General features: G+C 41.5%; 1 protein-coding gene across 1 annotated transcript; it reads right to left on the bottom strand.

Moving 5' to 3' along the window:
* Positions 1-62,241: 62,241 nt before the first annotated feature.
* On the bottom strand, positions 62,242-136,402 carry LOC120058675 (neural cell adhesion molecule L1-like protein). The gene is made up of 25 exons (XM_039007423.1): positions 136,381-136,402; positions 136,128-136,283; positions 135,110-135,218; positions 134,759-134,946; positions 134,518-134,640; positions 131,685-131,855; positions 128,830-128,941; positions 128,484-128,665; positions 123,139-123,273; positions 122,576-122,716; positions 111,769-111,880; positions 109,186-109,352; positions 108,576-108,732; positions 108,252-108,376; positions 107,699-107,800; positions 105,046-105,243; positions 104,777-104,847; positions 104,412-104,634; positions 101,622-101,737; positions 88,744-88,948; positions 88,245-88,367; positions 86,430-86,607; positions 76,600-76,721; positions 73,670-73,742; positions 62,242-62,431 (listed from the first exon to the last, which is right to left on the bottom strand). Exons 1-25 carry the CDS (start codon positions 136,400-136,402, stop codon positions 62,242-62,244), a joined length of 3,501 nt encoding a protein of 1,166 aa, XP_038863351.1.
* Positions 136,403-144,179: the final 7,777 nt, after the last annotated feature.

Genomic DNA, 144,179 nt, shown 5'->3' with positions numbered 1-144,179 from the left:
ACAAGTAATTAAAGAGCAGCAGTAAAATAACAATGACGAGACTACAGTATATTCAGGGGGGTACCAGTACAGAGTAAATGTGTGGGGGCACCGGATAGTTGAGGTAATATGTATGTGTGGGTGGAGTTATTAAGGTGACTATGCATAGATGTTAACAACAGAGAGTAGCAGCGGTGTAAAATAGGGGGGCTAGCCATTTGATTAGGTGTTCAGGAGTCTTATGGCTTGGGGGTAGAATCTGATGATTAGAAGCCTCATGGACATAGACTTGGCGCTCAGTTACCGCTTGCAGTGTGGTAGCAGAGAGAACAGTCCATGACTAGGGTGGCTGGAGTCTTTGACAATTTTTAGGGCCTTCCTCTGACACCGCCTGGTATAGAGGTCCTGGATGGCAGGGAGCTTGGCCCCAGTGATGTACTGGGACGTACACACTACCCTCTGTAGTGCCTTGCGGTCGGGGGCCAAGCAGTTGCCATACCAGGCAGTGATGCAACCAGTCAGGATGCTCTCGATGTTGTAGCTGTAGAACCTTTTGAGGATCTGAGGACCCATGCCAAATCTTTTCAGTCTCCTGAGGGGGAATAGGTTTTGTCGTGCGGTCTTCACAACTGTCTTGGTGTGTTTGGACCATGTTAGTTTGTTGGTGATATGGACACCAAGGAACTTGAAGCTCTCAACCTGCTCCACTGCAGCCCGGTCCATGAGAATGGAGGTGTGCTGGGTCCTCTTTTTCCTATAGTCCACAATCATCTCCTTTGTCTTGATCACGTTGAGAGAGAGGTTGTTGTCCTGGCACCACACTGCCAGGTCTCTGACCTCCTCCCTATAGGCTGTCTCGTTGTTGTTGGTGATCAGGCCTACCACTGTTGTGTGATCAGCAAACTTAATGATGGTGTTGGAGTTGTGCCAGCGTATGCTTGCAGTTCACGTCCTGGTAATCCGTCTGGCCCTGCGGCCTTGTGAATGTTGACCTGTTTAAAGGTCTTACTCACGTCGGCTGCGGAGAGCGTGATCACACAGTCTTACTGAACAGCTGGTGCTCTCATGCATGTTTCAGTGCCATTTGCCTCGAAGCGAGCATAGAAGTAGTTGAGCTCGTCTGGTAGGCATGTGTCACTGGGCAGCTCTCGGCTGTGCTTCTCTTTGTAGTCTGTAATGGTTTGCAAGCCCTGCCACATCCAACGGGCGTCAGAGCCGGTGTATTACGATTCAATTTTAGTCCTGTATTGATGCTTTGCCTGTTTGATGGTATGTCGGAGGGCATAGCGGGACTTCTTATAAGCTTCCGGGTTAGAGTCCCGCTCCTTGAAAGCGGCAGCTCTAGCCTTTAGCTTAGTGCGGATGTTTCCTGTAATCCATGGCTTCTGGTTGGTGTATGAACGTACAGTCACTGTGGGGACGACGTCATCGATGCACTTATTGATGAAGCCAATGACTGATGTGGTGTACTCCTCAATGCCATCAGGGGAATCCCAGAACATATTCCAGTCTGTGCTAGCAAAACAGTCCTGTAGCTTAGCATCTCCTTCATCTGACACTTTTTTATAGACCGAGTCACTGGTGCTTCCTGCTTTAATTTTTGCTTGTAAGCAGGAATCAGGAGGATAGAATTATGGTCAGATTTGCCAAATGGAGGGCGAGGGAGAGCTTTGTATGCATCTCTGTGTGTGGAGTAAAGGTGTATAGACAGTTTTGACAGTATGTGAATAGAAAAGGTGTGCATTGCAGTAGTTGTATAGGATGAGCCATGACTAGAATACAGTATATACTGTACATATAAAGTGGGTAAGACAGTATGTAAACATTATTAAAATGACCAGTGTTCAATGACAATGTACCTAGGGCAGCGGTCTCTAAGGTGCAAGGTACAGGGTGGTAGCCGGCTCGTGAGAATGTCTGAGTTTCAGGGCAGGGTACTAGGCGGAGGCCGGCTAGTAGTGACTGTTTAACAGTGTGATGGCCTGGAGATTCGATGCACCTGTACTGTCTCCACCTTCCAGATGGTAGCGGGGTGAACAGGCCGTGGCTCGGTTATTTGCTGGTGTGTGCCCCGATGATGTGTTGGGCTGACTGCACCACCCTCTGGAGAGCCCTGCGGCTGCGGACGGTGCAATTACCGTACCAGGCGGTGATAAAGCCCAACATGATTCTCTCAATGGTGCATCTGTGAAAGTTTGCGAGGGTCCAAGAATAATTTATTTAGCCTCCTGTGGTTGAAGAGGCGCTGTTGTGCCTTCTTCACCACACTGTCTGTGTGAAGGGATCATTTCAGATCGTCAGTGATGTGCATGCTGATGAACTTTTGACCCTATCCACTGTGGCCCTGTCGATGTGAATGGCGGTGTGCTCTCTCTGCTGTCTCCTGTAGTCCACGATCAGCTCCTTCATTTTGTTGACGTTGAGGGAGAGGTTATTTTCCTGGTACCACTCCACCAAGAACTCACCTCCTCCCTGTAGGCCACATGCGTAAAACTCCCTCCACGGCATGCCGAGTGTCTGCAGGTTTTCACTCCTCCCTTGATTGATGAATTAAGGTCACTAATTAGTAAAGAACTCCCCTCACCTGTTTTTTTAATTGAAAGAAAAAAACAAAAACCTGCAGACACTAGGCCCTCCATGGAATGGGTTTGACACCCATGCAGTAGGCTGTCTCGTCATTGTTGATAATCAGACCTACCACTGTTGTGTCGTCGGCAAACTTTATGATGGAATTGGAGACGTGAGTAGCCATGCGGTCATGGGTGAACAGGGAGCCCAATGATGTGAAGACTGGGATCTGATCAGACTATGTGTAGAAGTATATAGATGCCCTGGGCCAAATGGCCTCACATCAGTAAATTAATGTTCAGTCTAGTCAACTGTCCCCTCTCACTCCAAGCAAAATAAATTCCTTTCACTTGACCATGGCCAGAAAGACAGTGTTTGAAAGACAATGCCAAACAACATCTACATTTGTGCATGGCTGAATTATTGTTGTTTTTACAAGTCAGAAGTCACGGATGACTGCGCCGGTTTGGTTGAGTGGTAACACCACCAACACAAAGCAGATATAAGAGCCCCGAGGGTTGTGGGTTCAATTCTCTATATCCACCACTTTTTCTGTGTACCAATATACATCATGATTCTTAGCCAAATAATGCTCTTTCAATGCAAAACAGGCCCGATTTGAAGATGGACCAGCCCATCTGGTATTTGCTAGAATTACCCTATGGCCAGTCCCCACAAATTGGGCTTGTTTTGTGTCGAAATAGAGGCCTCAAGGAAGAAAATGGGCCAGTGTGTTATAAAGGCTAAACATAATGTAATGGTAAATCTTACCGCTGGTAGTAGCTCTATAGGTCCGGGGGTGTCCATTTATTAGTCAGTTTATTCATTAAATAGCATAGGCTACAGTAACGAATAATAGCAACAGTAAAATACATCCAGTTTTTGCTAAATGTTTGTAAGGCTGGCAGTCAACATTGTTGTAATTGCTTCAACAAGTATAATGTCTTTACGCATCACACTTCTCCTGAAAAAATAATCATATTAAGCTCCTTTTAAAATGTTATGTAGCCTATTGCATGTGTGAGGCACGTTGGCAATAAGCAAGATATAAGCCTATCCACTGTTGATATGGCATTATAGGACTGAATCATTTGAATAAGTCTGGAGGACTGGGTCTTTGGTAACCGGATAAGAAAATCCATTTGGAAATGGATGGATACAAGCGAAACGGAGTATGCAGGTAGGTCTATGTGAATTGTGAATAATGAAAAAGCCTGACGAGAATACTTTTTAGAAGTATTTTTTGGATAGGCTACTTGGCTAATGCATGGCCAGGATAAGAAAGATACCCGACGCATTGCTGTTAAACCAGCTTCCGTTATAGTAGGGTAAGGGTAGCCTACTAAGCGCTTGGTTTTTAATTTAATGAAACGGAAAACAAGCAATTGTTACAGGAATAAAATATATATAAATATGAGGGTCACTGCCATCAACTCATCTCTTGTTCCATGATGGGCCGACATAGAGGGGGTTATATTCACATCCAAAATAATAACTAGAGTTGGCAAAAATAATGTACACTGAACAAAAATCATGGATAAACGCAACATGTAAAGTGTTGGTCCCATGTTTCATGAGCTGAATTAAAAGATCCCAGAAGTATGCCTCAGAATTTTTTTGCACAAATTTGTTTACATTCCTGTTAGCAAGCTTTTTTCCTTTGTTAAGATAATCCATCCACCTGACAGGTATGGCATATCAAGAAGCTGATTAAACAGCATGATCATTACACTGATGCACCTTGTGTTGGGGACAATAGTCTGTCCAAGATGGCGTAGCAGTGCAGACGTGTTTTGTTCGTCATCTCGTGTACTTTTGTATTTTTTCATCTTTTTTGTATATATTTAAATTTTATTTTCAATCTCTTCTCCATTTTAGTTCCATTATACCTTCCGGTAACCTGCCTCACCAAATGTGATATGGAACCGCTATTCTTTTTTATTTTTAGACCTTATAGCAAGAACCACCTAGCCATCAGAAGCTAACCAGCTAAAAGCTATTTAGTCATTGTTAGCCACTGCTAGCGGCCTTTACCTTCTGCACAGGTACCAGCCCTTTTAAAAAATATTTTGTATTTTTTTAGCCTGGATAATACTCGCCAGCCTACCAGTAACGGACTGTCTCTCCACTACAACGCCGGATTCCTGCCGTAATCCCTGGACCATTACTCCTGATCTTCACTGCTAACTAGCACCCACCGAGTTACCCAGTACCGAAGCTATCCCTGAGGCCCACCTCCCGGCCTACTCAGTTGTTCACCCGGACTCCACCCAAACACGGCTAGAACACACTACTCAACCGGATCCTTGCCATAAGCTCTGGACCTTGGCACCGGATCACCACTGCTACCGAGTGGTTATAGTGGCTAACGCCCCTGCCCCGAAGCTAGCACAAGTTAGCCGTGAGCCAGGCGCATCTCCTGGCTAGAAAACTAAATTACTACAACTACAATACCTCTTTCGCCATCTGGCTTGTATCCTTAGTCGACACGGCGCCCCGCCGTACCACCACGACTGGTCTGCCGACGAATACTCCATCCGCTGTGCCTTCAACCGGCCTCCGTCGGACGTCGGAGCAGACGCTTCTACTAGCCCGAGCTCCTAACTTTACTACTAACTTTAAACACCGTGTCGCCCGCTTGCTAGCGTAGTAGCGACTACTTCGCGTCTTCCCTGTTCCATCTATTACTGCCCCCTGGACCCTATGATCACTTGGCTACATAGCTGATGCCTGCTGGACTGTCCATTAATCACGGTACTCCATTCTGTTTATTTATTTATTTATTTTTATTATTATTTTATAACTACTCAGGCCCTGTATGTAGTTAACCGACCCTCTCTGCCCATTCATCGCCATTTTACCTGTTGTTGTTTTAGCTGATTAGCTGTTGTCTCACCCGTTGTTGTCTTAGCTAGCTCTCCAAATCAACACCTGTGATTACTTTATGCCTCGCTGTATGACTCTCTCATATGTCAATATGCCTTGTATACTGTTGTTTAGGTTAGTTATCATTGTTTTAGTTTACAATGGAGCCCCTAGTTCCACTCATTATACCTCTGATACCTCCTTTGTCCCACCCCCCACACATGCAGTGACCTCACCCATTATAACCAGCTTATCCAGAGATACAACCTCTCTTATCATCACTCAGTGCCTGGGCTTACCTCCGCTGTACCCGCACCCCACATACCTCTGTCTGCACATTATGCCCTGAATCTATTCTACCACGCCCAGAAATCTGCTCCTTTTATTCTTTGTCCCCAACGCTCTAGGCGACCAGTTTTGATAGCCTTTAGCCGTACCCTCATCCTACTCCTCCTCTGTTCCTCGGGTGATGTGGAGGTAAACCCAGGGCCTGCATGTCCCCAGGCACCCTCATTTGTTGACCTCTGTGATCGAAAAAGCCTTGGTTTCATGCATGTCAACATCAGAAGCCTCCTCCCTAAGTTTGTTTTACTCACTGCTTTAGCACATTCTGCCAACCCTGATGTCCTTGCCGTGTCTGAATCCTGGCTTAGGAAGGCCACCAACAATTCTGAGATTTCCATACCAAACTACAACATTTTCCGTCAAGATAGAACTGCCAAAGGGGGAGAAGTTGCAATCTACTGCAGAGATAGCCTGCAAAGTTCTATCATACTTTCCAGGTCTATACCCAAACAGTTTGAACTTCTAATTTAAAAAATGTACCTCTCCAGAAATAAGTCTCTCACTGTTGCCGCCTGCTATCGACCCCCCTCCGCTCCCAGCTGTGCCCTGGACACCATTTGTGAATTGATCGCCCCGCATCTAGCTTCAGAGTTCGTTCTGTTAGGTGACCTAAACTGGGATATGCTTAACACCCTGGTAGTCCTACAATCGAAGCTAGATGCCCTCAATCTCACACAAATCATTAAGGAACCCACCAGGTACAACCCTAAATCCGTAAACATGGGCACCCTCATAGACGTTATCCTGACCGACTTGCCCTCCAAATACACCTCCGCTGTTTTCAATCAGGATCTCAGCGATCACTGCCTCATTGCCTGTATCCGCTATGGGTCCGCGGTCATGACCCCTCATCACTGTCAAACGCTCCCTAAAACACTTCTGCGAGCGGCCTTTCTAATCGACCTGGCCCGTGTATCCTGGAAGGATATTGACCTCATCCCGTCAGTCGAGGATGCCTGGTCATTCTTTAAAAGTAATTTCCTCACCATCTTAGATAAGCATGCCCCGTTCAAAAAAATGCAGAACTAAGAACAGATATAGCCCTTGGTTCACTCCAGACCTGACTGCCCTTGACCAGCACAAAAATATCCTGTGGCGGACTGCAATAGCATCGAATAGTCCCCGCGATATGCAACTGTTCAGGGAAGTCAGGAAAGCAAAGGATAGCTTTTTCAATCAGAAATTCGCATCGTGTAGCTCTAACTCCAAAAAGTTTTGGGACACTGTAAAGTCCATGGAGAACAAGAGCACCTCCTCCCAGCTGCCCACTGCACTGAGGCTAGGTAACACGGTCACCACTGATAAATCCATGAAATCGAAAATTTCAATAAGCATTTCTCAACGGCTGGCCATGCCTTCCTCCTGGCTACTCCAACCCCGGCCAACAGCTCCGCCCCCCCGCAGCTACTCGCCCAAGCCTTCCCAGCTTCTCCTTCACCCAAATCCAGACAGCAGATGTTCTGAAAGAGCTGCAAAACCTGGACCCGTACAAATCAGCTGGGCTAGACAATCTGGACCCTCTCTTTCTAAAAATATCCGCCGCCATTGTTGCAACCCCTATTACCAGCCTGTTCAACCTCTCTTTCGTATCGTCCGAGATCCCTAAAGATTGGAAAGCTGCCACGGTCATCCCCCTCTTCAAAGGGGGTGACACCCTAGACCCAAACTGTTACAGACCTATATCCATCCTGCCCTGCCTATCTAAAGTCTTCGAAAGCCAAGTTAATAAACAGATCACTGACCATTTTGAATCCCATCGTACCTTCTCCGCTGTGCAATCAGGCTTCCGAGCCGGTCACGGGTGCACCTCAGCCACGCTCAAGGTACTGAACGATATCATAACCGCCATCGATTAAAGACAGTACTGTGCAGCCGTCTTCATCGACCTGGCCAAGGCTTTCGACTCTGTCAATCGCCGTATTCTTATCGGCAGACTCAATAGCCTTGGTTTTTCTAATGACTGCCTCGCCTGGTTCACCAAGTACTTTGCAGACAGAGTTCAGTGCGTCAAATCGGAGGGCATATTGTCCGGACCTCTGGCAGTCTCTATGGGGTACCACAGGGTTCAATTCTCGGGCCGACTCTTTTCTCTGTATATATCAAGGATGTCGCTGTTGCTGCGGGCGATTCCCTGATCCACCTCTACGCAGACGACACCATTCTGTATACTTCTGGCCCTTCCTTGGACACTGTGCTAACGAACCTCCAAATGAGCTCCAATGCCATACAACACTCCTTCCGTGGCCTCCAACTGCTCTTAAATGCTAGTAAAACCAAATGCATGCTTTTCAACCGTTCGCTGCCCGCACCCGCCCACCGGACTAGCATCACCACCCTGGACGGTTCCGACCTAGAATATGTCAACAACTATAAATACCTAGGTGTCTGGATAGACTGTAAACTCTCCTTCCAGACTCATATTAAACATCTCCAATACAATCCAAAATCAAATCTAGAATCGGCTTTCTATTAAAAAATTGCTTCCAACACTCTACTCAGCAAACTGGATGCAGTCTATCACAGTGCCATCCGTTTTGTTACCAAATCACCTTATACCACCCACCACTGCGACCTGTATGCTCTAGTCGGCTGGCCCTCGCTACATATTCGTCGCCAGACCCACTGGCTCCAGGTCATCTATAAGTCTATGCTAGGTAAAGCTCCGCCTTATCTCAGTTCACTGGTCACGATAACAACACCCACCCGTAGCACACGTTCCAGCAGGTATATCTCACTGATCATCCCCAAAGCCAACACCTCATTTGGTCGCCTTTCCTTCCAGTTCTCTGCTGCCAGTGACTGGAACGAATTGCAAAAATCGCTGAAGTTGGAGACTTTTATTTCCCTCACCAACTTTAAACATCAACTATCTGAGCAGCTAACCGATCGCTGCAGCTGTACATAGTCCATCTGTAAATAGCAGACCCAATCTACCTACCTCACCCTGTTAAGATATTTTATCAAGGTTTAAGATAAATGATGAAATAATTCTACCCAGAAACTTAACCATTAGGATTAGAGGTTATGTAGCATGGACAAGGGGTAATTATAAATTATAACCATTTGGGAGGAAAGGAATGTATGTGTGTGCCGAAAGAAAGCAAAGAGACTCCTTAACCGATGTTTGAACCCAGCTATAACTCTGTGGAGATAAAATAAGACAGCGAGAGCCCCTCCAGGTTTTCCGTATCTGGGGGGGACTGGAACTGTCAGCTGAGTGGTCAGGAACTGTGGCAGACAACTTGTGACCACTGTGAAACTGATAACAGGGATGGAAGTCTCCCCACCCAGGGAGGGGAGAGACCTTGGGCTGGTAGTAGATTGTATAACAGGTGGCAGACAATGTATGAGAAAGAGAATTGTGAACTATATTGCCATTGTATCTGAGAGGAGGAGGGACGTTTATGACAAAATGTGAGGTATATAAACCACGTTCCCGTAAATCAATATTTGACTATTGTAGACTGGGCCTCTGTCTGTTTTTATTTCTATCAGTATCTTACAAATCCTGATATAGCAGACTGAGTAATTTAATTTAATTGGTTAAAGAACATGAGAACTTAATTCTCCTAACACACCCCCATACTGTTTTTATTTTATTTACTAGATGTATATCTGTATTCCCAGTCATGTGAAATCCATAGGGCTAGAATAGGGCCTAATGAGTTTATTTCAATTGATTGATTTCCTTATATGAACTGTAATTCAATCAAATCTGTGAAATTGTTGCATGTTGCGTTTATATGTTTCTTCAGTGTACAATACTTAGATTAAAAGGGGATGTCCGCTCACTGTTTTGCTGCTCCCAAACTTGATCTTTAAATAAAGCTTTGGTGATTAATATTTATTTCCAATCGGTCTAACGAGCCAAACCCTTTATTGATAGTCTTGGCTACTTGGCGAATGCATTGGGAAACGATAGAAAAAAGCTTTTATTGAGGGGAGGCTATGCTTGGTTTTTAATCAAATGAAAATAAATGGGAAAAACATAAATGTTTTATGTTTCTAAATACGAGGATCATGGGCACAAAAAGCACATCTCTCTTGTTCAAATCAAATCAAATTTTATTTGTCACATACACATGGTTAGCAGATGTTAATGCGAGTGTAGCGAAATGCTTGTGCTTCTAGTTCCGACAGTGCAGTAATATCTACAAAGTAATCTAACAATTTCACAACAACTACCTTATACACACAAGTGTAAAGGAATGAATAAGAATATGTGCATAAAATATATGGATGAGGGATGGCCGAACGGCATAGGCAAGATTCGGTAGATGGTATAGAGTACAGTATATACATATGAGATGAGTAATGTAGGGTATGTAAACATTATATAAGGTGGCATTGTTTAAAGTTGCTAGCGATACATTTATTATATACATTTTTTATTATTAAAGTGGCTAGAGATTTGAGTCAGTATGTTGGCAGCAGCCACTCAATGTTAGCGATGGCTGTTTAACAGTCTGATGGCCTTGAGATAGAAGCTGTTTTTCAGTCTCTCGGTCCCCGCTTTGATGCACCTGTACTGACCTCGCCTTCTGGATGATAGCGGGGTGAATAGGCAGTGGCTCGTGTGGTTGTTGTCCTTGATGATTTTTTGGGCCTTCCTGTGACATCGGGTGGTGTAGGTGTCCTGGAGGGCAGATAGTTTGTCCCCGGTGATGCGTTGTGCAGACCTCACTACCCTCTGGAGAGCCTTGCGGTTGTGGGCGGAGCAGTTGGCGTACCAGGTGGTAATACTGCCCAACAGGATGCTCTCGATTGTGCATCTGTAAAAGTCTGAGTGTTTTCGGTGACAAGCCGAATTTCTTCTGCCTCCTGAGGTTGAAGCGGCGCTGCTGCGCCTTCTTCACCACACTGTCTGTGTGGGTGAACCATTTCAGTTTGTTCGTGATGTGTACGCCGAGGAACTTAACTTTCCACCTTCTCTACTACTGTCCCGTCGATGTGGATAGGGGGCTGCTTCCTCTGCTGTTTCCTGAAGACCACGATCATCTCCTTTGTTTTGTTCACATTGAGTGTGAGGTTATTTTCCTGACACCACATTCCAAGGGCCCTCACCTCCTCCCTGTAGGCCGTCTCGTCGTTGTTGGTAATCAAGCCTACCACTGTAGTGTCGTCTGCAAACTTGATGATTGAGTTGGAGGCGTGCATGGCCACGCAGTCATGGGTGAACAGGGAGTACAGGAGAGGGCTGAGAATGCACCCTTGTGGGGCCCCAGTGTTGAGGATCAGCGGGGTGGAGATGTTGTTTCCTACCCTCACCGCCTGGGGGCGGCCAGTCAGGAAGTCCAGGACCCAGTTCCACAGGGCGGGGTCGAGACCCAGGGTCTCGAGCTTAATGACGAGTTTGGAGGGTACTATGGTGTTAAATGCTGAGCTGTAGTCGATGAACAGCATTCTTACATAGGTATTCCCCTTGTCCAGATGGGTTAGGGCAGTGTCATGACGTTGGCCTGTGGGTAAGGTTTATGACCCGCCTATAAATACCTTTCTCCCCTCTCTCTCTTGACTCTACTGAAGGACTCTGTCAAACATAGAGAGTCTGGGAACATCAAACGGTGGGGGGAAAGGAACCATATTTTGGTAATAGAACCAGTTGAAAATATGCATTGGTACTTAATGAATATGATGTCAGTTCGGTTGTCATCTGAGACATTATGACTGATGACAGGACGACATAAACTGTATCTGGGAAAGTCTACACATTCTAGTTATCAGATTCACATGGAATTGTTGTGTAATTTAAATATTTGAAATTGAAACTATTTGTGAAAAGATTAAATGTAATTTTAGCTTCCAAATGAGAGAATTGGGTTTTCATAAGGTTAGAGCTCTGCTAAATCAGTGGCCCGCCCCTGTGAAGAGACATGGGTTATAAACTATGAAACACACCCTTCTCTCCCTCCACTATATAAGGCCTTGACGAAAATGTAACCTTCTGTTCCGGGTACGAGAGGCCTTGCGGTCTCCGCGTTCACCACCAGACACTTTTCAAAGGACAAAGGACTCTGTTGGGCAACACGGCCAGAGTAAATATTTATTGCATTTTCCTTTTCCAAATGGGCGATAATTTAGAATGCATAAGATTCTGTATTTACGATAGAGTAGCTGCCTATGGCCCGACAGAGACATAGCTTCTCCCTTTGTTCCTCAAGTCTTCCTGCTCTTTCACTCAAACCCAACCCCTTTTCTTTGTGTAACCAGCTGTCATATCTGTTCCGTCCGCTAGGGACGTTTTCCTTTATGACATAATTTGTAATCAATGTATGATTCATTCTGTGTATATGTAATTCTGTGTGATTAGTTAGGTATTTAGTAAATAAATAATTAAACCCAATTTTGTATTGCTGATTCAACTTGTTAGCCAGGGTTCGTGAAGATAACCTCTTGGCAATAGGGGGTGCTATTTGCACTTTGTAATAATTACGTTCCCAAATTAAACTGCCTCGTACTCAATTCTTGCTCGTACAATATGCATATTATTATTACTATTGGATAGAAAACACTCTCTAGTTTCTAAAACCGTTTGAATTATTTCTCTGAGTGAAACAGAACTCATTCTGCAGCACATTTCCTGTCAGGGAGTGAGATTTCAGAAATCGAGGTCCCTGTTCTGAGGTCAGTTTATAAGTCCCCATGTAAGCCATCGGGCTACATGCACTGCATACGTCTTCCTCTAGATGTCAGTAAGCGGGGAGAATTTGAATGGAGTGGATTGCGCAATCTGGGACCCTATATAAGACCGTGGAACGGAAGTACCGTATTTTTCAACTGGGCGCCTGGCGCATCAGGGACATCACAATGGCCTCCTGCAAAGCTTTCGTTTTAGCAGTTCTGTATCTCCGGTCATGTTTTTATTCGTTATAGTTGTTAAAGACATCATAAGGTAGTTAATTTAAACCGACTTATAGCAGTTTATAGCAGTTTATTGCGATTTTCCTGGATTTCTTTGTGATGCGCTTTCACGAGTTGGACACCTCTCCAGTGGGTGGCTAACGTTAGCGGCTATTTCGACAGGACAAGAGGACATCTTTCAACCCAAAGACGATTGTTCTGGAGAAAGGACACCTTGCCCAAGATTCTGATGGAAGCTCAGCTAATAGTAAGCAGTCTTTATGCTGTTAATTCGTACTTATGTTGACAAATGTCAAATAATAATTCCGCCATGAATTATGGTGCGGTCTCGCTTTAGCGCACGCTGTATTGCGCAGTAACGTTAATTTTAAAAATCTAACACAGCGATTGCATTAAGAACTAATTTATCTTTCATTTGCTGTCCAACTTGTATTTTTTAGTCAAGTTTATGAATAGTTTTCGATTAGAATAGGTGCCTCTCCAAAATGGCGCCGGACAGATTGCTTGAAGTTTTGGCCACTAATCACATTGTATAACCACGATTTGCCGCTAAATATGCACATTTTCGAACAAACTCTATATGCATTGTGTAATATGATGTTATAGGACTGTCATCTGAAGAATTCTGAGAAGGTTAGTGAAAAAATTAATATCTTTTGGTGGTTTATACGTTATCGCTATGTTTGGCTTGAATCAATGCTGTTGTGATGTTTGCTATTGTGGTAAGCTAATATAACGCTATATTGTGTTTTCGCTGTAAAACACTTAGAAAATCTGAAATATTGTCTGGATTCACAAGATCTGTGTCTTTCAATTGCTGTACGCTGTGTATTTTTAAGAAATGTTTTATGATGAGTAATTAGGTAATACACGTTGCTCTCTGTAGTTATTCTAGTCGCTTTGGTGAGAGTTGTGATGGTGGCTGCAATGGTAAACTATGATTTATACCTGAAATATGCACATTTTTCTAACAAAACATATGCTATACAATAAATATGTTATCAGACTGTCATCTGATGAAGTTGTTTCTTGGTTAGTGGCTATTTATATCTTTATTTGGTCGAATTTGTGATAGCTACTGATGGAGTAAAAAACTGGTGGAGTAAAAAAAGTGGTGTCTTTTGCTAACGTGGTTAGCTAATAGATTTACATATTGTGTCTTCCCTGTAAAACATTTTAAAAATCAGAAATGATGGCTGGATTCACAAGATGTGTATCTTTCATCTGGTGTCTTGGACTTGTGATTTAATGATATTTAGATGCTAGTATTTACTTGTGAAGCTATGCTAGGCTATGCTAGTCAGCTTTTTTTACTGATGGGGGTGCTCCCGGATCCGGGTTTGGGAGGAATTAGAGGATAACCAAGAATTTACAACTTTACAACTAATGAGACTGAAATAAGGTGACGATTAATATCGACTGCTATTGATGTAAAATATTACTAGGTCTTTAAGAGTTTATTCAGAAGATAACAGCTCTATAAAATCCTCTTTCGTGGTGCCCCAACTTTCTAGTTAATTACATTTACATGATTAGCTCAATCAGGTAATATTAATTACAGAGAAAGGATTTTATAGAATAGAATGTCATATCACTTAATCCGGCATAGCCAAAGACACGACAGCAGTGTGCAGTGTGATTGGGTCGTCTGTGGACCTATTGGGGCGGTAAGCAAATTGGAGTGGGTCTAGGGTGTCAGGTAGGGTGTTGGTGATATGGTCCTTGACTAGTCTCTCAAAGCACTTCATGATGACGGAATTGAGTGCTACGGGCCCATAGTCATTTAGCTCAGTTACCTTAGCTTTCTTGGGAACAGGAACAATGGTGGCCCTCTTGAAGCATGTGGGAACAGCAGACTGGGATAAGGATTGATTGAATATGTCCGTAAACACACCAGCCAGCTGGTCTGCGCATGCTCTGAGGACGCTGCTGGGGATGCCGTCTGGGCCGGCAGTCTTGCGAGGGTTAACACGTTTAAATGTTTTACTCACATTGGCTGCAGTGAAGCAGGTTTTGGTAGCGGGCCGTGTCAGTGGCACTGTATTGCCCTCAAAGCGAGCAAAGAAGTTGTTTAGTTTGTCTGGGAGCAAGACATCGTGGTCCGCGATGGGACTGGTTTTCCTTTTGTAGTCCATGATTGACTGTAGCATATTAGCATATGGGCACTGTGTGTCACGGCTGGATAGGCTACGGTTCCGCTGTCAAAATCCATGCCATAACCAACAACGTTACCGCTAAGACCTGATTTTTGTGAGTCTTGAATCCCCCCATTTGCGTTGAATGAAATAGCCACTTTTGCACTAGTTTAAGGACACACCTCAAATATTGCCGCCCCTCCCATCTCAGAGCAAGCGAATTGAAGTTAGACAGTTAGTTGCCAAACCTGGCGAAAGGGGTGGAAAATGCCAGAGCGTTTTTACATCCTGAAATTGCCAACTAAATTGCCCATTACCTAAAACAGGATTCAGGGATGAGTGTAAGGATGAGCAACTTTAAATGTTGCATAGGTCTTTTTTTGCGCCATGCGATGAAGTGTGAAGCAGATGGCCTACTACATTTATAGGCTGCCATACACCCATGACTCATGTTTCACACTGAAACAAAACAAAGGGCTAAATGTGCCTATATCTGTACAACCCAGTGGAATTAGTATTAGTCAACTCATAATAATTCCACTAATTAAGTGACTCACTCTCAAACTGGGCTCTTATATTGCCCAGTAAGTATAGCTTGGGCTGGTGGCCAATCAGTACGCACTTCACGTGTAGGCTCCATATCAGTGTAGGCCAAGAGAGGCACAATGATTAGTATATTAAATTGCCATAATGAAGGCTATCATAGCATGTACAGGACATTACAGGTATAGATGCAAAAAAAACATTGAAACAGTCACTGATTAAATTTGTGCAACTTCCCTGCTATGAAACCACAAGCCTTCATTTGTTTTTCAAAATGGAAATACAACTACAAAAAGGTGCCGAATTATGGGAATTTACTCTCCATTTATGCATATTTCCCCAAACAATTTCATACACATCAAATCAAATAGTATTACTGATCAAAAAGAAAACAGAAAATAAGCACATTGTGTGCAGGATTCATTCATCGCTATCATCAAAATCCAATTCCATGTATTCAACACATAGGTTGGTCTCCTTATAGGTTTGTAGCCTTTCTATCGGCAAGCAGAAACACAATTCCCAATAGAAATAAGGAAAGGTGACTACAGTGGAGGAACACAACTCATAATGTAAAGGCCTCAAGCCACACCAAAGGACAGTTTTGTAATGGAAGGTCAAAGTTGGAGACTTAGTAACTCAACTGAATTTTCTGCATCCCTGCATGTTCGCAATGTTGTAAAAAAAAAAAATCTAAACAACTAGATAGCCTCCATTGCTTTGCCCGTTGAGACATTTTTTTTGCTCCCAAACAGAAGTCACGTTCAAGTGATTCATGCGCATCCCAGCACCAAAAATCTCTGTAGCAGGATAGCTAACGCTAAAGTCAGGACCTTGACATACTAAACAATGAGTGAATAATGACCATGAAAACACACAAGACTGATGGCTATAGCTACAGGTAACTCTCAAAATAATGGAAACGCTTGAGTAAATGAGGGATACAAAGTATATTGACAGCAGATGCTTCCACACAGGTGTGGATCCTGAGTTAATTGAGCAATTAACATCCCATCATGCTTAGGTTCATGTATAAAAATTGCTTGGCAGGCCATTATTTTGGCTACCATGGCAATGCCCCCATCCAGCGCACGAGTGGTCACTGACTAGTTTGATGACTATTAAAAAAATGGCTCAGTGACCAGATCTCAACCCAATTGAACACTTATGGGAGATTCTAGAGCGGCGCATGAGACAGCGTTTTCCACCACCATCAACAAAACACCAAATTATGGAATTTTTGTGGAGGAATGAGTTTTACACATTTGTAGAATCTATGCAAAGGTGCATTGAAGCTGTTGTGGCTCGTGTTGGCCCAACGCCCTAATAAGACACTTTATGTTGGTGTTTCCTTTATTTTGGCAGTTACCTGTATGTTCAACAAGTGTATTATTCTTCTGGCTTTATCTAGCTCTATTTGTGATACTTTACCTTGCCTCTTTCAATTTGGATACATATTCGATCGGAGTATCTGCTTTTCAAAATGAAATATTCACATTACTTTTGATAGGATTTTCTTGTCATTTGTTAACCTCTACTCAATAGGGGGAGCTGTTAGCACTTTTTTTTTCTGGACGTTGCCAAATTAAACTGCCCAGTACTCAATTCTTGCTCGTACAATATGCATATTATTATTATTATTGGATAGAAAACACTCTCTAGTTTCTATAACCGTTGGAATTATGTCTCTGAGTGAAACAGAACTCATTCTACAGCACTTTTCCTGACAGGGAGTGAGATTTCAGAAATCTTGGCCTCTGTTCCCAGGTCAGTTTTTAGGTCCCTGTGAATGCTATGGGGATACAAACACTGCCTACGCCTTCCTCTAGATGTCAGTAAGTGGTGACAATTTGAATGGAGTCGATTGCGCAATCTGGGACTTTATAAAAGACCAAAGGGCGGAAGTACATTTATTTTCTTCCCTGCGCTTGACGCACGATGGACGTCGGACTGGCCTCCTTCCAAGCTTTGGTTTAGCCAGTAATATATCTCCGGTCATGTTTTTACTCGTTATAGGTGTTAAAAACATCATAAGGTAGTTAATTTAAACCGTTTTATAGCAATTTATATCCGTTTAGTGCGATTTTCTGGCATTTCTTTGTGACGCACTTCCAAGAGTTGGGCACTTTTCCAGTACATGCCGAACGTTAGTGGCCATTTCGACAGGACAAGAGGACATCTTTCGACCAAAAGACGATTAGACCGGAGAAAGGATACATTGCCCAAGATTCTGATGGAAGTTCAGCTAATAGTAAGAACTATTTATGATGATAAATCGTTGTTCTGTTGAAAAATGTTAAACGCATATTCCGCCATTTTCTTTGGGGTAGCTTCGCTTTGGCGCACCCTGTATTGCACAGTAAGGATAATTAAAAAAATGTAATTCAGCGATTGCATTAAGAACTAATTTGTCTTTCAATTGCTGTCCACCCTGTATTTTTTAGTCAAGTTTATGATTATTTATTCATTAGACTAGATCACTGTCCAAGATGGCGCCCGACATTTTCGGGCCAGTTTGGCTACTATTCTCATTGTATAACCACGGTTTTTTGTGGCTAAATATGCACATTTTCGAACAAACTCTATATGTATGTTGTAATATGATGTTACAGGAGTGTCATCGGAAGAATTCTGAGAAGGTTAGTGAAAAAATTAATATATTTTGGTGGTGATAATGCTATCGCTCTTTTTGCCTTGAATCAATGCTGGGGTAATGTTTGCACATGTGGTATACTAATATAACGATTTATTGTGTTTTCGCTGTAAGACACTTAGAAAATCTGAAATATTGTCTGGATTCACAGGATCTGTGTCTTTCAATTACTGTACGCTGTGTATTTTTCAGAAATGTTTTATGATTAGTAATTAGGTAATACACGTTGCTCTCTGTATTTATTCTAGTCGAGTTGTGATGGTGGGTGCAATTGTAAACTATGATTTCTACCTGAAATATGCACATTTTTCTAACAAAACCTATCCTATACAATAAATATGTTATCAGACTGTCATCTGATGAGGTTTTTTCTTGGTTAGTGGCTATCAATATCTTTATTTGGCCGAATTGGTGATAGCTACTGGTGGAGAGAAAAAATGGTGGACAAAGAAAAATGGTGTCTTTTGCTAACGTGGTTAGCTAATAGATTTACATAGTGTCTTCCCTGTAAAACATTTTACAAATCAGAAATGATTGCTGGATTCACAAGAAGTGGATCTTTCATCTGGTGTCTTGGACTTGTGATTGAATGATATTTAGATGCTAGTATTTACTTGTGACGCTATGCTAGCTATGCTATTCAGCTTTTTTACTGGTGGGGGTGGTGGGGGGTGCTCCCGGATCCGGGTTTCTGAGGCGGTAGAAGTTAACAATACATTTAACTAAAACTTAACTTCTTGTCAATAGGGGGGCGCCATTTCGACTTTGTAAAAATTCGTTCCCAAATTAAACTGCCTCGTACTCAATTCTTGCTCGTACAATATGCATATTATTATTACTATTGGATAGAAAACACTCTCTAGTTTCTAAAACCGTTTGAATTATTTCTCTGAGTGAAACAGAACTCATTCTGCAGCACACTTCCTGTCAAGGAGTGAGATTTCTGAAATCGAGGTCTCTGTTCTAGGGTCAGTTTATAAATTCCCATGTAAGCTATGGGGCTACATGCACTGCATACGCCTTCCTCTAGATGTCAGTAAGCGGTGAGAATTTGAATGGAGTGGATTGCACCATCTGGGGCACTATAAAAGCCCGTGGAACGGAAGGTCCGACCTTTTCAACGGGGCGCCTGGCGCAGGAGGGACATCACAATGGCGTCCTGAAAAGCTTTCGTTTTAGCAGTTCTATATCTCCGGCTCTGATTTAATTTGATTTTTGTCTTAAAAACTTCATAAGGTAATTAATTTAAACCGACTTATAGCAGTTTATATCAGTTTATTGCGATTTTCTGGAATTTATTTGTGACGCGCTATCACGAGTTGGACACCTCTCCTGCACATAGCTAGCGTTAGCTGCTAATTCTACAGGAGAAGAGGACATCTTTCAACCAAAAGACGATTGTTCTGGAGAAAGGACACCTTGCCCAAGATTCTGATGGAAGCTCGTCAAATAGTAAGAAGTCTTTATGCTGTTAATTCGTATTTATGTTGACAAATGTTAAACAATAATTCCGCCATGAATTTCGGTGCGGTCTCGCTTTAGCGCACGCTGTATGCGCAGTAACGTTAATTTTAAAAATCTAACACAGCGGTTGCATTAAGAACTAATGTATCTTTCATTTGCTGTCCAACCTGTATTTTTTAGTCAAGTTTATGAATAGTTATCGATTAGATTAGGTGCCTCTCCAAGATGGCACCGGACAGATTGCTTGAAGTTTGGCCACTACTCACATTGTATAACCACGATTTGTGCCGCTACATATGCACATTTTCGAACAAACCCTATATGCATTGTGTAATATGATGTTACAGGACTGTCATCTGAAGAAGTTTATGAAGGTTAGTCAAAAATTATATATCTTTTGCTTGCTTGTTACGATCGCTAACCTTTGCTGCTGGTAAATGGTGTTGTGTTTCTGGCTATTGTGGTAAGCTAATATAATGCTATATTGTGTTTTCGCTGTAAAACACTTAAAAAATCTGAAATATTGGCTGGATTCACAAGATGTTTGTCTTTCATTTGCTGTACGCTGTGTATTTTTCAGAAATGTTTTATGATGAGTATTTAGGTAATTCACGTTGCTCTCTGTAGTTATTCTAGTCGCTTTGGTGAGAGTTGTGATGGTGGCTGCAATGGTAAACTATGATTTATACCTGAAATATGCACATTTTTCTAACAAAACATATGCTATACAATAAATATGTTATCAGACTGTCATCTGATGAAGTTGTTTCTTGGTTAGTGGCTATTTATATCTTTATTTGGTCGAATTTGTGATAGCTACTGATGGAGTAAAAAACTGGTGGAGTAAAAAAAGTGGTGTCTTTTGCTAACGTGGTTAGCTAATAGATTTACATATTGTGTCTTCCCTGTAAAACATTTTAAAAATCAGAAATGATGGCTGGATTCACAAGATGTGTATCTTTCATCTGGTGTCTTGGACTTGTGATTTAATGATATTTAGATGCTAGTATTTACTTGTGACGCTATGCTAGGCTATGCTAGTCAGCTTTTTTACTGATGGGGGTGCTCCCGGATCCGGGTTTGGGAGGAATTAGAGGTTAATCAAACTGCTCAAAACTGATAACTACTGAACCAAAATGATGTACTGCCTAGTTAACATATAGTTCAATAACTGCTGAACACTGTAAAGTTAAATCTTTTTTACAAGCTAAAACCAAATCATTTATGGACTTGGCTGTAATCATCTTCCTCCATCAGCCAGTAGGCTTCAATAGGACAAAGTGTACAATGCACTGCTGAAATACCTGGATTGTATATAACAACATATTCCACTCATTATCTGAACTTCATTTATACACTGTAAGCTAATACATTTTATCAAGCAAAGAGAATGCTCTTTTGTATTTTTCTTTGCAATTTGATTAAATGTTAGTGTCATTATCAGATGTATTGGTGACTAAAGAAATGTTCTCATGGTATTTCACCAAAAACAATGTCTTTGCATGAATGACTCAAGGGTGAAAGATATGTTCAAATCCAATTAATATACAATCAAAGGTTCTGAACATGAGACAGGGAGTTTTACAAGCGTTATCAGTTGAGAGTTTTGTACTTGTAGTTTTTTAAGCATAACGCTTAGATTTGAAAAACGCTCCAAAGCCATATAATAAAACCAAAAATTATATTTACATTTTTGAAAAAGTAGGTCCAAGATATGCAATCCAGGTACAAATGCAAGTAAATTATCAGACATTATGCAAATGCATTTAAGCATTACAATCATTATTATTCTGCTATTGGTACGCTTAACCACAGTTCCAAAACATGCTTGTACACGATTTAGAAAAACTGTAAATGTTAGTTAAAATTACTAACGAATGAGCCTATCATTATCTGATGTATTGGTGATCTGATCTATTTGCATGAATGACTCAGGGATGAAGGATTTGTTCAAATCCAAGTAATGCACAATCAAAGTTTCTGATCATAAAACAGGGGGGAATAAAAGTGTCATCAGTTTGGATTTTTGTAATGAGAGTTTAGAAAATATACCACTTACATCTGGAAAAAGATACCAAAGTGATTGAAAAAAACTAAGCATTTAATAGGTTTTCTGCTATAGGTATGTTTAAACACAGTTCCAAAAAATGCTTGAAAAAAATCTGTCAGTCATTCAGTGGCCCCATTGCAACAGATCTTTCCCTATATTGTACATTAATTTACACTGACAGAGCCATTTACTATTTTGTGCACTAGTATTTACTGATTGCTGGAAACAGTGAACATAATTGCACACATTTATTTTCTGATCAAATAAAATGTTATTGGTCACATATACATATTTAGCAGATGTTGTTGCTGTGTGTAGCGAAATGCTTGTGTTCCAACAGTGAGTGCAGTAATATCTAACAATATATAGGAATCAATGACAATTGTATTTAATGTTTTGCAAAAGGGGGTCTAAGATATGCAATTCAGGTACAAAGGCGAGAAAATAATGAGACGTTCTGCAAATGTATTTGACCATGTGATCATTGTTGTTCTTGTTTACACGGTTTAAAAAAACAAATATATGTTGGCTTATGATACGGAGAATCACAAGAATCAATGGATATAGATCACTCTTTGAAATGCCATTGAACAGCAGTAAATATGACCAATTCGATTGTACCTTTCAAACAACAACACGGTCCCCACGCCACTGATTTGGTAAACAGCTGAGGAATAGGGCTGGTGAAATGTAACCACTCTCAAATACATAGACATAGCATAATAATAGTTTTAATCATGTTTTGAGTCTGTACAGTGTTTGTTTACAATCACATTGTTTACAAACAAAGCAATAAAACAAGCTTATATTTGGGTTTCTGATGCGGGGAACAACAGTTGAACTAAGCTCATGAGGCATTTAAAATGTCTGTTCTTCAAGAATCAATGGTTGTATGTATGCACCAATTGCAGATTGCCCCTTTAAAAAGCAGAGGATATATATTTTGCCAGCTGTTTGAAAGTATTTTTACAGAAGCAACTTTGGATTCTCAGGAGAATATTGGAGTTGAGTTGGAGTTGGCTGATAATTCCTCGTTCTCACTCTCAAGTGGGGATGTAGAGATGTTGATGCTTATAGCTACAGAGAATACCACAACACCCAGTAACAAGTCACAGCAGAGAGACAAATCTCAGTTTATGTATTCAGGCAGAGTCTGTGGTGTAGCAGAATTGTACACACATTGTTGTGCCTGTTATGCAGTCCACAGTTGGTGAACCATGTGCCTCTTTGACGCTAGCTTCGTGGACACAGCATTCTGGAGTCATCGCTGCTGCCACTGATAATCACCATAATGAATGTAAAAGCCCGGACGCAAAGACACTCCCCCACAAAAATATCCCACAAACAGAACATTGCCTTCTGTCCTCTTCTAATAAACATGGGATGTCCACAGCTTTACAGCTTTAGTTACTGTGTTGTGCATTTTCGATTCCACTCCAACAGTTTTTCTATGCTGTGTCTCGATAGGTCAACTATGATGGTCCACCATTAGAAATAATAATCTGTTTACTTACAGTATCAACTATAAGTGAAAAACATTTTAGGATTCTAGGAGAGCTACAACGTAAAGGGTTTTGTTCTCTTTTCAAATGCTGAGGTATTACCTTTGGGTTTTCTAGGACAGGCTGGCAGTTGCACTACCATGTTTCAAGTACAAATAATCTTGAACCCTCACATACCGTATCTTAAAGCAGCAATGAATAATGCATTAACGGAATGACTGTTTCTGTGATATCCAGCTCTGTTGTATCAGGACTTTCTTCCCCCATTGATCACTTCCCATAATTCTTTCTGTCTTGAAAGTGGGACACCTCAACTGAAATGATAAGAGATGTTGCTTGGTCACCTAAAATGCTGGGGAGGAACACTCCTCAGAAAATATCCCTGTGTGATCATACAAACACATTATATGCTCCAATATTTATATATATATTGTGTGTGCGTGCTTACGTGTGTGTGTGAGAGAGAGAGAGAGAGAGATAGATGGTAGAGAGATATTCAATAACTATTCTAAAACACCCAACCATTAGCCATCTAATTGTTTAAAGCTAGCCAGCTTCAGTTAGCAGCACATTCCAGCTCAGGCTTCATCCATGTTCCGAAGGTGGATATTGATACCGCGGCTGCCGCTAATTCAAGCCAAGCTTGTAACTGCACATGCAAATCGAACTCCAAACTATCATTGAAACAATGCTGAAACAGCAATCAGTGGCCGGGTCAGTGCCATATTTTTGTTTTTGCAGAAATCAACATGAAAGAAATGTTCATTTGCAAATTTAGCAGGTTATGGTGGGCAAAGGTTATTAGAAGTGCCGTCTTTTATTACACGTATCGTTAGTCATCTTTGGTGTACTTTTTTGTGCTTATCAATGCACAAGCAACTTTTTTCCACTCCTATCGATAAAATAATTGTATTAAGTCATACAAAAGTTTTACTGTGTGTGAGGTTTTACATTTAAAATAAGTAAAGTAGACATGTACCTGGCTAAAAGGTGAGCCACCTTCGTGTCAACAGTGTACTGAGTTGATCTTAGAATTCACAAAATTCTCTCACCAACTCCACTATCCAGCTTCGTAGAAAACACCCAAGTCTATGCTGTGGGCCATTTCTGCTGTAATTTGCCAACCTCTGCTTTGTTTACACATTGATCCTCAGCTTAATGACACTCAAACACACAGATCATCAAGACTCATGGTACTCAAAAGTCAAACCGCCTGTCACGTTCCTGACCTGTTTTCTGTTAATTTTGTATGTGTTTAGTTGGTCAGGGCGTGAGTTGGGGTGGGCATTCTATGTTTTGTGTTTCTATGTTTAGGTCAGGTGTAATTAGCCTTATATGGTTCTCAATCAGGGACAGGTGTTTGACGTTTCCTCTGATTGAGAACCATATAAAGGTAGGCTGTTCACACTGTTTGTTTGTGGGTGATTGTCTTCCGTGTCTGTGTATGTTGCACCATACGGGACTGTTTCGGTTTGTTCGTTCGTTTGTTGTAGTCTGTACCTGTTCGTGCGTTCTTCGTGTTATATGTAAGTTCTCATGTTTTAGGTCAGTCTACGTTCGTTTGTTATTTTGTAGTTTGTTGAAGTGTTTTCGGTTTTCGTCTTTTCTTTAATAAACTTCATTATGTCAAATTATCACGCTGCGCTTTGGTCCAATCCCTACTCCTCCTCTTCTTCCGAAGAGGAGGAGGACACCCGTTACACCGCCACTCCAATTGAAGAGATGTTCCACTAAAAAATCTGTACAGTATTGTTTAAAACAATGTCTAAATATGAGCACAATATTCTAGATATTTAACATATTCATATTTATATTTTGAAGTACCCATAAGTTAATTTAAGAAGGATATTTTCTTCTTATTTTAAACACCATTCAAATTTCAGAACACACAGAGTAAGGATTCAAATGACACCAAGACTGGCTTTGTAGCATCTAGATTAATCATTCTAGTGTACGAGGCCTGGGTAAGGCCAAAATGTCAGAAATGTCCAAACTTTAATTCATTTGGATACAGATTTCAAATGTATGCCAAACATCCTTCCCCTGAAGGACCGTTATATGCATTTAATTTGAGGAAGCAACCATTCTTGGACCAGATTCATTTGGAATCCCCCATTAATTATAATTTGTTGAATAGAGCTCTTTCTGAATATGTCTAAAATACCTTACAAACACTCCATTCCAACTCATATTACAACAGTATCGCTTTCTGAAGACCGCGTCAGTATTAGATTCTTTCAAATCAAGCGATTGGTTTTTATTGCAGTGACTTAATGCCCTCATTATAACCCCGTGAGAAGGGCGGGATGGATATGGGCTCCCGAGTGGCGCAGCATTCTAAGGCACTGCATCTCAGTGCAAGAGACACCACTACAGTCCCTGGTTCAAATCCAGGCTGTATCACATCTAGCCGTGATTTGGAGTCCCATAGGGCGGCACACAATTGGTCCAGGTTTGTCCGGGGTAGGCCATCATTGTAAATAAGAATTTGTTCTTAAATGACTTGCCTAGTTAAATAAAAAAAAGATGTTGACGACGACATGGCTGACTTCAAAACCATTATGACAAAATACTCACCATGAAGGCATGCATGCGGTTTAGCTGCATTTGATCTGTTTGTGTCATGCTAGCTCCCTCTCTGGCCCTTCATTACGCACACCTGTCACCATCATTACGCGCAGCTGCGCAATATTGGACTCACCTGGACTCCATTACATTGTTGATTACCCCCTCTATAACTGTCTGCTCCCCCTGTTTGTTCCGTGTCAGCATTGATGTCGTTATTTTTCCCCTGTCCAGACGCTGTTCCGTTTCATGTCTGTTGTTTATTAATGTTCTCCCTGTACCTGCTTCTCGTCTACAAGCGTCGATCCCTACAGTTTGAGTGGCAGCTACATGGATGAAATCCAAAAAGAAAGGTGCAAAAAAAAAAAAAAAAAAAGTCTTAGTCTATTAATGAAAAGAGTAATTAGTATTACAAGAGAGGAACCTTCCACCAACACGTGGTTAAACTATAAACCCTTTACAGTGTACCTGCAACTTTTCGTGTGAGACTACAGAATGGACAATGGAAGAAATTGCCCTCTGTAGCGCTTGTCGTCTGGAGGAGAAGAAGAGGACCAAGGTGCAGCGTGGTAAGTGTTCATATTCTTTAATCCAATACGCAACACTAAACAAAACAACAAACACGACAAACGAACAGTCCTGAAAGGTGAAACAAACACTAAACAGGAAACAACCACCCACAAACACAGGTGGGAACAGGCTACCTAAATATGATTCTTAATCAGAGACAATGAAAGACAGCTGCCTCTGATTGAGAACCATACCAGGCCAAACACACAGAAATACAACACAAGGACAACATAGAACACCAGACATAGAATGCCCACCCAAACTCACGCCCTGACCAACCAAAACAGAGACATAAAAAGGATCTCTAAGGTCAGGACGTGACACCCTCTGTCTGCTCCCACATAAAAAAATGAAGTTTTTTACTATAGAATACTATAGTACTTACTATAGAATTCTGTAGTATTTTGTAGTAAACTGTAGTACAGTGTAGAATGTACTCCACAATGTAGTACTCCTTGAATGTGTAGTGCTTACTATAGAATTTTGTAGCATACTATACTGTACTTACTAAAGAATGTTGTAGTACATGTATACTGTAGAATACACTACACACTGTAGTACCTTTCAGTCATTACAGTTTCTCAATCCCGAACAAGCAATTCTTGGATTTGTGTTGAAATGTACCTATAGCAGAACAGCAATGATCAAATGTGTTAATACATTTAGAGAACTTCTGATTATTTTCTTGCCTTGCATCTCTTAGAACACCTTTTGCAAAACATTAAATACTAATGTAATCAATGAATACAGAATTCCCTGTTAAGTGTTTTGTTCACAGAATATTAACACCTTGTTATCATCAGAAGAGAAATGTGTGCAATTGTGTTAGATGTTTCCGGCAAATCAATAAACACTACTGCAAGACATTCTAAATCATCCCATTAGTGTCACACCATGTACAATATATGGAAAGATCTAGGCAGTGGGGACTGTCTAATTATTTTTATTTTTTTACAATATTGCATACATGCCGAAATGCAGAAAAATAAGTTGGGCTACTTCTACGTAATTTTGGGTTACTCCTAAATCAACATTTCCAACATTGTGACCATCCATTATAGAGCTTGGCTTTTGTGTGGATTTAGGACTATACATTCATATCAGTTGTGTTCTTCTTGTCATGCCTGCTCCTGCTATCGCTCGAGGGCGCCAGACGGCCCATCATTACGCACACCTGTCACCATCATTACGCTCATCTGCACAATATTGGACTCACCTGGACTCCATTACTTTGTTGATTGCCCCTCTGTCTGCTCCTCAGTTTGTTCATGGTCAGCATTGATGTCGTTAACGTTTTCCTCTGTCCAGACGCTGTCCTTGTGTGTTTCTTGTCTATTATCCATTAAATGTTCACTCCCTGTACCTGCTTCTCTTCTCCCAGTGTCGGTCTTTACAGAATGCTGACACCAAGATTTGAAGCATCAGGGAGTTTTCTGTTTTTCGTTGGTGACATCAGGTCTGGGTGCCGCTGCCGGAAGAACCGGGGGTGCCTCAGCTGTCTCATCGGGCTTCCATGCCTTAGCTGGCTCAAGAGGTTTCCTTGCCTCGGCAGGCTCCCATCCCAAGTCATGCCTCAGCCGGCTCGTTAGGGCTCCCATGCGTCAGCCGGCTCGTCGGGCTCCCACCCCACGTCATGCCTCAGGCCGGCTCCGAGGGCTCCGAAGGGGGGGGGGGGGGGGGGATCACGCCTGCTCCTCCTCTCTGGCCCTCGAGGGCGCCAGGCTCCCCATCATTACGCACACCTGTCACCATCATTATGTGCATCTGCTCAATATTGGACTCACCTGGACTTACTTATTGGACTTACTTTGTTGATTGCCCGTCTATATCTGTCTGCTCATCAGTTTGTTCCCCATGTCAGCATTGATGTCATTACGTCATTACGTTACGTTTCCCCTGTCCAGCCACTGTCCCTGTTTGTTTCTTGTCTATTATCCATTAAATGTTCACTCCCTGTACTTGCTTCTCGTCTCCCAGCATTGGTCTTTACACCTCTATTATATTCACCTTTCCTTGTTTCTATTGTGGATTGTGTTTCTGTGCACTAATTGAAATTCTACAAAACTATGAGCAAACCAACCTTTGTATTGAATACATGGAATTGGATTGAGATGATAATGATGAATAAATCCTGTGCTTTTAAAAAAAAATCTGAATTAATATTGATGTGTACGCAATTGTTTGGTGAAATATGCATAAAATGAGAGTAGTTGCCCATAATTCTGCACCTTTGGATAGTACTTCCAATTTTGATCATCGTGATTTAGTGACTGCAAAGAAAATGTATTGATCTACTGGGATTTTTCAAACATAGACTAACTTTCTGTTTTGTCTGCTTGGACTCAAGAGATAAGTATAAGGGCACAAGGTGAGACCCAGATGCAGACACAGGAGGCAGATGGTTAGAGTCCAAGATGTTTATTAACAATCCAAAAGGGGTAGGCAAGAGAATGGTCGTGGACAGAAAAAAAGTCAAAACCAGTTCAGAGATCCAGAGATACAGAATGGCAGGCAGACTCGAGGTTAGGGCAGGCAGAAAGGGCAGGCAGAATGGTCAGGCAGGCGGGAATGGAGTCCAGAAAACAGGCAAATGTCAAAACCGGGAGGACTAGTAGAAAAGAATCGAAAAGTAGGAGCACGGGGAAAAACACGCTGGTTGACTTGAACATACAAGACGAATTGGTGTGACATTACAACCCCCTCTAGAGGCGCAACCTGGCGTCCTACCTGGGCGCATACCTGGTTGACCGGGGTGTCGGCGGTGGAAGTCGGCAATGAGGGAACCCAGCACCTCTCCTCCAGGCCGTAACCCTCCCAGTCAACCAGGTATTGGAAACCCCTGCTCCGTGGTCGAACACTCAGGAGGCGTTTTACTGTGTATGCCGGATGGCCGTCAATGACACAGGAGGGGGGGGGCGGGGGGGTCTGGGAACAGAAGACAAAGAACAGTGAGACACGGGGAAAGTAGGGTGAATACGGAGGGTACGGGGTAACAAGAGACGGACAGCAGTGGAACTAAGGACTCTAGAGATGGGAAACAGACAAATGAAATGGGGTTTGCGAGACTCTACCCGAAAGGACAGGTCCCATGTAGACAGCCATACCCTCTGCCCAATGCGGTAGCGGGGAGCTGGATTCTGTCGGCGTTCCGCTTGTTGACGATACCTGGAGTTGGTCTTGAGAAGTGCTACCCGAGCTATTCTACAGGTACATCGACAGCGGCGGAGGAACATCTGGGCCGAGGGTACGTTGACTTCCGGTTCTTGTTCTGGGAAGAGAGGAGGCTGATACCCCATGGAGCACTCAAAAGGGGAGAGTCCCATGGCAGAACAGGGAAGGGTGTTCCGGGCATACTCCACCCAGACCAGTTGTCGGCTCCAGGTAGTGGGATTGGTTGAGACCAGGCATCTTAGGGTGGTCTCCAGGTCCTGGTTAGCTCGCTCCGACTGGCCGGTCGATTGGGGATGGAATCCGGAGGATAGGCTGGCCGACGCCCCAATAAGGGTGCAGAACGCCTTCCAAAACTGAGATGAGAATTGAGGACCCCGGTCGGGAAAACCATTTCCCCCGGGAGTCCATGGATCCGGAAGACATGCTGCACCATGAGCTGGGCCGTTTCCTTGGCAGAGGGAAGTTTGGGGAGAGGGATGAAATGAGCGGCCTTAGAGAACCGATCCACTACTGTCAGAATGACGGTGTTGCCATCAGACAGGGGAATTCCAGTGACAAAGTCCAGAGAGATATGGGACCAGGGACGATGAGGGACCGGTAGTGGCTGAAGAAGGCCAGAAGGAGCATGCCGTGGATTCTTGTTCTGGGCGCACACCGTGCATGTGGCGACGAAGGCAGAGACGTCAGGAACCATTGTGGGCCAACAGAAACGTTGTCGGAGGAATGCTAGGGTACGGCGGGAACCTGGTTGACCGGTTAGCTTGGAGGAATGAGCCCATTCCAGGATCGGACAGAGTTAGGTTAGCCGGGCCCCCTTCAGGTCCAGGCTGGGAGCGTTGTGCCTTGCGAACCAGGGTCTCAATACCCCAACCCACTGTGGCTGCAAGGCATGAGGTAGGGAGAATGGTTTTGGAGACCAAGGGTGTGGCAGAGGAACTGTATAGGCGGGAGAGAGCATCAGGCTTCACATTTTCTTCTCCACTAAGAAAACCCCAACGCTGGCAGGATATGCAGACGGACGGACGACCCCAGTAGCCAGAGAATACCAAGCTCAGAAGCAATAGTAGCATCCATAAAACAGCCCCAGAGTCAATGAGCACTCGGAGAGACTTTAGATTGATCTCCCCACAGAAAAAGCACAAAAAAGGTTTGCGGGTGATGGTAATTAGGGAACTCCCAGTATGGCTCACCAGAGTACTTGTACCCACCAGAGACAAGGGTTTCTTAACAGGGCAGGTAGCTATATAATGTCCTGCCCCTCCACAGTACAGACACCAGTTTAGAACTCAGCCTACGTGAGAGTTTCATAACCGATAACCTAGCTCTTTCCAATTGCATAGGATCAGGAGTATACAACTCACCTGTCGTTGATGATTCACGAGGGAACTCGGGTGGCTTCGGACCCTCTCGGAAAAACTGCCTTCGGGAACTTCCGGATTCCTTTGAAGGTGAGCGAGCCATAGTGGATGAACGAGGCCAGACCTCTCACTCCTGCGTTCCCTTAAGCGCACATCAATTCTAATGGTTAGGGCGATGAGGGAGTCGAGGTCCACCAGCAATTCCCGAGCAGCTAGCTCATCTTTTACCACCTCAGATAATCCGCGAAGAAAGGTATCGAAAAGAGACTCCAGATTCAAGGCACTCTCGGCGGCCAACGTGCAAAAATCAACTGCGTAGTCTGCGACACTACGGGAATGTTGCCGTAATTCAAGAAGTTTACTGGCCGCCCCCCTCTCGGATACCGGAGACTCGAATACCTTCCTCACCTCTGCCATGAAATCCTCCAGATGACAACAAATGGATGGATTGTTGCTCCCAAACTACCGTAGCCCAGGAGAGCGCCCTTCCCGACATTAGCGTAATAATATACGCTATCTTAGATCGGTCTGAAGGAAACGAAGGTGGCAATAGCTCAAAAATAAGAGAGCACTGAGAAAGAAAACTCTGGCAGGTACCAGGATCCCCAGAATATTGCTCCGGAGGAGGTAAGCGGGGTTCTCGGGGAGCCAAGGTAGGCTGTACAAACTCACCACAAATACGGAAAAAAGTTACTGGGTGGTTGGGGTTTCTCAGAGGTGGCAGGCTGCCTCTGAGCTAACTCCCTGATTTACTCCATTATAGCCTTAAACCCTTGGTCGTGGTGTTCCATCAAGGAACGGAGCCCTTCCAGAAGGTCCTGTAACAGCTCCTCATGTCTCCCAATGGTGGCTCCCTGAAGGGAGACAGCGTGGCGGAGCTGGTCCAAGTCTGCTGGGTCTGCCATGGCCAGTTCGTACTATAAGGGTACAAGGTGAGACCCAGATGCAGACACAGGAGGCAGATGGTTAGAGTCCAAGATGTTTATTAACAATCCAAAAGGGGTAGGCAAGAGAATGGTTGTGGACAGGCAAAAGGTCAAAACCAGTTCAGAGATCCAGAGGTACAGACTGGCAGGAAGGCTCGAGGTTAGGGCAGGCAAAATGGTCAGGCAGGCGGGAATGGAGTCCAGAAAACAGGCAAAGGTCAAAACCGGGAGGACTAGTAGAAGAGAATAGAAAAGTAGGAGCACGGGGGAAAAAACGCTGGTTGACTTGAACATACAAGACGAACTGGCACAGAGAGACAGGAAACACAGGGATAAATACCCCAGGGGAAAAAAGCGACATCTGGCGGGGGTGGAGACAATCACAAGGACAGGTGAAACAGATCAGGGTGTGACAGATAAGTATGGTTGCGTAATTCTTTTTGCAGGCAGTGTTATTTTGATGAATGTATTAGCAATTTTGACAGTTTAATATCATTTTGATAAATGTATTCATGTTTTGCAAATGGCTACAGAGTTTGAAAATTGACAACATTGTTCCCCAAAAAATGCTTTTACGCAATGGAAAAAAACTGTAAAAGCACTTACTATAGAATGTTGTACTAAATGGCAATAGACTGCCCATATATTTTACCATAGTGTACTATAGGATGTACTACAAATAAATGTATGTGTACCATGATAACTTTGTAAATACTGGCATTTATTTATCAATATTACTCTACTGTGCAATGACAATCATGTACACAATAATGTGGTGATATGCAGCCACTGAAAAAATGGTGGAAAGCTGGGAATCATTCCATGAATCAAATTTTATTAATGGAATTAAATCATGGTTAACACCCTAATACCCACAAATACCCATGAATGTTTTTTACATTAATGTCCGCAAAAGCACTACAGTATACTACAGTAATGTCCGGAAAAACACTAGAGTAAATAATACATTATACTACAGTTATGTCCGCAAAAACACTACAGTGAATATTACAGTATGTAAATATAGTAATACTACAGTATTTATACCATAGTAAACAACAGTAGTTTTTCATGTTGGATGTTTATGGCCCATTGTGTTGTTTTCTGATTATACCCTACTCAGTACATGGAAGGTGTCCAGAAACAGTATATCATTGAGCTACCTGGCATCGGAGGAGTGCAAAACCCATGTACCCTCAATAAAAGATAATAGAAGTGACAATAAGATTTACCATGTTCATTGTAAGAGACTGGGGATGATGCCAGCAAACATGCCTATCTCTTTGGATCCAACTGACTACCTATGCAGGTAATGTATTGTGTTGTGTTGTATGGTACTACACAAGATGATATGTGCTATTGTCAGCTAGAGAGACTATGAAGTAGACAGAATATGAAATATTGAAATATGAGGAAATGGTAAAGCTCCATTGATGGTCCTCATCCAAAGTCCTTGAAGAGAATAATACTCTTTCCTTGCATAATACACTTCCCAACACCAGCAGTGTATTCACTAGGAACCAAACATAAGCAAACTGAAAAAAACCGGGAGGGACCTACTTGAATTTGTCTAATGGAAATTCTCATTTTCGTTGCAAAACGTTTTCCATTTGGAGTTAACGGTTTCCGTTGCAAAGTTTTAGACTAATGATTACACCCCAGTTCACTCCTTTTAAAACCTCAAGAATATAATGTTTATCTATTCTAAACAACTAGCTCTTCTTACATGACTCTAGGTTTTTTAAATATAATTTCTTTCTCTTGGTTGTCTGCAAGATAACAGTGGGATGGTTTTTCCCTTGCACACATCAACTGACAGACAGAAAAAAATGCTCTCTCAAAAATACATTAGAATAATTAGATGTAACTGTCTTTGTAAATTGCATATTAGAGTTCTTTTCAAATACTTGACCCCATAGAGGTGCTACCAACTGCTAAATGTTTTAAAGAATGCATTTTCCCAGAGGTTTAAGTGATGGCACTCAGCCTCTACATGCTACCTCCACCCAGGAATCATAATAAATTAATGATGACTTAAAATGGATGAGAGAAATAAAGATATTTGCTGTGGCAAAAAGTTGAAAAGCATTCAAATCTGTTTTCTTTTGCACTTGCTGTCTAGTTTTAGTGTGCTCTTTGTTGAAAATCTTTTACATAACACAAACTAAACTACTGTTCAATATGGTATAAATGATATACTAATCACTACTAACAATATGTTATTTTTGTTCAACCTCATAATTAACAGGCTTATACAATTTGGCAACAGGACAATAGAAGTGGATTTTTGACGAAGGTGCACATAATAGCATCATGACCCAAAAAAATCCCTAGCATACATTAAGTAGAAAAAAGAGGGCATCTTTTTAACACTCAGAATTCTTTGGCATATAATTTGGTCTATCACAGCTCAGTAAGTATAATGGGAAAGGACAGTAAGAGGCTTTCGAGTAATCATGCTTGTTAGGAGAGTTTTCTCACAGGCAGAAATGTGTAGAAGATGGCTGCAAAGAACAGAAGTGAATGAGGCAGACTTGATGGATTCCACAGTGGGATGACTGACCACTAATTGAGAGAGTTGCACCTATGTTGTGTATCAATGTCTAGAGACAATGGGAGGACAAATTCAGCCTCAAAGTCATACGGAGCGAATTATATTACTTAAGCTAAAAGATGCAGACTAACATTATGGAGAGCCCGTAACCAAATAAGAGTAACATAACTATATAACTAACTTAGCCTGCATAAAAATATAACTTACTTAATTATGACACTATATCTTAGGCCAGGATTCAATCAGATCAGCATTAACCTGCGGTAGCCACCAAACGCATAGTTTATCATTGCTTTTGTTTACGCGGCGTCGGTTGTTTAGGTTAAATCAATAAGGTTGGCCTGAATGCTCCCTTTAACTTTATCCAGTAAGCATAACATGATTCACATTTCCTATTCTACGGGCATAGTGGGAATGTATACAAACGTACCATCAGCATAGCGTTTTGTTTCTTCTTCTCTTCTATTTAGCCACATGCGGAATGTAATTCACCTATTTACCTTTTAGCCTATGAGCATGGCACAATAACGCACATTCCTCATGCTTGCTGTTTAACCTATGGGTGCACACTTGAAATAATCGCCTTTCTCTCGCTCAACCAATGGGTGTATATCTTGTGGTGTATTTATATGTCAAACTTACCCATGTTCGCTCACTTGTGTGTAACAGCAAAAGTTACCGACAGCCCTACACCTTCCCACCACCACCAGCTTTAATAACCTTAAGGTCCTTCATTGGAACTCCTTTCTCCCAGCAGGGGGTTTCGATGCCAGCAGCCCAGCAAAGGGCTACCTGTCATCAGCATCTGGCTCCAAGGATCAATCCTCGGAGATGAGGCCATTCCCCAAACTATTTAATAAAATGTCATATTGTATTCTGTCTTTGTTGTTCATTCAGTTAAGACTGAACTAGATTGAAACTGAGTTGGAGCTGTCAAATCAGTGAGCGGCTGCTCTTGTGGTTATTGTCATGAAATGACCCCCTCCTTATATCCCACCCGTGTTAGAAGTTCAGAACGAGAAAGTGTAGGCTATAGACTATAGAAATAATTACACTCTAATAAAAATAAGGTAACAAATCTCCAGCCCCATCCCTCAGCTTTATAATAGAAAAGTGGTGGGACTGACATTTTGCTGAACAACAAATAACTTATCATGCCTTTAATTGAACAGGGACAAGATAGAAAGCTAGGTCAGATGTGTCAGCCATAACCGTTAAAATGTACACAACCAAAGAGAAAACACATTGCTGTAAAGTGTAATGTGATGCGATTGGATTGTTAGTCTTGGTATGTGTGAACTCTGCCTGATTGAGGTGAAATGTTTTATTGCTGTTCCGAAAGAGGCCTTAATTAAAAGTCCTCAACTCAGCTACTATATTTATTCATCCACTTCTCTAATGAAGTAGGCTATTGCACCAAAGGAGTCCCTCTTTCATCTCCACATGATATTATTTTCTTTTTACTTTAAAGGCCTAGTGCAGTAAACATTTTGTTTTTCTGATCAAACTAACACTGTAAAAGTGTGAAAAAATTTGATCAGTGTTATTTCCTGATAGTTGCTGGTTGCGAATACAATCTACACAGAACCTTCTAATCAGCAGGTTTGCATGGGAGTTTCGGCTTTCCATGGTGACATCACCATGCAGTAAATTGGTTAATAGACCAATAACAAAGAAAGCTCTAAACAGAGAGCTCCAAACCACTCCCATACAATCCCAGCAAAATTCTTGCTTGAGAAATAGTTTTTTCCTGGGAAGTCCAATTCCCCATTCAATCACCGGCAAAATCCCCTCACAATGATCTCAAACTGTGTTTCTAACACAGAATGAAATTAAACACAGACTACACCTTGCTAATCAGGAAACTATTGGGTATGTTGTGGTGAACTGTCATTACAATTGCTTCACGGGAACCTGGTAAAATGTTTGTAGTGTACAGTTGCAAGCCACTGAATGGCTCTGAATTCAATGTTAGCATGCAGTCAAAGCTATAACTTTTGGAGCTAACTAGTGCTCTCAAATCATATCATGATGTTGACATCAGATGGGAGTTGTATTCATGACATTGCTAACTTAGCTAGCTAACATACATTTTGATAAAACAAGTTATATTAAGTGGCTAGCTAGCGAGCTAGCACTAGCAACGCTTGGTGTTCAATGAGACTGAGAGCTAACTAACCAGCTAAGCTAGCAAATAATGTAACACAATTATAATTTCGGATTTGAAAAATACTCCATCAACAGGCTCTACATTTCAGAAATCACAATAGCAAGTACTCTTGGTTCACCGTTCAATTATTTAACCATTTATTTTCTCCGTTTTTGCAATAGCCCTCACTGGCTTTCATGCGATTTAAACGTGAGGTTGTATGAGGTGTCGGACTCCACGACAGTTGCAATCCATTGGAGCGCTGCGATTGGTTGCCCAAAATTCTGTGACGGGGCTTAGTGAAAGGTCAATTGTTACCCAGAAATGATTTGATATTGATACAAAAACAGTTGCATTGGGCCTTTAAACTTTACTTTTCTGGCTTGGGTCTATTTTCAATTGGTTTTTTACACTTTTGGGTAGTTTTTTTTCTAACTGTGGTTTGTTGGCTATCTGGTTCTGTATTAAATAATTTCACATGGACAACAGGATCAAAAAGAGTAATGCGCCCTATACAGTTCTGCATCGTATGCAAATAGAGGTGTTTAATGAAGGCATCATGAATATTTCATGAATAGGTTGCACTGCAGCAACAAATTAATAGAAAAGAAATTACTCGAAAAAAACCTTTGACGACTGAATATCCCCCTCTGTTTGATATCGCCCCGCTCATCAGTTGCTTATTAATAAAACTTCAACACTTTGAAGTAAAACTGCATCACACACAAGTAAAACTGCCTCACACATAATTACATAGAGGAATATCAGAGCTCTGTTACCAACTGTCCACTTTTATCTTGCCACCATGAGCCCCTCCAACACAGTTCTCTGAGAGATCCTCAGGTTGGGTTTTCATTGCACTGTGGACTGGCCTTTTGTGGCTAGAGGTTATGGTTCCAGAAATGAGCCGTATGCAAGATTGCAAGGTCTGGAAATTGTTATTCTCACATATGTATATGGTTGGACACTCAAAACAGGTGCAATTGCGTAACAATACAATATTCCCATTGATTTTAATATACCGTGACATACTCGCAAATAAATAAAAATGTTCAGCAAAAAAAACAATGCAGAATGATGACGAATAATGATATTGGCAAAAGCAGTTCCAACTGAAGCAGTCTAGATACCAGTTGGATATTCTATTGAGGCTTTGATAATCTTTCTAACAAGTATGGCGTAAAGTGTATGTGCCAGTTCCTTGCTTTGTCAGCCCAAGGCTCAACAGACAAGGTGATAATTATTCACATCCTACGCAGCACTTTAAAATCGCTTATCTAATCCTCACAATGTAGCCTAGTCAAGTTGGAGTGAAATCAAACTACTTTGGCCTAAGGATGCGGGCATAATATTAAAAGGGGAACTCTTTTCATAAACAACAAAGCTACATATTGTTTGTACTTTATTTCAGCTAACTTTGTATCACAGAATATACTGTACTACGCAGAGGTGGAATATACAGGCTTTCCTGGCTTCTTTCCTCGCAAGACAGTTACATCAGACCATGGTTTGATCCCATACATTGTTGCCCATTAAGAGTGTAAACACATTGTTGAAAGGACTAAGGTCAAGATTCATTCCAATCCGATCGCGGGTTACAGGCATTGCAACCCAGCTTCACGAAAAAAGGATGCAGCTCTGCACTGACTTTGCTGTCAGCCTCAACTTTCCTTTCAGACACTGGCTAAGGCCTTGTTGTGTAGTAGGCTCAGTAACATAAGGGACACAATGGATATAATTAAGGGTAAATTTACTCAGCACACTTATCACTCCATCACAGCCTCATCATCAGCACATGCAAACTATTTTCTCCCTATCTGAAATCCTGTTCTCATTGTACTTACAGTGGGGCAAAAAAGTATTTAGTCAGCCACCAATTGTGCAAGTTCTCCCACTTAAAAAGATGAGAGAGGCCTGTAATTTTCATCATAGGTACACTTCAACTATGACAGACAAAAAGAGAAAGAAAAATCCAGAAAATCACATTGTAGGATTTTTAATGAATTTATTTGCAAATTATGGTGGAAAATAAGTATTTGGTCAATAACAACAGTTTATCTCAATACTTTGTTATATACCCTTTGTTGGCAATGACAGAGGTCAAACGTTTTCTGTAAGTCTTCACAAGGTTTTCACACACTGTTGCTGGTATTTTGGCCCATTCCTCCATGCAGATCTCCTCTAGAGCAGTGATGTTTTGGGGCTGTTGCTGGGCAACACGGACTTTCAACTCCCTCCAAAGATTTTCTATGGGGTTGAGATCTGGAGACTGGCTAGGCCACTCCAGGACCTTGAAATGCTTCTTACGAAGCCACTCCTTCGTTGCCCGGGCGGTGTGTTTGGGATCATTGTCATGCTGAAAGACCCAGCCACGTTTCATCTTCAATGCCCTTGCTGATGGAAGGAGGTTTTCACTCAAAATCTCACGATACATGGCCCCATTCATTCTGTCCTTTACATGGATCAGTCGTCCTGGTCCCTTTGCAGAAAAACAGCCCCAAAGCATGATGTTTCCACCCCCATGCTTCACAGTAGGTATGGTGTTCTTTGGATGCAACTCAGCATTCTTTGTCCTCCAAACACGACGAGTTGAGTTTTTACCAAAAAGTTATATTTTGGTTTCATCTGACCATATGACATTCTCCCAATCTTCTTCTGGATCATCCAAATGCTCTCTAGCAAACTTCAGACGGGCCTGGACATGTACTGGCTTAAGCAGGGGGACACGTCTGGCACTGCAGGATTTGAGTCCCTGGCGGCGTAGTGTGTTACTGATGGTAGGCTTTGTTACTTTGGTCCCAGCTCTCTGCAGGTCATTCACTAGGTCCCCCCGTGTGGTTCTGGGATTTTTGCTCACCGTTCTTGTGATCATTTTGACCCCACGGGGTGAGATCTTGCGTGTAGCCCCAGATCGAGGGAGATTATCAGTGGTCTTGTATGTCTTCCATTTCCTAATAATTGCTCCCACAGTTGATTTCTTCAAACCAAGCTGCTTACCTATTGCAGATTCAGTCTTCCCAGCCTGGTGCAGGTCTACAATTTTGTTTCTGGTGTCCTTTGACAGCTCTTTGGTCTTGGCCATAGTGGAGTTTAGAGTGTGACTGTTTGAGGTTGTGGACAGGTGTCTTTTATACTGATAACAAGTTCAAACAGGTGCCATTAATACAGGTAATGAGTGGAGGACAGAGGAGCCTTTTAAAGACGAAGTTACAGGTCTGTGAGAGCCAGAAATCTTGCTTGTTTGTAGGTGACCAAATACTTATTTTCCACCATAATCTGCAAATAAATTCATAAAAAATCCTACAATGTGATTTCCTGGATTTTTTTCCCTCATTTTGTCTGTCATAGTTGAAGTGTACCTATGATGAAAATTGCAGGCATCTCTCATCTTTTTAAGTGGGAGAACTTGCACAATTGGTGGCTGACTAAATACTTTTTTGCCCCACTGTACATTGTCAGAATTGGTAGAATAAAATAGCTGTATGTCTCTCGTGGTAAACTTGGGTAGTGAAGCAGAACAACATATTTCCCTCTCCTGAAAGTATTTAATTTGATTTATTTATCCTTTATTTAACTAGGCAAGTCAGCGAAGAACAAATTCTTATTTTACAATGTCGGCTAACCCGGCCAAAACCTCCCCTAACCCGGACGACGCTGGGCCAATTGTGTGCCGCCCTATGGGACTCCCGATCACGGCTGGTTGTGATACAGCGCGGAATCGAACAAGGGTCTGTAGTGACACCTCTAGCAGTGCCTTAGACCGCTGTGCCACTCGGGAGCATAAGTAAAGCTCTCTCTAAGCAGTGGTGATTATAGCATGTAAATCTTGGTGGGGAAAAAAATGTGGGATGCATGCCAGCAAAACCACTACACAACACCAAACAATACATTAATTGCACTATAACGATGACAAACGGTGCCCACAAACTGTTAGGACCTACATAAAGCTGTCGCAACAGCAGTCCCAACATCTTACCAGTGCTACACCTGGCTATCAGCGAGCCTTGTCTGGCAGCAAAACAGTTCATTCAGCCTCATTTACTGCCTTTTAAAAAAAACATATCTGCTATGGCTGACTTGCTTCAACAAATGTGGTTTCTAATGACAATTGTACAAACTATGGCATAAGGGGATGACAAGCAGATAAGAGGCAATCCATAAGACATTAATGAGCGAGCTAGGACGGACGTAGTCAATATAACTACTTGTTTAGCACTTTTGAAATGTACAGCAACAGAATTCAGAAAATGGGCCGTTCTTACAGTGTTCTCCCTGGACACCAAGTCAGAACCATAGGATAAATAAAGGGGGCATATAAGCAGACAATGAAAGCTCTTACAATATTCAATGATTGCATTTCTCTAAAACAGGTTATAGGATACATGTGCACCAGAACAGAACAGTAGGCAAAATGAAGAGAGGTAAATAGCATATTACTTAACTTATGCAGCATACAATACATTTTTGGACTCACCCTGTTGTGCTGTGCTCACTTTAGCAGGAAGCTGGAGGGTGGTCTTTCACGCCCTGACCTTAGAGAGCCTTTTTATTTCTCTATTTGGTTAGGTCAGGGTGTGATTTGGGTGGGCATTCTAGTTTGTCTATTTCTTTGTTGGCCGGGTATGGTTCCCAATCAGAGGCAGCTGCCTATCGTTGTCTCTGATTGGGGATCATACTTAGGCAGCCCTTTTTCCCACCTTCAGTTGTGGGATCTTGTTTGTGTGTAGTTGCTTTCTGCACTGCATATAGCTTTACGTTCGTTTTTATATTTTGTTGTTTTTCGGTGTCATTTTTAATAAAGAAAAATGTACGCCTACCACGCTGCACCTTGGTCTCCTTCTAACGACGGACTTAACATGGTCCTTCGCGGGCAAATTTTGTCATCAAAGTCTGACATTCTCTGGATTTATGGTGCTTTCAAAACAACTGGGAACTCGGGAAAAAAACAAGGTCGAATCATGATGACATCATTGATCTTCATGTCGTAGGTCAATGAAGAGGCCGGATTTTCAATTCCGAGTTGGATGACCGTTCAAAACATATTTTCCCCATTGGAGCTTTTTTATTCCCGATTTCCCAGTTGTCTTGAACTCACTGAAGTCAAGTTTTCGCAGTTCCGAGTTAACAGTTGTTTTGAGCGCGGCACAAATCATGCTTCATTGACAGCATGGCCAATGTTGAATGTTTATAATTTTAAACTTGGAAAAGAGCCCCTTAATCCCAGATTTGTGACCACACAGCCACTGTCACTGATTCCTTCCAAACAATCATTGTTGAATTTGCGATTTCCAACTTGTTGTGTAATGTTTATGTCCAATGGCCGATGAGCACCGACACGTTTTATCTATAATTTCTCTTCATTATTTCTCTTCATATGACAAGGATTAAAAAGGATTTGCCAGTAGATTGCCGACTTGATTCATGATGATGACTGCTAGCTAAGATTTTGAAACATATCTGTTTGGGCTTCTTGCGGTCAATTTGCGGTCTACAAATTATTTCTAATTAAGTTCCGGCCCTCGACCATCCGCTCAAGAAAAGAAATTGGACGTGGCTGAATCTAGTTGATGGTCCCTGGTGTAGAATTCCACTTTTTCTTGTGTGGCACACACTCTGGTACGCAGCACACAACGCCAGTAGCAGACATATGATTTCCAAGGCTTTCCCTCTCGCATCGCCATTTGGAGACAGTCTTTTAGAAAGTGGTTCCAATGTTCCACTGCGCCATTTGCTCGTAGGTAGTACACATACACTTTGGAGTTTTTAAATGTCTCTGTCATGGAGGAACAGTCCATTCCTTTGAAGTTAATTGGGCACCATTATCACTTACGATAATTTCCGTTGGGCTTAACACAGTTAAGAATTTAATGACAGTCTGGGTAGTTACATTAGTGGTAAATGCAACCTCAGACCATTTACTATAGTAATCCACAAGGGGGATCGCGTAGCAACAATCTGCTGGGGCAGTTTCAAACAGACCAACAATGTCAATTCAAAGATTTTGCCATGGGCCTTCAAGAAGGGTAACGGGCTAGAGAGGCCCGGCGTGCATCTTTTCAGTTTTGTCATTTGTCTGACAGAGTTGACATGTTGATATTGTAGTTTGTACGGACGTGTCCATTCCAGGCCACCAGTAGAGCTCACAGAGCCATTGTTCTGTTTGGATGACTCCCTGGCGGCTGTCATGAGCGAGAGAAACCAGTCTGTGATGCAGCATAATGGGCACTAGCAGGCGGTTTGGACCACGGAACATTAGACAGTCTTGTACAGAGAGATCATCCCAAATGGGAAAGTAAGGTACCAGTTCTTTGGGGGGGGGGGGGGGGGGTTCTCGTTTTGGGCCAGCCAAGCACTTCCTTTTCTACTATAGAGTATTTTGTGCTTGGCTGCAGAGAGAAAACGGGACGCAAACGACCCTGTGTGTTCTGTTCCATATTGATTTATTTGCCTAAGCACACCACCCAATCTGTGGACACCAGGGTAGGAAGAGCAGGGTCGAATATAACCAGGGTAGAGCTATTGACAATCAGCTGCTTGACTTTCTCAAAGCTCTCCTGCGCAACATCCATCCAATGTGAAAGGGTCATCTGTCCTGAAGCAGGCATATGCTCAACCTCTGTAAGGTAGTTGCAGACGAATTTGAAGTACCACCTAGTTAAGCCAAGGAAGGAGCGCAGGGTGGTAGCATCGAAAGGAGCAGGGGCCTTGAGAATGGCACGGACATGTCCATCATCAGGTAGTAGTCCTTGTGCAGTAATGGTATGACCAAGGAAGGTCAGGCTTGTTTTGAAGTGACTATTTTCTTTGTTTAGCAGCAGACCAGAGCTATCAAAAGGTACTGAGAACAGCTTGCGAGTTGCGGTCATGTTCCTCTTTCGTTTTTCCATATATTATGATGTCGTCCAGGTAGGCTTGTGCACCTTGTATGTTCTGCAGTAGGGAGGACATCATATTTTGAAAAGCAGAAAGGTGAAATCTGAAAAGGCCATTGTGCATAATGAACGCTGTCAAGTCCCGGCTCTCATCATGAAGGAGTACCTGACGGTAGGCACTATCCAAGTCAATGGTTGAGAACACAGTAGTGCCTTGTTTCTCAGCAAAGAGATCTTCCATGTGAGGAAGTGGATTACTGTCAATAATCACTGCTTTGTTTGGAATGCGCAAATCCACACACATGCGGGTATCCACATTTTTCTTTTTGGTAACCACTATGGCTGAAACCCACAGGGAGGCATCAATTTTCTCAATGACATCAGAGTTTAGTAAATGAACCAGGTCAGCAGTGACTGCTTTTTTAACAGACTTTCACGCGGTGAATGAACCCTTTGGCACACCCTAGTTTCGGCACGCTGGTTGATGCTAGGTGCTGTACCTTAACAGGCATAGGAGAGGACAGCACTGTATTACCAGCAAAATGCTGACTCCAAGGCCGTAACAAAGTCCATGCCTAGCAAAGGCGTTCCATTTTCCACAATGAAGGAGGAGGCTGCTGATGCTGCCGCTAGGTTTTCAATAAAATATTCAGCAGTATAACCTCAAATTCTGCCCTCTTTAACCCCCCCCTCTCTACAGAAGTGGTTTCAGCCAGCCCTTCAGAGTGTTTGTGTGCTCTTCTATGAAAAAAATGTATTCTGTATGGATGTGTGCCATTAAAAAGCAGGAGTGTTATGCTATTCTCTGTTGTGAATGCTTCTCGGCTTGCATAGAAGCGCGCTTCCTCGAAGATCTAAGTGCATCACGAGAAACACCTGTCAAATTTCCCCTCGCTGTGAACCTAAGACAGGGTGTCTATTATTTATTAGGATTTCACAGTAAACATGCCACTTTCTCCTCCATTGGCTCCTATCCAACAGGCTCCTTGAACTAAACAGTCAATTGCATGATAGAATTTTGTCTTCTTACCTTCCAACTCACGTACAAGTAAATTCTGCGCCTTGATTGCCTTACTATGCTGGTCCTTACATTCCCAAACGTTGAGCTGTTTCAGCCAATGGTCCATATCATGTCTTCTTATTATGTAACCGTAATTTGACAGCAAGCCAAACTCCATTCAAAAACTGAACCTATCCAGAGGATAGGATTCCATAAACCTCAAGTGTTTCATAGATGAAACGGAGTGAAATTGAAACCAATGGTAACTTCATTCAGGGCATGTTGTTTTTGGGCTTGCCTGTTTTGCATGTTATTCTGGCATTAATAAGTGTCACATATCAGTTTGCAAACAATGAAAAAAATGTATATATCATTGAGTTAATAAAGCTGCATACAAACATGGTCTCTTTTTTGTTTTCTTAAGTAAGGCATCTCCAAAATGCAGGTGTTTCAGCCTAGCTCAGTGCTTTCTGTGCTGGTTGGGCAAGCCAGCAGAAAATACGGAGCGTTGATCTGTGATTGGCTCAGTGTTCTGTCACTCATGGGGACACTACGTCACCGCCAAGTCTAAGGATAGAGCTCGAAAAATCAAGCCCTTGGGTGCTGCCATAGAGTTACATTACAAGTGCCCATCCCAGAAGGCTCAAGGTCATTGGCCACAGATAAAATTGTGTCAAATCATGTTATATCTACAGTGGCTTTGATTGGACTGATCATATCAACATCATTCTTTCAAAATCTTAGCTAGCAGTCATCAACAAGAATCAAGTCGACAATCTACTGGCAAATCCTTTCTAACCCTGGTCATATGAGAAATTATAGATAAAACATATCGGTGCTCATCGGCCATTGTACATAAACATTACACAACGAGTTGTAAATCGCAAATTCAACAATGAGTGGTTTGGAAGGAATCAGTGGCTAACTGCAAGCATTACAAAGCAATCATTAGCCTGCTATTTAGTGGAGTGGCTGTGTAGTTCCAAGTCTAATATTAAGGGTCTCTTTTCCTGGTTTAAAATTATAAACATTCAACATTGGCTATGCTGTCAATGAAACATGATTTCAGCCGCACTCAAAACAACTATTAACTCTGCAAAATCTGACTTTAGTGAGTTCAAGACAACTGGGAACTTGGGGGAAAAAACGAGCTATGACTGGGAAAATACTTTTGAACTTTCATCCAACTTGGAATTGTAAATCTGGAACTCGGGCCACTTTCTAGAGCTACGACCTGAAGATCACTGATGTCATCATGATCCAACTTTTTTTTTGTTGAGTTCCCAGTTCCCAGTCTTGAAAGCACCATAAATCCAGAGAATGCCAGACATTGATGACAAAATTTGCCCACGAAGGACTGCCGCGCCACCTTCCTGTTCAAGTGAACACAGCACAACAAGGTGTCCAAAAATGTATTGTATGCTGCTGCATAAAATATGTAAATAGCCAGGGAGATTTGTATACTGTAGCTAAGAAAGTTATACTAAGTGTATGTTGTGTAGTAAGCTGTTAGTAGCCCATGTGCCTCACCCTAATAATTTGGTCTATTTTCACCTCTTAATTTCGCCTACTGTTCTGACTTGGTGGTGCACATGTATCCTATAACATGTTTTTGAGAAATGTAATCATTGAATATCGTAAGAGCTTTCATTGTCTGCATATATGCCCCATTTATTTAAGGTTCTGACTTGGTGTCCAGGGAGAACACTATAAGAACGGCCCCATGTTCTGAATTCTGTCGCTGTACATTTCAAAAGTGCTGAACAAATAATTATATTGACTACGTCCGTCCTAACTCGCTCATTAATGTCCTAATCGAAACCACACTTATTTTTAAAAAAAGGCAGTAAATCAGGCTGAATGAACTGTTTCGCTGCCAGACAAGGCTCCGCTGATAGCCAGGTGTTGCAGTGGTAAGGTGTTGGGACTGCTGTTGGGACAACTTTATGTAGGTCCAAACAGTTTGTGGGCACCGTTTGTCACCTTTATAGTGTAATTAATGTATTGTTTAGTGTTGTGTTGTGGCTTTGCTGGCATTCCCCATTTTTTGGGGGCCCCACCAAGATTTACATGCTAAAATCGACACTGACTGAAACATACAAAATAATTAAATTACTGATACAGCTCAGCCTACACAGTGCCTTCAGAAATTATTCACACGCCTTGACTTTTTCAAAATGTTGTTGTATTACAGCCTGCATTTAGAATGCATGCAATTTTGATTTTGTGTCACTGGCATACACACCTATAATGTCAAACTGCTCATGTGACACTCAAGGCCTTCCTTTGCGAGGCTTTGAGTAGAATAATCTTTTATTGTTGTTCAGTGGTTTTAGCGTTCCACCGAGAAAGCAATTTTAAAACGGATGAAGGGGTAATCCCCTACAATGCAGGATTATCTCTTAAAATGACCTTTATCTTGCCATGAGGCACCCAAGTGCTTTTCAACTGCACTGCCCCTAGTCTTGTTTGATTACTGCTAGAGTGCCTATTTAAACTTGCGGGGCTATGGGTATACAAATGGCAGAATATTGTATGCAAACCACAAGATAATGGGCGGCAGGGTATCGTGAAGACTCAGAGAAAGTCCATTAAAGGAAGAGTAAGGATTTGTGAAAGATTTTGCTGTCAGTTTTCAGAAATACTTATATTTTTTTTAACCAGTTAAAACTCACCAATATGTTGTTTAGGAGTGTTGACTTTGGATACATAAAGACACAGAATTGGACATTGCGTATTTAATCAGAAACGGCTGTCCTCTTGAAATCAAAACCATGATCACAGTAGCAATTTACTTGGATGCAGTGTCAGGATTCAATCACAACATTCTTGGATGCAATTTTTATTAAAGAAGCATGTCAAAAGTTTCAGTGGCTAATAGAGAGCTTTCATCTGAAAGGTTTTCAATTGGGAATATGAAATTAAAGCAATATTTCATGCTAATATTTACTGTATGTTATGTTTGCCTTCAATTTCTCAATTTGTCGCTTGTCACTTGCCTAGACCTCTGTCACATTGTGTCACAGTGTGTCTCTATTTGTATCACTCGACCCCTTGTGGGATAATTGTCAAGTAGATTAGGGACATAAGTGCTGGCCTCTTCCTTTTGAGCTTTGTTTGATCAAGTGACATAATTTGGTCAAACTTTAAGTTACAATTATGGTAGATCATTGGTATACTCTCTTTTATAGCTATCCAAAGTCATTGCCATAGTATACCCTGCCAGACATACTGTAAGCACACTATAGCCTATTGGAAGCAGGGGATGGATAACGTGCTTGTCTCAAAAGTGAAATATGCTAAATTCGCAACAATACGAATAACACCATTCATAGAGTTGTGTAAAAAGAGAAACAACTCATATAAATGTGGCTGAATTCAGTAGAATAACAAACATATCCTCCAAATATTTAGCCGTTATCTCTGAAATACATACAGTGAATTAGGCATACATACATTAGGCATACAGTAATACGGAAATATTGATTAAGGATAGAAATGCAAATAAAATCCAGATTTGACCTCTTCCACAATCGTACTTAAACTGTGGTAATAAAATGGGATGTAAGGGTGAACAGCATTTCATTTTTAAGTTTATTTCTAAGTGTTACAGTACATTCAACAGAATGTGTCTAGTTCAGCACCGGAGAAGAGAAGACTCCACACTTTGGCTTCTACTAGCAGTTACAACTACAAGAAAATAGCTTCAAGTGTTGTGTCCAAATACTTGTGGAGTCAACTAATAAAAGAATGGATGACCAGACCAGAGATGTCCAGGTCCTGAAGAAAGAGTTTGCAGTTCTCCCAAGGTTAGCTCAATGAGTTTAAACAGGAGAACGGCAGGATGACAGCAATCTATAGGTCATTGAGAGAGGACATCAGTTCTGTATGTGAATCCATGGAAACAATGACGGAGAAATCAGATTATGTCGAGGGACAATCCAGGAGGAAGAACATGGTTGTGGATGGAATTGCAGAATCTCCACATGAGACCTGGATGGAGTCTGAGGACAAAGTGAGGTATATTATCTCTGAGAAACTGAAGATGCACAACAGGAAGATTGAGGTGGAGCGCGCCCACAAGACTGGAAAACCCACCACCGGCCCAGGTGACAGGCACAGGTACACTACCATTCAAAAGTGTGGGGTCACTTAGAAATATCCTTGTTTTTGAAAGAAAAGAAAAAAAAATTGTCCATTTAAAATAATATCAAATTGATCATAAATATAGTGTAGACATTGTTAATGTTGTAAATGAAACGGCAGATTTTTTAAATGGAATATCTACATAGGTGTACAGAGGCCCATTATCAGCAACCATCACTCCTGTGTTCCAATGGCACGTTGTGTTAGCTAATCCAAGTTTATCATTTTAAAATGCTAATTTATCATTAGAAAACCCTTTTGCAATTATGTTAGCACAGCTGAAAACTGTTGTTCTGATTAAAGAAGCAATAAAACTGGCCTTCTTTAGACTAGTTGAGTATCTGGAGCATCAGCATGTGTGGGTTCGATTACAGGCTCAAAATGGCCAGAAGAAAAAGACTTTCTTCTGAAACTTGTCAGTCTATTTTTGTTCTGAGAAATGAAGGCTATTCCATGCGAGAAATTGCCAAGAAACTGAAGATCTCGTACAACGCTGTGTACTACTCCCATCACAGAACAGCGCAAACTGGTTGTTCTGTGAAGGGAGAATAGAAAGACCAGAATAGAAAGAGGAGTGGGAGGTCCTGGTGCACAACTGAGCAAGAGGACAAGTACATTAGAGTGCCTAGTTTGAGAAACAGACACCTCACAAGTCCTCAACTGGCAGCTTCATTAAATAGTACCCCAAAACACCAGTCTCAACGTCAACAGTAAAGAGGCGACTCCGGGATGCTGGCCTTCTAGGCAGAGTTGCAAAGGAAAAGCCGTATCTCAGACTGGCCAATGAAAGATTAAGATGGGCAAAAGAACACAGACACTCTGCCTAGAAGGCCAGCATCCCGGAGTCACTGTTGACGTTGAGACTGGTGTTTTGAAGGGGTATTATTGATTATATTTTTGTTTAACCATAATATTTGTTGTCTTTTCTGGTGGATTAACCTGAAATTGCAACCAGCTTTCTATTTCAACAGTAAAATAATATGGGAGCTCTGCTTCTCGCTCCTAAGCAACTTTGCAGTATTTTGTTTTTGTGTGTTATTTCTTACATTATTGGCCCATAACATGTTTTGTGTTATTACATACAGTCGGAAATAACTTATGGATATCAGAGCGACGGTAACTCACCAGCAGTAAGACCAGGAATACGACTTTTACGAATTGGATCCTTTCTTCATACCCACCCCAGAGCAATTTAACTTATTTCAGAGGCTGGTCCAAAACACAGCCGGTGGAGAAGAGGTACTGTATGTTGTACCCACTGTGACAAAACATGTTTTATTACAATCCCTACCATTAATAGTGTTGGATGTTACATTTTATTTAAAATAGCAATGGAGTGGTCTTGGTGTCTCGGAACAGTTGGTTATCAATGTCTAGCTTGTCGACTACGAGAGCTACACGTCTCCATTTTAGTCTATTGTCGTTCTGCGATTTCCTTTGGGAACTGATTGTTCATGCCTATTTTAAAGCCGGCGAGTCTTTTGACCAGGCTTTTAACCATTATTTTTTCTTTAAAGGACGCACATTTGGAAATGATGGCTCACTGAGCCTAGAGGAAAGTCTTTGTCCTCAGGCCTGGAGGGAAGGCTAAGTCATTCCTCTACCCAAGAGTAGTAAAGCTGCCTTTACTGGTTCTAACAGCAGACTTACAGTATCAGCTTGCTGCCAGCCCTTAGCAAACTGTTGGAAAAAATGCTGTTTGACCAACTACATTTCAATTTCTCTATGAACAAATTAACAACAGACTTTCAGCATGCTTAAAGGGAAGGGCACTCAACAGGTACTACTGCACTGACACAAATTACTGATGATTGGTTGAAAGAAATATATAATAAGAAGATTTCAGTGCAGCCTTTGATATTATTGACCATAACGTGTTGTTGAGAAAACGTATGTGTTATGGCTTTTGAACCTCTGCCATCACATGGATTCAGAGCTATCTATCTAATAGAAAAGAGGGGTTTCTTTAATGGAAGCTTCTCTAATGTCAAGTGTGGTGTACCGCAGGGCAGCTCTCTAGGCCTTCTACTTTTTTCTATTTTTACCAACGACCTGCCACTGGCATTAAACAAAGCATGTGTGTCCATGTATGCTGATGATTCAACCATATACGCATCAGCAACCACAGCTAATGAAGTCACTGAAACCCTTAAAAAGGAGTTTCAGTTTGTTTTGGAATGGGTGGCCAGTAGCAAACTGGTCCTGAACATCTCTAAAACTAAGTGCATTGTATTTGGTAGAAATCATTCCCTAAATTCTAGACTTCAGCTGAATCTGGTAATGAATGCTGTGGCTGTTGAACAAGTTGATGATGTTACCTTAGACTGTAAACAGTTTTGGTCAAAACATATAGATTGAATGGTTGTAAAGATGGTGAGAGTTCCATCTGTAATAAAGAGATGCTTTGCTTTTTTGATACCACACTCCACAAAGCAAGTCCTGCAAGGTCTAGTTTTATCTTATCTTGATTATTGTCCAGTCAAGTGCGGCAAAGAAAGACTTAGTTGAGCTGCAGCTGGCCCAGAACAGAAAAGAGCCGCACGTCTTGCTCTTCATTGTAATCAAAGGGCTAATATTAATACTATGCATGCCAGTCTCTCTTGGCTAAGAGTTGAAGAAAGACTGACTGTGTCACTTCTTGTTTTTATAAGAAACAGTAATGTGTTGGAAATTCCAAATTGTTTGCATAGTCAACTTACACACAGCACTGACACTCACACTTACCCCACCAGACATGCCACCAGGGGTCTTTTCACTTTTCACAGAACAAATTCAAGTACATATACAGTATTATACAGAGCCATGAGATTATAAGATGATTGAAATTTAACTATTAAGTATTGCTTGAATTAGAGCTATCATGGGACTAAATCCGGTGTGAGAGAGGCAATATGGGAGATTATTGAGTATGTGTAATGAATACACCAACCAGTTCTGTGAGCTGAGTTTTTTTTAAATCTATAACTTTATCTAGGGGTTCTGTCCACAACCGCCCATTGATCTACAGGTAGTGAGCACTGACAGGAGAAGCCATTGAAAAGTTTGATAGGGTAACAGTATGGGCTGTAACAGCTGAGATGGGTTAGAGCTGTAACAATGAAGTTCATTAACTTCTTATGGCTGCAAGGGGCAGTATTGAGTAGCCAGTTAAATGGTGCTCATTTCAAACGGCCTCGTACTCAATTCTTGCTCGTACAATATGCATATTATTATTACTATTGGATAGAAAACACTCTCTAGTTTCTAAAACCGTTTGAAGTATTTCTCTGAGTGAAACAGAACTCATTCTGCAGCACATTTCCTGACCAGGAAGTGGAATGTCAGAAATCGATGCTCTGTTCAACTTCCTGCCTATACATGGGCATGATACGTAAGAGTCTACGTACACTTCATACACCTTCCCCTGGTTGTCAAGAGGCGGTGAGAGAAGACATTTCGTGTTTATCTTGGTCTGAGGTGGAATTAAAGCTCTTTGTATGACGTGACCGTCCATTTCCTGTTTCTGGAGCGCGCGAAAGGGGACATGGATTTGCCTTCTGTTTAGCTGTCGTTATGGACGACTAACATCTCCGGTTTAGATTTTATTTGATACATGTGACCATATCATCGTAAAGTATGTTTTTTCAATATAGTTTAATCAGATTATTGAAATTTTTTCGGGAGTTTTGCCGTGTTCCGTTCTCTGACTTTGTTGACGTTGGAGAGATCCGTGCCACTTGGCAAGTGCCCATGCTAAATGATGAGGGAAATTTGCCGTTCCAGATCCAAACAACGACTGTTCTGGACAAAGGACACCTTGTCCAACATTCTGACGGAAGATCACCAAAAGTAAGAAACATTTTATGATGCTATTTCTAATATCTGTCGTGCATGTGAACTGGTCGTCGGCGCCCAAGTGTTTCTGGCTATTGTGGCTACGCTAATATAACGCTACATTTTGTTTTCGCTGTAAAACATTTAATAAATCGGCAATATTGTCTGGAATCACAAGATGCCTGTCTTTCAATTGCTGTACACTGTATTTTTCAGAAATGTTTTATGATGAGTAATTAGGTATTTGACGTTGGTGTCTGTAAATATTATGGCTGCTTTCGGTGCAATTTCTGATTGTAGCTGAAATGTAAACTATGATTTATACCTGAAATATGCTAATTTTTCGAACAAAACATATGCTATACAATAAATATGTTATCAGACTGTCATCTGATGAAGTTGTTTCTTGGTTAGTGGCTATTTATATCTTTATTTGGTCGAATTTGTGATAGCTACTGATGGAGTAAAAAACTGATGGAGTAAGAAAAGTGGTGTCTTTTGCTAACGTGGTTAGCTAATAGATTTACATAGTGTCTTCCCTGTAAAACATTTTAAAAATCGGACATGTTGGCTTGATTCACAAGATGTGTACCTTTCATATGCTGTATTGGACTTGTTAATGTGTGAAAGTTAAATATTTAAAAAAAATATATTTTGAATTTCGCGCCCTGCACTTTGAGCTGGCTGTTGTCATAAGTGTACCGACGTCGGGCTTGCACGCCAAACAGGTTAATGCCCCCAGACACTAAGATTTCCTCGAACATGATATGTGTACCTCTCGGGCTGCTGCGCTGTGATTGTTGCTGGTGGTGTGGATATAAATACCTAAGTTGATTTATAACGTTATACAGGGATTCTGTATGGAGATATGAAAGGAGCACTATTTCCGAATATGCTGTTACTAGAGATAAACATATGAAGAGTATAATGGGTTACTAAAGATTTAATAAAGTAACAATGGAAAAACATATATACAGTTGAAGTCAGGAGTTTACATACACCTTAGCCAAATACATTTAAACTCAGTTTTTCACAATTCCTGACATTTAATCCTAGCAAAAATCACCTGCTTAGGTCAGTTAGGATCACCACTTTATTTTAAGAATGTGAAATGTCAGAATAATAGTAGAGAGAATGAATCATTTCATCTTTTATTTCTTTCATCACATTCCCAGTGGGTCAGAAGTTTACATATACTCAATTAGTATTTGGTAGCATTGCCTTGAAATTATTTAACTTGGATTAAATGTTTCAGGTAGCCTTCCACAAGCGTCCCACAATAAGTTGGGTGAATTTTGGACCATTCCTCCTGACAGAGCTGGTGTAACTGAGTCAGGTTTGTAGGCCTCCTTGCTCGCAAACTTGACTTTGTTGTCCTTAAGCCATTTTAACACAAATTTGGAAGTATGCTTGGGGTCATTGTCCATTTGGAAGACCCATTTGCGACCAAGCTTTAACTTCCTGACTGATGTCTTGAGATGTTGCTTCAATATATCCACATAATTGTCCTTATGATGCCATCTATTTTGTGAAGTGCACCAGTCCCTCCTGCAGCACCCCCACAACATGATGAAAGTTGAATTTTTATAGTAATTTATTTGAGTTTGGCGCTCTGCATTTTGACTGGATGTTGGCCAGGTGGGACACTACCGTCCCACATATCCCAGAGAGGTTAAGCATAGTTCCCAAAATAAGTAATGCCTGGCAATTTTGTTTGTTTTTAACACCCACACACAACCCACCTGTTAATTAATATTTGTTAGTGCTGTTAATACTGATTTATTGTGAGGGGTCTTTTTATTTGAGGTTTTAGTGGGTTTTTCACGGGTTAGAATGTATGCATCTTAAAGGGCACACAGTTTTGGTTGCACACATGTACATTATCTTGATAAGAAATGTACTGAACAACCCAATGCAAACCTGGTACACAAAATGTTTTAAATGTTGTAATATCTTTATATAATGAGTCTGAGGTATAGGGAAATAAAAGGGAAAGAAACACTCACTTAATGGGGTTGAATGACCACTGACCTATGTTCTGACTTTCTGGTGAGTCCTGATCACCCTTACTAGAAAGACTAGAGATATTGGTTGATATTTAAATGGGTGGTAAACACTGATAATTAGGTTTATAATTTATCAAAAGTCCTATGTGTGATTCGGACCACGAGAAGGACAGAGAGAGAGCGCTGCCCCTGAATGAGGGACACCTATCTCTAGTCTATTTTACCATTACCTTATGGGATACAATTATTTCCTTATGGAGTTATCAAGACATGTAGTTCTAATTTAATTTGTTATTCTAATTGGTTGATTTTTTACTTAACAGGCAGTGTTGTTTTTTTGGGACGCATGAATCACGATGTGAGTCATGTGTCCAAAAGGGGGAATTGCCAGTCCCCTGGGGCCCATTGGTAAATATGCAAATACATTTTGTTCACATGCCTGAATATAAAAGGAAGTATATTGCTGTTGTTGTTTTGTTTTTGTCTTGCTTCAATACAAATCTCACTAGATTGGGTCTGCTGGATGGTCTGGATTTCTCCCTAAGGATTAGCCCCATGAACCCCTAAACCTGTTACTCTGCGGTGAGATCGCCAAGATGTTATGGGAGTATAAGCCAACTTGAAAAAAAATAATAGTTTCAAATGTGTGTTGTTATTCTCTTTGACATTTGTCTTAGACATAATTATATTAAGAAGTAATAATTTGTCACAGTGAATAATTTGTAATTTGTGTCTTGTTTCAGGAAACTAGGCGTATGTCACTCGTCACTACTTCACAGGAGAGCCATTTGAACGTAAACTTTTTTTTTTAAATCAAAATGTGTTTTTTGGTAGAAATGCCTTCTGGAATGTGAACTTTCATGTGCCTTAATAAACAAACTTGTATGCCATCTGTAAATACGAATAAAATTGTTAAATTACGAGACTAGTTGGTTTAGCCACAGAAGAAGTCAGCAATGGATTATCTTGGCAAATGAGAAATGCTCACTAACAGGGATGTAAACAAATTTGTGGCAAAAAAAAATATTTATTAGCTTTTCGTGCGTATGGAACATTTCTGGGATCTTTTATTTTGGCTCATGAAACATGGGACCCACACTTTCCATGTTGCGTTTATATTTTTGTTCAGTGTAATTCCTCCCCCAATTTTCATTTTCTGGGAAATAGCACCTTTGATGAAGCAAAATCCCAAACTAACAGAGATGGGAAGAATCGACTCATCTCCTGTTTAGTGGGAACCACTCACAGTTAGAATTTGTCCCAAATGGCACCCTGTTCCCCATGTAGGCCTAGTGCACTGATCTGTTCAAAATTAGTGCACTATATAGGGAATAGGGTGCCATTTGGGACACAGCCTTACATTCAGGCACGATAGAATGTTCTTGGAATGGCCAACTAGCAGTTGTTTAAATGTTGACAAGCGATAAAGTGAAAAATAGCATTATCTTGAATTCTATAACAACGGCAGCAACCTTATGCATTTATTAGGAATGCCAACCTTCTGTTGAATGAAATTGGTTCATGCCATGATTTTGACAGGTATTTCAAATTAAAACTGACCTAAATTTGACCAATGCCCTAACATGATTTTACAGCATACACAGCTTGTACACCTTCTACTGTACTATAGATGTGCATAGGGTGATTTCATTATAATTTGTGTTTAAAAAAAATTGAATTTCACCAGCATATAATAATTTCAATTATTAAATTCGTCTTTTACATTTAATTTACTAGTAGACAATTTTCCAAAGCAGGGATGGAAACACCTTTAATATGTTTGATCTTATCATTTACAAAAACACACTAGACATCAGTATTAACATTATAAAATGTAATCAACAACAGTAACATTCACACATTGCATACAAAGCCAACTTTTGTGTTCTACAATATATACAGTGTTGTGAAGTATTAAAGGGGCAGTGCCATCAAAAACTTGATTTCCTGTTATTCTGATGATATTTCCACACTGTGAGGTCAAATAACACTATAAGGTTGTGAAAATGATGTAACAGATTTTTTAAAAGAATGTCTGGAATTTCAGCCTGTTCCGGTGGGATGGAGTTTTTGACCAAGATCATGGCATCACAATCGGATCTTATTATTCTGACCAATGACCAGTCATCTTTTATTTGCATGCGTAATCCTCCTACTTTGAAGGGGTAAGCTGAGTAGGCTCTAGAGCAGTGGTACTCAACTCATACCCTACGAGGTCCAGAGCCTGCTGGTTTTACGTTCTATCTGATAATTGCCCACACCTGGTGTCCCAGGTCTAAATCAGTCCCTGATTATAAGAGAACAATTTAAAAAACACAGTGGAACTGTCTTCGAGGTCCAGAGTTGAGTGAAGGGGTCTAGACAATTATATCCGACAATCAGGGCTGTGTATTTATGGTAAATATATTTTAATTTGTATCAACGCCCAAACAATCAGACTGAGAATTTCAATGGCGAAAGGAGGCTCAGGGAAATAAATGATAAAAAATATATTTTGAGTTATTTTCATGAAATAAACAAACACAGTGATGTATTAGACATACAGTGATGACTTAAAAATACAATTAAAAACACTTTTAACATTGTGAAAATTAAATATACAAAAGTAGGCACAAGTAATTATGTAAAGGTAATCAACGAGGGGCTATGCAGTCTATAGAAAATAATACACAACGTGGAAGGTGTGTGCCAAGGTGCGTAGCGGAGTGGCACTAACCTTCCACCGAGTTGCATTATTTTCCATAGAATGCATAGAGCTCAGAGTTGTTGATTATCCCACTTATACCACGCTATAACCCCCCCCCCCACCACCACAGACACACACATTTGCTGCTATTAATGTGTTCAGCATCAACTGAAGTTGCTTGCAAGTTTAGTAGACGGTTGTACTAGTTGCCATGGTAACCTATCAAACAAGCTTGCTAGCTAATTAAGCCATCAGTCCTCCTAAATATTAGCTTGCTAACTATTTATGAAAATCGATTTCAACAATGCCAATAATGTTTTTACATTTTCACACGTGAGCTCTGACGGCGTGAGTCGTTTTATGCAGGTGATGTCAGAATGCACTCACTGTTCCAAAATGTGATCGTTACGCAACAGGACAGTTAACACGCGCTGCCTGCTAATTATCTATAGGCTATGTTTCAATTTCTAATTATTTGCTAATAAGTTTTATTTTCTAACAACAGTTTGAATTTAGGTGTGTTTCGCCTCATTAATTCACATAGAAATAGCCCCTTTCAATCTAGGGTTGCTAACCAAGCCGGCTGGTCGTTCTATCGGTTCGGTTGCCAGAGACAAGACCCAGTTTAGTCTTTTTGTTCTGTATCTATGGACGCGACCCAGTCATTAGTTCTAAATGTTCCATTGCCATAGTGGCTGGCAACGTTCTCATCACTTGCTTGCTAGCTAGCCAACTACGGCTAACTTACAGTCACGTCAAAAAGTGCAGCAACAATTACAGCAAAGTAGCTTGCATTTGTTTAAGGTGTTTTCTAGTGACATGTATTTATATACATCCATAACAATGAGCTAATGAGGCATGATTTTGCCTGTGATAAATGTGTTCACTCATCAGGACACTGTTGGTCAGAGGATCTAGCCAACAACACAGCTAACACAATCACTTCAAACTGAAACTGGAAAGACTGCTAACTAGCTGCACTTAGTTTCCTTTGACCTTTTTTCAATTGACATTTCTTTGTATATATCCATACAAATGATGCCAGCTGATTCATGATTTCGCTGCCTTTGTCTCGTTCCGACTCCCGACATGTTCATTACTATGAGACAGCTGGAGATAGAATTTGAATATTGAAAATGTTGCAAATGTCAGACAGCAAGGTTTATACAAATCTCCGCTGTTGAAAACAAAATGTTAGTCTAAAAGAAATGTGAGATAATGTAGTGAAGATCAAGTTAATAAATTGCTTGGCAGGGCTGACGAGACAGTGGATTGAGCAGTCAGATGGAACAGAGTAAATACAGTCGTGGCCAAAAGTTTTGAGAATGACACAAATATTAATTTTCACAAAGTCTGCTGCCTCAGTTTGTATGATGGCAATTTGCATATACTCCAGAATGTTATGAAGAGTGATCAGATGAATTGCAATTAATTGCAAAGTCCCTCTTTGCCATGTAAATGAACTGAATCCCCAAAAAAACATTTCCACTGCATTTCAGCCCTGCCACAAAAGGACCAGCTGACATCATGTCAGTGATTATCTCGTTAACACAGGTGTGAGTGTTGACGAGGACAAGGCTGGAGATCACTCTGTCATGCTGATTGAGTTCGAATAACAGACTGGAAGCTTCAAAAGGAGGATGGTGCTTGGAATCATTGTTCTTCCTCTGTCAACCATGGTTACCTGCAAGGAAACACGTGCTGTCATTGCTTTGCACAAAAAGAGCTTCACGGGCAAGGATATTGCTGCCAGTAAGATTGCACCTAAATCAACCATTTACCGGATCATCAATAACTTCAAGGAGAGCGTTTCAATTGTTGTGAAGAAGGCTTCAGGGCACCCAAGAAAGTCCAGCAAGCGCCAGGACCGTCTCCTAAATTTGATTCAGCTGCAGGATCGGGGTACCACCAGTACAGAGCTTGCTTAGGAATGGCAGCAGGCAGGTGTGAGTGCATCTGCACGCACAGTGAGCCGAAGACTTTTGGATGGCCTGGTGTCAAGAAGGGCAGCAAAGATGGCCTGGTGTCAAGAAGGGCAGCAAAGAAGCCACTTCTCTCCAGGAAAAAATTAGGGACAGACTGATATTCTGCAAAAGGTACAGGGATTGGACAGCTGAGAACTGGGGTAAAGTCATTTTCTCTGATGAATCCCCTTTCCGATTGTTTGGGGCATCCGGAGAAAAGCTTGTCCGGAGAAGACAAGGTGAGCGCTACCATCAGTCCTGTGTCATGCCAACAGTAAAGCATCCTGAGACCATTCATGTGTGGGGTTGTTTCTCAACCAAGGGAGTGGGCTCACTCACAATTTTGCCTAAGAACACAGCCATGAATAAAGAATGGTACCAACACATCCCGAGAGCAACTTCTCCCAACCATCCAGGAACAGTTTGGTGATGAACAATGCCTTTTCCAGCATGATGGAGCACCTTGCCATAAGGCAAAAGTGATAACTAAGTGGCTCGGGGAACAAAACATCGATATTTTGGGTCCATGGCCAGGAAACTCCCCAGACCTTAATCCCATTGAGAACTTGTGGACAATCCTCAAGAGGCGGGTGGACAAACAAAAACCCAGAAATTCTGACAAACTCCAAGCATTGATTATGCAAGAATGGGCTGCCATCAGTCAGGATGTGGCCCAGAAGTTAATTGACAGCATGCCAGGGTGGATTGCAGAGGTCTTGAAAAAGAAGGGTCAACACTGCAAATATTGACTCTTTGCATCAACTTCATGTAATTGTCAATAAAAGCACTTGAAATGCTTGTAATTATACTTCAGTATTCCATAGTAACATCTGACAAAAATATCTAAAGACACTGAAGCAGCAATTAATATTTGTGTCATTCTCAAAACTTTTGGCCATGACTGTAGGCATTTTAACATCATAGATTTAGCCGGTGGTAAATGGTGGAATAGACACCATTTACGGTTTTAACCAATCCGCATTCACGATTAGACTCTATAGCCCACGGTATATTACCTCGGTAGAATTTAATGGCTATAGTTAATTCTTACATGTTCTGTTAGAGCTGCTTTTGAAAGCAAAAGTTGAATTTTTAAAAATTCTACCATCAAATGAACACATTTCTAGTGGCAAATGTGCTAAATTATAGCCCTGGTATGAAAGGGATTATCAACTGAGGGCTCTATGCGTTTTCTGGAAAATAATCCAATTCAGTGGAAGGTCAGTTCCACTCTGCGTGTCGTGGAACACGCCTTCCAGGTCCTTCATTATTTTCCATAGAATGCAGAGCCACTCATTGATTATCCCTTAGAATGCCCTTCAAGCCAATCAGAAACAAGTATTCAACAATACCGTGGTATAAAGAATGTGCATGCCTCATATCTGTTCTGACCTTTTCTAAGAAAGTAAAAACATAAGATATCATGCATTGTTATTAATGATACCTTCTTATCAAATGTACAAGTTAATATGACAGTATGCGTCTGCTGTCTACCTTTTCTTTTTAAATATCTATATAGTGTATTTACAGTAACAGTCAAAAGTTTGGACACCTACTCATTCAAGGGTTTTTCTTTATTTTTACTATTTTCTACATTGTAGAATAATAAAGACATCTAAACTATGAAATAACACATATGGAATCATGTAGCAACCAAAACATTGTTAAATCAAAATAGAGGTTATATTTGAGATTATTCAAAGTAGCCACCATTTGCCTTGACAGCTTTGCACACTCTTGGCATTCGCTCAACCAGCTTCATGAGGTAGTCACCTGGAATGCATTTCAATTAATAGGAGTGCCTTGTTGAAAATTAATTTGTGGAATTTCTTTCCTTCTTTAATGCGTTTGAGCCAATCAGTTGTGTTGTGACAAGGTAGGGGTAGTGTGACGTGGTAACATTGGACCCAGGTGCAGAGAAGAGACCAGAAAAAACAATAAACACTAAGTATCGAAAATTCACTCAGGAAACGAATGCACACGGTAAACAATTCAAGCTTCTGCAAAGGACAATTATGAAATAATAAGACACACCTGACTCCCTCTGGTGCCAGGAGGAACCATGGCAGGTGGTATACAGAAGATAGCCTTATTTGGTAAAAGACCAAGTCCATATTATGGCAAGCACAGCTCAAATTAGCAAAGAGAACCGACAGTCCATCATTACTTTAAGACATAAAGGTCAGTCAAAACGGAACATTTCAAGAACTTTGAAAGTTTCTTCAAGTGCAGTTGCAAAAACCATCAAGCGCTATGATGAAACTGGATCTCATGAGGACCGCCACAAGAAAGGAAGACACTGAGTTACCTCTGCTGCAGAGGATAAGTTCATTAGAGTTACCAGCCTCAGAAAGCAGCCTAAATAAAAGTAACAGACACATCAACATCAACTGTTCAGAGGAGACTGTGTGAATCAGGCCTTCATTGTCGAATTGCTGTAAAGAAACCACTACTAAAGGACACCAATAACAAGAAAAGACTTGCTTGAGCCAAGAAACACGAGCAATGGAAATTAGACAGGCGGATATCTGTCCTTTGGTCTGATGAGTCCAAATTGGAGGTTTTTGGTTCCAACCGCCATGTTTTGAGATGCAGAGTAGGTGAACGGATGACCTCCACATGTGTGGTTCCCACCGTGAAGCATTGAGGAGGAGGTGTGATGGTGCTTTGTTGGTGACACAGTCAGTGATTTACTTAGAATTCAAGGCACACTTAACCAGCATGGCTACCACAGCATTCTGCAGTGATACGCCATCCAATCTGGTTTGCGCTTAGTGGGACTATATTTTGTATTTCAACAGCACAGTGACCTAACACACCTTCAGGCTGTGTAAGGGCTATTTGACCAAGAAGGAGAGTGATGGAGTGCTGCATCAGATGACCTGGCCTCCACAATCACCCTACTTCAACCCAATTGAGATGGTTTGGGATGAGTTGGACCGCAGACTGAAGGAAAAGCAGCCAACAAGTGCTCAATATATGTGGGAACTCCTTCAAAACTGTTGGAAAAGCATTCCAGGTGAAGCTGGTTGAGAGAATGCTAAGAATGTGCAAAGCTGTCATCAAGGCAAAGGGTAGCTACTTTGAAGAATCTAAAATAGAAAATATAATTTCATTTGTTTAACACTTTTTTGGTTACTACAGTACATGATTTTATATATGTTATTTCATAGTTTTGATGTCTTAACTATTATTCTACAATGTAGTAAATAGTGAAAATAAAGAAAAACCCTTGAATGAGTAGGTGTCCAAACTTTTGACTGGTACTATATATTGAAACTGCAGATGTCCAATCCTGTCTACAAGAATGTGAAAACATTTCCTAATGAATCCGTCACAATGTGGAGGTACAAAATAAATATGCATCATATACAATTGTGATTGACAGGAATTTAACATTTCTGATCAACGTCATGCATCACACAGATGATGCCATTAATTTCCCTTTGCTGTCACACACCTTTCAGAGGGAAGTCCGAAGGAAGCATTTGTCTCTTCACGCAGTGACCCGGCTGGGTCCATTGGACTCTCTTACAGTGCCTCTGTTTTTGTGACCAGAGTATTCACCGATAAACGAGCCGTCTTCGTTGAACTGGCATTCTTCTTCGTCCCCATAGTCGCTGTCCCCTCCCATGCCCCCATCCAGGGAACATTGGCTAGCCTTCAGTGGGTTTTCCTCACTGTCACTGTCACACAGCACAAAGGACAGAGGCTCATTTTGGTTACACACACACACACACACACACACACACACACACACACACACACACACACACACACACACACACACACACACACACACACACACACACACACACACACACACACACACACACACACACACACACACACACACACACGTGTTAATTTTGTCTGCTATTTTAGATTTCATGTTAGTCTTAAGGCGTCAGTATGCTTCAGTTTGGCTGGCGTGCCCGCATACTCAAAAGACTTTCACTTCAAATACGAGAAAAAAGCAGCAACAGTGCTGTTATTCGATTTTGAGATTCCGTAGCCAGTATACGCTTCCTCAAAATAGTCAGAATGAATCTAAGATAACTCAAGAAATCTGTCATTAATATAGACGTTTTTGCAGAGGAGATCTTAATCACGCAATTTTATATCTAACTTCGATTTTTGGTGCAGTATTTCTCAATGAACAACAAAGACTTTACTGAAGAATCCCTAATGTTATTGTCAGTCGACTAAAAGTCTGGACCGTTTTAGTCTAGTTTCAGTCAGTAATTTTTTTCATTGAATAATTGATATTTACCTCTAACTTCCTGTGTTAAGATATGCTTAAATTCAGATACCCTTGTCCAACTACAATACCCTCCTATATCTTAGCTGGCAACATTGCTATTGTGGTAGATTGTAGCCTACTCTATGGTTAATCCAGGCTATGGTTAAATAGCTGGATAAAGTTGAAACAATTTACAGCTCCAATTCTCTCCTCGTCATAACCATCCGAGGGGGATGAATTACAATGATTCACTTAAAGAGGGAAGTATCTGAGCTTTCCAACAATGACAGAATTATTACAGTAATAATATTTAGCAAATAGTATATGCCAGGTGGTGTCTGAAAAAGCCCCGAAAAATTGACAAAGACTGTTCTCCATGCTCCCGTCCGGTAGGTGGTACCGGTACATCAAGGCTCAGACCAACAGACTCCTAAACTTCCAGAAGGACAACCATCTCTGCAGCACTCCACCAATCAGGCCTTTATGGTAGAGTGGCCAGACGGAAGCCAGTCCTCAGTGAAAGGCACATGACAGCCAGAGCCCAGACTTGAACATCTCTGGAGAGACCTGAAAATAGCTGTGCTATAGCTGCACTCCCAATCCAACCTGACAGAGCTTGACAGGATCTGCAGAGAAGAATGAGAGAAACTCCCCAAATACAGGTGTGCCAAGCTTGTACCGTCATACCCAATAAGACTTGAGGCTGTAATCGCTGCCGAAGATGCTTCAACAAAGTACTGAGTAAAGGGTCTGAATACTTATAGTATGTAAAAGGTGATCTAACATTTTTTATACATTGGCAAAAATGTCTAAAAACCTGTTTTGGATTTGTCATTGTGGGGTCTTGTGTGTAGATTGAGGGGGGGGACAATTTAATCAATTTTAGAATAAGTCTGTAACATAACAAAATGTGGGAAAAGTCAAGGAGGAATACTTTCCAAATGAGCTGTATATATTACCATCCATAGTTATATATTCCTGCTACCAGTCACTTTTCAGCTCTGTTTACATGTATATCCGACTACCAGTCACTTTTTATGTATAAACCCACAACCACTCCAGTACCCCTGTACATTGAATAAGATACTGGCACTGATGTTTTTTTTAAACTCACATCATAGTTCTTGTGTGTTTTTTATTGTATTTTATGTTCTATTATTATCTACAGTATATTATTATTATTATTATCATCACTGCATTGTTGGGAAAGAGCTCTCAAGGTAAGAATTTCACTGAAGGGGAGAGTGGGGTAAGATGAGCCGAAGGGGTAAGTTGAGCCGAAGGGGTAAATTGAGCCGAAGGGGTAAGTTGAGCCGAAGGGGTAAGTTGAGCCTCCCTTGTTTCTAGGACACCATACACAAATGTATAATTTGACCAAATATTTAGGAAGTGGTCATCATTTTCATTGAGTCTGTGAAGGAAGAAACCACATGGGAAAAGTGGTAAGCAAGTCCAAAAAACTGATTTTAACAAAGTCAAAAGAATGTATTGTACCTAAACCAAAGTAGATACTATTGTTCTATACATCAGTTGGCATCTCTATAAGCTTCAATAAACCTAGCATGAAAGTGTATAATAGCCCTATGTGTGATAATATGCATGAAAGTGTATATTAGCCCTATGTGTGATAATATGCATGAAAGTGTATATTATCCCTATGTGTGATAATATATATGAAAGTGCATATTAGCCCTATGTGTGATAATATGCATGAAAGTGTATATTAGCCCTATGTGGGCTAAGATAGTCAAAATGTTTGCCTTGGGGTAAGTTGAGCAAATGGCCATGAGGTAGGTTGAGCCAATGGTTGAGCCAATGGCAAGTTGAGCAAATTGAAGTGTTTTCTTCCCAGGCGTAATGCAAGGCATTATCGCTGGGATATGAGGTAACAACAGGGCCTGGCCTATGTTAAAAGTGTTTTAAAAAGTACAAAGTGTTTGTCCAGGGATTCACAACATCCTGAAATGTATATAGATATCGTTGTTAGAAAGAATACTATATTTCCATTGACGGAGTGATGCTGAATGAAATACTCAACTTAGCATTCGTATTTTAAAAATCGGGAAAAAGCCACTGCAACATGGCAAAATACAGCTTCTGATGTGATCAGAGCAAAAATTACCAATATGAAAGTAAGAGAGAGGAGACATTATTATTTCTTAACAGACTTTGGTTACCAACATAAGTAGAGCAGTAAAAAGAAATGTTTTGTCATACAGTCTGATATACCACGACTGTCAGCCAATCAGCATTCAGCGCTCGAACCACACAGTTTATAAAAGACCATATGTATGGGTAAGAGAAAATATGTATTTTTACTGTTCTAATTACATTGATAACCAGTTTATAATACAAAAAGACACCTCTGGGTTATGTGGTATATGGCCAATATGCCACGGCTAAGGGCTGTATCCAGGCACTCCACATTGCGTCGTGCTTAAGAACAGCCCTTAGCAGTGGTATATTGGTCATATACCGCAACCCCTCGGGCCTTATTGCTTACGGTACACCGCCCAGCCCTAACTCCAACAACAGAATAGTGAGGGCGAATACCGGTCATTAAAAATATTAATGAAAGTAAACAGCTGATTGGCCAGCTCAGCCAATGAGCCAACATTACATCACGTTATATAAGTAAATAGCAAGCATTTTTTAAACAGCTGGTTTGATACAAGTTTTAGGTTGGATTTTTGGAAGTGTTTTTTCTAAAACATATGCTCTGGTCACAAATGCGAGTAAAGGACGGTTCAACATTATTTGGTTATGGGTTAACAGAATATGAACTTTTAAAAGTGAGATTTTCACTGGACAGTTACTTTAAATATTCTGCAAAGGCATGCATGCGTATGCCTGAACAAAACAGATAACAAGACACTTCATGGCAAATGTAATGGCCATTAGTCTCGTGGAATTCTTGTCTCATCACATTTTCTTCAACTGAAATGAAAACTAATTTGTTATATTTATATATTTTTTGATGGCATCTCGTCTCGTTATCGTCATTAGTTTTTGTCAGGGAAAATAGATAATGAATATTTTTTGTAAAATGTAGTTATTGTTGACTAAATTAAATATGCACTATGTAGAAATAGTATCTAATAATTTTCCTAATTTCAGTTTATGTGACAAAACAAGTAAGTATAGTGTAGAGAATCATTGTACCATCTAAACCATGGATGGGCAACTGGCGCCCTTTTGTAGTTTCTTTTATTTATTTATTTATTACATTTTTGGGGAACTCAGTCGGGGTCTCAACTTACTTTTGAGCGTTAGAATACACAATGCGCAATTTCGAAATGTGGTTGTGCATCAGCAGTCACTCAATTTGCCTATGTCAGGAAATGGTTTAGATTGGTAAAATTAGTCTAGCGGCCAGCTCTCTAAACTTGTAGTAAGCATGGTAGAATTACCGACTGGGGTGGTGCCCATTGATCATCAGTTATCATATTAAAAACTGTAAACATTTGCCTCCACACTATGGCGAAATGTGTAGAATTACATGAAATTAATTGTAAAACAGATATTTTTCTCTCTCCATCCCATGGCAAAATTAGTAGAATTGCATGAAATGTGTTAGAAAATTGCAAAATCTTCTCTCCGCCTCAATGCAAAACGTGTAAAATTGCAGCAAACCTGATTTAAAACGGCAATATTTAGCAGAACATTAACTTAAATAAATGTTTTGTTTTCTTTGCTATCATGAAGGGGCGCCGCTACAATGGGTGGGGGGGTATGGATGTGGGTACACTGACCCACGAGCCACTGCAGCCCCTCATGGTGAGTTCAGGTTTTTTTGTGGATACCACCCGCATCAAAGTTGCCCATCCCTGATTTTAACCGCTGTGAAATATATTTTCTATAACCAAAAATATTGTCTTTTCAGCTGTTTGAAGCTGGTGTACAAAACCGAAAGTAAAAGATGCAAAAACAAAAAGTCAAAACGGGAGGCATAGAAATAGCACATATAGAACATATCTACCAATTCTTAGACTTGCTTTCAATGAGAATGACAGATCTATAACACACATTTCTATGTGAATTTGGTTGGGTCGCCCAAAAAGTTACATATTGCAGCTTTAACACTGATATACACACACATGCGCACACAGACATGCGCACACAAACATGCGCACACAAACAAACTCACAGACGTGTGCGCACATGCACACGGAAACACACACAGCTAGCATGGCTTTAACATAGCGGGTAGGGGTGTGGTTTTGATGGGGAAAGGGTGGATGGGGGGCAAGGGAGGCGGGCTGAGGCTACCACCGTACAATCCCTTCACTTCACTAATTGCTAATTGCCAAGGCTTCAGGACGGAAGGCAATTTCAAATCTCTTTAGATGGAAATTGCCCGAGTGCTGCTCATTCCGTACAGAGTGGCCATATGCAATCCCAGACAAACAGCCTGTCATTCCTGGTATTCCCAGGGGAGCACGCCGGGGCCAAGGAGATTAGATGCCAATTTAAGACTGGGCACATGGCCAGCTTGCAGGTGTCTCTCGACAAGACAAAGGGTCACCTCAGTACCAAGGATTTCTCATCACCCTCACTAAAGCCCAGGACCATCGATATGCGGTAATACTCTACATTATCTCTGTCCCATTTAGCATTCATAATTCAGTGTGATATGATAATTTATCAAATGGTTGTACATACTGAATAGTCAACACAAACATGAGACAATTGATTAGGGGAAGCATTAAGATATAGATGTGAAGATTTACATATCAGGCCTTTAAGAAATCCTTTTCAATAATCTATTAAACATCCAACATTAATCTTCTCATATCTGTATGATATCTGTAACGCTTGTTCTCCTCCTCTTCGTCCGAAGAGGAGGAGTAGGGATCAGACCAAAATGCAGCGGGTTTTGAGAACATAATGAATTTATTCAACCACGAAGACGAACACGAAACAACACTTGGAATAATTACAAAATAACAAAATGAACGAAGACAGACCTGAAATAGAGAACTTACATATAACACGAAGAACTCACGAACAGGAATAGACTACAAACAAAACGCTACAGTCCCGTGTGGTACGAACATACAATACAGACACGGAAGACAACCACCCACAAACAAACAGTGTGAACACCCTACCTTTATATGGTTCCCAATCAGAGGAAACGACAAACACCTGTCTCTGATTGAGAACCATATAAGGCTAATTACCAATGGCCTAAACATAGAAACACAAAACATAGAATGCCCACCCCAACTCACGCCCTGACCAACTAAACACATACAAAAATAACAGACAACAGGTCAGGAACGTGACAGAACCCCCCCCCCCAAGGTGCGAACTCCGGGCGCACCCCTAAAACTCAAGGGGAGGGTCTGGGTGGGCATCTGTCCGCGGTGGCGGCTCCGGCGCAGGACGAGGACACCACTCCACCATTGTCTTTGTCCCCCTCCTTAGCGTCCTCCGAGTGGCGATCCTCGCCCCCAACCCTGGTCTAGGAACCTTCACACCGGTCCCCCCTAGATAGCTCAGGACAGAGAGGTAGCTCAGGACAGAGAGGTAGCTCAGGACAGAGAGATAGCTCAGGACAGAGAGGTAGCTCAGGACAGAGAGGTAGCTCAGGACAGAGGGGCAGCTCCGGACAGAGGGGCAGCTCCGGACTACTGGCAGCTCCGGACTGGGTGGCAGCTCCGGACTGGGTGGCAGCTCCGGGCTGGGTGGCAGCTCCGGGCTGGGTGGCAGCTCCGGGCTGGGTGGCAGCTCCGGGCTGGGTGGCAGCTCCGGGCTGGGTGGCTCATGACTGTAGGGCGGCTCATGACTGTAGGGCAGCTCATGACTGTAGGGCAGCTCATGACTGTAGGGCAGCTCATGACTGTAGGGCAGCTCATGACTGTAGGGCAGCTCATGACTGTAGGGCAGCTCATGACTGGAAGACAGCTCATGACTGGAGGGCAGCTCATGACTGGAGGGCAGCTCATGACTGGAAGGCAGCTCATGACTGGAGGGCAGCTCATTACTGGAAGGACAGCTCATGACTGGAGGGCAGCTCATGACTGGAAGGACAGCTCATGACTGGAGGGCAGCTCATGACTGGAAGGCAGCTCATGACTGGAAGGCGACTCTGGCGGATCCTGGCTGGCGGGCTCTGGCGGATCCTGGCTGGCGGGCTCTGGCGGATCCTGGCTGGCGGGCTCTGGCGGATCCTGGCCGGCGGGCTCTGGCGGATCCTGGCCGGCGGGCTCTGGCGGATCCTGGCCGGCGGGCTCTGGCGGATCCTGGCCGGCGGGCTCTGGCGGATCCTGGCCGGCGGGCTCTGGCGGATCCTGGCCGGCGGGCTCTGGCGGATCCTGGCCGGCGGGCTCTGGCGGATCCTGGCCGGCGGGCTCTGGCGGATCCTGTCCGGCGGGCTCTGGCGGATCCTGTCCGGCGGGCTCTGGCGGATCCTGTCCGGCGGGCTCTGGCGGATCCTGTCCGGCGGGCTCTGGCGGATCCTGGCCGGCGGGCTCTGGCGGATCCTGGCCGGCGGGCTCTGGCGGATCCTGGCCGGCGGGCTCTTGCTGCTCATGGCTGGCTGACGGATCTTGCTGCTCATGGCTGGCTGACGGATCTGGTTGCTCATGGCTGGCTGACGGATCTGGCTGCTCATGGCTGGCTGACGGATCTGGCTGCTCATGGCTGGCTGACGGATCTGGCTGCTCATGGCTGGCTGACGGATCTGGCTGCTCATGGCTGGCTGACGGATCTGGCTGATCCTGTCTGACGGAAAGCTCTGGCTGATCCTGTCTGGCGGAAGGCTCTGGCTCATCCTGTCTGGCGGAAGGCTCTGGCTCATCCTGTCTGGCGGAAGGCTCTGGCTGATCCTGTCTGGCGGAAGGCTCTGGCTGATCCTGTCTGGCGGAAGGCTCTGGCTGATCCTGTCTGGCGGAAGGCTTTGGCTGCTCCTGTCTGGCGGAAGGCTCTAGCGGCTCCTGTCTGGCGGAAGGCTCTAGCGGCTCCTGTCTGGCGGACGGCTCTGAAGGCTCATGGCAGACGGGCGGCTCTGAAGGCTCATGGCAGACGGGCGGCTTTGCAGGCTCAGTACAGACGGGCGGCTTTGAAGGCTCAGTACAGACGGGCAGTTCATGCGGCGCTTTGCAGACGAACAGGTCAGGCGGCGTTGGGCAGACGGGCAGTTCAGGCACCGTTGGGCAGACGGGCAGTTCAGGCGCCGTTGGGCAGACGGGCAGTTCAAGCGCCGTTGGACAGACGGGCAGTTCAGGCGCTGTTGGACAGACGGGCAGTTCAGGCGCCGTTGGACAGACGGGCAGTTCAGGCGCCGTTGGGCAGACGGGCAGTTCAGGCGCCGTTGGGCAGACGGCAGACTCTGGCCGGCTGAGACGCACTGTAGGCCTGGTGCGTGGTGCCGGAACTGGAGGCACCGGGCTAAGGACACGCACCTTCAGGCTAGTGCGGGGAACAACAACAGGGCACACTGGACTCTCAAGGCGTACTATAGGCCTGGTGCCTGATACCGGCACTGGTGGTACCGGGCTGAGGGCACGCACATCATGGCGAGTACGGGGAGAAGGAACAGTGCGTACAGGGCTCTGGAGACGCACATGAGGCTTGGTGCGTGGTGCCAGCACTGGTGGTACTAGGCTGGAGACACGCACCCCAGGGAGAGTGCATGGAGGAGAACCAGGGCTCTGAAGACGCACAGAAGGCTTGGTGCGTGGTGTAGGCACTGTCTTAACCAGACGGCTAGCACGCACCTCAGGACGAGTATGGAGAGCTGTTCCCAGTGACATTAACTCACCAATACGTTCATTCGGACGGATGCCGTGCCTCATGCACCAAACCAGTACATCCCTCATATCTTTCTCCTTCAATTTCTCCATTAGCTCCTTTACTGTCTCTGCGTTACTCACCTCCAAATCCGCCCTCACCGGCTCCTTATGTAAAGCAGGAGGAGTTGGCTCAAGTCCCCTGACTGACCCAACTATATACCCCGAGAGACCCCCCCCCAAGAAATTTTTGGGTTTGACTTGCGGGCTTCCAGCCTTGTTTCCGTGCTGCCTCCTCATATCGCCGCCTCTCCGCTTTCGCTGCCTCCAGCTCCGCTTTGGGGCGGCGACACTCCTCTGGTTCTGCCCAGGGTCCTTCTCCGTCTAGGATTTCCTCCCATGTCCATTCCTCCTTGTACACCTGCTGCTGTCTGTTAACCCGCTGCTTGATCCTTCGGTGGTGGGTGGTTCTGTAACGCTTGTTCTCCTCCTCTTCGTCCGAAGAGGAGGAGTAGGGATCAGACCAAAATGCAGCGGGTTTTGAGAACATAATGAATTTATTCAACCACGAAGACGAACACGGAATAATTACAAAATAACAAAATGAACGAAGACAGACCTGAAATAGAGAACTTACATATAACACGAAGAACTCACGAACAGGAATAGACTACAAACAAAACGCTACAGTCCCGTGTGGTACGAACATACAATACAGACACGGAAGACAACCACCCACAAACAAACAGTGTGAACACCCTACCTTTATATGGTTCCCAATCAGAGGAAACGACAAACACCTGTCTCTGATTGAGAACCATATAAGGCTAATTACCAATGGCCTAAACATAGAAACACAAAACATAGAATGCCCACCCCAACTCACGCCCTGACCAACTAAACACATACAAAAATAACAGACAACAGGTCAGGAACGTGACAATATCAGGTAATTTTTCAGTTTACATTGGTAGCAATTAAAATGAGGCCAATCTCTCTTTCTTTTTTCTACATCAGAGCTGGCAAACAAGTGCCAATATAACACTAAGTGTTATGTTTATTGGTGGAGTGCGGCAGCTGGTGCGACCCATCATGGTCTGTGTTCGAATACCCATACTAAACATACTGTATACTACATACTTAATGAGTATATACTGCATACTATTAGTTCATTTTAGTATACTGTAAACGAACGGTATTATTTTAGTTGAGCATACTAGAGCTTTACCTGTCTACCAGAAGTTGATGCTGTTGCTATGCAACCTCTTGCTAGCTTGTTAGCATAACAAATGACTAGCTAAACATTTTACGATTTTGTGTGTGTCCGTAAATTCAATCTGCATTGCCGGACTGCGCTCTGGGCGTTCGTAAATCCAGAGCATTGTCAGACTGTAAATTCTGAGTGTTTTGCTCTCAGAGCATTCAGAGTGCACCCTGGACTCTCTGGCCGAGGAGTAGGGTTGATCGAAGCGTTCAACGGCAGTCAAGCACCTAAGTTAACTGGCTAACGATAGCTAGCTACTTCCAGACACAAATGAGAGAACACCTCACGCTGACCATTTTACTCACCATAGCAGAGCTGGTTAGGCTGTTTTTATGTTATCCAGAGCGTTGATGATTTAACAATGAATTAACAATGTCCATTGAAACGCACAACAACTATACCACTTAGCTAAGAATGTGAATAATCAAGTCAATAAACGTTAGATAACAGATAGTTAATATACTGCCTGGCAAGTTCGATGTATTAGTATCCAACTAACGTTATGTAACTAACTAACATACTGGTACATACTGCTGTAATGCTATGCGGCTCGTAAGGATAGTGTAGCTAACAAATTGTCAGCCAACATAACGTGTAACTTATTTGAAAAGTCATTACTTTATTACATTGCTCAACATTTTCTTAACATTTGTCATTAGTTAGTTAAATTAATTTGTATTCGCTCGTCGGACTTTGGCTGCATATTTTCAGCCATTTTCGTCAAATCTGAAAACGTTGTGAAGCCACGCCCATTTTCTGAAGAATTGCATTATGGGTCCTAAAAGTACGGAAATAGTGTCCTATGCGTGTATACTTCGTATTTTGCCAAATTTAGTACGGCATCCAGGAACTTTTGGCATACTAACTATATCCATACTATGACCAATAAGCATACTATTTACTCAATTCATGTCACAAATAGTACGGTTAGTGCGGTTAGTATGAGTATTCGAACACAGCTATGCTGTGACATCGCCATACTGTGATAAAATTACTGCAGAGTTGCTGCTAGAGTCCCGGGTTCATTTTGGGCTCTGATCTGAATCCAACTTCCTCCTCGACCTCAGCTGCAGCGCCTTGCTCTCTATGAGAGAGGAGTTAACTGGGCACTGCGTGGTCACACAGACATGAGAGAGATGGAAGTGCATCACTGATTTTTGATGACTTTGGTCATCAAAAGATGTCTCGCATTTGACCCCCCGTTTAGTTTTTTTTCCAGCTTTGAAGGAAGTCTTTTGTCCTACATGTCTCAGAATAAATCACATTTTAAAGCACATCTACTACATAGGGAGTAACGTACAACAAATGTGTTTGTGATTTTACGCAAGTGCACATGCACCCACCCAGACACACATTGACAAAACATATACTATACACAATATCCTACTCTACAGTACCATATCAATTTAAGGACAACTACCTACATTTTTTGTTTACTTAGCTGCAAACTGTTGGGAATTTTCATTTCTGTGCTGATCCAAGAAAAGCGCATGCATATAAGGTTCTTTCGGGACAAGAGAGATGTACAGTAAGAAAATCATGAAAAGTATGGAAGTTCTTCTAATCTCATTGCCACAAAGCTCAATCATAAATATATTATAGTGAAAATACATATTGCTGTCAATGTAAGCACTTCCATATTAAATCTCACCATTCTCAAGAACAATAGCAAATGGCTCACCTGTAATCACAGAATGTGTCATCATTCATGCCCTGGGACTCAACTTCAGGGTGGAGATCCTCCTTTTCCTTTACTGTAAGATTGAAACATGTTCTATTAGGCTAGTACCAGAAAGCTCTATACAGGCTCTTAGAATGTTTTAATTCAATTACATTTAAGGGAAGGAGATTGTCGTAACACCTTATAACATTTTCATGAACATTTATTTATAAATAATTTATAAATAGTCCATCATTATATAATCATAAACATTCATAAGCATTACCATTCATAAAGATTAGGAACATTTATTATAGTGTATAAAGCATTTATAAGCATTTTTACACATTTATAAGCATTTATATTGTCTTATTCATGAAGGTTAATAGAAAATGTAACCGGACATCATTCAAAACGACACTGTGGCAGATCCCGGTTGTGAGAAAGTAACATTGTCCCTGCTTTGAGAAAAAGCAGGTTCTACCTTCAGTACAAAACATTATTAGTTTGATTGACCAAATGACATGTACCAGGAAGAATCAGTGTGGTTTTCAGGAGTACATGTTTGATTGCATTCCATCCCTGAGATATCGAGTGACAGGATGAACCTTTAAAAAGGTACTCTGAGAAAAAAAGGTGCTTAGTTGAACCATATAGGGTTCTTCAGCTTGTCTCTATAGGAGAACCATTTTTGGTGCTAGGTAAACCCTTTTCAGAGGGTTCTACCTAGAACCCTCTACTGTATGAAGGGTTCTTCCTAGAATCTTCTATAAATGGTTCTACTAATCACCCTTTTATCATCTAAAGGTTCTTCCTAGAACTCTCTATGAAGAGTTAAATTGAGAACCGTTTAATCTTTGAAGGGTTCTTCTTAGAACCCTCTATGAACAGTTCAACCAGCCTTATTAGCCTTTGATATATGTAATGTATTGTCATAAAGAGTTTAATTTTAAAGGCCTTTCTTTGAGGGCCTAGTTATACTCTATCGCAGTAGTCTGAATCTCCTGGTTTTACAAGCCACATCAAGCATTCAAGTCCTGCAACCCACATTCAGAATGACTGACAGGGTAGGGAAGATTAATTAGTGAGACTACCTAAATCATCTAAACTGGAACAGACATCTCAGTAAAAGGTGAAATAAGTCTAACTACTAACAGATTGGATTCATTTAGAAAAATATACTGTATGTTAGAGATGAAAAGGTTATTGGTAGAACCCTTCATATATGGTTATATGAAGAACAATTCATAGAGGGTTCTACTGTAGGCCAAGATAAAGGAAACACTTCAGTTGTTTGAGCTGTTATAGTGTGGGTTGCAGGTCCACTCAAGAGGGCAAACAAAAGGTAAACAAAAACACCAATAAATACAATGCCATTCTGAGTGATCACCTTCAACATATGATGAAGAATTTCTATACTGATGGGAGTAGTGAAAACGACGTAAACCATATGCCATGGCCGTCTCAGTCACCAGATCTCAACCCAATTTGGGAGATTCTGGAGCGGTGCCGGAGACAGCGTTTTCCACCACAATCAACAAAACACCAAATTATGGGAATTTCTTGTGGAAGAATGGTGTCGCATCCCTCCAATAGAGATCCAGACACTTGTAGAATCTATTCCATGGCCCATTGACGTTGTTCTGGCAGCTCGTGGTGGCCCGACACCCTATTATGGCACTTTATGTTAGTGTTTCCTTTAATTCACAACACGTATCTAACACAAATGTGTAATTTTCTCATAGCTGAAACCACAGAAGGATATGAACAACAAACATCTCAAATGACCAAAAATATCTCCTCAACCATCCTGAGTGCTCTTTTGTGCGTCTGTTCCAAACGATTTCCAACAGCTCTATGTGTAAATATGATTAAAAAGTAAAGGGGCTTTTGAGAGAGACAAAGGAGAGGGGTTTCATGAAAAGCATCAGGACAAGTAAAGGAGGGAATACAGGGGTGATGAAATATTCAGTGTTCATGTTAACAGCTCCCGCAGGCGGAAATGGTGAGAGCGAAAGAGAGCGGGTGAGACGGCAGCACCTTTGTGAGGCCGAGACGGGTGCACAAAGGCTAGAGAAGAGCCAGGGCCGGGTCCCGGTGAAGGCAGAGAAGGGGAACAAAGCTGGCTGATTCCAACCTGTCTTTTTGACAACCCCAGTAATCAGTGGTGCCGGGCTGGGACACGAGGGCCACAGCACAGAGAGGAGGGACAATTGTGAAGGAAAGAAGGCCTCTAGCATCTTGCCGATGTTTCACACACAGGGTTGAATGGGGTTTGTCTGATTTCCCACATGCATGGACTGATTGGCATGCACGGTATGCAAAGAGCATTCCCACACATGTCACGACTTCTGCCGAAGTTGGTCCCTCTCCTTGTTCGGGCGGCGTTCTGCGGTCGAAGTCGCCGACCTTCTTGCCATCGCTGATCCACTTTTCATTTTCCATTGGTTTTGTCTTGTCTTCCATCACACCTGGGTCCAATTCCATCAATTACATGGTGTGTATTTAACCCTCTGTTCTCCCCCCATGTCCTTGTCCGTAATTGTTTTCTTGTAGTGCTTGTGCACAGTATGCTGGTATTACCGGGTTTTGTTTGACCCATTTATTGTATTGTTCTGTTGACGGTGGTTTATGGATATTAAACGACACCGTTGTAAATCAGTTTTCGCTCCCCTGCGCCTGACTTCTCTGCCGCCAGTACGCACCTCACTACAACACAGCTGAAGCTGTTGGCCAGGTTCGGGGTCCATTTTATTTCAGTTAAATCAGGAAATAAACAGACATTCAATTTGTGAATAAATAAAAAAATCACCATTGAAAACAATAAGGTAATGTTCGGTTGACGAGCAATTTATTTCCTCTATCGAATTAAATAGATGCCAAAACCAGCGAAGTTCAAAGACAAAACTGACCTTGGACACTGGAAGACATGTTTGGGTGAGGTGGCGTACCTGCGTATTTGCCACCCTTGTTGCGGGTCACGAAGCATGCGATGAGCACGGTGAGGGTGAGGAGAGCCACAGCGCACATCATCCCGATGAACCAGCCCTGGGTGGAAACTCCCAAGTGAAGACTGGCCAAACCTAACCCACCCCAAACAGACAAATGAGGTTAGTTTGCCCCATGCCCTAAACAACTCATATAACAACTAGTACATTAGAAAACAGATAGCACAAAAACTGGTTGGCATGTGAACCATATGGAAGTCCGTTGAGGTCGTGAAAATAACTTTTTTTCTCAATAGACCCCCATAGTACAATGATATCCCCTATTGTTTGATTGTTTCACTTTCCCCTGGTAACATTTGTCAATCACTTGTAAAATAATATAAAATGAAGGACACAGGAAATAAAAACACATCTCATCACAAACGCTGTCGATAATTGTAGACAAATGCTTGTCAATCTGGTATTCTGTTGTTGTGAGTGGAATGGACAGTTGATGGCTACCAATTGCACACCATGGGACTATTCTCTCTTACCTTTGACCCTGGTCTGTATAACGTCTTCGAAAATACTAGCATTATCGAGCCGTGACTTGGCCAAGAGACGCACAGTGTACACCGTCCCAGGCTCCAGCCCTTCAATCAAATGGAAATTCTTAGAAGTGTTTACTGCTTCTGAAATCCTCCAGTTACCTTCACCTACAGGATTCGCACAACCATCATGTGTTATTAGTCAGGCTAGCAGCACATGGTAAGGACTATCGCCATGCTAAACACTACTTCTACGACAACAACACTGAAAAATACATTGTTTACATTTCAGATAATGGAAACAAAGTATAAATGAATTGTAAGTTACTAAAATGCAATAGCAGTCAGTTTGTGCATACAGTACAGTCAAGCCCTATATATCCTTATAACTAGGGCTGTGGCGGTCATGAAATTTTGTCAGCTGCTGATTGTCAAGCAAAAAACTACCGGTCTCACTGTAATTGACCGTTAATTAACATAAACACATTTAGCATCTCCTGTCTTCCACACATAGCCTACAAGTTACTGATGCAGATCTTTGGAACATCTACATTTTAAAAAGTCAAATAAATCCATGCAATATAGCCTACACCATCACAATAAATCCAGTATTTATTTTAGACTGGTCTAAAGATATGAAGAAAATGTAGTCTATTTCAGAAGAACAGAATAGCATACACTGCATGGTCCTTATGTTAGGTCCTGATCTGGCTATGCCATATAGCTGTGAGCTACACTAGTTCATTTAACAGAAAATATTTGCTTAGAATTCCGTAGCATTATTTTATATTATTTTATAGTATGAAGAATACAATTGAACCTAGTTGAATAAAATAGAAAGGATCTTTTCTCCACACATGCATTCTGTGTTGAGCGGTTAACAAAGAAACAGGTACTCCCTATATGCTTAATTTAGAGTTATTTATGTAACTTTAGTTGTGATACAAATGTTGGGCTATATGTTTAGATTTTTAATACATTCTAAGGCTGTATGATGTGACTCTAATGATGATTTGAAAAAAGTTGCTCTGCTTTGTTTCTTGCACAGGCCGCACATACTTCATCAGTCTCTCATTCACAATTTGACAAGCACTTGATAATGCCTCGTATTTCCCAGCAGCATCCCCTTTGTGTCGCCCTAATTTCCCTAAAAAAATGAATGCATTTTGCGGCCAGTAGCCGTTATGCCCTTTGGCTGAATATAATAATTATAAATCCCTTCTCCCTACTGCCTGCCCGAAGCATGATTGGGTCTTCCTCACAGGCTACAAGTGAAGACCGACACATCGGGGACGCAACTGCGTGCATCCTTATCCAATTCCGAGGCGCATATTGAAGATATTGGAAGAACTTTCCACATTTACTTTTCATCAGCCAACAAGATGAGTAGGCCTAACAAACAGAAAAAGCACTAGCCTATGTCAATCTACTATCCCCATAGTACAAAAGTTGACCTATTCTGTGCGAGAAATAAATATTCCAAACATAATCTGGGACAATTGTGGGATGCGAAAGGTCCCAAATTAATACAACCACTAGCATAAAAAAAACTGTTTTAAGCAATGAGCCCGACGCAACAGATGAGAACGTTTAGCTTAAAATGTTGATAAACTAATAGGCTATTTCTTCACAGCAATGCGCACACGCAGAAGGCTATAAGTGCAAATGTTCCATTAGCAGGAAAACACCATTATCAAAACGGACCACAAATGCAATTATGCATGTAATGCTTTTATTATAAAGGTGCATTTTTATGGTGAAAATGAGCTTCCCCAAACTTGAAACACTTGCGCTGCGTATGTATGCCAGTTAGGCTCTACACCCATTGTAAAGCGGATTCATGTGCTTCATTTTAAGAAGTTATTTGGCCACTTTAGTTGTGATACAAACCTTATCATAACACATATGCCTATGGGCTAGGCTACATGAGGTGTGCGATTATGATTTGAAAACGTTTTTCTTAAGCTGGGCATCATTGATAATATATAATTCACAAGTGATAGGCTAATATTGTCACCCATCACACTATTCTTAATTTAATCTTGTCTTTACATATACTAAATAATATATGTGTGAAATGTGTTATAATTTAGAATGGACCATTATCATGCACCTGTATTGAACAGGAGCAGCGGGGGGAAAACATGTAATCTATGCACTTAAGTAGCGAATGAAGGATGCTTTTCCCGTGGTTCATTTTCATGCCAGCCAGGTAGGCTTTACTCCTGTTTTAAAGAGAAGCAATTTGCTTAATATTACGAAGGTGGAGAAATAAATATAGCAAGTCTAGCCTATAGAAAGCTGATGGGATCATCCTCTTTTTAATAGAGGCCATCACTCTGTTTTCTCACGCAATTACATAGCCTATAGAAAAGTTGAGCAACATTAGCTCATAGGCTCTCATGAAGTGTTTGATTAGATTTTTGACTACATTTGCATTGATGTCAGAGTGATTAGAGGGACAATAGAGTAGTTCGCCAGTTCAGTAAGCTACTAATGACCATCAGCAGGATCAAAGCTTGGAGAAGCCTAATTACCGTTACTAAACGGTCACATGGAATTTGACTACCATCATGACTCTTGACCGCCAGTGTGGCGGTAATATGGTCACCGTAACAGCCCTACTTATGACATATAACTACATGCGTCCATTTAAAGAAAGAGTAATACACTAGCAATGTGCTACTTTTTTAAAAAGCTGTGGGGGTTAGAGAGTAGCTTACGGTTATTCACATAAGCGACATAAAGCTGAGAGTCCTGTTGCTCGTCCCCGGCAGTCCAGCTGATTTTTACAAAGGTGTCACTCACATAGGAGCTTATGTTAAACAGGGCTGGGACTGATAAAGACAGAAGAAAGGAAGGGGAAAGAAAAGAGAGGCAGGGAAGAGAGGATTAGTGAAGCCAAATCAGATCCCCCAAGTAAAGAACACTGCAGCCACTAGGCACCCTTCAAGGAGACTGTTAGAAAGCAAGGCAGGCATCCTCTACTTGATTGTGTGAAATTGGATGTGGTGTACAGGGGGATATATAACTTAGGCAAGTCTTCTGAGCTGCCATTTATGACACCCCACATGCAATAATATCTAAATAGATCCGACTACTTAATGTCTGGAAATTGTATTGTTGTCAGAGACACAGAGTGGAAAATTCATCATAATAGAAATATAGCAAAAAACAAAGGAGCATCATAGTAGAAGTGTGAATATGTAGTATACCTAAGGAGGAAGGAGTTGCATTCATAGGAATCGAGCTGGGAGGAATGAGAGAGCAGTTCTGCCCTGAAATGAAAGACACACCTCAAGTTCCAATGTACCCATTGAAATAGTTTCTATATTTCTACAATTGTCTTGTTTATGGAATGACCCATTTCAAATTGTACTTTGTCAACATTTACACGACATCTACAACGGAGGTCTACTAATGGTAGGCTCAGTGCCAGGTATCAATGTAGTGTTATTGAATGCTGAAACAATTATGTGTCCAGGCTCTACAAATTGACATCTCGCCACCAATTACAAATGCCTATTTATGGTTAAAAATGACGCTGCTACCACTACTGTATACTACAGTGGCGTCATTCAACAACATTTTTTGAAGGGCCACTGATGGCCAAATTCTATATTTTTGCATTAATTCCATATCTTGTTTTACTACAAGACTAAATCCCAGAATTAGCCTAGCGAGCAAAGTTGTTTGAAATTATGTCAAAATTAATGTAAAAGAGATTCTAATGACATCATTTCAACCCGTTTTGCCCACTGGGAAGGGGGCATGTGCCTCTTTAGTTCCGATGGGCATGACACCACTGGTATACTCTTACTAATGTTAGGGCAATTATCATCACACTACTATCCTATCGAAATATCACACACAATTAACACATTCCGTTTGCAATTCTAACATGTTCCAATGGCATGGGAAATGACTTGATAAACTATTTCCAAAACATTTTAAATGTATTAAGGATCTAAAAATCCACTCCAAACTATAGCTTTTATGGTAATTGTGAAAGCAAAGATAGGGAAGAATGCCTTTTACATTCAACATGTTACAATTCAATGTGTTACAATAAAACGTGTTATTGTGTAATTCATGTATTTCCAACACATTTCTAACAAGTAGATTTCCGGTAAGGTACTACTACCACAACTACCGCTATCTGTATTTGGAATTCTATCCAGGAAGCCTATGGATACATACTCCTCTCAGTGGGTGCCACAGCTGGAATGGAGGAGAAATCTTCAGAGGGAGAAGAGTTCAAATAAGGCACCACATCACAAACATGAGGAAAGCTAGTCTCCAGGCACAGTCAAACACCAAATACCATACACATGTACGCACCGATGCATGCACGCACGCACACACACACACACATACATACACAGCCATAATCCATCAATACACACAACACAAAAAAACTACAACCATCATCTATCAATGATGATGACAGCCAAATGGTACATTTTTAATCAGGCGTAGACATATGCAAGGGATACACAAAGCACAACACTAAAGCCAGGTATTGATCCTTTCAAAACAACTGACATGATGAAATGTGCTTTATGAAGAGCTTATACACTGAGTATACCAAACATTTGGAACACCTTTCTAATATTGAGTCGCACCCCCTTTTGCCCTCAGAACAGCATCAATTCTTCGGGGCTGGCCCATTTTGACTCCAATGCTTCCAACAGTTGGCTGGATGTCCTTTGGGTGGTGGACCATTTTTGATTCACACGGGAAACTGTTGAGCATGGAAAAACAGAAGCGTTGCAGTTCTTGACACAGACCGGTGCGCTTGACACCACTATCATACCCCGTTCAAAGGCACTTACATTTTTTGTCTTGCCGATTCACCCTCTGAATGGCACACATAAACAATCCATGTCTCAATTGTCTCAAACCTTAAAAATACTTATTTAACCTGTTTCCTCCCCTTTATTTACTATGATTGAAGTGTATTTAACAAGTGACATTGATAAGGGATCATAGCTTTCACCTGGATTCTAAATATCACATACACATGCTAAGATTTGTTTCAGATGGTGCCGACGGAGATGGCAGCATTGCAACTAGCTCTTAGAAAACTTTTATTAGCTCAGGAAATGTTTTGTGTCATTACATACAACCGGGAAGGTTGGATATTAGAGCGGCGGTAACTCACCGGAACTACCAGCATTATGACCAGGAATATGACTTCCCTGGAGCCGATCCTTTGTTCACTCTCCCCAGAGCAATTGAACTTATTCCAGAGGCCGACCCAAAACATCGCCGGCGGAGGAGAGGCACTCGAGGCGGCATGCTGGTTCGACTTAGGAGGCGCACACACTACCCACCGCTTCCGAGTATATTACTCGCTAATGTTCAATCTTTGGATAATAAAGTTGATGAGCTTAGAGCAAGGATTTCTTTCCAGAGAGACATCGGGGCCCACAAAGAACTTCACTGAACTTTATGCAAACTGGAAACCACATATCTTGAGGCTGCGTTTATTGTAGCTGGGGATTTTAACAAAGCAAATCTGAGGACTAGGCTGCCGAAATTCTACCAACATATTGACTGTCCTACTCGCGCTACTAAGACTCTCGACCATTGCTATTCAAACTTCCGGATGCTTACAAGGACCTCCCCCACCCTCCTTTCGGCAAATCTGACCACAACTCCATCTTGCTCCTCCCGTCCTCCCGAAACTCAAACAGGAAGTGCCCGTGCTTTGTACTATTCAACGCTGGTCTGACCAATCGGAATCCACGCTCTCAGTCCCATCAAAGCTGGGACCGAGAGACTGAAAAACAGCTCTATTTCAAGACCACCAGACTGCTAAACAGCAATCACTAACTCAGAAAGGCTGCTGCCTACAATGAGACCCAATCACTAGCCACTTTAATAAATTGATCACTAGTCACTTTATACAATGCCACTCTAAATAATGCCACTTTAATAATGTTTACATATCTTACACTACTCATATCACAAGTATATACTGTATTTTATACCATCTATTGCACTTTGCCTATGCCACTTGACCATCGCTCATCCATATACTTACATTCACATATTCTCATTCACTCCTTTAGATTTGTGTGTATTAGGTAGTTGTTGGGGAATTGTTAGATTACTTGTTAGATATTACTGCACTGTTGGAGCTAAAAGCACAAGCATTTCGCTACAACATGGCATAGACTGACCAGGTGAATCAAATCAAATTGTATAGGTATTTTTTTATTTAACCTTATTTAAGTGAATGTGATACAGTAGAATAGTTTAGCCTGTCCGGAAGCAAGACGTCGGTCTCGGCGACATGGCTGGATTTCCTTTTACAACTGTCATGATCGTCATAATAAGCGGACCAAGGCGCAGCGTGAGAGACATACATCTTCCTTTTATTAGACGAAGACGTAACACGAAACACTCTTACAAAACTAACAAAACAATAAACGACCGTGAAGCTATAAACAAAAGTGCACACACAAGCTACTAACATTAAACATAGACAATTACCCACAAACACCTAAAGCCTATGGCTGCCTTAAATATGGCTCCCAATCAGAGACAACAATAAACAGCTGTCTCTGATTGAGAACCAAATCAGGCAACTATAGACTTTCCTAAACACCTACACTGAACACAACCCCATACATACTACAAAACCCCCTAAACAATACACACACCCTAAACTAGACAAAAACACACAACCTTATGGAACAATACTTGGATAGCTTTTCAGAATTCACCGATAAATTGGTCCACATGGAAAACTAAAGGCATAGAAACCATTAATGACTTTTAATGATGTTTCAAATACATGCAACTTAAAAGTTACATAACACAAAATTTCAAATTGAAATCTTTTGGACATCAGAGCAACCTTGAGGGAATCTTTTTTGTGTAACGTGTGCTCCCTTCTCCGGCCTCTAGGTCACCAGGCTGCTCGTGTTTCTTGTTTTAAAGTTCCGTTCCCTTATTAAATGTATTCCCTCCCTGAACTTGCTTCCCGACTCTCAGCGCACATCGTTACAATTTGAGTCAGGAAAGGATGTTCATATGATAGGGAAGATATTCAAAACCTTGCAGAGAGCATGTCCAACTGACAATCTCTTAGGAAAAAATATAAACTATTGGAACCAAGACTTAAAAAGAACTGATGTTGGCACAAGATGGAGTGAAAGTTGGAGCATAACTAACGAAATTACAGTTAACGATAATTTAGGCTTAATCCAGTATAAAACGAAAGTATAGAATTTATTATACAAAAGACAAAATTCACAAATTCTACAGCACAAGGGCAGAGTCATGTCTTAAGTGTAAAACTAATAATGGCTCAATAATCCATGCTTTCTGGGAATGCTATAAAGTCCGGAAATTGTGGGCATAGCTAGAAAGTTGGCTGTCAGAACTATTACAATGCAAACGTACTTTTAATCCGTCTGTCTTCCTATTTCAAGACATGGCATGTGGGGGTGTAGTGAGATACCCGATGGGTTGGACGATTCTCTTCATCACTCATCTTGAAACCCGCCATCATTAACACAATGGAAAAATGTAATGATTTAACATTTAAATATTGAAAGTGTGTGGGCTACGGAAAGAAACAAAATGGTGCAGTTTCAGGCCATGTGGCGGAAAGTGATGCGGCCACTGGAGATCGGGGGGGGTGGGGTGCAAGTGGGTCTGGGCAGGTGTGATGTAGTTGATGTTTGTACGATGTAGTCGTTTGTACAGTATGTGTATGTTTTGTATTGTTTATAAGATATCAAATAAAATTGTAAAAAAAAAAAAAAAAAAGGATCATAGCTTTCACCTGGATTCACCTGGTCAGTCAATGTTATGGAAAGAGCAGGTGTTCCTAATGTTTTGTGCACTCAGTGTAATTGAATCTCTGGTGAAACACTGTTTTTCTAAGGGATTTTTGGTAGGTGGTTTTGCTATCTGTATTAAATGCAACATACATTTTTTTTCCACTTTTTTGCTACACCATGAGGAGACAGACAAAAATAGATGGTTTTAGACCAGTTGAAGAGTCCAACACATTGTTCTGATATCACTGCTGTTGTGTCCTTGTATCACAGCTGTTGTTCTTGTTCAATTTCTCAGTAGTTTCTCTTTTTCTATTTCCTTTGTACCATACTCTTATTTCTTTCTCTCACTCATGTCACTCTCTCTCTCATCCTCTCTCTCGCTCTCTCTCACAGGCACCCACCCACACAAATACAAACAGAAACAAAACACACAACTCTCTTTCCCAAATTCCCATGATGCATCTCACAGTGCCATGGATGTTCCATTGTATGTAGTATCAACTTCATACTCTCTATCACCTCCCATCAATGTCTCCAAACTCATTGCGTTCCAGCTCCCCTATTGCCACACATACATCTTGTAGATAATGACTGACATGGCCGGAAGGCACACATGCCTAATAGGCCCTTCTATCTCCATTCAGAGTCATATACTCTACCATGTTCAGTAATGACAGACACTATAATGTCTCAATAGGAGCACTGACTCCAAGCACGGACTACAACTCCCTTCAACACTTCAAAAACTAGTTGTCTCAACAATGAGTTCTCATTCAACTTCATCAAGGTGGCTGCCTGATATTTGCTAAAAGTTGTCAGAATATACAGTTTGTCTCATAATCTAGATGTCAACCACAAAACAACAAAAGGGTTTGAAGCTGTCGTTGAATATTTGATTGCACATTTATTTGCATAACACTGTAGTGTAAACTATACATGTGTAGTAGTATTTGGCTTGACATGAATGGATGCGATTTCAAAACAACTTCTGTAGGTGTAGGAGAAAGTTCAGAGTTATTTACTATTACCTTGTTTTGTCTACTAGTTCGTTGTAAAAAACAAGCTAGCCTTTTAACTTCCCACATCTCCCCATATGATATAATAATGTGTAACCTACAACATTATCCCAGTTTGATATGTTGCTTGAATGCGTTCATGCCAATATCAGCAAAAAATATAACAGAATTTTTCCTCACGGCGAGATAGCAGAAAACTGCTGTAAAAACTTTACCAACTTTTCCATTTTAAAATAGCCTAGAATCACAGTTATTATTACTTGCAAACAAAAAACATTTTGTGGATTCTAATAAATCAACAATGTTGTTTGGATTATTGTTTGAGGAGTCGCTGAGATTATATCTGGTTATGAGCTACAAGCGTACCGACGCCTACTACAAGTAACCGTAGCTGCGTTGCGTAGTGTTTTGTTCCGTAGCATAAAGTAATCAGAGTTTAACACAGCCATCAACTCCCTCAACCATGATCCATCCTCCTGTGGATTGGCTACTCACTTGCTTCTGTGACCGTGCTACCCTCCTCCATGCGCTGGGGTCCGCAACCCACCCTGGTGCAGGCGCTCAAGTAAAACATGTACTTGCTCATCTCCCCCAGGCCCTGCAGGAGCCACTGGGTGGTGTCGGCACTGCTGACGTTCACCTCCTGCATGTCCCCCATCGTCTCATTTACTATAGAAGAAGAAAATAATATAAGCCATTTAGCAGATGCTTTTATGCAAAGCGACTTAGTCATGCGTGCATAATTGTTTAAATGTTTTATTTAACATTTATTTAACTAGGCAAGTCAGTTAAGAACAAATTCTTATTACAATGACGGCCTACCCCGGCCAAACCCTAATGACGCCGGGCAATTTTGCGCCGCCCTATGAGACTCCCCAATCACGGCGGGTTGCAATACAGCCTGGGTCTGTAGTGACGCCTCTAGCACTGAGATGCAGTGCCTTAGACCACTGCGCCACTCGGGAGCCCGAGTTTTACGTATGGGTGGTCCCGGGAATCAAACCCACTATACTGGCGTTGCTAGCCCCATGCTCTACCAACTGAGGTACAGAGGACCACCCAAGAAAAAGATATACACACACACATACACAAAAATACACATTTGGTTGGAGAGGCTGGAGCAGAGATCATCTCATGCATCTCACAGTCAAACATTCACATGACACGGGTCATGGCTTTTGTGCCAGGAGTTTTGTGAGCTGACTATGTGAGCTGACTATGTGAGCTGACGAGGAAAACACGACTCTAGTTACAAGACTTGACTAAGAGTCTGGGGCCTACTCATATGCTGTAATTAGGCTCCAGAGGTTTTCCTTGTCAGGTCTCGTGGTAAATAAATGGAGATGTTAGTGTTATAGTATTTTACCCATCGATTACAGATTCCAATTACTGCACTTACAATTCACTGCCTCACTTTTTTCTGTATTAGTGCCTATTCCTAAAGACGTTGCTCTGAAGCAGCATGTGCATAAAGAGATACCACTATACAATGATAAGGTTTAAGATTTCCTTGTTGATTTTTTGTTGTTGTAATACTGTATATTTGCCAGCCTGTTAGACTCTCTGAACCAGTTCTATTGTAATGCTCATATTCCCACTGGCTCCTTGTACTTTAATATCAGTGAAATGCTGATATCTGATGACAAGCACTGAAAAGGGCATGCTGGCTGCATTCAGAGGCTCGACTGGCTCAGTGGGTGCTAGAACAACTGCAGGGAAGGGTCTCCCATAACATTTCACACAAAGACTCCAGAAATGTCAGGCAAAATAAATGCAGGTAAAAGGAAAATGTAATGTATGTGATGAAAGCCTCTTACCTCAATGTTCTCTCCATAAGATAAGTGTTCTCTTCATATAAGATGTGAATGGTTTCATTTGAATTCCATGTGATAGAAAGCATATAATGACATATGAACACTAGCCATGTCTTCTTTTGATTTAGTAAACGTTTCCATTCTATTAGGGGAAAAACAGCAACTACATTTTATATGCCTATAGAGGTAACTCTCTGCCAGTGGGCAATACCAATAATTGAGCTTTAGAGAGAACCCAATTGACCATTGAGTATTTAAACAGCACCATCTAGTGCAGGTTTTGATAGTGCAGCTATTGGAAAACAGCAAACTGTACTACAGTAAATGACCAGTCTAAACTGACCGCTAGGTAATAGTAGGTCAAGAGTAATATTCAGCTGTTAAAATTGTGGTGAAGTTGTGTGTACATACTCATCTACTGTAGTAATACTAGAGTGGTCATATGAGTACATACTCATCAAGTAATACTAGGATGGTCATGTGTGTACATACTGAGTTGGTACTGCAGGAGATATCCCATAAGGATGCCGTTGGCCTCAAAGGGGGGTGCCCACACCAGGGTGATAGAGTCTCTCTGGGCGTTTGACACTGTCAGAATGGGCACTTGTTCGGGAACTGTCAAAACATAGAAAAACAAACAAACATTACACATTCAGCCTACAATCCGTCATAATCGTATCGAACATACTTAGGCTTACCTTGCTGTGAAATCTATAGCCTTTAGCGTTCACATATTTTGAGCTTCATTTTTCAGCAAGGCACACAAATGATGTATTAATATACAGTATAAGACAAACACTCACACTTACAGTAACATGTTGTGTTCTGCGACAACACCACAGTTCTCAGGGTGGGTGATGTCACTTCACAATGGCTATTACTACAGGACACAGCTAACTACCTCACATCTGCTACACAAAGTTGGCATTGTTGTACTGTTATGCCTTGTAGTAAACCTGTGAGTGCACACAGCCCTCTGCCAAATATTTACCTCCTTCTGGAGTCTGGAAGGTGACGGGGTCACTATTGGGGCCGTTGCCCCTTTTGTTAAAGACGTTGACGGTCAGTCTGTACTCCGAGAAGGGTCTGAGGCCAGGTACCATGGCATGGCTCCTGTTCCCCGGGAACGTCAGGAAATGTCTCTCCTCAGGAATTCTGTTGGAATGTAGGAGACTCCGTTTCCTCAGCCAGTGCACCTGAGGGAGGGATAGAAAATGAAGAGACTTATATGGCAGCCATTTCAAAGATGATATTCAAATGAGAAAAGGTTTGTTTGTGATGGAGATTGTTTCACAGGACCTTTTTTTTGTTATTTATTATATATTTTTATTGGACATATACACCCCCCTCCATATGTATTTGTACAGTGAAGCTAACCATTTTAATTTGGCTCTATACTCCAGCATTTGAGATTTTCATATTAGGCGACAGTACAGAATGTCAGCATGTCTTGTGCCATTTTGGAGTTACTTTTATTGTAAGTAAGAATAGAAGATGTTTCTGAACACTTTTCCATCCATGTGGATGCTTCCATGATTATGAATAATCATGAATGAATTGTGAATAAGGATGAGAGAGAAGCTTACAGAGGCACAAAGATCATAACCCCCATTTTTTGTTGTCGCCTCTGAAAGGGATCTCACTCATAATTATTTATGATTCATTCATGATTTTTCTTAATCATGGTATCAGAAACATCTCACCTACTCACTTAAAGAAAATTACTCTAGTCATCATTCAGTTACTATTGGACAAAACATAACCCAAAACACAATCAAAACAAACTGCAAATTAGTTTGTAGAGTCGCAAGCTTGACGTAGTCAATGCATGCAATCAATACTATATGGGACCAAATACTAAACTTTTGACTTCTTTAATACATTAAACGTGAATGTGTTCAAATTAATTATTCAAATGGGAGGACTAGATACATAGTGATTTCATTTCTAAACAGTAAAACAGATATTTATGAAAATACCCTCAAATAAAAGGTGACATTCTGTACTGTCACCTTATATTAAACCTTTGATCTCAAATCCCAAAATCTGGAATATAGAGACAAATAAAAAAATGTTGCTTCACTGTCCAAATACAGTGCCTTCGGAAAGTATTCAGACCCCTTGACTTTTTTCACATTTTGTTACATTACAGCCTTATTCTAAAATTGATTAAATTAAACAAAAATCCTCAGCAATCTATACACAATACCCCATAATGACAAAGCAAACAGGTTTTTAGAATGTTTGTAAAAGTATATAAAAATAAAAACTGAAATACCTTTTTTTTTTTTTTTTTTTTTTTTTTTTGGGGGTGGATCAGCTTAATATTGCGGAAAGAATGTTGCTTCCAATGTAATTGTCTGCATCATTTCCAATCCCCCATATTTTTTTGGGTAAATATATATATCCATTCACGTATGCATACATATACACATATATACATACACATACCTACATAGACATACATACTTTTTTAAAGAGTATACCTTTATTATTATTCCCCGCAAACCCTACCACCGATCCCCCAATTGGAGTAAACTGATAAACATTTCTGTTTTTACCTTCAATTTATACATCTTATACACATTTTACAGACACAGTCTACTTTATAATAGTTCTCTCTTGTTTGTTCTTAGTCCTTCCTCTATTTCTGTTGTCCATCCAGTTTGATTTCCACTTGTAACTGTGCTATTTCACAATAGCTCCGCACCTATACACATTTCACAGATCCCGTATGCCCTACATTGTTTATCTTGTTATTAGTCCCACCCTTCAGCTCCACTCAACCTTTCCCATCTATCTTCCAACATCATCCATTTCGGATTTTTATTTGCCATATATTTTTCAACTGTGCTGTGATGCTTCACAAAATATTTGAATCTTCCTATTCTCATAGCTTCCACGGATTGTAAATTAAAAATAAACATTTTTGCTAAAATAATTATTATATTATTGATTGATTGACTATGGCTTTTCAAATCCCCCAGTATTGCTATCTGTAGCGTTAGTTCTACGCAAATGTTGCAATTCTTCAACCATTCCTGGACCTGTGACCAAAAACGAGCTACATGCGGACAATACCAAAATAAATGGTCTAATGACTCTGCCTCCTCACAGCAGAATCTACAGAGCTGGGAAGATTGTATCCCCCATATATATAACATTCTATTAGTTGCAAGAATTTTGTACAATAATTTAAATTGAAAAATTCGAAGTTTTGAATCCGGCGTTGTTTTGCGTATCAATTCATACACCATGTGCCATGGAATGGGTACATCGAAAATCTCTTCCCAACTATTTTGCAATTTATATGGCACAGCTGTAAGTTTTTTGGTCCTTAAATGAAATTGGTATATGTTTTTATTTATCACACTTTTCTTTAACCATTTATGTTCTTTAATATAAGGCCGACATACAAGTTCCTTACTTTTATCCCCTTCCACCTGCCTCTTCCATTTTTGTGGTAATGCTGCAATTAATTGGTTGTAATTTTGGGTAGAGCAGACATTTCCATATGTCTGTGTTAGCTGCATGTGTGACATTACTCCACCAGTCCTATTTATGATATCATTCACAAAAATTATACCTTTTTTAAACATTTCTTCGATAAATACAGTTTTTTTATCAATTACTATATTTGAATTTAACCACAAGATTTGTTGTACTATTTGTTCCGTCCTTTCAGGTGGATTAAACTGAAATTGCAACCAACTTTCTAAGGCTTGCTTAAAAAATAAAGATATTTTGGAGATTATTTCCTTTTCAAGCAACCGAAAGTGAGCAGGTGTAATCTGAATAAAGGGAAAAAGGCCCTTCTTGAACATAGGATGAGACATTCGTACCAATCTACTAGAGAACCAGTTTGGATTTAAGTATAACTTTTGTATGACTGATGCCTTAAGTGAGAGGTCTAATGCTTTAATATTTAATAATTTCTGCCCTCCGAATTCATATTCGTTATATAAATAGGCCCTTTTAATTTTATCTGGCTTGCCGTTCCAAATAAAATTGAATATTTTTTGTTCATATAATTTAAAAAGCAGGTCACTAGGTGTAGGCAAAACCATAAGCAAATAGGTAAACTGTGATATGATTAAAGAGTTAATCAGGGTGATTTTCCCACAAATAGACAGGTATTTTCCTTTCCATGGTAGCAAGATCTTATCTATTTTTGCTAACTTTCTATAAAAATTTATTGGAGTGAGATCATTTCTTTCTTTTGGGATTTGTATACCGAGTATGTCCACATCACCGTCAGACCATTTAATTGGTAAACTACATGGCAATGTAAAATGTGTATTTTTTAGTGATCCAATACGTAATATGGTACATTTATCATAATTTGGTTTTAATCCAGAGAGGATAGCAAATGTATCTAGATCCTCTAAGAGGCCGTGGAGAGATTCTAGTTGTGGTTTTAAAAGAAAACATGAATCATCAGCATACAATGACACCTTAGTTTTTAGGCCCTGGATTTCTAATCCCTTAATATTAATGTTTGATCTAATTTTAACAGCTAACATTTCGATGGCAATAATAAATAGATATGCCGATAGTGGACAACCTTGTTTTACTCCTCTAGATAGTTTAAAACTTTCTGAGATGTAGCCATTATTTACTATTTTACACCTAGGGTTACTATACATAATTTTTACCCATTTTATAAGAGATTCCCCAAAATTGAAATATTCTAGGCATTTATATATAAACTCCAGTCGTACTTTATCAAAAGCCTTTTCAAAATCAGCTATGAAAACCAGGCCTGGTGTCCCCGATATTTCATAGTGTTCTATTGTTTCCAGTACTTGCCTTATATTATCTCCAATGTATCGTCCATGTAAAAAACCTGTCTGATTAGGATGAATAATATCTGACAAAACTTTTTTTATTCTATGCGCCAAGCATTTTGCTAGGATTTTTGCATCACAACACTGAAGTGTAAGAGGTCTCCAATTTTTTAAATGGACTGGATCTTTATATATACCACTTGGGTCCTGTTTCAGTAATAATGATATCACACCTTCTTGTTGCGTGTCTGATAATCTATCATTTATATAGGAGTGGTTAAAACAAGCTAATAATGGTCCTTTGAGTATATCAAAAAAATGTTTGTATACTTCCACTGGTATGCCATCCAGTCCTGGAGTTTTCCCATCCTTAAAGGCCCCAATTGCATCAAGTAGTTCCTCCTCTGTAATTAGGCCTTCACATGAGTCTTTCTGTACAGATGTTAATTTTACATTATTATTAGGGAAAAAATCCATACAATTAGTTTCAGTTAGTGGAGATGGAGGAGCCTGAAACGAAAATATATTCTTAAAGTACTTTACTTCCTCTTTCAAAATATCATTTGGTGAATCATGCGTGACTCCATCATTTGTAACAAGTTTTAATATGTTTTTTTTGGTAGCATTTCTATATTGAAGATTGAAAAAGAATTTGGTGCATTTTTCCCCATATTCCATCCAGTTCGCTTTATTTTTGTAATATATTACACTGGATCTTTCTTGAATAAGTTCCTCCATTTCTTTTTGTTTTTCCTCTAACTTATTCCGTGCCTCTATGGTACCGTTTTTATTGTTATCTAACTGTACTGTTAGTCCTTCAATTTCCTTTGTTAATATGGACTCTTTTGATCGAAATTGCTTTTGTTTTATAGATGAGTACTGAATTGCATGGCCTCTAAAGCCACACTTAAAAGTGTCCCATACAATATGGGGATCTGCTGTACCTATGTTATGTCTAAAAAAGTCAGTTATAAATTCTTCTGTCCTAGTTCTAAACAATTTATCATCTAGTAGGCTTTGATTAAATTTCCAATATCCTCGCCCACGTGGAAATTCTGTAAGAGTAATATATATGCCAATTATGTGATGGTCCGACCGCATTCTGTCCCCTATCAAACACTTTTTAACTTTTGGTGCCAGAGAGAATGATATAAGAAAGTAGTCAAGGCGACTAGCTTGATTAAGCCTCCGCCATGTATATCTCACTAGGTCAGGGTATTTAAGTCTCCATATATCCACTAATTCCAATATATCCATGACATTCCTGATTTCCTTAAGTGCCTGAGGGTGATAGTTTGTAGTGTGATTTCCTTTCCGGTCCATAGAGGTATTTAAGACCGTATTAAAATCTCCCACTATAATAATAGAGTCTAGTGTTGCTTGTAGAGTTGATACATTCTTATATATATTGTCAAAGAAGCTTGGATCATCATTATTCGGACCGTATAGGTTAATAAGCCATATATGTTTATTGTCCAATAACATATTTAAAATAATCCATCTACCTTGAGGATCTGTTTGGACAAATTGCACATTTGGATCAAAGTTATTATTAATTAAAACCATCACCCCTTTTGAATTTCTTTGCCCATGGGAGAAATATATTTCGCCCCCCCAGTTCTTTTTCCACAAAACTTCATCTAAAACTGTCGAATGGGTTTCCTGTAAACAGTAGATATTATAATCCTTCTCTTTTAGCCAGGTAAATACTGATCGTCTTTTCTTATTATCTGCTAAGCCATTACAATTGTAACTGGCTATACTTATTTCCCCACTTACCATAATGAGACACACCTTTCAATTATTTTTATCAAAATATATGTTTGTAAACGTCCTATTAAAAAGTAACATAATGATTGAGTGTCTATATAGTTGTACCATGACATTTGCATCTCCACTAAGCAAACCTCCAATTGGTCCCCACTATTCCACCCGCCAAAAGCCCCCATCTCGAGTTGGGTTGTCATCCCAATGACCGGCAGACCACCCCCGACCCCCCGCATCGCACAGCCCCGGACCGACTGGGATCCATCCTTCGAAAAGTGCACACAGCGCCATCCACCGAACCGAAGCAGATCCATTGCCAAATGCATTTCCATCGCCCTCACCTCTATTTTTATTACATATTGCTGTGAATCATCCTCTATAGTCCCTAACATCTTTTACTTCTTCCTTCGCAACAGTTGTGGGATACACACATACACCCACACACATTCAGCCCTTACCCCCACACAACCATAAGCTCACCCTCTCAACAATTGCACCATCCCAGAGCCCAACTCAAGATGGATCATGATTTACAAATGTACTTGCAGTTGCAGCTGCATGAGAAGGCCTGCAAGACCGCGCAAAAAATGAGCATAAATGTAGAGATTTATTTACCATTGTCACATCCTAAATGATGGAGGTCAAATGTACACCTTCTTCCTGAAACACCCACAATACGGTCATCCATTTTGACCATGTTCCCAAGCATCTCCATGCAGTCCGACTTGATTTCGTGCCACCAGGGCCACAATAATATACCCCCTCTCTGAATGTCCGAGTGTGACCCCCTCCCCATGGGTTACTGCAGCTAGTGTTGCCAGCACTGCCACTGCCTGGGTGGGGGCACCCCACCGGAATCCCCACCGGCTAGGTACAAGGTCGTCAAGGTTCTCATTAGCAGCTTTGAGAATTTCCTTGTTTATTATGCTCTCCCTTTAGGGGGCTTTGGCTTTGCAGGACCAACCCTGCCAAGCAGGCTCAGAATCTTGAGGGGGCAGTGCTGCTCTTGGTCCCTGACCTCATTTTGGCTGCATACAGACCGCTTACAGCATGCACATAAAACAGTTAGGGACTTCTCCTTAGTATCTGGGCCATTCATGTGGGTGTCTAGGGTATAGGGCCATGGACCGTACCATTAAAATAGGATAATAAATAATTAGATATAATTTATTTTAAAAATGTAGTTCCCCATGATAGGACAATAAATAAATAAGACGTATAATTCATTATAAAAGTATATCCATCATCTAAACAACATTGAAAGCCCTCTCATACCCGGCCCACAGCAATACACTGGCTCTGGGATATGCAACTATTTCATTACTCACTCACTCAACTTTCCAAACATAACAAATAAAAATAAACACACACCACACCATCCACACATACTGTGCCTTCTGTTTACTTAGTTTTTATCTTCACTATGTAGAAATAGTGCTTGTGTTCAATTAGTTATATATGAAGATTTATAGAAAAGCTATATTTTGTATTGTATTGTTACAATCAATAACCGGGCTTGAATTGTGTTTATTTTCCTCATCTATGAGAACTTTGTAATTTTTAAAATAACCATGGAGTAGTCTTTGTGTCTCTGAACAACTGGTTATCAATATATAGTTTATCAACGACGAGAGCTACTCGTTTCGCTTTTAATCTATTTTCTTTGAAAATTGGATACAGAACTTTGCGCCGTTCTGCAATTTCTTTCGGAAACTGATCATTCATGCCAATTTTGGTCCCAGCAAGTCTTTTACCCAGGCTTTTAACCATTATTTTATCTTTAAATGAAGCAAATTTGGCAACGATTGGGCGTTCGTACCTCTGCCCTCTCTGTCCGAGGCGGTGTACACGTTCAAGTTGGATCTTATCGATAACTTCGCGTGGAATCTGAAGCGCTGCAAAAAGGAACTCTCTAACTACAGATTCAGGAACCTCTCCTTCTTTCTCTTGGATACCTGTAAGTACCAAATTCTCTCTCATGGATCTAGTTTGTATGTCTAGTAAGCATTCCTTCAGAACGGTGTTCTCCTTTTTAATTTCATTCATTTCGGTTTCAATTTTATTGACTGTCCCTTTTAGCGCGTGTGTTTCCTTCTCCAATGTCGCAGCTTTTTCATCACTCATCTCTAGGCTTGCCTTCAACTCTTTTATATCTTTACTAACTAATTCAAGTATACCCAGTTTGTCATTTATTGATTTTAACAGATCGGTTTCGACCTTTACCATTGCCGGTGGTGAGAATATTAAATCATCAGTGTCGGTTGAGGAGTCACGTTTTCGTTTTTGAATCGGTTCCCCTGTCTTACTCTCCGTCATGTTTGGGTGTTGCTTGTTTTCGTAATATTTGTCGATAAATGTCTCTAATCTTAGGATTTGTTTTGTGTTATTATCCAGATTGAAGGTTATCACCCACCAGATTATTTAGTGCTAATATTTTAGTCTAATTTAGCAGATATTTCGAATATTATGTTTTATCTTGAGGTGCTCTACATAACTTCGTTCAGTCCGCCATTACCTTTACGTTACCTTTACGTCCGCCGTCCTACGTCCTACGTCTACCCGCCTCTGTCTCCTACGTCTACCCGCTGAAATACCTGAAATACCTTAATTACATAAGTATTCATACCCTTTCCTATGAGACTCGAAATTGAGCTCAGGTGCATCCTGTTTCCATTAATCATCCTTGAGATGTTTCTACAACTTGATTGGAGTCCACCTTAGGTAAATTCAATTGATTGGATATGATTTGGAAAGGCACACACCTGTCTATATAAGGTCCCACAGTTGACAGTGTATGTCATAGCAAACACCAAGCCTTGAGGTCGAATGAATTGTCCTGGGGGCTCAGAGACAGGATTGTGTCGAGGCACAGATCTGGGGAAGGGTACCAAAAAATGTCTGCAGCATTGAAGGTCCCCAAGAACACAGTGGCCTCCATCACTCTTAAATGGGAGAAGTTTGGAACCACCAAGACTCTTCCTAGAGCTAGCCGCCCAACCAAATTGAGCAATCGGGGGAGAAGGGCCTTGGTCAGGGAGCTTTAGAGTTCCTCTATGGAGATGGGAGAACCTTCCAGAAGGACAACCATCTCTACAGAACTCCACCAATCAGGCCTTTATGGTAGAGTGGGCAGACGGAAGCCACTCCTCAGTAAAAGGCACGACAGCCCGCTTGGAGTTTGCCAAAAGGCACCTAAAGACTCTCAGAACATGAGGATCAAGATTCTCTGGTCTGATGAAACCAAGATTGAACTCTTTGGCCGGCCTGAATGCCAAGTGTCACATCTGTAGGAAACCTGGCACCATCCCTACGGGGAAGTATGGTGGTGGCAGCATCATGCTGTGGGGATGTTTTTCAGTGGCAGGGACTGTGTAACTAGTCAGGATCGAGGCAAAGATGAATAGAGAAAAGCACAGAGAGATCCTTGATGAAAACCTCAAATTTTGAAGGAGCGTGCAATTGGCATGCTGACTGCAAAAATGTTCACCAGAGTTGTTGCCAGATAATTCCATTTGAATGTCTCTACCATAAGCCGCCTCCAACATCATTTTAGAGAATTTGGCAGTACGTCCATCCGGCCTCACAACTGTAGACCACGTGTATAGCGTTCTGTGGCGTTTGCTGATGTCAACGCTGTGAACAGAGTGCCCCACAATAGCATTTTATCGATGTCAATTTGAATTCACAGAGATACCGTGATGAGATCCTGAGGCCCATTGTCGTGCCATTCATCCTCTGCCACCATCTCATGTTTCAGCATGATAATGCACAGACCCATGTCGCATGGAACTTTACACAATTCCTGGAAGCTGAAAATGTCCCAGTTCTTCCATGGACTGCATACTCACCAGACATGTCATCCATTGAGCATATTTAGGATGCTCTGGATCGACGTGTAAATGACAGCTTTTTCCAGTTTCCGCCAATATCCAGCAACTTTGCACAGCTATTCAAGAGGAGTGGGACAACATTCCACAGGTCACAATTAACAGCCTGATCAACTCTATGTGGAAATGTGTCACTCTGCATGAGGTAAATGGTGGTCACACCAGATACTGACTGGTTTTCTGATCCAAGCACCTACCTTTTTTTAAGGTATCTGTGACCAACAGACGCATATCTGTATTCCCAGTCATGTGAAATCCATAGATTAGGGCCTAATTTATTTATTTCAATTGACTGATTTCCTTATATGAACTGTAACTCAGTAAAATCTTTAAAATTGACCTACCTACTTTGTCAGGTAGGTAATTGTAGGTAATTGTTATATGGCGTTGGATTTTGCATCCCTTGCCTTTGCAACCATGAAAAAATCTTTAAAATAGCAAAGAGTTAAACGCATCATTCATGTTTTTGTTTAATTTGAACTGTTTATCAATGATCAAACATAATGCAAGTCCTTTATACTGAAACACGTTCTGTTTATCTAATATTTAATGTATTTAGTGCAAGCAAATTAGTTTTTCCCAGTAGAGTTGTAGTGACATGTTTTGGGGACTTATTATTTTGAATGCTAGAAAATAAAAAAGTATTAATATATTGTATAGATCATTAAAACAAAGAAGGCTATTAAAATTGAGTGGAATGTTAGAAAAACAGGTTCTAGATTTCAGGCTAATGATTTGGTGTTACTAAATATAAAGTGTAATTGGTGTTACTCTATTTAGATGAAAGGAAATGACTGGTTATCATAATAAAATAAAACATTTGAAGTCATTAAGCTGCCATATAAATTGATTTAAAAATGGGAAGACGCACCCAAAGACATTTAAATAAATAAAATCTATGAATTAGCAATTTTTTCTAATTTCAATGCCAAAATCCATTGCAACTCAAGAATGACTCAAGTGCCATTGGGAATTAACTGCTGCTGACTAATGATAACTAGGGCTGGGTGACATGGCCAAAATATCATATCACATTTTTCTTTTCTTTTTTACGGTATGAGGGTATTTGACGATATTTTGTTTTTTAATAATACAAGTTCTAAATATGCTTCATGAGTAGTGCATATCCCCAGGGAGGCAACAAATACATTCTAAGTGGTTTCAAATGGGGCTTTCTCTCTTCTGATTGTTTTATACTGTTCAATTAAACTTCACCCAAAAATAAATGTTTAGCTTTTTCATACATTTACTTCACTCATTTATTATTTCCAAACTTTAAAACATTTATTTGTCTTTGTATGCCTCTATTTTGTGAAAAAGTCCATTTTCCTTCATCATAATAATGATTGTCCTCTATGACCATGTATTTTCAATGGATTCAACGGCAGTTCATACTTTCGCCACAAGGTGCATTGTGACATTTTCTAAGATGCTTTCGGCACCCGCACTAACTCAAAGGTAAGATTCATGGCAAAAACTATGTGCGCACCGTTGGTGCCAGCGCTCTCACAGGTACTATTCATGGCATACAGTGCCTTCAGAAAGAATTCATACCCCTTGACTTATTCAACATGTTGTTGTGTTACAGCCTGAATTAAACATATATTAAATTGATTGTTTTTCACCCATCAACACACAATACCCCATAATGACAAAGTGAAAACATGTTTTTAGAAATGAGCTTTGCACACCTGAATTGTACAATATTTGCACATTATTCTTTTTAACATTCTTCAAGCTCTGTCAAGTTGGTTGTTGATCATTGCTAGATAGACAACTATTGTCATGTCTTGCCAGAGATTTTCAAGCTGATTTAAGTCAAAACTGTAACTAGGCCACTCAGGAACATTCAATGTCATCTTGGTAAGCAACTCCAGTGTATATTTGGCCTTGTGTTTTAAATTATTGTCCTGCTGAAAGGTGAATTTGTCTCCCAGTGTCTATTGGAAAGCAGACTGAACCAGGTTTTTCTTTAGGATTTCGCATTTGCTTAGCTCGAATCCATTTATTTTTATCATAAAAAACTCACCGGTCCTTGTCGATGAAAAACAAACCCATAAAATGATGCAACCACCACCATACTTGAAAATATAAACAGTGGTACTCAGTGATGTATTGTGTTGGAGTTGCCCCAAACATAACGCTTTGTATTCAGGACAAAGTACATTTCTTTGCCACATTTTTCACAGTTTTACTTTAGTGCCTGACTGCAAACATGATGCAAGTTTTAGAATATTTGTATTCTGGAAAGGTTTCCTTGTTTTTAACTCTGTCATTTAGGTAATTACAATGTTGTTGATCCATCCAAATGTTTCTCCTGTAACTGTTTTAAAGTCATTGGCTTCATGGTGAAATCCCTGAGCGGTTTCCTTCCTCTCTGGCAACTGAGTTAGGAATGACACCTGTATCTTTGTAGTGACTGGGTGTATTGATACACTATCCAAAGTGTAATTAATAACTTCATCATGCTCAAAGGGATATTCAATGTCTCCTTTTTTATTTTTACCCATCTTCCAATAGGTGTCCTTCTTTGAGAGGCATTGGAAAACCTCCCTGATCTTGGTAGTTGAATCTGTGTTTGAAATTCACTGCTCGACTGAGGGACCTTGCAGATAATTTTATGTGGAGTACACTTATTATGTGACTTGTTAAGCAAATTTTTTCCAAATGTGGAAAAAGTCAAGGAGTGTGAATACTTTCTGAAGGCAGTGTAAAGTACATGTGCACACCCGAAGCTCTGCTAGCAAATTAGCAGTTCTCAACTGTTAGCAGTCTTTTACTGGTGATAAGAACGGACGATTGCCATACTTTTTTGAGTTTCACTATTCAGTTATTACATTTATATAACATTTACCAAACGTAAAGTAAAAATCCAAACCGGTCCGTGTATTAATAACGGTATATTGTAAAATGCGGTTTGTCGCCAAGACTTAATGCTAACTGCTAACTAACTTCAGTGTAAAACATGCTATGCTAAATGGGCACATAATGTACACAAAATGGTAGATTACACAGAGTACCCTGACTTGAGAAACACACATGCAACCTTAAATTCAGCCTAAATATTCCACATTTTTGTTTCTCAAATAGGAATACAGCCTGGGGAGTAGGCTACCCAGGGATATGTACAGGTGACCCAGTATTTATGTTAGGTGAGACGTAAAGGCCCTACTTTGGGTGAAGAAGAGCTAGGCAGATGGGCCAAGAGAAACTTGGATAATGTTCATTAGGCCACACAATGGAAAGCATTTTAAAATGTTTTACCACTAAATATTCATGTTTACATTTACATTTGACATTTAGTCATTTAGCAGACGCTGGTCCCCAAACCGTGGGTTGAGACCCCCTTAGCGGACAAGCTAGTTCCTCCCTATTTCAGTCCATTTTCTTCCATTTGGTACCTGATGAACACGACCCTGAACACTCACATTGTAGCCCCCCAGATGACCACGCAATGTTGCCTGGGCAACCCTCGTCCAACTGACTCTGAGAAGGGTGGTGTTCAACACCTCCACTGCCACGTCCCGTGGGGAAGCTGTAGGCACTGGAGAGGACAGGCACCAATCAGTAGCAATAGTACACGCACGCACGCACACCCACACACACCCACACCCACACCCCCACACACACACAGTAGACAAAGGATAGGTAGCACATATTTACAAAGAAATACAACACCAAGAAGGAACAAACACACTATATAAAACAAAAGCATTTCCACTTCTGTATGAAACTATTGAGGGTACGTATTAGTACAGTCTATGTAGAGGGTGGGAAGGGGGGGGGGGGGGGGGTTATAGTATGGAGGGTGTGAAAAACAAAACTAAGATCCATTATCCTTTGTGTCATTATGTTTCAAATCTCACAATTTGCTCAGACAAAGGTGAGAATTTGATTTGCAACAGTTCAATTTTTTTATGTGAGGGGACTACTTGAAGTACACCTACATAGAACTGGGGTGATAACCAGAAAAAAATTACAGACACTTAACCTGATACATTATCCCGAAAACAATGCCAAAAGACAACTGAAGAAAAGAAAATGGGGGAGGGATAAGATGCAATGTTCACATAAATGAATAATATTGGGCTCTTTGTCAAAAATGGCAGTTGGGTCGCTTAACAGAGAGTAGTACTAGGATACACTACAACACCATCTGCACATCAGAACAGTAGATAAACAATGGAAATGTAAAATGTATGATACAACCAATGATGATTCCTTGCTTTATACAACTAAGAGTAGAAAAATGGTTTTCATTCACATAGAAGAGCAACATGCCTCCCCTGGGTGGGCTTGGTAAAACACTCATATCCCCTACTTGCACATTATGATACACCTATACAGCCTTAAAAGTGTACATCCCAATAATATCTCCTTTCTCCTGAAGTGCGTACTCATTCACTATTTCCTTTCAAATCAGTGAAGAAACTGTAAATTTATACTATATACAGTTGAAGTCGGAGGTTTACATACACCTTAGCCAAATACATTTAAACTCAGTTTTTCACAATTCCTGACATTTAATCCTAGTAAAAATTCCCTGTCTTAGGTCAGTTAGGATCACCACTTTATTTTAAGAATGTGAAATGTCAGAATAATAGTAGAGAGAATGATTTATTTCAGCTTTTATTTCTTTTGTCACATTCCCAGTGCGTCAGAACACTCAACTAGTATTTGCCTTTAAAGTAGCATTGCCTTTAAATTGTTTAACTTGGGTCAAACGTTTCAGGTAGCCTTCCACAAGCTTCCCACAATAAGTTGGGTGAATTTTGGCCCATTCCTCCTGACAGAGCTGGTGTAACTGAGTCAGGTTTGTAGGCCTCCTTGCTCGCACTCACTTTTTCAGTTCTGCCCACAAATGTTGTATAGGATTGAGGTCAGTGCTTTGTGATGGCCACTCCAATACCTTGACTTTGTTGTCCTTAAGTCATTTTGCCACAACTTTGGAAGTATGCTTGGGGTCATTGTCCATTTGGAAGACCCATTTGCGACCAAGCTTTAACTTCCTTCCTAACTGATGTCTTGAGATGTTGCTTCAATATATCCACATATTTTCCTTCCTAATGACTCATGATGCAATCTATTTTGTGAAGTGCACCAGCCCCTCCTGCAGCAAAGCACCCCCACAACATGATGCTGCCACCCCCGTGCTTCACAGTTGGGAAGGTGTTCTTTGGCTTGCAAGCCTCCCCCTTTTTCCTCCAAACATAACAATGGTCATTTTGGCCAAACAGTTATATTTTTGTTTCATCAGACCAGAGGACATTTCTCCAAAAAGTACGATCTTTGTCCCCATGTGCAGTTGCAAACTGTATTCTGGGTTTTTTATGGCGGTTTTGGAGCAGTGTCATCTTCCTTGCTGAGCGGCCTTTCAGGTTATGTCGATATAGTTTTACTTCGGTATAGATACTTTTGTACCTGTTTCCTCCAGCATCTTCACAAGGTCCTTTGCTGTTGTTCTGGGATTGATTTGCACTTTTCACACCAAATTACGTTCATCTCTAGGAGACAGAACGCATCTCCTTCCTGAGCGGTATGACAGCTGCGTGGTCCCATGGTGTTTATACTTGCATACTATTGTTTGTACAGATGAACGTGGTACCTTCAGGCATTTGAAAATTGCTTCCAAGGATGAACCAGACTTGTGGAGGTCTACAATTTTTTTTCTGAGGTCTTGGCTGATTTCTTTTGATTTTCCCATGATGTCAAGCAAAGAGGCACTGAGTTTGAAGGTGTAGGCCTTGAAATACATCCACAGGTAAACCTCCAATTGACTCAAATTATGTCAATTCGCCTATCACAAGCTTCTAAAGCCATGACATAATTTCTGGAATTTTTCAAGCTGTTTAAAGGCACAGTCAACATAGTGTATGTAAACTTCTGACCCACTGCAATTGTGATACAGTGAGTTATAAGTTAAATAATCTCTCTGTTAACAATTGTTGTAAAAATTACTTGTGTCATGCACAAAGTAGATGTCCTAACCGACTTGCCAAAACTATAGTTTGTTAACAAGAAATTTGTGGAGTGGTTGAAAAACTTGTTTTAATGACCCCAACCTAAGTGTATGTAAATTTCTGACTTCAACTGTATATAGGGGAAGTGAACGCGCACACTTTGGGACGAGGGACTGATAATTGGGACATTGCCAAAAAGAGGCCAGATGTATGAAGTTCACTGGATTAAAGGAAACACTCTGGTGGTCTGTTACTCACAGTCTTCCCCGGAGTACCCTGTCACTACTTTGGGTTCTGGGCCCCAGCCGTGACTGTTGCGACTCTGGATCTTGATCTCGTAGGGGACGAATGTGGGGGTGTTCTTCACGACAAAGGCGTGTCTTTTGACAAGATGCTCTTTCCAGATCTCTTCTACCCCCAGTTTCCTGTAGCTCAACTTGTACTCCAGGTCTGGACCATTGTGCTCCACAGGCAATAGTGGCTGTGACAGAGGACAACACAACAGAAAGTACGTCATTAAACACATAAGGTATCTACAACATACTCTACTTGTATCTAAGACATACAGCATACAATTGCTGCCTTTAAGGGTAGCTATAGATGCAGTTATGAGTCTCTCTCACCTCCCAACTGATATCCATTTGATGGGGCAGATGACCCTGAATTTTGATGTTTTCTGGGTTTTTATCAGGAGCTGTGAGGACATATGCATTATTATATAGTTTGCTTTGTGTTAAGACAATTCCTTTAGGGCGCATATGGACAAAAATAACTCTTCACATGACAATGGCCAGTTCATTGAAAACTTTGAAATCCTCTTAACCTATATATAAAGTACACAGTTATAAACGTATAATAAGATGATTATAACAGGTTACAGAGAAAGTCAAACCTGCAGGAGGGGTTTTGTATCGGTCTGTGGGGTTGCTTGGGGGCCCTTTCCCAATGGCATTAACTGCATACACTCTAAACTGGTAGTTCAGGTGGCCGTGTAATGTCAACACCGCTGTGACCTGGTTGCCAGGGACTCGCTGGAGTTCTCGCCAGGTCCCAGGATCCCACTGACTCTCCTCGTACTCCACTATGAACTCTGTGCTCGTACAGTATACAAAATCATAAATCAGCCATTAGTCAGCCATCAGAAATAAATATACTGTGTACTGAAAAAGTACTACATTGTATGTCTACATTAGGAAATATCGAAATACACTACGTGACCAAAAGTATGCTCGTCGAACATATCATTCCAAAATCATGGGTATTAATATGGAGTTGGTTCCCCTTTTGCTGCTATAACAGCCTCCACTCTTCTGGGAAGGCTGTCCACCACAGTAGATGTTGGAACATTGCTGCGGGGACTTGCTTCCATTCAGCCACAAGACCATTAGTGAGGTCGGGCACTGGTGTTGGGCGATTAGGCCTGGCTCGCAGTCGGCATTCCAATTCATCCCAAAGGTGTTCGATGGGGTTGAGGTCAGGGCTCTGTCCAGGCCAGTCAAGTTCTTCCACACAGATCTCGACAAACCATTTCTGTATGGACCTTGCTTTGTGCACGGGGGCATTGTCATAGTGAAACAGGAAAGGGACTTCCCCAAACTGTTGCCACAATCTGGAAGCACAGAATCGTCTAGAATGTCATTGTATGCTTTAGCATTAAGATTTCCCTTCACTGGAACTAGGGAGAATAAACAATGAAAAACAGCCACAGACCATTATTCCTCCAACACCAAACTTTACAGTTGGCACTATGCATTCGGGCAGGTAGCGTTCTCATGGCATCCACCAAACCCAGATTCGTCCGTCAGACTGCCAGATGGTGAATGCGTGATTCATCACTCTAGAGAACGCGTTTCCACTGTTGCAGAGTAAAATGGCAGCTTTACACGACTCCAGCTGACGCTTGGCATTGCACATGTTGATCTTACACTTGTGTGCGTGCGGCTGCTCGGCCATGGAAACCCATTTCATGAAGCTCCCAACGAACAGTTATTGTGCTGATGTTGCTTCCAGAGGCAGTTTGGAACTTGGTAGTGAGCGTTGCAACTGAGGATAGGCGATTTTTACATGCTACGCGCTTCACCACTCGGCGGTCCTGTTCTGTGATCTTGTGTGGCATACCACTTCGCGGCTGAGCCGTTGTTGCTCCTAGACGTTTCAACTTCACAATAGTGTACCTTGTCTGTGTATATATTTCACATTATAGAAATCTCTTTTTACAGTTTCAGGAAAGGTGTTATAATATATTGAGGAATAACACCCCCAAGTGTTACATGACAATCATAATATTTTTAGTCCACTGAAGAAAAATATAAACGCAACTTGTAAAGTGTTGGTCCCATGTTTCATTAACTGACATAAAAGATCCCAGACATTTTACACACGCACAAAAGGCGAATTACTCTCAAATGTTGTGCACAAAATTTGTTTACATCCCCGTTAGTGAGCATTTCTCGGTATGGCATATCAAGAAGCTGATTAAACGGCATAATTATTAGACAGGTGCACCTTGTGCTGGGGACAATAAAAGGCCACTCTAAAATGTGCAGTTTTGTCACACAACACAATGCCACAGATGTTAAACGTGAGGGAGCATGCAATTGGCATGCTGACTGCAGGAATATCCACCAGAGCTGTTGCCAGAGAATTGAATGCAAATTTCTCTACCATAAGCCGCCTCCAATGTCATTTTAGAGAATTTGGCAGTACATCCAACCGGCCTCACAACCGCCGACCACAGGTATGGTGTCGTGTTGGCAAGCGATTTGCTGATGAAGGTGGGGTTATGGTATGGGCAGGCACAAGCTACGGACAACGATCCCAACTGCATTTTATCGATGGTAATTTGAATGCACAGAGATACCGTGATGAGATCCTGAGGCCCATTGTAGTGCCATTCATCCGTCGCCATCACCACATATTTCAGTATGATAATGTACGGCCCCATGTCGCAAGAATCTGTACACAATTCCTGGAAGCTGAACATTTCCCAGTTTTTCCATGGCCTGCATACTCAGACATGTCAACCACTGAGCATGTTTGGGATGCTCTGGAATCGATGTGCCCAACAGCGTGTTCCAGTTCCCGCCAATATCCAGCAACTTCGCACAGCAATTGAAGAGGAGTGGGACAAAATTCCCTAGGTCACAATCAACAGCCTGATCAACTCTATGTGAAAGAAATGTGCCGCGCAGCATGAGGCTGGTGGTCACCAGATACCAGATACTGACTGGTATTGACCAAACTTTTTTTTAAAGTTATCTGTGACCAGATGCATATCTGTATGTGAAATCCATAGATTAGGGCCTAATTTATTTATTTCAAATGACTGATTCCCTTATATGAACTGTAACTCAGTAAAATCTTTGAAATTGTTGCATGTTGCGTTTATATTTTTGTTCAGTATATGTTTGTAGTATGCTGAAACTGGGACCACATTTGATCTTCTCTTTCTAGTCCCACAGGTACGGTGTACATTTGAGGACATCCCTCCTTCCTATAGCAAAAGGTTGAGGGTGAAGACCGCTGACTGTGGTAGCCAGGCCTACCAGTGGCAGAGCTGTTGTGGTCGTCACCGGGTACCCAGGCCAACCGGACACTCCAGCTCTTTTGTTCAGACAGCTCCACATCCTCTGGAGCATCAGGGACATCTGAAACAACATAACAGCAACATTGCAATCACATTATGATGGTGTGGTGCACAGTTCCAGTCATTTGAGGACCGCATTCCTGCTACATTTCATCTTTGACCGCCTTTTATAGTAACTAGGGACTGACTTCTACCTGTGACACCTGGGACATGTTCATTGGGGCATGCAATGGGGAAAAAATAAAATTATGTTTTGCTAAGGAAGACTAAAATTGTACATTTTCATCCAGGTAGTCCCTCTTTCAGTCTAATTTCTTCCGTTTGGTGCCTAATGAACACAACACAGGTAGGTGCACTCTTCAGCCAATCAGTAAGATCCCTATTAAGCACCGTAGGTACCAAAGATAAATAAAAAGCATCTGGACTGCAGACCTCCAGGGCCTGAATTGTGCACTTCAGCACTACAGACGTAGTACAATGGCATTACTGAAACTGACGGTGATGCTGCTTACCCAGTACAGTAACAAGTGCAGAGGCGGTGTCCTGGTCTAGATTGGTTTTGGCGGTACATGTGTATGTTCCCTTGTCGCTTTGGTTTACATTGATAATTTGTAGCATTCCATCATCCAGAAAATATCTAATAATAAAAGCACATTTATAAAGAGAGACTCATAATACATTCACTTGTATCAGTGGTAAAGCTGTCAATCTTAATAGGTGGATATTTCTGAACTCTTTGTGAGGTGATCCAACTTCCTACACTCTTGTAATAGTATAGTGATGAATACTTGTATACAAAATGGGGTAACAATCCCATTAGGGTATCTTACCTGGACTGTTCTGTGAATGGGGGTATCTCTTCCCCATCCTTGCTCCAGACTATTTGAAACTCGTTCCTAAGAGATATATCATACTCTGCTTGGCATGTAAGCTGGGCTGTGGTGCCACTTAATATGTGCAGGTCCTGCGGCGGCTCCACGATTTGGGTAGGATCTGAAACATACAAATACATTTACCGGGTGAATTAAACAAGATCTTATACTCTTCTGATGTTCAGTTACATTTGAAAGTCTTGCGGGCCATATTTGAAGTCTCAAGCTAGCTATGTAAGTCAGGTGAGAGAGAGTTACAGACATTTTACACACAAGAGAAATGAGAGAGGATACAATGGGATTACCATTGTTTTTTCTTGGAGTTTCCCTGGGCAGTTTGCAAGTAATCGGCATAGCAAGGTTGGCTGAATTGAACTATGTCTGGATGATAATGAATGCCATATTTTCCTTGCTACCTTTCCTGTCACCACTTATCTGAAAGGACTAGATAGATAAAAGAAATATGGCTGAAAGCCAACATCCTTATTATTTGTCCTAAACTCAATTTCCTTCAAAGTGCAAATGAAAAAAGCTAATGATAAGCCATTCAATGCTGTCTAAGGTGCTGAAATACCTTTGACGTCCAAAAAGGCTGTGATGGCTGATTTTCCCTCTGAATTGGTGGCGAAACATACATATTCCCCACTGTCTTCTTTCCCTGCCTGGTTGATCTGCAGCGATCCATTCTTAAAAACTGAGAATCGTTCCCCCTCAACAGATTCCGTAGTGTCATCCTTGTTCCTAGAAGACATGCATTTCAGAGTTGATAAGCTGTTTCTCTACCGGACATGTACATGTTAAAACTGCGTTGGATATACAATAATTACACAAAAACACATTTTATTGTAACACAAATTGAATTCTAATACGTCTTTGCTTTCAAAGACACCTGAAATGCCTGATTGAAGTGCAATTTTAGTTCCTAAATAGAGTGGGGCAAAAAAGTATTTAGTCAGCCACCAATTGTGCAAGTTCTCCCACTTAAAAAGATGAGAGAGGCCTGTAATTTTCATCATAGGTACACTTCAACTATGACAGACAAAATGAGAAAAAAAAAAAGAAAATCACATTGTAGGATTTTTAATGAATTTATTTGCAAATTATGGTGGAAAATAAGTATTTGGTCAATAACAAAAGTTTCTCAATACTTTGTTATATACCCTTTGTTGGCAATGACAGAGGTCAAACGTTTTCTGTAAGTCTTCACAAGGTTTTCACGCACTGTTGCTGGTATTTTGGCCCATTCCTCCATGCAGATCTCCTCTAGAGCAGTGATGTTTTGGGGCTGTTGCTGGGCAACACGGACTTTCAACTCCCTCCAAAGATTTTCTATGGGGTTGAGATCTGGAGACTGGCTAGGCCACTCCAGGACCTTGAAATGCTTCTTACGAAGCCACTCCTTCGTTGCCCGGGCGGTATGTTTGGGATCATTGTCATGCTGAAAGACCCAGCCACGTTTCATCTTCAATGCCCTTGCTGATGGAAGGAGGTTTTCACTCAAAATCTCACGATACATGGCCCCATTCATTCTGTCCTTTACATGGATCAGTCGTCCTGGTCCCTTTGCAGAAAAACAGCCCCAAAGCATGATGTTTCCACCCCCATGCTTCACAGTAGGTATGGTGTTCTTTGGATGCAACTCAGCATTCTTTGTCCTCCAAACACGACGAGTTGAGTTTTTACCAAAAAGTTCTATTTTGGTTTCATCTGACCATATGACATTCTCCCAATCTTCTTCTGGATCATCCAAATGCTCTCTAGCAAACTTCAGACGGGCCTGGACATGTACTGGCTTAAGCAGGGGGACACGTCCGGCACTGCAGGATTTGAGTCCCTGGCGGCGTAGTGTGTTACTGATGGTAGGCTTTGTTACTTTGGTCCCAGCTCTCTGCAGGTCATTCACTAGGTCCCCCCGTGTGGTTCTGGGATTTTTGCTCACCGTTCTTGTGATCATTTTGACCCCACGGGGTGAGATCTTGCGTGGAGCCCCAGATCGAGGGAGATTATCAGTGGTCTTGTATGTCTTCCATTTCCTAATAATTGCTCCCACAGTTGATTTCTTCAAACCAAGCTGCTTACCTATTGCAGATTCAGTCTTCCCAGCCTGGTGCAGGTCTACAATTTTGTTTCTGGTGTCCTTTGACAGCTCTTTGGTCTTGGCCATAGTGGAGTTTAGAGTGTGACTGTTTGAGGTTGTGGACAGGTGTCTTTTATACTGATAACAAGTTCAAACAGGTGCCATTAATACAGGTAACGAGTGGAGGACAGAGGAGCCTCTTAAAGACGAAGTTACAGGTCTGTGAGAGCCAGAAATCTTGCTTGTTTGTAGGTGACCAAATACTTATTTTCCACCATAATTTGCAAATAAATTCTGGATTTTTTTTCTCATTTTGTCTGTCATAGTTGACGTGTACCTATGATGAAAATTACAGGCCTCTCTCATCTTTTTAAGTGGGAGAACTTGCACAATTGGTGGCTGACTAAATACTTTTTTGCCCCACTGTACATGACAAATTTGGAAAACAGTTTATCTAGTCATTTAACATGTCATGTTAGAATTGCAAGTGGAATTGTGTGTGGAACTTCCAGTAGGGTTGGTTTGCACTCGTCCTCATTTTGTTAAGGTGTCGGCGAATGAAACTAGTGGAACTCATGAGTCCTATATGAAATTTGAATGGGTCAATGTCAATGGGTCTAAGAGAGTGTTCCCTATCTAAACACACCAAAAGAGAAGGATTAGGGGTGATGTTAGTGAAAGAGATAATCAGAATATAAGGAGATGAACAGAGGAAAAGTGTCACAGAACTGCCCAGATGGAGGGCAAATGAAGAATAGGGTGATGTATGATATATAAAACAGCAGGAGAGAGAGAATTAAGGATGATTCGGGCATTGTTCACCTACAAAATAATAAACAATAAAAAACAATAATAAAAAACAAATCGCTCACTCACAAATTTGACTTCAAAACCGGATGCATGCTGAATCCTTGTTCATAGTGAATCAAATGAACAGCACACCAAAAAGTGATTGTCAAAATGTAATGGCAAATACATTAATTATTGAAGATAACCTTTTGCAGTGCTTTCCCTACCAGTCACGACAGGTGTTCACCAACAACAGCAGTGGAGGAGAAATAAGCTGGTGGCTCAACTCACCAGGAAACAGTGGATGGAGGGGAGCTGAATACTTTGCAGTCCATGATGATGTCCTTCCCTTGCACTACTGAATATCGCTGGTAATCCTTAGTCAGCATCCGAGGTGGGAGATCTGTGGGGGAAGCAAGAACATAAAGCTATCAACCATGGCATAGGTTCATGATTGGTTTATTGGTAATACTGTCATGAGGAAGAATTTGCGTGGTTTTAGGTAAGCTGTTCACTGTGGTGCACTATCACCATTATAGGCCTTAGAATTTCTAGTTTGAGAAAAGTAATTGTTAGCTTGGAATGTCCAAGCATAGCCTCGTCCAGGATCTGTTTGTGCTATGCTTCTCTGGTTCTCGGATAGGACTGGCTGTGTGTGTGTTCTGTGGCCAGCAGAGGTTGCAACTGTACAATAAACATACTTGCATGCATTCCCACATGCCAGCACACACACTATTGTTTAAAGAATCACCATTATACTGTACATCTTAAGTAGAAATCCCTGTCAGATCCATCAAACATTAGTCAAATTAAGCAATAATACATGAGGCCATGTGTTATGACATTTTTATCATGGCTGTGACGTGGTCATAGCCTCGAGGCAAAGCCACTTCCAATTTTCGCCTAAAATGACATACCCAAGTCTAACTGCCTGTAGCTCAGGCCCTGAAGCAAGGATATGCATATTCTTGGTACCATTTGAAAGGAAACAATGAAGTTTATGGAAATGTGAAAGGAATGTAGTAGAATATAACACAATAGATCTGGTAAAAGATAACACAAGGAAAAAAACAACCGTTCTTTTGTATTTTCTTGTACCATCATCTTTGAAATGCAAGAAAAAGGCCTTAATGTATTATTCCAGCCCAGGTGAAATTTAGATTTTGGCCACTAGATGGCATCAGTGCATGTGCAAAGTTTTAGACTGATCCAATGAACCATTGAATTTCTGTTCAAAATGTTGTATCAAGACTGCCCAAATATGCCTAATATATTTATTAATAACTTTTCATGTTCAAAATTGTGCACTCTCAAACAATAGCATGGTATTATTTCACTGTAATAGCTACTGTAAATTGGACAGTGCAGTTAGATTAACAAGAATGTAAGCTTTCTGCCAATATCAGATTTGTTACTTAGAACCTCATGCTTATCGCATTAGCCTATGTTAGCTCAACCGTCCCGTGGAAGGGACACTTATCCCAAAGAAGTAAAACAAATAAAAAATAAAGATTATTTCCCAAATAATCAATTTATAAACAAAACATGATGCAACATTCACCAACACTGGTTGTCAAGTGACATTTTAGGCGTTCTCTGGTCATTAGTTATTTTCGTATTGACTGCCATGTAAAGCAAAACTACTCAAGCCCTGGTTGATAGTTCCAGAACCTTGGTTTCTAGGGACGCTGTCCATGGTTCTGTAAACAGAGCACGTCTGGTCTATGCATAGGAAAATTTTATGTCAGATCGAAACATTGTATAGGGGCACTGTCCGTGGTTCTGAAAACAGTGCTGAAACATTGTCGCAAAGACATTGCGGATACAGCGGATCAGAATAAAAACCACAATGACTATTTTTTTCAAATGGTCACAGCATCGACAGCTATTTATTTGTGATACACATTGAATTGCAAATTTCCAATTAGTGAAGTAGCGGTCTAACACGGTCTCAAGCGCAGCCGGGCGTCATTTCTCAGGAACAACTGCCTTGTTGTTGCACGCAGCTGTTAGGATGTTACGCCATCTCCTCCTGTTTTCTGTGGACGGCTTCCAATAGCTACTGAGTAGATTACATATACTTTTGAAAAACTAGATGACTACTTCGAGGATTACTTTTAAATTCAGAAAGGATGTTTGCGAAAAAAAATTGTTGACACTTCTCTGTTTTCTTAATGACATTCAAATCAGCATTGAAAAAAGGCGCACGTTTAAGGTGGTTCCACCTGAGCGAGTCTGACCACAAGTCAGAGACCAGTATGATGACACACCAAATGTGTGCTACAGTTGAAGTCGGAAGTTTGCATACACCTTAGCCAAATACATTTAAACTCAGTTTTTCACAATTCCTGAATAATAGCAGAGAAAATGATTTATTTCAGCTTTAATTTCTTTCGTCACATTCCCAGTGGGTCAGAAGTTTACATACACTCAATTAGTATTCGGTAGCATTGCCTTTAAATTGTTTAACTTGGGTCAAATGTTTCAGGTAGCCTTCCACAAGCTTCCCACAATAAGTTGGGTGAATGTTGGCCAATTCCTCCTGACAGAGCTGGTGTAACTGAGTCAGGTTTGTAGGCCTCCTTGCTCGCACACGCTTTTTCAGTTCTGCCCACAAATGTTCTATAGGATTGAGGTCAGGGCTTTGTGATGGCCACTCCAATAGTGGACAACTTTGTTGTCCTTAAGCCATTTTGTCACAACTTTGGAAGTATGCTTGGGGTCATTGTCAACATGGAAGACCCATTTGCGACCAAGCTTTAACTTCCTGACTGATGTTTTGAGATGTTGCTTCAATATATCCACATATTTTCCTTCCTCATGAAGTTCACCAGTCCCTCCTGCAGCAAAGCACCCCCACAACATGATGCTGCCACCCCCGTGCTTCACAGTTGGGATGGTGTTCTTCGGCTTGCAAGCCTCCCCCTTTTTCCTCCAAACATAAAGATGGTCATTATGGCTAAACAGTTCTATTTCTGTTTCATCAGACCAGAGGACATTTCTCCAAAAAAACGATCTTTGTTCCCATGTGCAGTTGCAAACCGTAGTCTGGCTTTTTTATGGTGGTTTTGGAGCAGTGTCATCTTCCTTGCTGAGTGGCCTTTCAGGTTATGTCAATATAAGACTCATTTTACTGTGGATATAGATACTTTTGTACCTGTTTCCTCCAGCATCTTCACAAGGTCCCTTGCATTCTGGGGATGATTTGCACTTTTCACACCAAAGTACGTTCATCTCTAGGAGACAGAAAGCGTCTCCTTCTTGAGCGGTATGACGGCTGCGTGGTCCCATGGTGTTTATACTTGCGCACTATTGTTTGTACAGATGAACGTGGTACCTTCAGGCATTTGGAATTTGCTCCCAAGGATGAACCAGACTTGTGGAGGTCTACAATTTTTTTTTCTGAGGTCTTGGCTGATTTCCCCATGATGTCAAGCAAGGAGGCACTGAGTTTGAAAGTAGGCCTTGAAATACATCCACAGGTACATCTCCAATTGACTCAAATTATGTCAATTAGCCTATCAGAAGCTTCTAAAGCCATGACATAATTTTCTGGAATTTTCCAAGCTGTTTAAAGGCACAGTCAACTTAGTGTATGTAAACTTCTGACTCACTGGAATTGTGATACGTATGTGTATGTGACCAATAAGATTTGATTTGATAGTGAATTATAAGTGAAATAATCTGTCTGTAAACAATTGTTGGAAAAATTACTTGTGTCATGCACAAAGTAGATGTCCTAACCGACTTGCCAAAACTATAGTTTGTAAAGAAGACATTTGTTGAGTGGTTGAAAAACAAGTTTAATTGACTCCAACATAAGTGTATGTAAACTTCCGACTTCAACTGTATATATATATATATATATATATATATAGAGGGGAGAACAAGTATTTAATACACTGCCGATTTTGCAGGTTTTCCTACTTACAAAGCATGTAGAGGTCTGTAATTTTTATCATAGGTACACTTCAACTGTGAGAGATGGAATCTAAAACAAAAATCCAGAAAATCACATTGTATGATTTTTAAGTAATTAATTTGCATTTTATTGCATGACATAAGTATTTGATACATCAGAAAAGCAGAACTTAATATTTGGTACAGAAACCTTTGTTTGCAATTACAGAGATCATACGTTTCCTGTAGTTCTTGACCAGGTTTGCACACACTGCAGCAGGGATTTTGGCCCACTCCTCCATACAGACCTTCTCCAGATCCTTCAGGTTTCGGGGCTGTCGCTGGGCAATACGGACTTTCAGCTCCCTCCAAAGATTTTCTATTGGGTTCAGGTCTGGAGACTGGCTAGGCCACTTCAAGACCTTGAGATGCTTCTTACGGAGCCACTCCTTAGTTGCCCTGGCTGTGTGTTTCGGGTCATTGTCATGCTGGAAGACCCAGCCACGACCCATCTTCAATGCTCTTACTGAGGGAAGGAGGTTGTTGGCCAAGATCTCGCGATACATGCCCCCATCCATCCTCCCCTCAATACGGTGCAGTCGTCCTGTCCCCTTTGCAGAAAAGCATCACCAAAGAATGATGTTTCCACCTCCATGCTTCACGGTTGGGATGATGTTCTTGGGGTTGTACTCATCCTTCTTCTTCCTCCAAACACGGCGAGTGGAGTTTAGACCAAAAAGCTCTATTTTTGTCTCATCAGACCACATGACCTTCTCCCATTCCTCCTCTGGATCATCCAGATGGTCATTGGCAAACTTCAGATGGGCCTGGACATGCGCTGCCTTGAGCAGGGGGACCTTGCGTGCGCTGCAGGATTTTAATCCATGACGGCGTAGTGTGTTACTCATGGTTTTCTTTGAGACTGTGGTCCCAGCTCTCTTCAGGTCATTGACCAGGTCCTGCCGTGTAGTTCTGGGCTGATCCCTCACCTTCCTCATGATCATTGATGCCCCACGAGGTGAGATCTTGCATGGAGCCCCAGACCGAGGGTGATTGACCGTCATCTTGAACTTCTTCCATTTTCTAATAATTGCGCCAACAGTTGTCGCCTTCTCACCAAGCTGATTGCCTATTGTCCTGTAGCCCATCCAAGCCTTGTGCAGGTCTACAATTGTATCCCTGATGTCCTTACACAGCTCTCTGGTCTTGACCATTGTGGAGAGGTTGGAGTCTGTTTGATTGAGTGTGTGGACAGGTGTCTTTTCTACAGGTAACGAGTTCAAACAGGTGCAGTTAATACAGGTAATGAGTGGAGAACAGGAGGGCTTCTTAAAGAAAAACTAACAGGTCTGTGAGAGCCGGAGTTCTTACTGGTTGGTAGGTGATCAAATACTTATGTCATGCAATAAAATGCAAATTAATTACTTAAAAATCATACAATGTGATTTTCTGGATTTTTTTTTCTCACAGTTGAAGTGTACCTATGATAAAAATTACAGACCTCTACATGCTTTGTAAGTAGGAAAACCTGCAAAATCGGCAGTGTATCAAATACTTGTTCTCCCCACGTTTTATATATATATATATATGTATATGTATATATATATATATATATATATATACACACATATACATATACACGTGTTTGTTTTGGGCTTTGTCCCCGTCATGTTCATGGCGTACGCTTTTGGGTAGTGAAATAAAAAAACCTATGTCGTATTCCTGCACCTGTCTCCAATCACTATACACCGTGACAGACAGCTATTGAAAAATGCACTCTTGCAACATCTGCATAATGCGAATCCCGGCCTATGGAATAAAAGTGGGGCTTTTAATGCGCAAATCTAATTCATGCTGATAAAAAAAGTACATCCATAGGCCTAATGGACACATGCTCAAACTCACACACTTTGGATAAACTTAAAGGGGCAATCTGTAGTTGCTACATCCATTTTTGAACTTATAAATTATATATATTAATGTAAAGATATAATTTAATCACATTATTATATATAGTAGAAAGTGATGGGTTAGAAGAAGCTTACATAACCAACCCATAAAGTAAAAATGTACATCCATATATGGCCAGCTATGTAAACTTTAACATTGATTTACCTGCAATAGATGTCATTCAATTGGTAACATACATTTTTGTCATCTTCTAATGCCTCTCAAAGGGAAAGTAATCTAAAAGTAACTGAATGTAATCAGATTACTTTACTGAGTACTTTTAGAAAGTAATCTATCCAACGCTTAATGACAATATATTTTTATTCTATTCATATACCGCATAACAGCCTAGCTATTTGAAAAATGTTTATACCTTGCACAGACGGGGCAGCATTGATGAAAGGGTGTCTCATTGGCTCCATGGTATATCACAGGTTGTCATCATCGGAGATCTTTCGTCTGGGGTATAGCTAAAAGGGTTGGGCATGTTCATGTAATTTAGAGATATATTTTTCTAGCGATGCCATCGTGCAGAGCTCGTTCCCTAGGTTTTCATACATGCAGCCGCATGTATCTTTCCATTCGATTTTTGTGGTTCTTGGTCTCTTCATTGAAACTCAGTGTTGCGTAACTCGATCCATATTTGTATTATTGTGAATGAGTCTGGCTTCAGTTTGCGATTTCCTTCATTTCCTCTTCGGCCAAAGTGCAACTGCAAATCAAACGACACCTTATTCAGTAATTGTATGGGTGGCAGGGCTCAAGGCTTCGGACTCACAGAGGATTTTTAGGTACTGCTGTGTTATACAGTGCCTTGCAAAAGTATTCATCATCCTTGGCGTTTTTCCTATTTTGTTGCATTACAACCCGTAATTTAAATGTATTTTCATTTGGATTTCATGTAATGGACATACACAAAATAGTCCAAACTTGTGAAGTGAAATGGAAAAAATTACTTATTTCAAATGTTTTATTTTTATTTAAAAAACAGAAAACTGGTGTGTGCATATGTATTCACCCCCTTTGCTATGACGCCCCTAAATAAGATCTGGTGCAACCAATTACCTTCCGAAGTCACATAATTAGTTAAATAATGTCCACCTGTGTGCAATCTAAGTGTCACATGATCGGTCACATGATCTCAGTATATATATATACCCCTGTTCTGAAAGGCCTCAGTCTGCAGCACCACTAAGCAAGGGGCACCACCAAGCAGCGGGACCATGAAGACCAAGGAGCTCGCCAAGCAGGTCAGGGACAAAATTGTGGAGAAGTACAGATCAAGGTTGGGTTATAAAAAAATATCCGAAACTTTGAACATCCCACGGAGCACCATTAAATCCATTATTAAAAAATGGAAAGAATAAGGCACCAAAACAAACCTGCCAAGAAAGGGCCGCCCACCAAAACTCACGGACCAGGCAAGGAGAGCATTTATCAGAGAGGCAACAAAGAGACTAAAGATAACCCTGAAGGAGCTGCAAAGCTCCACAGCGGAGATTGGAGTATCTGTCCATAGGACCACTTTAAGCCGTACACTCCACAGAGCTGGGCTTTATGGAAGAGTGGCCAGAAAAAAGCCATTGCTTAAAGGAAAAAAATAAGCAAACGCGTTTGGTGTTCGCCAAAAGGCACGTGGGAGACTCCCCAAACATATGGAAGAAAGTACTCTGCGTAGATGAGAATAAAATTGAGCTTTTTGGCCATCAAGGAAAAGGCTATATCTGCCACAAACCCAACACCTCTTATCACCCTTAGAACACCATCCCCACAGTGAAGCATGGTGGTGGCAGAATCATGCTGTGGGGGTTTTTCCATCGGCAGGGACTGGGAAACTGGTCAGAATTGAAGGAAATGATGGATGGCGCTAAATACAGGGACATTCTTGAGGGAAACCTGTTTCAATCTTCCAGAGATTTGAGACTGGGACGGAGGTTCACCTTCCAGCAGGACAATGACACAAAGCATACTGCTAAAGCAACACTTGAGTGGTTTAAGGGGAAACATTTAAATGTCTTGGAATGGCCTAGTCAAAGCCCAGACCTCAATCCAATTGAGAATCTGTGGTATGACTTAAAGATTGCTGTACACCAGCGGAACCCATCCAACTTGAACGAGCTGGAGCAGTTTTGCCTTGAAGAATGGGCAAAAACCTCAGTGGCTAGATGTGCCAAGCTTATAGAGACATATCCCAAGAGAGTTGCAGCTGTAATTGCTGCAAAAGGTGGCTCTACAAGGTATTGCCTTTGGGGGGGTGAATAGTTATGCATGCTCAAGTTTGCATTTTTTTTGTCTTATTTCTTATTTGTTTCACAAAAAAATATATTTTGCATCTTCAAAGTGGGAGGCATGTTGTGTAAATCAAATGATACAACCCCCCCCAAAAAATCTATTTTAATTCCAGTTTGTAAGGCAACAAAATAGGAAAAATGCCAAGGGGGTGAATACTTTCACAAGCCACTGTAGCTGGGTGGTGTCTGGTTCTGTCCCTGCCCTCCCTTCTCAGCTGTTTTATGATACCAGCAAAGACATTGTTTGCGTTTAGGAACTCAGTATCTCTGACACCAAGATCGTCTCAATGGAGGCTCATTTAAGTCACGGTTTAGGCCTGCCCGCAGTCCAGAGACGCTGCTGATTCCATATCGGTCTTCTTACCTTAGCGGTGTAGAAACTCCGGAGAATATTACCCATCTCCTGTTTTGAAACAGTTGCTAGATCGATGTTTATCCCCTTTTCTGACAGCCATTCCAGAAAGCACTTCATTGCCCAATTTCTCTCCTTTTCTATGTCGTCTATAGCAGCGCTACTGATTTCTGCATGTCTAACGTTAACGCTAGGCTCAGTTTGCTGGTCCACTTGCACTTCTTCTTGCTTAATTTCTTTCATATCCTCCTCCTCTTCTTGTTGGCACCATTCTTCAAACGTTAGTGGATAAAACAAATCAAAAGTAACTTTAAAATAATCCATGATGACTTAAGACTTATAGTTTTAAAAGTAGTAGTGGTATTAGGTTGCTAGGTAATGACGTAAACGATGCCACTTTATATGAACGTGGCCATGTGTACATGTATGTTGTCTCATATCATGGGCAGAAGAGGCTCTAACAATGGGAATTCCAAACCACCCGTTGTAGAAATGTGTAATAATATATGGATATGACATCCATAAGCTCCCTATCAGACTTCTGGGTGAACCAGGGCTGTGTGCTATAGCTACACACACACATGCCCATTCAGGAAAAAACTTCCAACTGTAACCAGTGCCTGCAACCTGGATCAGGTTGTCAGTCAACCTACCAGGGTAGGTACAAACAGCATAGGAATTAAATCATCAACATGTATTGATCACAGTTTTACTAACGCTGCAGATATTTGCTTTAAAGCAGTATCCAAATCCATAGGCTGCAGGTAGCCTAGTGGTTAGAGTGTTGGACTAGTAACCGGAAGGTTGCAAGATCGAATCCCCGAGCTGACAAGGTAAAAATCTGTCGATCTACCCCTGAACAAGGCAGTTAACCCACTGTTCCTAGGCCGTCATTGAAAATAAGACCAGAATATTTGCTGGTCTGTGGTGTGCAATGAGGAGCAACCAGACTCTGCACTTGACGCATTTATGAAACTACATATTCCAGTTACTAATAAGCACGCACCCATTAAGAAAAAAAACGGTTGAATCCCCTTGGATTGATAAGGAATTGAAAAATTGTATGGTTGAGAGGGATGAGGCAAAAGGTATGGCAATTAAGTCTAGCAGCTGATTGGCAAACGTACTGCAAATTAATAAATCATGTGACTAAACAAAATAAACTACACTATGAAACAAAGATAAATTATGTAAAGAACGATAGTAAAAAGCTTTGGGGCACCTTAAATGAAATGTTGGGGGGAAAAGCCAACTTGGCTCCGTTCATGTATTGAATCAGATGGCTCATTCATCACAAAGCCCACTGATACTGCAAACTACTTTAATGACTTTTTCATTGGCAAGATAAGCAAACTTAGGGATGACATGCCAGCAACAAACGCTGACACTACACATCCAAGTATATCGGACCAAATTATGAAAGACAAGAATTGTACTTTTGAATTCAGTAAAGTCAGTGTGGAAGAGGTGAAAAAAGTATTGTTGTCTATCAACAATGACAAGCCACCAGGGTCTGACAATCTAGATGGAAAATTACTGAGGATAATAGCAGACGATATTGCCACTCCTATTTTCCACATCTTCAATTTAAGCCTACTGGAGAGCGTGTGCACTCAGGCCTGGAGGGAAGCTAAAGTCATTCTCCTACCCAAGAATAGTAAAGCCCCCTTTACTGGCTCAAATAGCCAACCAATCAGCCTGTTACCAACCCTTAGTAAACTTCTGGGAAAAAATTGTGTTTGACCAGATACAATGCTATTTTACAGTAAACAAATTGATAACAGAATTTCAGCATGCTTATAGGGAAGGACACTCAGCACACACAGCACTTACACAAATGACTGATGATTGGCTGAGAGAAATTGATGATAAAATGATTGTGGGTGCTGTCTTGTTAGACTTCAGTGCAGCCTTTGACATTATTGATCATAGTCTGCTGCTGGAAAAACATACGTGTTATGGCTTTACACTTTACACTATAATGTGGATAAATAAAGAGTTACTTGTTTAACAGAACACAGAGGGTGTTCTTTATTGGAAGCCTATCAAATATAATCCAGTTAGAATCCGGAATTCCCCAGGGTAGCTGTTTAGGCCCCTTGCCTTTGAGTAAAGCCAGAGTTTCTATGTATGTGGATGACAAGCGGTCTCTTCACAGTCCCCAAGTCCAGAACAGACTATGGGAGGCACACAGTACTACATAGAGCCATGGCTACATGGAACTCTATTCCACATCAAGTAACTGACACAATCAGTAAAATTACATTTAAAAAACAGATGAAAAAAAACACCTTATGGAACAGCGGGGACTGTGAAACAACAAACATTGGCACAGACACATGCATACACACACACGCACGCACACACGCACACACACACGCACACACACACACACGGATTTAGTACTGGAGTTATGTGGTGGAGTAGGGGCCTGAGGTCACACAGTGTGTTGTGAAATCTGTGAATGTATTGTAATGTTTTAAAATTGTATAAACTGCCATAATTTTGCTGGACCCCAGGAAGAGTAGCTGCTGCTTTAGCAGCTAATGCCGATTCATAATAAATACAAATACACACACACAAAGTGCTAATGTCCAGTACTGACTTATGATCATGATGTTAGCATTAGCCAGGATGGTGCCATGTCTGTTGGAGACTTCACACTGGTAGACGGCACTGTCCTCAGGCCTGGCCCTGTGCAACACTATGGTGTCATCAAGCACTTGTCTGTTCGATGACGGGCCATCTGAAAGAACCAGAAAGAAATGCTTAAAACCAAACATGAATGCAGATTCTATAGTACTGGTAGTCTTTGTATCTGGCCTGTATATTGCCTGATTATTGTGTTACTATTTTATTTGTATCTATTTGTTCATTTTCTTACTTTTTAATTGCATTGTTGGGAAAGGGCTCGTACGTAAGCATTTCACAGTAAAGTCTACATCTGTTGTATTCAGCGCATGTGAAAAAAATCCATTTGATTTGATTTATAGGATGCTGAGCAACAACTGGACCAAATGCAACACAGTGGAATGACTATTGTATTACACAAAACTACAAAGATTTTTTTTGTATCTTATATAGTCAAGTGAAGTGGGTGGACTGGGCACTGAAGTAACCGGCAAGGACAGAGGTCAGGGTTCATATGTTAGAGGTCATCTCACTCACCGTCCAGAGGCTGTCCGTTCTTCCTCCATGAGATAACCGGCTGTGGCTTTCCCGAGGCAGAGCACTTGATGTGCACGTCAGAGCCAACAACAGCCAACTGGCCCTTGGGTGGCTCCGGCTGCCATCTTGGTGGCTCTGTGAGACATACAGTGCATTCGGAAAGTATTCAGACCCCTTGACTTTTTCCACATTTTGCTACATTACAGCCTTATTCTAAAAGGGACAAAATAAATGTTTCACATCAATCTCCACACAATACCCCATAATAACAAAGTGAAAACAAGTTTTTAGAAATGTTTGCAGATTTATACAAAAACAGAAATACCTTATTTACATAATATTACTGACCCTTTGCTATGAGACTCGAAATTGAGCTTGGAGTTGAACTTAAGTCCGCCTGTGGTAAATTCAATTGATTGGACATGATTTGGAAAGGCACACACCTGTCTATATAAGGTCCCACAGTTTACAGTGCATGTCAGAGCAAAAACCAAGCCATGAGGTCGAAGGAATTGTCCGTACAGCTCCTAGACAGGATTGTGTCGAGGCACAGATCTTGGGAAGGGTACCAAAAAATGCATGCAGCATTGAAGGTCCCCAAGAACACGGTGGCCTCCATCATTCTTAAATGGAAGAAGTTTGGAATCACCAAGACAATTCCTCGAGCTGGCTTCCCGGCCAAACTGAGCAATCGGGGGAGAAGGAACTCTCACTCTGAGAGCTTCAAAGTTTCTCTGTGGAGATGGGATGGGATACCCTTCCAGAAGGACAACCATCTCTGCAGCACTCCACCAATCAGGCCTTTATGGTACAGTGGCCAGACGGAAGCAACTCCTCAGTAAAAGGCACATGACAGCCCACATGGAGTTTGCCAAAAGGCACCTTAAGGACACTGACCATGAGAAACAAGATTCTCTGCTCTATTGAAACCAAGATTGAACTCTTTGGCCTAAATGTCAAGGGTCACATCTGGAGGAAACCGGTCACCATCCCTATGGTGAAGCATGGTGGTGGCAGCATCATGCTGTGGGGATGTTTCAGCGGCAGGGACTGGGAGACTAGTCAGGATCGAGGGAAAGATGAACGTAGCAAAGTACAGAGAGATCTGCTCCAGAGCGCTCAGGACCTCAGACTGGGGCGAAGGTTCACCATCCAACGACCCTGAACACACAGCCAAGACAACGCTTTGGGACAAGTCACTAAATCGAATCAAATTTTATTGGTCACATACACATGGTTAGCAGATGTTAATGTGAGTGTAGCGAAATGCTTGTGCTTCTAGTTCCGACAGTGCAGTAATATCTACAAAGTAATCTAACAATTTCACAACAACTACCTTATACACACACAAGTGTAAAGGGATAAATAAGAAAATGTACATATAACTATATGGATGACCGATGGCCGTGCGGCATAGGCAAGATGCAGTAGATGGTATAGAGTACAGTATATAGATATGAGATGAGTAATGTAGGGTATGTAATCATTATATAAAGTGGCATTGTTTAAACTTCTTACGGCTGAAATCCAGTTAACGGGATCGATTTGACAACAGCCAGTGAAAGTGCAGGGCGCCAAATTCAAACTACAGAAATCTCATAATTAAAATTACTCAAACATACAAGTATTATACACCATTTTAAAGATACACTTGTTGTTAATCCCACCACAGTGTCCGATTTCAAAAAGGCTTTACAACGAAAGCATACCATGCGATTATGTTAGGTCAGTGCCTAGTCACAAAAAACACAGCCATTTTTCCAGCCAAAAAGCAGAAATAGAGATTAAATTAATCACTAGCCTTTGATGATCTTCATCAGATGGCACTCATAGGACTTCATGTTACACAATACATGTATGTTTTGTTCGATAAAGTTCATATTTATATAAAAAAAATCTCAGTTTACATTGGCGCGTTATGTTCAGTAATGTTTTGCTTCCAAAACATCCGGTGATTTTGCAGAGAGCCACATCAATTTACAGAAATACTCATCATAAATGTTGATGAAAATACAAGTGTTATGCATGGAATTAAAGATATACTTCTCCTTAACAGTCTGATGGCTGTTTTTCAGTCTCTCGGTCCCAGCTTTGATGCACCTGTACTGACCTCGCCTTCTGGATGATAACGGGGTGAACAGGCAGTGGCTCGGGTGGTTGTTTTTCCTTGATGATCTTCTTGGCCTTCCTTTGACATTGGGTGATGTAGGTGTCCTGGAGGGGAGGTAGTTTGCCCGCGGTGATGCGTTGTGCAGACCGCACTACCCTCTGGAGAGCCTTGCGGTTGTGGGCGGTGCAGTTGCCGTATCAGGCTGTGATACAGCCCGACAGGATGCTCTCGATTGTGCATCTGTAAAAGTTTGTGAGTGTTTTCGGTGACAAGCCACATTTCTTCAGCCTCCTGAGGTTGAAGAGGCGCTGTTGCGCCTTCTTCACCATGCTGTCTGTGTGGGTGGACCATTTCAGTTTGTCCGTGATGTGTACGCCGAGGAATTTAAAACTTTCCACCTTCTCGATGTGGATAGGGGGGTGCTCCCTCTACTGTTTCCTGAAGTCCGCGATCATCTCCTTTGTTTTGTTGACGTTGAGTGTGATGTTATTTTCCTAACACCACACTCCGAGGGCCCTTACCTCCTCCCTGTAGGCCATCTCGCCGTTGTTGGTAATCAAGCCTACCACTGTAGTGTCTTCTGCAAACTTGATGATTGAGTTGGAGGCGTGCATGGCCACACAGTCATGGGTGAACAGGGAGTACAGGAGAGGGCCTAGAACGCACCCTTGTGGGGCCCCAGTGTTGAGGATCAGCGGGGTGGAGAGGTTGTTTCCTACCCTCACCACTTGGGGGCGGCCCGTCACAAAGTCCAGGACCCAGTTGCACAGGGCGGGGTCGAGACCCAGGGTCTCGATTGCGTCGTCTGTGGACCTATTGGGGCGGTAGGCAAATTGGAGTGGGTCTAGGGTATCAGGTAGGGTGGTGATATGATCCTTGACTAGTCTCTCAAAGCACTCCATGATGACAGAAGTGAGTGCTACGGGGCGATTGTCGTTTAGCTCAGTTACCTTGGCTTTCTTGGGGACAAAAACAATGGTGGCCCTCTTGAAGCATGACTGGGATAGGGATTGATTGAATATGTCCGTAAACACACCAGCCAGCTGGTCTGCGCATGCTCTGAGGACGCGGCTAGGGATGCCGTCTGGGCCAGCAGCCTTGCGAGGGTTAACACGTTTAAATGTTTTACTCACGTTGGCCACGGTGAAGGAGAGCCCACAGGATTTGGTGTCAGTGGCACTGTACTGTCCTCAAAGCGAGCAAAGAAGTTGTTTAATTTGTCTGGGAGCAAGACGTCGGTGTCTGCGACGGGGCTGGTTTTCTTTTTGTAATCCGTGATTGACTGTAGACCCTGCCACATACGTCTTGTGTTTGAGCAGTTGAATTGCGAATCTACTTTGTCTCTATACTGACGCTTAGCTTGTTTGATTGCCTTGCGGAGGGAATAGCTACACTGTTTGTATTCGGTCATGTTTCCGGTCGCCTTGCCATGATTAAAAGCAGTCGTTCGCGCTTTCGGTTTTGCACGAATGCTGCCATCAATCCACGGTTTCTGGTTAGGGAAGGTTTTAATAGTCACCATGGGTACAACATCACAGATGCACTTGCTAATAAACTCGCTCACCGAGTCAGCGTATACATCAATGTTGTTGTCTGAGGCTATCCGGAACATATCCCAGTCCACGTGATCGAAGCAATTTGAAGCGTGGAATCCAATTGGTTGGACCAGCGTTGAACAGATTTGTATGCGTCGCGGAAGTTAGAATAGCAATGATCCAGAATGCTGCCAGCTCGAGTCGCGCATTTGATATGCTGACAAAATGTAGGGAGCCTTGTTTTCAGATTAGCTTTGTTAAAATCCCCAGCTACAATAAATGCAGCCTCAGGATATATGGTTTCCAGTTTGGATAGAGTCCAGCAAAGTTTTTTCAGGGCCGTCGAGGTATCTGCTTGGGGGGAATATACCGGCTGTGAATATAATCTAAGAGAATTCTCTTGGTAGATAATGCTGTCGGCATTTGATTGTAAGGAATTCTAGGTTAGGTGAACAAAAGAACTTGAGTTCCTGTATGTTGTTATGATTACACGACGAGTCGTCTGACCCACTGGAATTGTGATACAGTGAGGTATAAATTAAATAATCTGTCTGCAAACAATTGTTGGAAAAATTACTTGTGTCATGCACAAAGTAGATGTCCTAACCGACTTGCCAAAACTATAGTTCGTTAACAAGAAATTTGTGGAGTGGTTGAAAAACGAGTTTTAATGACTCTAACCTAAGTGTAAATAAACTTCCAACTTCAACTGTACATATTACCTCAATTACCTCGTCAACGGTGCACCTACACATTGACATTGACTCTGTACCGGTACGCCCTGTATATAGCCCCAATATTGTTATTTACTGCTGCTCTTTAATTATTTGTTATTCTTATCTCTTACCTTTTTTGTTGTATTTTCTTAAAACTGCATTGTTGTTTAAGGACTTGTAAGTAAGCATTTCACTGTAATACCTGTTGTATTCGGAGCATGTGAAAAACAACATTTGATTTGATGTCCTTGAGTGGCCCAGCCAGAGCCCGAACTTGAACCCCATCAATCATCTCTGGAAAGACCTGAAAATAGCTGTATAGCTACACTCCCCATCCAACCTGACAAAGATTGAGAGGATCTGCAGAAAAGAATGTGAGAAACTCCCCAAATAAAGATGTGTCAAGCTTGAATCATCATACCCGAGAAAACTCGAGGCTGTAATCGCTGCCAAAGGTGTTTCAACAAAGTACTGAGTAAAGGGTCGGAATACTTACATAAATGTGATATCATTTTTTTTCTTTTTTTCTTATACATTTGCAAAAATGTCTAAAATCCTGTTTTTCTTTGTCATTATGAGGTATTGTGTGTATATTGATGAGGGGGAAAAAACTATTTAATCCATTTTAGAATAAGGCTGTAATGAAACAAAATGTGGAAAAAGTTAATGGGTCTAAATACTTTCCGAATGCACTGTAAAGAGAGTCGTTGTCCGTCTAGGGTTGACCTGACCCATGCCAGATCTTACAATGCCTGAATTGTTTGTTTTTTATTTATCAGCTAACCAAACCACCATGTTCTCCTTTGACAATGTAGCTGCTGTAAGTGAACGCAACACCACAAGAGCAGTCTTAAAAAGGTATTAAAACTGTTAAACCTACACTGTATAACGAAGGGCGTAGGCTTCACTTGGACATTGTAGAGGGGACAACAAACTTTTTTGCGGGGAACACACTGAAAGTATAACCTGCCTCAGTCTACTCACCCTCCACAATGACATTGAAGTAGTGGACTGTGTCTCCGACAGAGTTCCTCGCCTCACACATGTACTTCCCATCATCCTCCTCTTCAATGTTATATATGGTTAAACGTTTCCCATAGTTTTTTATATTTGCCCGTTTCGGTAGCTTCTCTCTCCTTTTTGTCCATTCGATCACAGGAGTTGGACTGAGTAACAAGATGAGAGAAAACGAGATATGATTAGTGAAAAATAATACACACATTATTCTACCAAATGTAATAATACAACATGTTCTATGCAGATCCAGTCACTGATGTTATGAATAAATATTCTTTCATACTAAATTGAGAAATGATTAGACTCTACTTACAATCCCTCTGCTATACACTCTAGCACCAGCTCCTCTCCTTTCACCAGCCATACATCTGACTGAACACCAGAGGGTACCAGAAGGCTCGGTCTTCTCTCTGGAATGGCATAGGCTTCCATGGGCAGAAAAGGACAGGCATAAAATATATAGTAGGTATATCTCTGAAACTCTAGGAGCAACTGCAGTAGGTGTTTGTCCACACTTGAGTCTTTTGGTACACTCTCCTAGCATATATATACAGTACCAGTCAAAAGCTTGGACACACCTACTCATTCAAGGGTTTCTCCTAATATTGTACTATTTTCTACATTGTAGAATAATAGTGAAGACATCAAAACTATGAAATAACACATATGGAATCATGTAGTAATCAAAAAAGGGTTAAACAAATTAAAATGTATTTTATTCTTCAAAGTAGCCACCCTTTGCCTTGATGACACCTTTGCACACTCTCGGCATTCTCTCAACCAGCTTCATGAGGAATGCTTTTCAAACAGTCTTGATGGAGTTCCCACATATGCTGAGCACTTGTTTGCTGCTTTTCCTTCACTCAGCTATGAAAAGCCAACTGACATTTACTCCTGAGGTGCTGACCTGTTGCACCCTCTACAACCACTGCGAATATTATTTTTTGACCCTACTGGTCATCTATGAACGTTTGAACGTCTTGGCCATGTACTGTTATAATCTCCACCCGGCACAGCCAGAAGAGGACTGGCCACCCCTCAGAGCCTGGTTCCTCTCTGGGTTTCTTCCTAGGTTCCTGCCTTTCTAGGGAGTTTTTCCTGGCCACCGTGCTTCTACATCTGCATAGCTTGCTGTTTGGGGATTTAGGCTGGGTTTCTGTATAGTACTTTGTGACATCGGCTGATATAAAAGGGGCTTTATAAATTAATTTGATTGATTGATTGATTGACTCTGCAGTCCAACTCATCCTAAACCATCTCAATCGGGTTGAGGTCGGGGGATTGCGTAGGCCACATCATCTGATGCAGCACTCCATCACTCTCCTTGGTCAAATACCCCTTACATAGCCTGGAGGTGTGTTTTGAGTCATAGTCCCACTAAGCCCAAACCAGATGGGATGAAGTATCACTGCAGAATGCTGTGATAGCCATGCTGGTTAAGTGTGCCTTGAATTCTAAATAAATCTCAGATAGTATCACCAGCAAAGGACCCCCACACCATCACACCTCCTCGTCCATGCTTCAAGGTGGGAACCACACATGCGGAGATCATCCATTCGCCTTCTCTGCATCTCACAAAGACACAACGGTTGGAACCAAAAATCTCACATTTGGACTCATCAGATTTCCACCGGTCTAATGTCCATTGCTCGTGTTTCTTGTAAGAAGCAAGTCTCTTCTTCTTATTGGTGTCCTTTAGTAGTGTTTTCTTTGTAGCAATTCGACCATGAAGGCCTGATTCACACAGTCTCCTCTGAACAGTTGATGTTGTGATGTGTCTGTTACTTAAACTCTATTAAGCATTTATTTGGGTGGTAGATGAACTTGAACTTATCCTCTGCAGCAAAGGTAACTCTGGGTCTTCCTTTCCTGTGGCGGTCCTCATGAGAGCTGGTTTCATCATAGCACTTGATGGTTTTTGCGACTGCCCTTCAAGAAACATTCAAAGTTATTGACATTTTCTGGATTGACTGACCTTCATGTCTTAAAGTAATGATGGACTGTCATTTCTCTTTGCTTATTTGAGCTATTCTTGCCATAATATGGACTTGGTCTTTTACCAAATAGGGCTACTTCTGTATACCACCCCTACCTTGTCACAACACAACTGATTGGCTCAAACGCATTAAGAAGGAAAGACATTCGTCAAATGAACTTTTAACAAGGCACACCTGTTAATTGTATTGCATTCCAGGTGACTACCTCATGAAGCTGGTTGAGAGAATGCCAAGAGTGTGCAAAGCTGTCAAGGCAAAGGGTGGCTACTTTGAAGAATCTCAAATATAAAATATATTTTTATTTGTTTAACATTTTTTTGGTTAGTACATGATTCCATATGTGTTATTTCATAGTTTTGATTTCTTCACTATTATTCAACAATGTAGAAAATAGTCAAAATAAAGAAAACCCCCTGGAATGAGTAGGTGTCTCCAAACTTTTGACTGGTACTGTATATCTTTTTTTTCACCCAGATAAAATTGCATAGATGAATCTCATTCAACGTGTGCATATTAAACATGTATTTACTTTTCCTGTAAGTTTGAGCCTTTAGTCAGTCAAATACTATGAACTGTAATGGGATATTATCATTCATGTTAAAGTCAAATATAATGTTAAAGCAACTCCCCACTGCTGTCACTGTCATCTAGCTCACCAGCAGGTTTTACTGAAATGTAAACAAAATATGAAGACCCACCTTGATCCAATGGAGCCATGTCTATTGCTCTGATCTGAAGTACATGCCTGCAATTTTTTTCACCTGCACACTTTGCACTTATACTTTTGTAAAATAAAACCATGTATAATATTGATATATTGACTTTTGCATCCGACAATTGTCTTTGACATGTGTGGGGACAGCACTCCTCCCTCTCCTTACAGCATCACTGCATCTAGTGTCCTAAACATGCCCTTTCAACTCCTACTCAACATGTAGGGCAGGGTTCTCAACCTAGGAGTGGTATGTTGCTGACCGGTCTTACAGATACCTATTTAATCAGTTTTTTCAAGTGCTATTTGTAATGTAAGTGTATCGGAGCCTTAATGTTGCACTTAGAATATGAGGATTTCCTCTTGGTCTAATGTTTAGAGGAAGGACTATAGCTTGCCTGTCCCTGGTATAAAACAGGTTGAGAAACATTGATGTAGGGCATCACACTGTCAACCTACAGCTCTTGACGACCACCGACATGGCTGTCTTCCGAACGATGGTCCGTATGGCGGAGAATGCGGCGAAGCAGCAATAGTCTCTCCGGCTATCCTTCTCCAGGGCGTTGGAGAAGTAGAGGTTGCCGTCATGGCCCATGGACACCCTCTCATCCTGTTCAATATGTTGGAGACCTGGAGGAAACAATAGATCGTTTTCATTAGGACACACCATGGAAAATGTTTTGCAACAGAAAGAGTCCATTTGTGTTTAATATTGAACAAGGCGAAAATTTGTGTTTCTTATTGGAAGTGTAAAGGAAGAACTAGGGTCACATGACATGACTGACCATACTGTGGCTTTAAATATGGCAGCCATTAAAAACTATTTCCCCAAGTGTTTCCCTTTATAGAGCAATGTAGGGAGAGTATTTGGTTGGATAGCAATTAGGTAAGAGTGGGGTTGTAGAAGTAGGGTTGGTCTGTCCATTCATAATTTTAGACATAGACTTGAATGGGAAAAATTCAAGCAAGGGGGAGGCCGATGACATCAGAGGGCACCATCAGACCAACTCCTTGAATGGCCTACTCCATAATGTTTGCAAAAACACTATTTTGCTGAAAACATATTTTTTTATGTGTGATGATTACTTTATTTATATGTGGGATATTGTTTTCAACAAGTTCAAAAATAGCTGGAGTGCATCTTTAAAGCTACAAACACCAAACCAATGTTGACATGTTCAGACTTAAATTGCTGATACTTAACTCAGCAAAAAAAGAAACGTCCTCTCTGTCAACTGCATATATTTTCAGAAAACTTAACGTGTAAATATTTGTATGAAGATAACAAGATTCAACAACTGAGACATAAACTAAACAAGTTCCACAGACATGTGACTAACTGAAATGGAATAATGTGTCCCTGAACAAACGGGGGGTCAAAATCAAAAGTAACAGTCAGTATCTGGTGTGGCCACCAGCTGCATTAAGTACTGCAGTGCATCTCCTCCTCATGGACTGCACCAGATTTGCCAGTTCTTGCTGTGAGATGTTACCCCACTCTTCCACCAAGGCACCTGCAAGTTCTCAGACATTTCTGGGGGGAAATATCCCTAGCCCTCACCCTCCGATCCAACAGGATCTTTTTGCCAGTCGTGTGTAGTCAAGCGATGGTGGGTTTGTGCCCATAGGCGACGTTGTTGCCGGTGATGTCTGGTGAGGACCTGCCTTACAACAGGCCTACAAGCCCTCAGTCCAGCCTATTGCGGACAGTCTAAGCACTGATGGAGGGATTGTGCGTTCCTGGTGTAACTCGGTCAGTTGTTGTTGCCATCCTGTACCTGTCCCGCAGGTGTGATGTTCGGATGTACCGATCCAGCGCAGGTGTTGTTACACGTGCCCTGCCACTGCGAGGACGATCAGCTCTCCGTCCTGTCTCCCTGTAGCGCTGTCTTAGGCCTCTCACAGTACGGACATTGCAATTTATTGCCCTGGCCACATCTGCAGTCCTCATGTCTCCTTGCAGCCCTCATGTCTCCTTGCAGCATGCCTAAGGCACATTCACACGGATGAGCAGGGACCCTGGGCATATTTCTTTTGGTGTTTTTCAGAGTCAGTAGAAAGGCCTCTTTAGTGTTCTAAGTTTTCATAACTGTGACCTTAATTGCCTACCATCTGTAAGCTGTTAGTGTCTTAACGACCGTTCCACAGGTGCATGTTCATTAATTGTTTATGGTTCATTGAACAAGTATGTGTTAAAACCCTTTACAATGAAGATCTGTGAAGTTATTTGGATTTTTACGAATTATCTTTGAAAGACAGGTTCCTGAAAAAGGGACGTTTCTTTTTTTGCTGAGTTTATGTGCCGTTTAAACTATAACCATTTAATATGTGCATAAAAGCTCCATAGGCTTCAATAGGAAATAGTGACTAGCTAGCTAGCTATCTACTAGCCAAGTCCTGGACCAGAGCTGGCCCAAAACTAGTGTGGACAAGAACTAGACCAGAGCTAGTGCAGCCCAGATCTGAACTAACTGTGGTCTAGTTCTGATCCGTACTAGCTCTGGTCCAGCTCTAGGCCAGGACGTAGCTAGTATTTAGCTAGCTCTGGTCCAGCTCTGATCCAGGGCGTAACTAGCACCTAGCTAGCTCTGGGCCCCGCACTAACTAGCTCTGGTCAATGCTCTGGTCCAGGGCGTAGCTAGTATCATTGGTCTAGCTCTGGTCCACATTAACTAGCTCTGGTACAGACTGACTCAACTTAGAATTTCTTCAGGAAATTTCATTTTCTAATTGCTAGTTTAGAATTCTTATTTAATTTCTTATTTTTATTTGGACCACTTTATGAGAAGCTGCTCTCAGTTCTAAAAAACAAGCACTTGTATTTGAGCTCCTTGCCGAATTGAAAAGTGTGTGATTTGGCAGGATGGGACTAGAACGGCTGAGAGCCTAAGCATATGGCCTTATCCCCATTGAGACACTACTTCATACAGTGCTGTGATGTCATTAGACCATAGACCCTCTTTTGGCTATGGTGAGAAAAAGGTGACAAAATGTCAAAATTTAAAGGGAACTATGTTGAGCAACCCTAATTCTTCTTGTGTAATAACAAAAAATGTAATTCCCATTACTATGCCAATTTAAAACAACTACTGAATTACTACATAAGAACATGTCAATACTATTTTGTGACTTGAGTAATAACAATATTACAACAGAGGTATAAGAGCAACCTAATGTCAAGTGTTACTGTATTCTATTTCAATTGAAATGTGTATAAAGTGACATTTTCCCTTCTAAACTAGTTTCAGTTGGATGGTGCTGTAAAGACTGAACTAGTGGTCTATTTTCTCACCAATAGTCATCCAGTAGATCTTTCGTGGAGGGATCCCCTGTGGTGGATTGCATTCCAGAATCACAGGCTGGCCCTCTTTAACAACGATTGGGTCAATCTTCTCTTTGGGGAACTTTGGGGTACCTGTGCAAAGGTTAGGCATGTTTTACTCATGTCAACACCTTTAGATAGGATTCAAAATGCTGTAAGATGCAAAACTGTTCACTATGCCAGGTTCTTACAACATGAGAGTGGCACTCACTTGGTACAATGAGTTCAATTTCCTCTGATACTGCTGTTCCCAGATTGTTTGAAGCGTAGCACTGATACTTCCCCTGGAACTGCGCAAGGCGCCCGCTATGAATCACAAAACTCCCATTGTTTCTCTCTTTTTTGACCCCCAAGTCGAAGAGGGGATCTATGGCCTGGCCATCTTTTGTCCATCTGTATCTGTTGGGGCAATGAAGCATTTTGTAATGCTTGGTTACAGTTATGATATTTAGCTAGAGATGCAACAATAAGCATTGGATTAATGCTGATAGTGTGAACAATCCATAAGCATAAGGGCTTTAAACAGGGAGATCCTAGGATAAATCGCAGTCATCTCACTCACACTGGTTGTGGGTTGCCTTTGGCTTCACATCTCATGGAAAAACTGTCTTCAAAGGGTAAGGCAATGACGGGGCCAGCGGTCTGCACTGTTATGGTCGGTAGCTGCTCCACTGCGGGATGAAAAGATACAAATCATACATTCACACAATTGCTTTCACCAAACAAACACTTTAACAACTTCACTACCATTATGGGGATTTGGTCATGTTTTGTGCAATGTACAGCAGGAAATGTATAACTTGTGCTTGTTGGAAGATTAATATTGAGAAACGAGTTCTATTTGCCCACATGTCTGAGCTAATAATGAACTGCAGTGCAGACAGCGATTAAACCAACAAGACATACCAATCTTGCACCGCATGTTCCACATGCCTGAAGTAAATGACCCGTCATAGGCATGAATTTAGTTAGCCAGTCCATTTCTCTGACAGCTGGACCATATACTCTCTCTTCACTGCCCATCATGGGCATAGGCTGTGTCTAAAACATCCCCCTATAGACTATGAAATATACTGAATGTACAAAAGACTATGAACATGTTCTTTCCATGCCATAGACTGACCAGGTGAATCCAGGTAAAAGCTATGATCCCTTAATGATTTCACTTGTTAAATCCACTTCATTCAGTGTAGAAGGGAAGGAGACATGTTCAAGAATGATTTTTAAGCCTTTAGTCAATTTAGACATGGATTGTGTATGTGTGCCATTCATAGGGGAAATGGGCAAGACAAAATATTGAAGTGCCTTTGGGGTATGGCAGTAGGTGCCAGGTGCACCGGTTTGTGTCAAGAACTGCAATGCTGCTGGGTTTTCACAGTTAACAGTTTCCCTTGTGTATCAAGAACGGTAATCCACCCAAAGGACATCCAGCCAACTTGACACAGCTGCATCCCTGTGGAACACTTTTGACACTTTGTAGAGTCCATGCCCCGACTAATTGAGGCTGTTCTGAGAGCAAAAGGACGGGGTGTTCTTAATGTTTTGTACACTCAGTGTAGGTTGCCCATACTGCACTTTACCTTCCAGGGGGATATCGAGTCCTCTGGCCCTGGTGGTCAAGGCCAAGAGGAAAGCAAGGCCCAAGCTCCACAGCGACCTCATCACCCCACCGCCGTTGAGCAGAGACTGTCCAGGAGAGCAGGCGACACTACTGACAGCACCACGGCTTTGGCCCACTAGATCAGCGGATATCTGTCAACACTTAGAGGGATAGGACCTAGATGTGCAGAGACACAGGGAAATATAAAAACTGTCAGTAACCCAGTGGTGTACTCATGGAGGCAAGGGAAGCCATTTTCTGAATGTATCTCACTGGAGAAAGCATCCGAGCGAGCGAAACAGAGCCCGTCTTTTTCAGTATGTGTATCCCATCTATCTGATGCTGTCTGGTAAAAATGAGAAAGACATTGTTGCCCCATTGAATGCAACGGAAGCCAGCCAGCATTTAGCCTCCCTTGATAATAAAAAATTAAATAATAATAATAATAGCCAATCAGCATTGAGCTAAACTTGAGTGAGCTCAACTGTGAATTATCCTGGCGAACCAAAATAAAACTGTAAAGGGAAGCTAGTTTGGACTTGTCTTCACACCAATCTCATCACATCAAAAGTAGAACGTAATTTACAGAAAAACTTAAATTGTTACTAGAGGTCGACCGATTATGATTTTTCAACGCCGATACCGATAATTGAAGGACCAAAAAAAGCCGATACAGATTAAATCGGCCGATTTTTATATATATATATATATTTGTAATAGTGACAGTTACAATAATACTGAATGAACACTTATTTTAACTTAATATAATACATCAATAAAATCTATTTAGTCTCAAATAAATAATGAAACATGTTCAATTTGGTTTAAATAATGCAAAAACAAAGTGTTGGAGAAGAACGTAAAAGTGCAATATGTGCCATGTAAAAAAACTAACGTTTAAGTTCCTTGCTCAGAACATGAGAACATATGATGTTCTGGTGGTTCCTTTTAACATGAGTCTTCAATATTCCCAGGTAAGAAGTTTTAGGTTGTAGTTATTATAGGACTATTTCTCTCTATGCCATTTGTATTTCATATACCTTTGACTATTGGATGTTCTAATAGGTACTTTAGTATTGCCAGCCTAATCTCGGGAGTTGATAGGCTTGAAGTCATAAACAGCGCAATGCTTGAAGCACAGCGAAGAGCTGCTGGCAAATGCGCGAAAGTGCTGTTTGAATGAATGCTTACGAGCCTGCTGCTGCCTACCATCGCTCAGTCAGACTGCTCTATCAAATCATAGACTTAATTATAATAACACACAGAAATACGAGCCTTAGGTCATTAATATGGTAAAATCCGGAAACTATAATTTCGAAACAAAACGTTTATTCTTTCAGTGAAATACGGAACTGTTCCGTATTTTATCTAATGGGTGGCATCCATAAGTCTAAATATTGCTGTTACATTGCACAACCTTCAATGTTATGTCATAATTATGTAAAATTCTGGCAAATTAATTACGGTTTTTGTTAGGAAGAAATGGTCTTCACACAGTTCGCAACGAGCCAGGCGGCCGAAACTGCTGCATATACCCTGACTCTGCTTGCACAGAACGCAAGAAAAGTGACACAATTTCCCTAGTTAAAATAAATTCATGTTAGCAGGCAATTTAAACTAAATATGCAGGTTTAAAAATATATACTTGTGTATTGATTTTAAGAAAGGCATTGATGTTTAGGTACACATTGGTGCCACGACAGTGATTTTTCGCGAATGCGCTTGTTAAATCACCCGTTTGGCGAAGTAGGCTGTGATTTGTCAGGATTTGGCCAGGATTGTTCCGGTTTTGGCCACTAGATGCCCCCATTGTGCTTTTTTGACCCTTTTGTTTTCCCTTGTTTCCAGTTATTATTTGCACCTGTGCCTCGTTTCCCTTGAATGTATTTAAACCCTTAGTTTTCCTCAGTTCTTTGCTCTGTGTTTGTATGTTAGCACCCAGCCCCAGCAATGCTGTGTACATTTGTTACTCCAATTGGACTCTCTTGAGGTACTCTGTTTTTGTTCTTGTTTATTTATTTTTGATTATTTCTTTTGAGGTTTTTTCCCCGCTGTATCTACCACATGGTGGATTTACCTTTTGTCTTGGAGGATTACCTTTTTTCTCTTGGAATTACTTTTGACGTTGTGGATTTATATTTTTGCCTGAAGTACTTTCCTTTTTACTTTATTAAAACACCGTCTCAAGTACTGCTGTGTCTGCCTCATCTTCTGGGTTCTGCCGACTATTAGTGGCTCAGTTTGCTAAGTGACTGTTTCTCACACCGGAGACCCGAGTTCGTAACCGGGTCCTGACATGATTCAATGACAAATTAACAGGCACCGCATCAATTATATGCAATGCAGGACAAGCTAGATAAACTAGTAATATCATCAACCATGTGTAGTTAAATAGTGATTATGTTAAGATTGATTGTTTTTTATAAGATAAGTTTAATGCTAGCTAGCACCTTACCTTGGCTCCTTGCTGCACTCGCATAACAGGTAGTCAGCCTGTCACGCAGTCTCCTCGTGGAGTGCAATGTAATCGGGCATAATCGGTGTCCAAAAATGCCGATTACCGATTGTTATGAAAACTTGAAATCGGCCCTAATTAATTGGCCATTACGATTAATCGGTCGACGTCTAATTGTTACATCTCGTTGTGCCGTTGTCCTCCAGTGGCTAGCTAGCTAAAATCATCAATTTCCTAAATTAGCCATGGATGGAGATAGGGATTTGGACTTGTGATTTTACTTTTTGGCAAACGATTATAAACAGTAATTCTGATCCAACCATAAATTCCTACATTGTGCCCCTGGCCTGAGAGGATGGAAGTTCAATATGTAGCTAGATGTAGTAAGCTGATGTTAACTAGCTGGCCTAGCTTCCTTTTCATTGGTCATGAAAGGAAGTTAGGCTAGTGAGCAAGCATTTTTGCCAGGTAGCCTAGGACAACAAAAAATAAAAGCGTGTACTGTATCACAGAGTCATAAACCGTTTCGGCAATATGAACAGCATCCCTATACTGACTTTTAGTGGAGAAAAGTACATCTTGAATTGCCCAAGGGACAATTTGCTTTGCCTATACAAATCAGTAAATAAACGGAAGCGGAGCGGTTAAATTGCCTATATGAACTAGTAAAATCATATATAAAATGCATTGGGTACAGTTTGATAGACTACCCCTCAGACAGTGTAAAATAATCTACATTAATAATAATAATAATAATACATTGCCCAAGCAAATACTGAAGCAACCCGGCTAGGCAATCATCATGTCTTTCCTTACTCCAATCCAAGTATTGAAAGACAGATAAACTCTCTTCTGAATAACAGTAATGTCCCATATCACACATCCTCTCTCAACGGGTGTAATTCATTGGTACATCATTGTTGTAAAACATACCAGTGGTTTGGGATTACCCTTGATTAGATTAGACGAGGTACGATCACGAATATCCTACCAACGGAACATCAAAAACTGTAATATCTTATATGTTTCACGGAATCGTGGGTGAATGATGACATGGATATTCAGCTAGAGGGATATACGCTGCACGGCAAGATAGAACAGCACACTCCGGTAAGACGAGGGGGGGCGGTCTGTGCATATTTGTAAACAACAGCTAGTGCACGAAATCTAAGGAAGTCACTAGATTTTGCTCGCCTGAAGTAGAGTATCTTGTGATAAAATGCAGACCACACTATTTGCCTATAGAGTTTTCAGCTATACATTTCGTCGCTGTTTATTTACCACCACAGACGGACGCTGACACTAAGACCGCACTCAGTCAGCTGTATAAGGAAATAAGCAAACAGGAAACCGCTCACCCGGAGGCGGCGCTCCAAGTGGCCGGAGACTTTAATGCAGGGAAACTTAAATCAGTTCTACCTCATCATCAACATGGTAAATGTAAAAAAACAAATATCAACAAGGTAAATGTGCAACCAGAGAGAAAAAAATTGTAGATCATCTGTACTCCACACACAGAGACACGTACAAAGCTCTCCCTCGCCCTTCATTTGGTAAATCCGACCACAATTCTATCCTCCTGATTCCTGCTTACAAGTCAAAATTAAAGCAGGAAGCACCAGTGACTCGGTCTATAAAAAAAGTGGTCAGGTGAAGCAGATGCTAAACTACAGGACTGTTTTGCTATCACAGACTGGAACATGTTCCCGGGATTCTTCCGACATTGAGGAGTACACCACATCAGTCACTGGCTTTATCAATAAGTGCATCAGTCACTGGTTTTATCAATAAGTGCATCGAGGACGTCGTCCCCACAGTGACTGTACGTACATACCCCAACCAGAAGCCATGGATTACAGGCAACATTCGCACAAAGCTAAAGGGTAGAGCTGCCGCTTTCAAGGTGCGGGACTCTAACCTGGAAGCTTATGAGAAATCCTGCTATGCCCTCCGACGAACCATCACACAGGCAAAGCGTCAATACAGGGCTAAGATTGAATCGTACTACACCGGCTCCAATGCTCGTCTTATGTGACAGGGCTTGCAAACTATTACAGACCACAAAGGGAAGCACAGCCGCAAGCTGCCCAGTAAAACAAGCCTACCAGAAGAGCTAAATCACTTCTATGCTCACTTCGAGGCAAGCAACACTTACATGCTGATCAGACCGGACACGTCGGGTTCGCGAGCGTCGCACAATAAATGTAGAAATCCAGTTTATTCAATTATTGCACCCACACTGCTCGCGCGCCAACGAGCGTCTGCATTACCAAGGGCTAAAATAGAAGTCATTCCTATTTCTGACGCAGATCGCGCTGAAAGTCCTGCCACTCCCATCTCTTCATTGGTTATAGAAGCAGGTACCCACGTGCCATCTCCTCATTGGTTATACCCACGTGGGTGATTGTAAGACGAACTTTGTTGCCGGTTGTCGTGGTAATACTATGAAAGTTTAGATGCGATCAGCATATAAGTTCAAAGATGAAAAAGCCTGGAAGGATGAGAGATGACTAGAAATGATTCGGTTGGCCGTTTTATGTGTGGATTAATTTGTCGGAGTAGAGGACCTTGTGCAGTTCAGGTAAAATAACAACTCAATGTTTATATCCCAGGACAAATTAGCTAGCAACAGCAAGCTAGCTAAATAGGACAAATTAGCTAGCAAGTGCAAGCCAACTAGCTAAATTGCCATACATGTTTAATGCTTTTCGGCCTGTACCCAAATTAATGTCATTGGTTCAGTTTGTTTTGATATTTTAACCTGCGTGTCGTGATCGCGTTTGGTGTAGGGGGACAAAATCAATTTGCGCACGATGGCGCATGCGCGCAGCCGGTTTGGGTTCCGTGTTAGGCGGCTTGCATGAGAGCATCAGCTGTTCCGGACAAATGTGTGATCACGCTCTACGTAGCCGACGTAAGTAAGACCTTTAAAACAGGTCAACATTCACAAGGCTGCGGGGCCAGACGGATTACCAGGACGTGTCTTCTGGGCATGTGCTGACCAACTGGCAGGTGTCTTCACTGACATTTTCAACATGTCCCTGATTGAGTCTGTAATACCAACATGTTTCAAGCAGACCACCATAGTCCCTGAAGGCAACCTGCCTAAATGACAACAGACCCGTAGCACTCACATCTGTAGCCATGAAGTGCTTTGAAAGGCTGGTAATGGCTCAAATCAACACCATTATCCCAGAAACCCTAGACCCACTCCAATTTTCATACTGCCCAAACAGATCCACAGATGATGCAATCTCCATTGCACTCCACACTGTCCTCCTTTCCCACCTGGACAAAAAGAACACCTACGTGAGAATGCTATTCATTGACTACAGCTCAGCGTTCAACACCATAGTACCCTCAAAGCTCATCACAAAGCTAAGGATCCTGGGACTAAACACCTCCCTCTGCAACTGGATCCTGGACTTCCTGACGGGCCGCCCCCAGGTGTGGAGAGTAGGTAGCAACGCATCTGCCACGCTGATCCTCAACACTGGAGCCCCTCAGGGGTGCATGCTCAGTCCCCTCCTGTACTCCCTGTTCACCCACAACTGCATGGCCAGGCACGACTCCAACACACACACCATCATTAAGTTTGCAGACAACACAACAGTGGTAAGCCTGATCACCGAAAACGACGAGACAGGCTATAGGGAGGAAATCAGAGACCTGGCCAGGTGGTGCCAGAATAACAACCTATCCCGCAACGTAACCAAGACTAAGGAGATGATTGTGGACTACAGGAAAAAGAGGACCGAGCACACCCCATTCTCATTGACATGGCTGTAGTGGAGCAGGTTGAGACCTTCAAGTTCACCAACAAACTAGAATGGTCCAAACACACCAAGACAGTCGTAAAGAAGACACAACAAAGCCTATTTCCCCTCAGGAAACTAAAAAGATATGGCATGGGTCCTCAGATCCTCAAAAGGTTCTACAGCTGCAACATCGAGAGCATCCTGACTGGTTGCATCACTGCCTGGTACGGCAATTGCTCGGCCTCCGACCGCAAGACACTACAGAGGGTAGTGCGTACGGCCCAGTACATCACTGGGGCAAAGCTGCCTGGCATCCAGGACCTCTACACCAGGCGGTGTCAGAGGAAGGCCCTAAAAATTGTCAAAGACCCCAGCCACCCCAGTCATAGACTGTTCTCTCTACTACCGCATGGCAAGCTGTACCGGAGTGCCAAGTCTAGGACAAAAAGGCTTCTCAATAGTTTTTACCCCAAATCCATAAGACTCCTGAATAGGTCATCAAATGACTACCCGGACTATTTGCATTGTGTGCCCCCCCAACCCTCTTTTTACGCTGTTGCTACTCTCTGTTTATCATATATGTATAGTCACTTTAACTATACATTCATGTACATACTACCTCAATTGGTCCGACCAACCAGTGCTCCTGCACATTGGCTAACCGGGCTATCTGCATTGTGTCCCGCCACCCACCACCCCCTCTTTTACGCTACTGCTACTCTCTGTTTATCATATATGTATAGTCACTTTAACCATATCTACATGTACATAATACCTCAATCAGCCTGACTAACCGGTGCCTGTATATAGCCTCGCGACTGTTATAGCCTCGCTACTGTATGTAGCCTCGCTACTGTTATTTTCACCGTCTTTTTTACTGTTGTTTTTATTTCTTTACTTACCTATTGTTCACCTAATACCTTTTTTGCACTGTTGGTTAGAGCCTGTAAGTGCACGTGACAAATACACTTTGATTTGATTGTTAAACTGGGATGGCAGCATCAAATGGCATGCTTACAGTAAACCTTATTGGCACATAATATAAGGTGCTGCTATGGATGATTGCTAGAGTGGGTAGACTTAAGTTTGTATATAGTAGTAAGCCTGTGGGTATTGTGGGTTTCAGCCTGTGGGTACAGTGGCATTGCCAAAGGGATCACTCTACAAACTAATCACTCAGTAACGAGAGCGGGAGTCTCGTAACCAATGATGTATCTCCGGCCAACCTCCCACAATGGAGTGTAACGTTGCCAGTTGGTCCTAGTTAGTAATATGGGTTAATGCAGGTAAAGCAACTACGGTATGGTAAAACAGTCACAGCATCACACGATGAACCACATATATTTCAACAACAAAAAAACACACAAAAAAAAGACTATATAATATTTCTGTATATACTGAAATCTTGTGAATAATTCGTTTTTTCATTGTAGAAAAAAAAATATATGTAAAACAGTCCATAAAATGCAGGCAACCTTGCTTAAAGTAACAGCATTTGACCCTTTATCCAGATTTTGTTTATCCTGACAACAAAGAATCAACATCATGCCTGACCTTACCAAGGATGTAACTCATTCAAGCTAAACAAAGCCTCTGTTTCGTATACATAAATAACCTTTTGGATTATGAAAATGATTGGGCTTCCTCGGGGTACAGTATGTGCATGGAAGATCATGCAACAACCTCCCAGTTTACAATGACTCAAATAGCCAAAGTTGGATGAAATAAAACGTTAATTAATTAATTAATGTGATGAAGTCCATACTTGCAGTATTGAAGAAACGCAAGGCTTTGGGATATAAACAGGTAACATGCTCCC

Source organism: Salvelinus namaycush, chromosome 14, assembly GCF_016432855.1.
Source record: "Salvelinus namaycush isolate Seneca chromosome 14, SaNama_1.0, whole genome shotgun sequence".
Classification (NCBI taxonomy): Eukaryota; Metazoa; Chordata; class Actinopteri; order Salmoniformes; family Salmonidae; genus Salvelinus; species Salvelinus namaycush.
Note: the sequence above shows the minus strand (reverse complement) of the source record. Positions and strands in the feature narration are given on the sequence as shown.

Excerpts from the sequence above, each read along its gene's own strand:
- LOC120058675 (XM_039007423.1), bottom strand. The coding sequence starts at position 136,402 with ATGGCTTCCCTTGCCTCCATGA. Across the intron at positions 131,856-134,517 it reads GATCTACTGGATGACTATTG|GTCTCCAACATATTGAACAG; the intron begins GTGAGAAAATAG and ends TGTTTCCTCCAG. Across the intron at positions 101,738-104,411 it reads AGGGTACTCCGGGGAAGACT|TGCCTACAGCTTCCCCACGG; the intron begins GTGAGTAACAGA and ends TGTCCTCTCCAG.